The sequence below is a fragment of the Cibotium barometz genome, chromosome 32 (assembly GCF_041138505.1).
Source record: "Cibotium barometz isolate CiBa-2024 chromosome 32, ASM4113850v1, whole genome shotgun sequence".
NCBI classification, from domain to species: Eukaryota; Viridiplantae; Streptophyta; class Polypodiopsida; order Cyatheales; family Cibotiaceae; genus Cibotium; species Cibotium barometz.
Genome location: NC_141077.1, coordinates 24,860,069 through 25,004,247, shown reverse-complemented (window position 1 = coordinate 25,004,247; position 144,179 = coordinate 24,860,069). Strand labels below are relative to the sequence as shown.

The 144,179-nt window shown below is 43.8% G+C and overlaps 2 protein-coding genes across 4 annotated transcripts; one reads left to right on the top strand and one right to left on the bottom strand.

Annotated features, from left to right (window-relative positions):
- Nucleotides 1-5,779: 5,779 nt before the first annotated feature.
- Nucleotides 5,780-9,912, bottom strand: FAP1 (Chalcone-flavanone isomerase family protein). Its single transcript, XM_086772129.1, has 4 exons — nucleotides 9,436-9,912; nucleotides 6,710-6,959; nucleotides 6,522-6,613; nucleotides 5,780-6,203 (listed from the first exon to the last, which is right to left on the bottom strand). Exons 1-4 carry the CDS (start codon nucleotides 9,815-9,817, stop codon nucleotides 6,064-6,066), a joined length of 864 nt encoding a protein of 287 aa, XP_086628255.1. The 5' UTR covers nucleotides 9,818-9,912; the 3' UTR covers nucleotides 5,780-6,063.
- A 40,450-nt stretch (nucleotides 9,913-50,362) lies between these two features.
- Nucleotides 50,363-140,791, top strand: LOC147620003 (ARM repeat superfamily protein). 3 transcript variants are annotated; one of them, XM_086772128.1, is made up of 13 exons: nucleotides 50,786-51,074; nucleotides 81,976-82,080; nucleotides 90,143-90,256; nucleotides 90,458-90,601; nucleotides 90,722-90,802; nucleotides 90,895-90,964; nucleotides 91,062-91,132; nucleotides 98,454-98,617; nucleotides 98,848-98,919; nucleotides 99,121-99,346; nucleotides 115,630-115,692; nucleotides 115,777-116,043; nucleotides 140,502-140,791. In XM_086772128.1, the coding sequence occupies exons 3-13, from the start codon at nucleotides 90,233-90,235 to the stop codon at nucleotides 140,694-140,696; spliced, it is 1,377 nt and encodes a 458-aa protein (XP_086628254.1). In that variant the 5' UTR covers nucleotides 50,786-51,074; nucleotides 81,976-82,080; nucleotides 90,143-90,232; the 3' UTR covers nucleotides 140,697-140,791. The 3 variants fall into 3 exon arrangements, with proteins under 3 accessions (XP_086628252.1, XP_086628253.1, XP_086628254.1); XM_086772126.1 differs by lacking the exon at nucleotides 90,143-90,256 and having other exon boundaries at nucleotides 50,363-51,074; nucleotides 140,502-140,787; XM_086772127.1 differs by lacking the exons at nucleotides 81,976-82,080; nucleotides 90,143-90,256 and having other exon boundaries at nucleotides 50,418-51,074.
- Nucleotides 140,792-144,179: the final 3,388 nt, after the last annotated feature.

Here is a 144,179-nt window from a genome sequence, read left to right as displayed (position 1 = left end):
AGAATGAATGCTTCACACAATGCACGAGTTCATCCAGAACTATGATGATGAAGTGCCTGACCTTGACATGATCAATACCGTTCACTTTTTTTGGCTCTTGTAATGCTAGTAATGTATAATTAGACTAGTAGGGAATCAGCCTAGACTGGCTTATTGGTCCCTCGAACATTACTTTGGCGACTTGAGTCTCTTGCTCTTGTGATTAAAGTTGCATGTATGCTTTCTCTTCTTCTTAGTTGCATGTATGCTTAGGAATTTTATGGGTAAGTGATGGTGTTGATGCATGTTCTCTTCTACCTCTTGCTCTCACTCACGCTGGCATTGAAGTAGAGGTTGAGCTTTCCTTAGCTCTCTCTCTCTCTCTCTCTCTCTCTCTCTCTCTCTCTCTCTCTCTCTCTCTCTCTCTCTCTCTCTCTTTCTTTGTTCCCCACCTATTTGTAAATCTCCTTTTGTGGTGACAACAAAGGAGGCAAGGTTGAAGACCCTAGCTCTCCACAAGAGAGTATTACTCTACCAAGAGTGGTTTGAGGTGCAAAACAATAAGAACCTTGAATTCTTTCTCTCCTTCTCCCTATCTGGCAAGGCTCAAGTGCTCTCAAATTAGTGAGCAATGACCTTTTCCAAGCCTCCTAACAATCCTTGGAGATTATGCTGGTACCAGCACAACCATCCAAGATTACAGAGACAACCGTTCATTTATAAATAATAGGTAACACATCATTCATTTCATTTCTTTCAAAATAGTGTCTGATCTTGTTCATGGAAAATTTTGGCTGTTTTTTTTATCTTGGATATGGAAGGAGAGCGCTTAGTGCGGCACAGCTTATCCTCCTCCTCTTTAGGTTCAAGTGTGTGGGCTCTTAGGTTCCTAGTCATTGAGTCTGATAAGTCTCTCCAAAGTTGAGAATTTTCTTATAAAAGGGCACTTATTGACTTCCGAGGATAAGAAGGTTGTGAGGCCTGCTATGTCCCTCTTGTGTGATATTTGTGTTGGCTCATACTCACTTGGAGTTAGGCTTGGACTGCCAATGTGTAGGGGATGTGCACTGATACTTTTCTAGGTTGGGGTGCCTCTGGGTTAAAATGAAGTCATCACCTACTATCACATTGGAGTAAATATTATTGATTATTTTTTTGACCTCCCATTGAGTCCTTCACTGCATCTAGCAATGATGACCATGGAACACCAACTTTCACCTCCCACTCACCTCCCACTAAGTCCTCCACTGCATCTACCAATGAATCATCTGGTTGGATTCATTCTAGAGGTAGAGGCTCTAGAAACTTGCTGCTTCTTAAGAATGATCACTGGTTCAGCTATGGCCTTTGGCATGCTCTAAGGTTCCCTTACACATTCTATGATTAACTGGCATAGGGTCTGGGATATGCTATAACATGAGGTCAATGGTTCGTACTCAACCACTTGCTCAAGTAATGGCTCTAGTTCAGCATGTACCTTCCTTATAAGCGCTTGGACTTGTTTCATTCACTCCTCCAACACGGGGTTGGGGTACTCTTTTAGCTTCTTTGGAAGGTTTTCATAGATAATGGGTTTCTTCTCTTTGGAACGAGCTATTTTGAGTAGGAGATTATTCGTTGCCTCTCCTGCGGGGAGGCAACTTTACCATTATCATCAGAACCACTTTTAATGGTCATGACGTCGTTATTTTTTACAATTATTTGTGCGTTGTGTTCTTGCATGCTCTTCGAGGTTATCTTCTTTTAGAACTATGGTTCCATTCCTTTAGCCTTGTTAGGGGCTACTACAACCTTTGGGGCCTTTGGGGGGGCTTGCGTCGCCTCAAGCTCTTTGGTTGTAGGCTTCAAGGTTGAAGCAACCTGAGCTTTTTGCTTCTTAGCTACCTTGGCATTGGCAACTACACTCGCCTTAGTCTAGAGCCTTGTGAAGGCATTAAATGAATAAGTTCTACTTGTATGCTTAACAAGTGAAGGCCCACGAAGTGATTGACGCACCTACCCCACTAGGGTGATTGTCACTTTGTTGGAACAATCCTTAAAAGCATCTTTAATCCACACTTAGAACATGTGCCTCCCTATGGAATGACATTGGGGTTTGGCACTAGATTTGGGAATGGAGTTAGGACATTTGGTGTGATGATTCTCTGAGGACTCGACAACATGGTGCAGGCCCTTGGCTCTTTACCTTTCCCCAAGTTCCTTGTTCCTCATTCAAACAGAGAAGAACTAGTAGCGAAGAAGTTTCTATAATGGGCTCCCAAAGAAAGTGGGACTCCTTGCATTGTGTGTGCACTTACAGTTGTATGTTTTGAGGAACACTCATCCCTAAATAGTAAAGAAAAGGAGATGTATCTCGATTGTCGTAAACTATGTTTGTCAGGTTGCTTGGTTGATTATCATGGAATAAACCCAGCTCAAGATCGACACTAGATGTTTGAAACATTGTGGTGTTCACCAATGTGGTTTGACCACTTCCTGAGGGAGCAAACCTTGAGATTCATGGTCCTACTCCCACACCTTCACTAGATCTTCGCCCAAAAATAGAGTAGTTTAATGCTCTTTTCATGAAGTTTATGGCATTGTTTACATAGCCAGTTGGTGAATCAAGGGCTCAGAGGACCATGGGCAAGGACCATGGGCAACTCCTGTTTCTAAGTGTTCTATTGTTCCTCTACTCACGTCTGCATTTAGCTAGCTCATCTCGTCCCAAATCTCCTCACTTGAGATAGATCCGAAAGAAGCACTCTATATTGCTGGTCATCGTTTGCTAGGAGTGGGTTTGAGGAAGTGTGGTTTGATGCACTATAATCGACGTAGTGAAACGAACGCTAGTGCTTCCTACATTAGGTCTGAAACTAGTTTCAGACAAGTCTGTTCTGCTCAAGCTACAAATATATATATATATATATATATATAGGCTCACGTGCATTGACACATGCGTGTTGACTCGTGTCTTTAGGCTCATGTGTGTTGACTCATGCTTGTTGACTCATGTTTGTAGACGCATGTATTTTTTGTATGAACTAGGCTCACATACTTTATTTTTATGAAATAGACCTACTTGGGACACATAACTTTATACACTAGGCTTATGACAGGATTGGTGTGTAATTATAAGACAATAATTGTACTTAAATGTCCCAATAATTAAAAAGGACAAGAATTTTCCTTGGAAATTATAGTTGGTACAGATTGTATGACAAGAAAAACCTGAAAGGTCATGAGTAGGTATGTCCTTACAAGTCTTTAAGGTAGTGATAATTAGTTGATACTATATTAAGTATTCTTTAAGGTAGTAATAATTAGTTGATACTATATTAAGTATTCTTTAAGGCAATAATAATTAGTCGATATAATATTATGTATACCTACCTCTAGACTCACATCTGGTTGACTCACATCTTACGTGTCCAAACTCATGGCTCACATGTGTTGACTCACGTGTTTGAATCATGTCTTTTTTCTCATGGGAGTGGGGACTTACGTCTCCCAACCCAAGAGCTTGTTTAGTCTGGGTTTTGAAGTTCTTTGAGGTTTTTGAAACTTGATGAGAGGTGATTAAGGATCCTAGTCCTAGTTAATTATGGTTATGCAAGCGTTTTTAAGTGTTTTTTTATTGGTTTTACATACTTCTAAGTCATCAAATCCAATAATGCATGAAAAAATATGAAACACATGAATAAAAATTAACTGTCCCACTGTAATCCACACCTAATGGAGCTTAATTCTTATGTTTCTAGAGTGGATTCCACTCTTAATTACAATTGCTAAGATATTCCTTGACTCAATCAATAAGATCAAAGTCTTATCGACTTGAAAATCATGTAAATCACCAAGAAACCAAGGTGTTCCCTTTTCAAGTGATGACAATAGAATGCTCTAATGTAAATAAACTTCAAATGAAAATCAAAAGCAACATCCCATGAGTGAATCCAAATGGATTGTGAAAAGGTAGAGTTTTTATAAAAATGGCCATATCCTAAGAAATATAGAAGAAGTAAAATTGTCAATCTTCTATGACATTCATCATGAACTCCTTGGGGAAGGAAAAACCTTCCAGTGGGAAGACCCATAGAAGAGAAGCTTTAAGCAACTAAAGATTTTGATATCTATAGCTCCTATTTTGAGGATAGTAAACCCAAACAAGAAGTGTGGTTGAAATAGATGCTAATAAATATGTTATAGGAGCAATCCTCATTCAAAGAAAAAAACCATTTTCTTTGAATGGCACTGTTTATATGGTGCTATATTTCAAATCCTAACTTGTCATGAAAGAATCAACTGGATTTGTAATCAACATGACCTTCATCGCAAGAAGGCCACATTGGTTGAGATATTCGAATTCAAACTAAGATATAAAAAAGAAAGGCCCAATCCCTTGGCCGAATGGAAGCAATGGTAAATGAATTGAGTTTTACTCAAGTTTATAATGAATTTTAAGAGTCCATTAAAAGTAGATGTGAGCATGATGCCCTCTACTCTGTGTTTGGGAAGCAAAGAGAGACCCCATAGTAGAAGCATCGAGGATGGATACTAATCCTAGTACAATTGTATCAAGGATAAATGCTATCCAAAGAGGAAGTGAAGTTGCATCAAGAACAGATGCAAATGAGGACGGACTCAATTGGAATAAGTTCACAAATGAGAATGGACTCAAATGGAAGAAGTATACCATTGAGGATGGGTATCTCCTCTATAATGGTAACTCAGCCTAGAGGTCTAGTAGTAGTAGAATTAGAGAAGAAAAAGGTAAAGACTTCCTTGAGGATATGAACCAAATGATTAAGCTAGCTCTAGACAACTTAAAGAGAGCTCAAGATAGAGTAAGAAGTCATCTTAATTCTCTCACCAAAGAAGAAAGAGATTAATGAAGGGGAGAAAGTCTACTTAAAAGTACCTAGTTCTTCTGAAACCTTAAAAGACTAGAAGATGTGCTAGGCTATCTCCTAAGTATTCTGATCCATTCGAATATGTGAAGTTGCTTACAAATTGAAACTACTACACTAATGGAGAATGCATTGAGAAAAGTCACTAGATAAGAAAACTGGGAAATTAGGATAATCTCATAGTCAAGGAAACCCTCACTGAATTTATAGAAACACATAGTCTTCCACATGAACCCGAAGTGATCCTAGATAAGAGAGAAAGGCGTACTAGAGTATTTGGAATATCTAGTAAAGTGGAAGGATAAACTAGACGAAAGCTCAACTTGGGAAAAAGTAAGCAGAAGGTTTTGTTTACGACGACGAAAACATTTCTTAGGGGAGGGAAGAGTTCAACATATCATATAATGATGGAATCCCTAAGGTGTTTACACGAGACTAGGCAACCTAAAGGACTCGTCAAGGAGAGTGCAAGTGATTAAGAAATATTAGACCCAAAGCTATTAATGGAGGACAAATATGATATAAAACCTGACGATATAAGGGCTAAGGTTTTACATGCCACTTGTCACTGTCATTGAGCTAGGGGGAGAATTGTCAAAGCACATGAAGATCTCAAGACAATGCCAACTTGGAAGCAGTGGGACGTGAAGAGAGAAAAGTATGAAGAAACATGTTGGGAATTTTAAATCCTAGGAAGCCTCTCTGAAGGACAGGAACCTTAATAGGACTTGGACAAGAAATTTCTTGTTTGCCATCATGGAAGAGCGGCTATGATTTCCCCTTTTCACAAGAATGCTCCTCATGTCTGCAAATCCCCCAAGGCTGCATAAAACAACGACAAATCTTCCTAGTTAAGGGGATGCAATAGATGCTGTACTCAACTTTCAAGCACAAGCAAGATTAAGCACTTAAAAGAGGTAAAAATATCATTCATTGCTTCTACTTTTTTGAGAGAGTGATATTTCTGTATTAATTGTAATAACACCTTACAATGGATGGGCCATTACCATCCACAGGATTCAAGACAATCATGGCTGTTAAGCTCAGCAAAGCCCTTTTTTGAAAAGCAAAATGGGCCTCACATATTAGAAGTGGAAAAAACAAAACAGATCTTTTCAATCTCGTCACAATTATTTTCCGTTTCACAGTAGAATCTATGGGGGCTGCAACTTGGGCATGTCCCAACTTGAAAGTCGTACTAGCTACCAACTACTGAAGCTAATCTCGATCCAATGTCTTCCTTGCCCTTTATATCAAAGGGTTCCTCCCCCATGTAAAGATCCAAAAAAGCGCGGCACAAGAGCGGGCTCTGCACAGTTCCCAATTCTGCGCCATCAACTGCCAACCCAAGCACATAGAAACACGTCAATCAAAAACCTGAAGTGATCTCATTCATTCAAGTAATCTCTGGATGAAAGGGCTCAACATGATTAAGTTTCTGAAGCACTCATAATTGCTTAATGCATTCTTGCCATGCATTGCACACATTGCCATTTGCATGTACACATCTGCACACCATCCTCTTTCACAACTAGGTATCTGAAAACACTCATGTTTACTCAATTGAAAACACTCATATTTTGCCCAAAATGATGGGCATGTGCACACATGTGTACGCATGCACACAACCCTCCATCATAAAGAAATGATACCTACTTTTTGTCGTAAGGATATGACCAGAATGCCTAGTTATGTCTATGGTCGTTCCCTGAGGCAGCTTGATGTCATCTCTAAATAATGTAGTGAAACTGCATAAAAACTCCAAGGGTCAAAGGAAAGTGAATATATGTTAACAGAATAAAAGTTGAATTTGCTGAAGCAAGAAGTTTCCAGAAACTTTAAACCTTTCAAGGAGGGGCCTATTTTCCGTTCCACTAAGTTTCTTAATTCTGCTGCCAATTGAATCCTCGAATGCGCCTCGGACAGAGCCAATTTTCAGTCGTCCATACACGATTACAAGCCTCACAGTCAAGTCGAAATCTGATGCCAGAATATCCTCATAAAACAACTTGCTCTCCTTCAAGTCAGCAACTGACTGTTGCATGTACTTGCTACCAAGTTTATCTTTCAAACTGGCTTCATTGGCATAAACACCTGCACAAGAAGAGGTAAGAGGTCCTTCAGGTAGCTATGCCACTATATATCAAAAAAATGTTTGGCTTATTCCCTAAGCTTAATCAGGATAAGTTTGTGATCTAAACTCCATCATGGTGAGCTCACACAGCTATCATCGACTTCACCACAGAAAGTACATGCTATGACATCCTACTTAGTCATATGAACAAGCACCTTAGTGTTCGTATAATTGCACTTACACCATCAGTTACCTTCTGGATGGCACTAAGCATGTTGTGAGTCCTTGTCCAGGGAGCACTAAGCATGTTGTGAGTCCTTGTCCAGGGACAAGTCACCAGGTCTGGGTCATAGAAGTGTGAAGTCGTACACATTTCATGTTATTCATTGTACAAATGTCCAGAGGATGCTTAATAAGCCAGGAGCTGAGCCACAGACATAGTCAAAGTTTGTATCAGGAACAGTCAAAAGAGGTGTAGGCCTGAATACCCATTGTCTGGGCAGCCACATGGTCAAAGGGCATAGGGCAAGTGTGGACAGCTTTGGGACAGTTGAATGTGGACATGCAGACACCCAAAGGACCAAGGGAGGCAGAAAGCTGGCAGCCCAGCACCAAGTGGAAAAACACAGCCTTTAAAGCATTTTATACGTATTTTATGCACGATTTTTGCAAGTCGCGGGCTGTGGGCCCAGTCAACCAGCAGCTGACTAGAGCATGCACCCCCCTATATAATGGTCGCTTGGTTTCAAAAACACTGAATCATCTGGTGGCATTGAAGCTTAATGCAAGAATCTCGAAGGAGAAGCATCCACACATGCAAGAGCTGGCCCAAGACCTGCAGAGAACCAGCATTTTCAGCACCAAGGCTCCACAGGCATCCACCCCAGGCAAGGTTCCTGGTGTGCAATGTTGCCAACCGTCAGCCCAGTACAGTTAAACACAGCCCTCACAAGATTCAAGCAATGCAAATCAACAAATCAGCAACACAGTGTTAAAATCTTTGTACTTTTCATAATTCAGCAATATGAGTGAATCCATCACAAGTTGGTGGGGGGCCTTAAAGGGGTGATTGGGACCATATCGGGGCCTTAAAGGCCATGATCCACCCGAGTTCAAGTCCCACCGTTGGTCGTATATGCCCTCGTATTGCATTCTACCGACGTTAATACCTCTCTCTCTCTCTCTCTCTCTCTCTCTCTCTCTTTTCTTCAACTAATATCTTAAGTTTAAATGCACACCTTACTCATCATTAACACTTCTGCAACACTCTACATGCAACAATGTATGTATTCATGTAAGTTATGTATGTATACACTACATGCAAACATACATAAAATACATGAATACATAATGCTAACGTAAAATAAGACAGAATAATCAGTCCTAAGACACAAACATACTTAAAACAAAAAATAATAAAATGTGAATATGAATAATGTACATATATGCATACAAGAGAAAGCATACATAACCTACACATCCATATAATATGACGAAACAAAGTGCAAGTATACATAACACACACATATATACATATGAGTGCAAACATGCATAACATGTATAAAATAAGACAGACATCATACACATACCTAGATGAATCCAGGAACATGCCCAAATTCACCTTATAAGAAAGAGCAATTTATAGCCTCATGGCGGTCATCCACAAGAAAATAAACCATCGACTCCATCATGCATAGTATGTAATAGATATAAACAAGTACCTTATTGCTGTTGACTATGCCAGCTAGTGCCTGTCACTATTGAGTTAGCCAATGGTTCTTTAAACAACATAGAGCTATGCCCTTGGCAACTCGTGTAATTATAGATTTGCACACTTAGAATATAAACAATACACATAGATGCAAGCTTTGAATGCAGCATACACATTTTAGTGCACCTCTGCATATGATTCAATGTAACCTTTCTCTGGTGACTTCAATGGAAAAGATACGTAAAAAATACAAATGCATGGCCTCACAAAAACATGGTCCCCCTCTCCCATGGTCTCCATAGCTGATCAAATCATTGCCACCTATAACTATGGAAAACAAGCATCTTAAACAGTGGCCAGAAACCAGAATCCTTAAATGTTTTCAATTTTTGAGGTATGGGTATGTAAACCCCTGGATGGGTCTTCCCAAATGCATGACTCCTGTGATGAGCTGACATAATTGGGGAGAATTTAGAAACATAAAACTAAGAAACACACACATGCAGAGAAAATTTCGAGAAAATAAATATCAAAAATAGGCAGGGAAAAAAAAAAGGAAAGAAATCAACGGCACTTTGAAACACTCAAAGATTAAGCAACCATCAAAAACAATTATAGTTGTGTTTAGACAATCAATTTATTTGCGGAAGAAGATTAATTAATTGAGGATTGATATTAAATACGATTTAGATAAATGGAGGAAAACCCAAATATTTAAGAGCATTAAAATCCAATAATAAGGAAAATTAAATCAGATACATGAAAAATAAGTGAGGGGGTCTAACCAAACGCATAGACGGTGATGTTTTTGAGGCCGAGGATGCTCTTCTTGCGCAATCCAGTTCCTGCAAGCTGCTGTTCTCCTTCGTCTATGATCGCGGGGAAGGAAACACCAGTTTTGGGCTCTGTGAAAGATGTGGGCGATTGGGCGGCCAGAGAAGCGAAGGGTGAGAGGGCGCTGTTGTTGGGCGGTAGGATCCATGGCCTGCTGTGCGAAAGGGGGTCAGAGAGAGAAGCAAAGAGGCCAGACTTTGGGCGGTTGAGGTGGGCGCCCACAAGCGCAGTGCCGCCCACTGCTGCTACCACAGCAGCCCCCACAGACAGCTTCTTCCAATACTGGTGGTGGGATGAGAAGTTGGGAGGCTTGGGGAAGGAGGAGAACGCCATAGCTCATCACAATTGAAATCTCGACGTAGTTCTGTGTGTGCATTAAATCATCAAAGCTAGTTGGTGGTACCCGTTTGATTTAATTTTCTGGATCCATTAATTAGTACTAATATATATTCATGCTTGGACTTGGACGATTTCATCTATGCATACCCTTAATAAGGGTCACATTTTGATTATACAACTAGATCTTTACCACCAACCAAAACAGCAACCCGTACACACACCACTAATTACCACACTTCATTCAACAGATAATAGATTACAGAGTAGATTCCATCTGTTATCCTCCAAAAGAAAACTGGATTGCTCCCAAGAGATCTGATACCCCAATTGGATGCAAGCTTCCATCATAGCCTCAGTGGTACACCCTCTGGGGGTTTGCTTTTCCAATATGTTCCCCCTTTTTGGACCAAATCTTAACTGTAGATCCGGTCCCCACAGGGTTTTCTATAAATGCAACAAAAGTATGATCCACTTGCTTCTCTTTAAGGTCCCCACAGGGTTTTCTATAAATGCAACAAAAGTATGATCCACTTGCGTCTCTTTAAGGTCCCCACAGGGTTTTCTATAAACGCAACAAAAGTATGATCCACTTGCTTCTCTTTAAGGTACCATCTTCTAGTTTTGGGACCAAATCTGGGCAGTTTAGGCTTCAGTCTCTCACCAGTACTGACCTACAACATATGAATCATCTTATTAGGTTACCCTAGTATGCTTGAAGGTTCCCCCAAAATAAATACAGAAATCAAGTGATGCACATCTGCAGTTTCTACAATAGCTGACTCATCCCCTCTTTTTCCAACTTATTCAAACCAATTATAGACCAACGCATACACACACATTTACGCATCAGATCTTTCACAGCCAGTCCCACAAGAGATCCATTCGAAAATACAGTAGCATTCCTAGAAATCTAGATTTCCCACAAACAACATGCTCTAATAATGTTAAAGAGTACATCTGCAACCTCATCATTACAAGTCCACTTCCTTAAGATCCAATCACCCCAATAAGCTTGAATCCCCAAGCACTGTTCAACCCACTTTCCAATTTTTCCCCATGCACCTCTGATGGCTGGACATTCCCAGAATGCATGTTTTCCATCTTCCAAAGTTGTTCTGCACCTGGGACAGCACCCACTAGTAAAGTTCTTTTGCATCAATTTAATCCCAATGGGCAGAGCCCACATGCCTACCTTCCACAAGAAGACCTGAAATTTAACAGGCAACTGACTTTCCCACAGCAGCTTCCATCTCTTTTTCTAGCAACCAGAGCTCTAGCTCACCCTCCAATCCTATTACAGTACTCCACATTGTTTTCGCCTTTTCTTAGTTCAGTGTATGGGTCTCTAGTTTTGCCCTTTGCCAATTTAGCTCCATTGAACCAAGCCCAGTCCTTAATCCAGCAAGACTCATCAAATGCAGTGGAGCACCACCCAAGTTGGATATGTACAAGCACCTGAGCCATTAAATCCCTCTCCCTAGCAGACAATTGGAATTCCAATGTCAACTAATCCAACTCCTTCCACCCCACAACTGTCCAATCCCAACAATCATTCAGCCTCCTTCCACCCCACAACTGTCCAATGTCAACTAATCCAACTCCTTCCACCCCACAACTGTCCAATCCCAACAATCATTCAGCCTCTTTAACCCCTTATTATTTAACTTCCTTGCTGAGTAAGTATCAAGAAGACCTAAGGGGGGGGGTGAATTTATGAGACCACCAAAGCCCCAAGCTGAGCATAGAGTTACCACAGAAGCTCTGCATCCCCCATCCCAAGCCATAAGACTCAAGCATTCCTTCCACCTGTTTTGCAGCATCCTGCACATAGAAGAACCTGTCATCTTCAAAAGGACATAGGAAAGCAGTTTGTCCTTCCAACCCAACCCCTACCAATTTCCTTTTACCTTGAACCATTGATATCTCCACCAACTCTCTCACCATCACTGACCAAGTTTCTTCTTGCTGAAGACACTTGGGAAGAAGCAAAGCAGCCCTTGCTAGGGTTTGGGTTGGTAAATGCAGAATTCTAATACCCCCTTTCCCTTTTGGAACAGACAACTTGTCCCAAGCAAGCCAAGATGGAACTCTTATGGTAGATCTGCCATTTCTCCATAGGAAGTCTCTAATGGGACCCACTATCTTTTTCCAATGACACTTTCCAAAACTAAGCACAAGACACAAAAACAAAATGACACTTTCTTCTCCATAAGAAGTCTCTAATGGGACCCACTATCTTTTTCCAATGGCACTTTCCAAATTTAAGCACAAGACACAAAAACATAATGTAAGCATTCAGCACAGTATTACATATTGCTATCATGTCATGAAAAGGAACTCTAATCCCCTCCCATTTCTTTAACTTTCCAAGAAATCTGTCTAATGCCCAATCAGTCAGCTATTTTTTGTAACCTCAACCCTAAATGGGATCTCCAGATGTCTGACAATTTGTCCTTTTTTACCACCTCACACCCCCACCTCTCCGGTTAAAAATCATTGTCCTCAGTCAAACTTATAATTCTAGATTTTTGAATGTTGCATCTAGATCCAAATGCCACAGCAAATTCCTGTATGATAGACAGGGCATGTCTCATATTATTATTCTCAGCTTTCAGGAACAACAAAGAATCATCAACAAAGCCACTTAATAATCAGTTGCTCACTGTGTCTCAGCTTTAGTTCAATAATGTTCCCTTTTCTACAAGCATCTTCCAAGCCACCACCAAGGGATGAGAAGCAATAGCAAATAATAGGGGGCCAAGAGACCATCCTTGTCATCTCACAAATCTATGGACTTCAAACCCCCCAACCACCCTCCCATTTAACTGGACATTAGAATGCCCACCCCAAGTGAGAGTGTAAATACATGTAGCCATTTTAGTTCCAAATCCAAGTTTTTCCATGACTCTTGCCACAAAAGACCAATGCACCCTATCATAAGCCTTTTCCAAGTCCAATTGCAGCATGATACACTTCTACTGGGTTTTAAGGGTAAGCAACATCTCTCCCCAACATGGCTGTAAAAATATTATCATATATTGATTTGCCCTTAACCCATGATGTTTCTTAGAAATGACTCCTTGTAACACGTGTAATTCTAAGAGCAATCACCTTGGCCAAGATCTTATAGATGACAGTTAACAAGGTGATAGGCCTCCAATGACCAAACCTATTGCAAGCAGTTTGCTTAGGGATTAACTTCACAAAGCCTTCTTTGAAATCCTTATCCAGACTACCAGAACTGAAGGCCTTTTTACACACTTCCCACACTATATCCTTTAGGGATGGCCAAAAGGCAATGAAGAATTCCACAGACATTATCTCTTCCCAACTTCAAAAGAACTACCCAGCACTCCTCAATATCAACCTCCCTCTCCAACCATCTAGCTTTGTCAAGATCCACACTATTCTTAACTAGTCCTAACAATTTACTTTCTGCCTAAAACCTCCTGTGAGAGCAATCCTCCTTCAAAATGAGGATGGATCCAAGAAACTCTATACATTTTCTTGAAATTTGCTCAACAACATTCCCCAATTGTTGTCCATTCTCATCTAAAATTCTCCCCACCACTTCCCTACTATTTCTCCCTTTTGAAACTCTGAAGAGGTATCTCTCTGATTTCCTTTTATTATTGAATGATTTCCATTTTTCCCAATTCCCCTCCTCTCTAGCACACCTATCATCCCCTTGTTTCAACCCAGATTGGCATTTGACATACAGATTAACTTCCTCATTAGTAAGTTTGTTAACCTTTCTTTTCCTTTGTAAACTTTCATGTTGCATTACCCAATTCTTCCTCTCCTCAGTTCTCAGCTTGACAACAGCTCTAATGATTCCTTGCATCTCATTGGCAAACTGTCTCCATGACCCATCAGACATACTTCTCCTTTTCAATATCCCAATGGCTTCCTCAGTGTATCCAACAAAGAGATCATCTTTGAGTAACATATTATTAACTCTCAATTTCCTAGTAGGAAATTAATTCAACTCCATTTCCTCCCAATCTGTTGAGTGCCAACTCCATTTCAAGGGCATGTGGTTAGAGATGGCAGTGCTAGGATCTATAAAAACCCTCAAAATATGAGGGACCCATGAGGCTTGTTGGCTGAAAAACACTCTGCCAATTCAGGAAAAAGAATTAAGGTAATGTAGGCTAAAATAGGTATGCCCAGGATTATCCCTCCAATCCCCTAGTCTCCAACTATCAACCAAACCCAAATTGCCTCTCAACTCCTCCCATTTTCCTTTCTCTTGACCCATCAGGATGGTACTTCCCCCAAATCTATCTAATAGTCTCTCAACCATATTAAAATCCCCAAAAATGATGCAAGGAACTTGAATTTTGAGATTGACAATCCAATCCCACATCCCACTCCTAATCTTATGATTATGAGCCTCATAAATTTTAATAATCCAGAATTTTTCCCCACTGACTTGAATTTCCACCACAAGGATCCTACCATTAGGGTGATTAGATATAATAGTAGGATTCAGATCATTTTTAACTAAAGTCATAACACCACTTTATCCAGCCTTCATCCCCCATACATCACCACCCAATCCCTAAACCTATCTCTCCTTAAAACATTAGTTCCAGAAGGTTATATTCTTGTATAGCCATAATAGATAACCCCCAATTTATCCTTAATACCTTTAATATTCCATGTATAACCAAAGATATCTATTAACTTATTCATGACAGGGCAGTTTCAGGTACCATATCTACTTACTCAGCTTCCCTAGTTGTCATATCCTCCTTCTGAATTCCCTTCCAAGCCTTCTCAACCTGATAATTGAACTATCCTCATCTCTCATAGGTCTATAAAGATTAGAACACATTAGGAGGCTCAAGGTACCTTGAGACTTATTCTCCTTTCCTCCCCCCCCCCTTCTACGGTTTTGCATGGGTTCTTCTAGCCTCCTCTTTGGCTCCTGACACTAACTTTCCCTTTTACTCTAACCCACTGCCCTTCTGACTAACCCCCTCCCCCATCTTGCACCTTGTCTTTCCCTTTACTTCTTTCGCATGACTAGTGTCAGAATCTATCTTTTTAGCACTATTTTCTCCTATCCCCTTATCCTCATCAGACTTACCATGTCCTTGCCCCACACAATTTTTTGGCTATATGTCCAAACCCCTCACATTTAAAACACGCACCTGAAAAAGGACCAAATTTCAGACCCATTTCTAATATTCCTAGATCACCTAAATCAACATCAATTGTTTTAGGGTTTTCAATCATAGTATTTCAAGATACACATACACTATTAGCTTGCCAACTCCTAGCTTCATAATTTGGAATATGTAACACTGGACCCAATGAGCATGCAATCTCCCGAAGTGTAGGCCTAAGCCAAGGAGGGAGTCCAACTATACCCACACCAGATAAGCATTAGCATGCTTTTATTCACATCAACAAAGGGATCAAAAGGGAACACATGCACCACCTTCTACTCCATAAATAGAGGAGATTTCACAAAGAATTCCAACACAGACTACCCTTTTATAAACAGAACATTGAAGAAACCCTTGCCTAGATAGAACACCTTCAAAACCACTTTGTCATGCAAAATATCCTCTTGAATCCATTTACCCACCTCAGCCTTAGAAGGTGGTCTCTTGGGGTAAAATATAATAACACTACACATAGACAAGAGCCCAACTGATTCCTAATCAATTGTGGATTAACCTTCAAGCATACCTTCTTCCCTCGATTCAAGGCTTGTGAACCTTGCAATCTCACCGCCTTCCTCTTCATGGAGCCGCTTCATCTCCTCTAGATTCTCGACCTCCCAATCCCCCCATTTGCTTGCAAATTCTACCATCCCTTTCTGCCAAAGGCTTGCCATCCTCAACATGCAATCTCACATGGGTCGACTTCCCATCGACGTACGGGTGCATGTGGCCAACACATGTAGATTAAACCAATTGTAGAGCCCACTACCCCACTCACTCGCTCGCTGATCACTCAACTTCTCCAATACACACACACACACACACACACACATACACACACACCTAGAATATTGGTCCCAAAAAAAGGGTCACATTTTGATACGATGAATGTTGTGGTGTGGGCAATGGACACACAAGTTTGTCCTCATTATTGGTCTTTTATTGTCCTATGGCAAGTTTATAAAGTTGGGGTCTACTAGGCAATCTCATGTTGCATGCCCATAATGTGAGCATCATTGGCACTTGAAAGGAGACAGATTGGTGGTGTTAGGGACACTTAACTCTCTACACACATGGGGAGCTTGGAATGGCTTTTTAAGGGGCCCTCACTATAGCTTTTTCACGTAGTTGTGCCCATCCCATATCCAACCTTTGTTGATGGCCCATTCTTCTTTCTCTCATAAGCATAGCATGGAGTCCTCATACGCATAACATGGCATCTTCATCATCAGCGATGATAAGTTGGCGTGACACACTAAGGTATTCATTCATTATAGTAAAAACTATTTGGCCGCACACTCATGCTGTGTGTAATCAACTTAAGGGTGGCTTCATGCTCTACTCAAATGCCTCCTCTAACAAGACTCTAATAATTGCTTATTATCTAGACTTTGAGTAGCACTATACAATTAGATTATTAATGGTTGGGAGAAGGGCAAGGGATATCATCTCAATGGCCACTGAAGCTTAGAGAGAGAGAGAGAGAGAGAGAGAGAGAGAGAGAATGTACGTATGTGTGCATCCATGCACGTATGCATGTATGCATACATGTGTGTGTGTGTGTGTGTGTGTGTGTGTGTGTGTGTGTGTGTGTGTGTGTGAGAGAGAGAGAGAGAGAGAGAGAGAGAGAGAGAGAGAGAGAGAAAGGAGGGAGGGAGGGGTGGGTGAGAGAGAAAGAGAGAGGGAGAGAGAAAGGAGGGAGGGAGGGGTGGGTGAGAGAGAAAGGGAGAGGGAGGGAGGGAGGGAGAGGGAGACGCTTGCCATTCTGAAAAAAGCGCTTGTAAGAAATTGCTCACATTCTCAGGGATATTAGAGTACACAAGAAATGTAATATGCTCTCACTACTTCCAAGTCCATCTAGACTTGTTGGGGTTATAGCCCACAACTCAAGGTTCTGATGTCTAGAGATGATCTCCTTCAACCTTTAGTGATGCCAAAAATTGTTCACTTGTGTATAGTCTTTTTGGTAGTGTACTAAACTTATTCTTACCACATCTCTAATCTAGCGACACCATCTGATATCTAGGCTAGGTGTCCGAGCTAGTCAACCATGGTTTTTCCTTGTAAAGGAGGCATTTTAAAACAAATCTAGTTTGTGCGATTACAAGTAGAGGGTGGAACACCACTTTCCCCAACTCCCCCCTTCTCTCAATGTCTACCCATAGACATGAACCACCTTTTTGGTGCAATCCTATATGAAATGATTGTTGTAGAAGTAGAAGATATCTCCTAAGAGCCTTTATGAAGATGTTTATAGAATTCTATATTATTGGTGGGGGTAATATACCTTCTCATGCATAAAGTGATACTAGATCTCAATTATGAGCATGGATATATGATTCTTTAGAATTTCCATGTAACTTTGGTCACAATATAACTATGTCAGTTGCTCATGCATTGCTCCCATGTCCCCTAGTATCCCTGTTAACCATATGTGTTGCTTCAAGTAAAGTAGGCCGCTTTGAACTGTTAGAAAACATGAGTACCTCAAGCAAGATGGTTATGGTGTGAGCTATGGTGATTGAGAGAAAAGTTGGGTAAAGCCTAAGATTACTCATGATGATGAGTGTGTTGTGCTAATGAAGCTTTGGACTCAAGTTCAATTAGGTTACAAGATTGAGATTGTACTCATAGAAAGACTTGAGATAGCTTGGTTGATTAATTGCTTGAAAATGATCCCTTTTATATGAGGTGAGTACAAATTGGCTTTGCTTACTCATATGGGATTATGCTAAGTGTTAAATTCTCACTCCCTACCAAGACTTGTGCTCCATGGCACCATGTTTCTCAACACCCCCCTTGGTGCCATACTCTTAGGCTACTGCAAGGTGGTTGGATGTGAGATGTTACAACGTGTCATCAACCCTCCTTAGTGCCAACATAGCTACTTAGGTGGTAAGATGTGATTGCCTACACCCCCCTAGTGCGAACATGGCTACTTAAGGTGGTGAGCTATGGTGGAAACAATAGAATTTAGACCTACTCATTTGGTTACCTTTATAACATTTGAGATAAAAATGTAGGCTTGGGTAGTGAGTTTTATTGATGTAGCTCTTAGAAGAGCTTGTCATTTAGGAATCTCCTCTTTGTTCAAATGAAGACTCCATGTAGTTTCTTTCTTGGTTCTTAAATGTGCACTCCTCTTCTTTGTGTCCCAGCTTCTTGCAATGGCTACACTTTAGCTTGTGCTTAAGTCTGTGTTTTCTTTGGTAGTGTCCTATCCTTCCACAATGGAAGCATTTCTTGGTGGTTTTGTTGAAGAGTGCTTGTTCCACAGTTGTGTTTCCTTGTTTTAGCTCCTTTTCTTCTTTGAGAAGAGAGGAGACACATCCTTCAAAGGTTGGATCTAATAAATTTTTTAGTGTAGCCACCAATGCATTGTACTCTTTTGGCATGCTTTTTAAAAGAATGGTTAATGCACCTTTATCTCCTACCTTGGCATTATTGTCATCTAGTTGTGTGATTATGCTTTTCATCTTGCCTGCCATTTGAGAGGGTCTTAGCAATGAGTACTACTCACTTCCTAGTGTCTAGTCTCATACAAGGTTAGCAGCCCAAGGTTTTCAAGTACAAAATCAAGAAATGAAGTGATTTGAATGCAATTAAGTGTTTGCAAGTGTCAAATACTATCCCAACTTATGATTTACAACCTTAATTTTTGCTCATAACACCTAATTGATTATTAATGACACTCATTAAGTCTTAATTACTAAGATTAATAGGACCAAAGAGTGGAGCTTCTCATGTGAGTGGAGATTGATGGGGGTTATTGCATCGCAATGTTGCCCTTGATGAGAGGGAGTGGCCCAAGCAAAAAAACTTCGACTCCAAAATGGTGTAGATCTAATGAACCAGCGATTCATTTTTTTATTGCCGCACAACAATCTGTGAATGAAATGCACAGAGATTCAGGCTGTAGGGTCCTTTGCCTATGGTCTCTACACACACCCCTAAGAGGAATTTGTATAATGTGCACCACAGAGGGAGAATAGTGTGTTTCTTCTTCTGTTGGTTTTTTCGACATCCTAACGATTACACATAAATTGAGTTGAGATGCTTAAGCTGGAGGGCCGCCTAGGGTTGGGGAAGATGTCCCCAAGATGGCTTGGTCAATGGTGGAGATAGTGAGGAGATCTCAGAGCTCCAATCTTTCTGCCTCTCCTACACACACTATGCAAGAAGATAAGGTTCTACTAATCACAATGATTAATGCTAATAACACTAAAAAATTAGTACTTGAGGGTGTGTAGAGATGGGGAGACATATGGCTCTAATACGATGTTAGAACATTCTATTAGAGTAGGACTGAGGTAAGATATAGGGAGAGAGATGGCTCTAATACGATGTTAGAAAACATGATTGTCTTTTATGGATAGCTTTTCATAAACTACCATCTGGGTGCAAACTTCCTTGCACTTAGCCATGCCGAATGTCTTAAGTATCTGCCTAATATATTTCCATTGAAATATGAATATGCTATTGCGACATGAAAAATTGATATCTTTCATTTTCAATTTTGTACATATTTTGATGGTTTCTCAATGGTAATAAGGTGGAAGCTTGTCCAAGAAGATTGCGACGCCCACAATGGAATAACGGCGTGGTGATGTGGCAGCTTGGCGGCTACCCTGATAACCGTATTCTCTCTTTAAATATAATGGTTTTACTTGATTTAGGGTGCACACATTGTAAATGCCACAAGTATGCTTGATAAATACTTTGGTATGGTAGAAAGGCTAGTGATGTGGAAAATAAAAGTGGGCCTTCATGCTCACATGGATTTTAATTGTATTATTAATATAGTATTCACCATAAGGCTACAAGTTGGGGAGTGTGGAAGGCATGTGGAAGAGTGTGTGTAGGTGCATAATTAGGAAAGATTCTTCTAGAATGCCTACATGGAAGAGGAGAATTTTGCCATGTGTAAGTGGGATCTCCACCTACATGCCACTTAGACTTGGCTATTATCTCATCACACTTTCAAAGTCAAAAAGTCTTCAATTTAATAATCAATAGAAGACTTAGCCTAAGAGGACAATTGATGGTGACATCTACCCTTATGTCACTGAAGGGTTGAAGATTTTTATGTTGTAATTTGTAACAATGAAAGAGAAAGTGATTCTCCACCTATAAAAGGAGCCCTCCTCTCCCTTTCAAATCAATGAATGAAGCCTCCTCAATTGAGCATTTTGTGTCATTGCCATTTTCTCATCTTCAAACCCTTATTCAAACACTCTCTTTACATGTGAATGTCTCATTTAGCATTAGCTCCTCATGCTTAATCCAATTTTGGACCTCTTTGATGAATAATGATAAGTGGGATAAGGAGTTATTATCTTGGTGGGCCTGTGACTTCTCAAGGTAGCCCTTGCCTTATTGCTGCCCTCCTTTGGAGGTACTAATGGTTTTAGCGGTAATGAGCATGTGGAAAGACTTTGGGGACCATAGGTGAATCTTTACGATTGTCTGCTGAGAAATGTTAACCCTTACCCTCTAGCTTGAATCATGAAGGAGATGAAAGGCAAGAGGCTATGTGAAAATTGAGGTTTCATGCAAAGAGAGGGAAGTGCAGTTTTTGTGGTCTAATACCCAAATTTCAACCGGTAATTACTCATCACTCGGGTATTAATTTCTAAAATTGATCATTTGGCTAGGAAGCTCTTTATATGCTCTTTCCACTCATGTAACTAATTTCTTAATCCTTTACTTCATTGATGATAAGAATTTCTCCCAAAGTTGCTAACTTTTAGGCGAATTTTGGCAGTTTTATAGTCTTGTAATAAAATGCTCATAACTTTTCGCTCGGTTGCCCGTTTTTGAAAGTTTTTATATAGACGCAAAGTTCTCTTCAACCTCTACGTACCTATGTAATCCTCTTTTGTACAGTCTATATGGATTTAAAACTGAAATTCTATGTGTATCTCTATTTTTATAGAATTTTGGTCATTATTTCTTCTTAATAATAATTAATTCCTCTTAACCTCTTATCAAAAAGCAAATCCCATGTGTCTTATCCTCTTATAAGTGATTGCTATATTCTTTTACTTTAAGATATTCTGTCCAAACCGCCCAATTCGAACGGATGAACCTTCGTATATTTCCATTCACGTAATCTTGAGTGGGAAGATTTTCTTCCAACAAAGAATTGCCCTCTTGTTTGGAGCTGCAAGACTAGCAAAAATTCTTGCTTGTCCTGAGCCTTTCATCTTTCCATAAATTATGATCTCACCTTTGATGTGTTTATCTTTATCTTAACCTAGGGAGAGAAAGGGAGATGAGGAGGCTGTGAGGTTTCATACAAGTGTGTTTTGATGCTAAGAAGTGACCTAGGGAGAGAAACGGAGGTGAGGAGGCTGTGAGGTTTCATACAAGTGTGTTTTGATGCTAAGAAGTGACCGAAGTCAAAACCCCAACTTTGTGTCACATCTTTTGATGGAGTTGATGGGCAGGTTTTACTTAGAATTTTTCTATTTTAACCTCAAGGTCCTGCATGATTAAAGAAAAGTTATTTTGAAATAAGTAAATTTTCCTTGTTTTGCTACTCATCTTTTGGTGCAAGATGTTCAACATTCCGTTGTTCTAAGGATCGGAAAGAGAAGACCCGGGGAGTTATCTCCGAGAATTTAACCGAGCATGCCGCTTGACGGGTTGGTCTATGAAGGAGAGGACGAAAATACTTCCAAATTGCTTGGAGGGTGTGGCCTTAACTTGGCATGAGGCTTTGCCAAAGGAGTCGAAGAATGATTGGGAAAGGTTGACCAAAGCAATGAAGAAGAGATTTGGAACAGTGGAGTTACCAAATGCTTTACTATTGCAATTGGATCAGATTTTCCAAAAGGAAGGAGAGTCAGTTTCTGCCCTTTCAGTGAGGTATGAAGCTTTGTTCATCAAATATCAACAAGCTGCTTTACATGTTGTTGCTTCTTCTTTTCACCTTCTATGAGAGATTCAAAGAGTTCTTTAGCAATGGAGCACCTTAAGATGAGCAAGTTTATCATGGCTTGGATCCCCACTTGCATGGAAAAGTTCTTAGCAAAGATCCCACTAATTTTAAAGAGGCTCTTCGTATTGCTTTTTAGAAGGAGGCCACTCTTCATATTGAGTCCACATTCCAATCTTCTCCAAGTGTGCCGACCCCACCACTAGTAGAGATAGCCTCAACATCTCAAGCTCCATCCTACACTTAGTCAGCGCAAGGCCACCTAGGGTTCCACGAGTTGAGGATAAACCTAAGGATAGAAGTAATGTCACATGCTGTGAATGTTCAAGAGAAGGGGCACTATCACACTGAGTGTCCAAAATTAAGGAAAAGAGAGGATAAAAGTTTAGCACTTTTAAAGGAAACATGCTCAGAAGAAGAAGAGAAAACATTGATGCCATTAATGGCAAAAAGGGATCATAAAACTAGGAGCCAAGAAGAAGAAGAACAAGAAGATAAATCTGAAGAAGAGGAGAAAAATAAGAAGAAGAAGAAGTCGTCTAGGAGAAAATTGGACAATCTGACTTTCCTCTTGGACAAGGATCTCTTAGTTATGACCTCTTAATAGATCTTAGGGAGAAAACGGCATAAATCACATTTGGGCAGCTTTTGGCACTCTCTCCAAAGCTCAGACAGAAATGGGGTAAGTTGGCTAGCATAAGCGAATCTAAGAAAAAGAAGAAGAGGGATAATGGGACTCCTATGGCTCAAAAGGTGGATATTGATGTAGGAGATGATGTGCCTTAGATTGATGTCATCATTGAGGGGCAAACAATTTCTAATGCATACATTGATGGAGGTGCATCAATCAATGTCATCATGAGTGAGAAAACAATGAAAGATGCCAATTTAAAGTTGTCTTCTACTAACTCTCCCTATGGCATCAAACTTGCTGATAATACTAGGGTGAAAACCTTACAAATTGTCAGGAATTTGGGAGTGGATGTATGTGGTATTTCTGTGCCTACAACTTTCCAGGTCATTCCTACAAAGCCTGATGCTAGGGCTTACCCATTGATATTGGGTAGGCCATGGCTTCGCCAAGTGAAGGCAATTCAAAAGTGAGTGATCTTATTCTACAAAGTGAGAATAAGAAGGTCCACTACAACATCAAGAGTCGTCGCTCGCAAAAAGTGGTAAGAGTTGAACCTTCAACTTTCGATGGTTCAAAGTCAGAGTCATCCGCCGATGAAGAGGAGACAAGTGGAAGCTCCGAGGATTCCATCTCAGAAGGGGAGGTGGAGGGAGTTGCATTTGGTCTTTCCCTGGGAAGGAATTGAGGGGATGATGAAGACAATAGAGCCTTGGAAGGGGAAGCTTCTTCAACCGTGTTCAAGAAAGGAGATGTGGACCTCACTAGTCCAACAGAATGAACTTCTTCTTGATGAGTCCATAGCACAGGTACTGAAAGGGGGAATTACTTAAAAATGTTGGATGGATTTCCTAACCTTTTTGCAAACAGCTACTCACACAAGTACGCCAAGTTACCCTAGTAAAGCACAGCTACTCACACAAGTTACCCTAGTAAAGCACAAGATTGATCTCAACCCCAAAGTAAGCCAATGGTACAGCGGCTAAGGCGTTTGGGAGTAGTGCAAGCGGAGGTGCTTAAGAATGAGGTAACTAATTTGCTTGAAGCTGGATTTATTTTTCTAGTAGAGAATTCAGAGTGGATTCCCCCAGTTGTAGTCACTTCTAAAAAGGGTGGAAAATGGCGTGTGTGTGTGTGTGTGGACTTTTGCCTTCTGAATGCATGCACAAAGAGGGATTATTATCCTCTACCCTTTCAGGATGAGATTTTGGATCAAGTTGCAAGTCATGAGTTGTATTCAATGTGTGATGGATACTCTGGATACTTTCAAATCTGGATTTGTGAAGAAGATCAAAGGAAAACCTCATTTATCACCCCTTGGGGAGTGTATGCCTATAGGGTGATGTTATTTGGCTTGACCAATGCACCAGCAACTTTTCAATGCTTCATGAAGAGTCAGGAATTTGCACCTTACTTGGGAAAGTTTATAAGGGTCTTTTTGGATGATTTTTGCATTTATTCAAGCCACATGGATCGCTTGGAAAAGTTGAGGTTGGCCTTGCAAAGTATTGATGATGCAAAAGGGTGTCTTAATCCTGGAAAATGACACTTGGCACGAAGGAAGGTGGTTCTCTTGGGACATGTTATCTCAAAAGAAGGCATAGAGATGGATCCTGAGAAGGTGTAGGCAATTGTGGCCCTCCCACCACCTACCAATGTAAGGGAGGTAAGGAGGATTTCGGGTAAAACAAAGTATAACCAACGCTTTGTTGACATGTTTTCTGAGAAGATGTATCCTATAAATCTGTTGACAAAGAAGAATGTTTCTTTCCAATGGGGGCCCGCTCAAATTAAATCTTTTTGTTTGCTCAAGGAATGCATGAGTCAAAGTCCAATTATGCAGCCTCCTAGGTGGGGGGAGGACTTTTATGTGAACCCAAGTGTCTCATCACATTCAGTGGGTGCAATACTCTTACAAAAGGGAGAGCAAGGGCATATGCAACCAATGTATTATGCAAGCCGACAACTCACTGATGCCAAGGAGAGGTATGGTGAAATGGAGAAAGGTGGTTTGTATCTTATTTTTGTAGTAAAGAAGTTCAGGTCATACTTGTTACCTCGCCCTTTTTTCTTCCTCACATCTCAACCTTCTTTACAATTCTTGGTCCGCAAACCCAATCCTACAACAGGGAAGTTTGCAAAGTGGATTTGTGAGCTTCAAGAATTCTCTTTCACTTTTATTACAGAAAACACCACACTAGGGCCTCTCTTGCAGATTTGCTTACCAGGAAGGAAGAGGAAGAAGGAACACAGGAACAAAGGAAGAAGTATATGAAGATTTGGAGACACCACCAACTGCTTTCACTATGCATTTTGATGGAGCCTTTAGCCCTTCCAGGCAATGTGGGGCTAGGAGGATAGTTTTATTTGATCTAGAAGGAAAAGAGGTATGGGCCAAGGGTAGGGAATTTCCAAAGGCTATATCAAATAATGTGGCTGAGTACAATGCATTAATTTGGGGATTAGAAGATTGCATAAAAGATGGAATTAAAGAGGTAGAGGTTAAAGGGGATTCGCAATTGGTCATCCGACAAATGAAAGGAGAATATAAGGCAAGGAGTCCTAATCTCCAAGAATTGTATAAAAGGGCAATGGAGTTAAAAGAAGCTTTTGAGTTTTGTAAATTTGTGCATGTTAACAGGAAGGATAATCAAAAGGCTGATGAATTGGCTACTAAAACTTTGGCTTCTTTCAAAGTAGCTATTTTTGCATTAATGGATACAAGTTGGCTTGAGCTCCAAGATGTTCAACACTATTTAGATATAGGATACTTCCCTCCTGGATTAAATCCTCAACAGAAGCAAAGGCTTACAAGGAAAGCTCATCCTTACACAATTCTAGGGGATGTTCTTTACAAGCAAGGTAAGGATAAGATTCTTAGGAGGGTAGTGAGCGTGGAAGAATCTAAAAGGATTATGGAATGTTCAGGTCACTTTGCCTCAGCCAGCACAACTCAGAGAATCTAAAAGGATTATGTCATGAATGTTCAGGTCATTTTGCCTCAGCCAGCACAACTCGGAGGATCCGTAACACAGGTTATTATTGGCCTCGACTCAGCAAAGATGTCTATGAGTGGTGTAGAAGCTGTGAAGTATGCCAGGCATATGGGCATAAGCAATTGGTTCCCGGACCCTTAAACCCTATCCCAACATATGGTCCATTTGAAAGGTGGGGATTAGATTTTGTGGGCCCACTTCCTCGTTCCTCACATGGGAAGTATTACATATTGGTGGCCACAGATTATGCAACAAGGCGGGCAGAAGCAAAGGCCATGGTCAATAATAAAGCAGTGGCTGTGGCATCCTTTCTCAGGGAATACATATGTGCTCGATTTGGGTGTCCATTAGCAATCCTTACAGATGGGGGGAGGTCTTTCAGGAATGACTTGATTGAAGCTTTGCTGTAGAAATTAAAAATAAAGCATGCTATGTCAACTCCCTATTATCCCCAATGTAATGGTTTAGTAGAAAAAACTAATGGATTGCTTTGTGGATCTTTGTCTAAGCTAGGGGATACTATAAAGAGAAAGTGGGATGTGCATTTGCCAGAGGTTCTATGGGCCTATAGGACAACTCACAAAATCTCTCTTGGTTTCACACCTTTTCGGTTAGTTTATGGAATGGAGGCTATTTTGCCAATAGAATTGGAAATCACAAGCCTTCGCACATCTTTTGCACGCTTGAATAATGATGAAGAAACACATGCCCAACGCCTAGTACAACTAGAGACCTTCGATGAGAGGCAACTTCAAGCACTTCAAAATTTGGAGGCTACACAACAACGGCGCAAGGCAAGGCATGACACTCTCATGAAGAAGAAGAAGAAGCCAGAACTCAAGCAAGGAAGCTTAGTCTCATGAGGTATGATGGCCATGTGGAGAAACGGTTAGATAAAAAGCTTCTTCGATGCTGGGAAGGCCCCTTTAGGATAAAGCAAAAGTTCAAAAATAACACCTATCTTCTAGAGGATGCAAGTGGCCCAGGAGGTTCCCGAACGTGCCAATGATTACCGGCTAAAGATATTTTACCCTCGAGCACCATGGCTAGTAGACCCCCAAGAAATGCATGGAGGATCTGCTCGGGGGGGAAAGATGTGATATGAAAAATTGATATCTTTTATTTTCAATTTTGTACATATTTTAATGGTTTCTCAATGGTAATAAGGTGGAAGCTTGTCCAATAAGATTGCGGCACCCATAATGAAATAACGGCGTGGTGATGTGACAGCTTGGCGGCTACCCTGATAATCGCATTCTATCTTCAAATATAATGGTTTTACTTGATTTAGGGTGCACACATTGTAAATGCCACAAGTATGCTTGATAAATACTTTGGTATGGTAGATAGGCTAGTGATGTGAAAAATAAAAGTGGGCCTTCATGCTCACATGGATTTTAATTGTATTATTAATATAGTATTCACCATAAGGCTACAAGTTGGGGAGTGTGGAAGGCATGTGGAAGAGTGTGTGTAGGTGCATAATTGGGAAAGATTCTTCTAGAATGCCTACATGGAAGAGGAGAATTTTGCCATGTGTAAGTGGGATCTCCACCTACATGCCACTTAGACTTGGCTATTATCTCATCACACTTTTAAAATCAAAAAGTCTTTAATTTAATAATCAATAGAAGACTTAGCCTAAGAGGACAATTGATGGTGACATCTACCCTTATGTCACTAAAGAGGGTTAAAGATTTTTATGTTGTTATTTGTAACAATGGAAGAGAGGGTGATTCTCCACCTATAAAAGGAGCCCTCCTCTCCCTTTCAAATCAATGAATGAAGCCTCCTCAATTGAGCATTTTGTGTCATTGCCATTCTCTTATCTTCAAACCCTTATTTAAACACTCTCTTTACATGTGAATGTCTCATTTAGCATTAACTCCTCATGCTTAATCCAATTTTGGACCTCTTTGATGATTCATAATAAGTGGGATAAGGAGTTATTATCTTGGTGGGCCTATGACTTCTCAAGGTAGCCCTTGCCTTATTGCCGCCCTCCTTTGGAGGTTCCAATGGTTTTAGCGGTAATGAGCATGTGGAAAGACTTTGGGGACTATAGGTAAATCTTTACAATTGTCTGTTGAGCAATGTTAACCCTTACACTCCTCTAGCTTGAATCATGAAGGAGATGAAAGGCAAGAGGCTATGTGAAAATTGAGGTTTCGTGCAAAGAGAGGGAAGTGCAATTTTTGTGGTCTAATATCCAAATTTCAACCGTCATCACTCGGGTATTATTTTCTAAAATTGATCATATGGCTAGGAAGCTCTTTATATGCTCTTTCCACTCATGTAACTAATTTCTTAATCCTTTACTTCATTGATGATCAGAATTTCTCCCAAAGTTGCTAACTTTTAGGAAAATTTTGGCAATTTTATAGTCTTGTAAAATGCTCATAACTTCTCGCTCGGTTGCCCGTTTTCAAAAGTTTTTATATAGGCGCAAAGCTCTCTTCAAGCTCTATGTACCTATGTAATCCTCTTTTGTACAGTCTCTATAGATTTTAAACTGTAATTATTTGTGTATCTCTATTTTTATTGAATTTTAGCCATTATTTCTTCTTAATAATGTGATTAATTCCTCTTAATCTCTTATCAAAAAGCAAATCCCATGTGTCTTATCCTCTTGTAAGTGATTGCTATATTCTTTTACTTTAAGATATTTTGTCCAAATCGCCTAATTCGAACGGATGAACCTTACCAACATTCCCCATATGTTTCCGTTCACGTAACCCTGAGTCGGAAGATTTTCTTCCAAACAAAGAATTGCCCTCTTGTTTGGAGCTGCAAGACTGGCAGAAATTCTTGCTTCTCCTGAGACTTTCATCTTTCCTTCCATGAATTATGATCTCACCTTTGATGTGTTTATCTTTATCTTAACCTAGGGAGAGAAAGGGAGGTGAGGAGGCTGTGAGGTTTCATACAAGTGGGTTTTGATTCTAAGAAGTGACCGAAGTCAAAACCCCAACTTTGTGTCACACTACCAAACTTTAATCCCCAAATAAAAATATATGAGCTGAAGGTCTATCATTTCAAACTCTTTGTTGAATAATGTATGAAATGTTCTGTCTATGAGATAATGTAAAGGTTAATTTGTTGGCACCACCACCAAGGAGCATGTTTCACCCCTTGCATAGCTAGTAAACTTTACTTTTTGAATAGGGCAGTTGTCACCACAACTTTTTCTCAATGTATATCTCCTCCTTAAGGTTCTCATTGAGGAAATAAAACTTTTTCTCAATGTATATCTCCTCCTTAAGGTTCTCATTGAGGAAATAAAACTTCACCTCCTTGATGATCTCATGAGGAAAGAAAACTTCACCTCCTTGAGGTTCTCATTGAGGAAAGAAAACTTCATCTCCATCTCCACCATTTCAATGCTTCCAAAATAACCACAAATGGTAGGAGACATGAGCCCTCCACTACTCCTTAAGCCTCCATTTGTTATTAATCTAGTTGTGGTCTCTCCTAGAGTACAAATCCTTTGATTAGTTCAAATTTGTTGGGCCACAAATGGCAGAAGGCATGAGCGCATAGTTGCTAAGGTTCACATGAGCCCTCCACTACTCCTCAAGCCTCTTTGACCAACAAATTTTGAATGGTGCACGTGGGATAACTTGTTATTTCTCCTTGCCAAATGGTGCACGTGGGATAACTTGTTATTTCTCCTTGCCAAATGTCTCTTTACCTACTTGGGGGATGGATTTGCCCTTCATGGCTCCATGTACTCTATATTTTCATTATCATATCTTAGCTCCTATGTACTAGTCACAAAAGGAGCCCATTATTCAACTATCCAGGAAATGATTTCCTCATTTCTTGATGAAGCTTGATGAAGGGGAGGAAAGCTCCTCCTCCATCTGGTGTAATACCGCATCATGGCTCATCACATGATCTTCCTTACTTCCTACTCACAAATATGCTAATACTTAAGAAGCTTTTGGCTTTTTTAATATTTTTTGGTTCTCTTTGAGTGTTGAACATACACAAAACATTTCCCAAAAGTTGTTTTTTGGTTCTCTTTGAGTCTTGAACATACACAAAACATTTACACCCAAAGGTTGTTTTTATTAAGGTAGGAGTCATCCTTTTCACTACTCGTGGTTTATTAAAAATACACACACTAATTTTTAGAGATAACACCTAGAAGGAATTGGGTAACCCCTTCTTTTGTGGTTCTCTTATTAAAATGCACACAATAATGTCTAGAGATTATGTCTAGAAGGAATTGGGTAAGCCTTTCCCTTTGAGTGTACTTCAAGCTATGTCACATATCACCCTCCTATTTTTGCATTTGCTACTCCATTCTCTCTTAAGAATGAGGGGTGGGTAAGTTGCCTCTTTGCTCAATGCTCTTTAAATCAAGATTTTTTTTTTTGACATGAGTTCTCTAACTTAATTACTTTTGGACTTTATAAGTCGTTGTGGGGGTGGGCATGGGGGGGAGGGGGGCTACGGAGGGAACTTTTGAGGGTGTTAACCATATCAGTTAAACATTAATCTAGATGCACAGGTGCACCATTTACTCCATCGGTTAACATTACTCCGGATAGCTTAACATTACTATGGATGCACATTTAGAGTAATGTTAACCACATCAGTTACATTAGTACAGAGATGCGTGGGTGCACCATTTGCTCCATCTTTTTGTAACCATTCAAGGAGTTAATGTAAAAGATTTCAAAATATCATCAAGCTTACGACTTGTGGAATGCTAGTTGATTATTAATTATACTAAGCTTACGACTTAATATATACATAGCCTAGGACATTAGTCTTCTTTAGCTTTTGGGCCCAAGTATTCCTTGGACAACTAGACATCATGCTTTGTTTATAAGTCGTTTTTAACTAATGATAAATCACATAATCTCATTATCACAATTGAGTTTAGTCTTCTTGTGCTATGTGGTGATAACTTGTGTGTGTGCTCAATTTCTATCTCATGCTTGCATACTTGTGGATAATGTGTTTATGCTTGGAGTGAAGATTGCTAGCTTCTCCTCTTCTCCTTCTCCTTCTCCTTCTCCTTCTCCTTCTCCATATCCATCTCTCCCCCATTCCTTACACTCAATAAGGCAATGAGGTTGAGATCCATCTTTCCATCATTTTCTCCCTCTTTGTTTCTTACCCCATTTTACATAGCTCCATTTAGGCGACACCAATAGAGGGAAGGTAGATGCCCCTTGCTTCTCCATAAGAGAGGGTTTTTCAATCTTGAATGGATAAGAGTGAAAATCAACTAAGACCTTTGTATTCCCCACAGGCAAGGTTCCAATGTTCAGTGAACATCTAGCACCAATGTCAGAGACTAGCTTAGGACTCTCTTGCTTACTATTATGAATGGTGTGGGAATGCAAATCCACCAATTTGGTTAACTAACTTTGGTATTTTTTTAATTGTTTGAGGCATGGAGCACTATGGAGCATCGAGGATCAAGCTACAAATAGGTGCTACAAACTCTTCTTCCCATTGATTTTGAAGCTTTTTGGAGCATCAAGGATCAAGCTACAAACAGGTGCTACAAACTCTTCTTCCCTTGCTTACTATTATGAATGGTGTTGGAATGCAAATCCTCTAATTTGGTTAAGCTAACTTTGGTATTTTTTTAATTGTTTGAGGCATGGAGGAGTGCTATGGGCATTGAGGATCAAGCTACAAAAAGGTGCTACAAACTCTTCTTCCCATTAATTTTGAAGCTTTTGTTTATTCTCTACTTGTTTTCGATTCATTTTACATTAAGGAACATAATCAAACAATTAATCTTTGTGCATAAACAATTAGAATGTGTGAAGTAGCTCATTTAAATAAATAAAACATAAGGGTGCACTTTATCTTTCCTTTTTGCATCAATACCTAAAGAATATGTTAAAAACCAAGGGATAAAATAAAAAACTTGTTAAACCATGTATCTTAGTTAGGAATCACAAAGTGCCTATAGAGGAATCCATTGTTGGATCATGCTTGTGAGCCAACAACTTATTAAATCACATGTTAGTCAAGATTCAAAAGTACCAACAGAGTAATCCTTTGTCAGCTCATACTTGTGATTCTCGGTGGTGGCTAAGTATGAGATTCATGGGAAAAAAATGGTTATTAACAGGAATCAATTAGGAATCACAAACTACGTAGAGAGTAACAATTACAACTAGAGCATCCGGCTTCATTCACTCTTTGGTATGGGAATCTCTGGAGAATTTCTAGCAATTTTGCAATAGCAACATCCAGCTTCATTCACTCTTTGGTATGGGAAGCTCCAGAGGATTTTCAACAGGTTTACAACAGGAGCATCAAGCTTCACACCATCACTCTTTTGTGTAAGAGAAGCTCTAGAGGATTTCTCACAAAAGCACGAGGCTCTAAGGGCAAGGTTCGTCCCAAGGGGAGGCCGTTATCCCCATTCATGGGGATACCCTCCATAGTGTACTATAGTACTTTGTCCTGGGGCATATACCACTTCCATCTAGCCCCAATACCAATACCATATCCATATCCTTATTCCTACCATGTGCTTAGATTAGTGACAAAAATAGGGAAGGGAGTAGCTACTTGGATAATGCCAACAACACCACCTCCAATTGCACCAACCAATCCCTATTAATACCAAAATTCAATGGGAGTGGAAAGGCCATTATCCATCTAAAACTATTTAACCAAGTGTGTGAAATGTGTGGTCATGTTGGCAAGCAAGTGAAGGTTCCTTTGACCTCACTATGGAGGAAAAAGCTGGCCAGTGATTTTTTTGTTTAAAACTGAGGATAAGGCAACTTCAAAGATAGCTTTCATAGCTGGGTACTCTTTGAGGTGAATCCTTTGGATCAGCTATATCATGCGGAACATAAAGAAGGATTTAATTCATGATTACTTAAATCAATTGATAGCTACACGCTCACTATGCTAATGGAAATAATTTCTCATATGAGACATTGATCAAAAGATTCTTGTTGGAAGGATTCCAAGATCCATCGTTATGCAGTTCCTTGTACACACAAAGGTATAAATCCTTTGAGTTGTGCTAGATCATTATCAAATTTGATGATAACTTTGTGGGAACCCTCTTATGAGAGCTCCCTAAAGAGACCCCATCAGAGGCCTCTTTTGGCATAGTTCCATCTAAGGCCAGCACTAAGGAAAAGAGGTGCTATTGGTAGGACCACCATAATAGAAGATCTCAGCGGTGTAGTACTTAAATGCAACACTTATGTAGCAGATGACCCAATAGTGGAGATTTGGATTGGGAAGAGATAATGTGGGCTAACTATATGTATACCATAGATGTGAGTTGGCCAATAGTGGAGATTTGGGTTGGGAAGAGATAATGTGGGCTAACTATATGTATACCATAGATGTGAGTTGGCCAATCTACTATGGTCTAGTGTCCAATCTAGCATGCCAAAATGGCACTATCATGGAATGCCCAAATTTGGCACCAAGACAAGGAGGTCTTTGGTGCACTCACATTGTATGAGAGTTGAGAATCACACTAGCACAGAATGCCCAAATTTGAGACAAATACAAGGAGGTCTCTGGTGTAGGCCTAGATAGCTACAACAATGAGAGTGGCCACACTCCAAGAGACATTGTTGATCTCATTACCTTTCTCTCTTCTCAAGTCCAAATCCCTATTGTCTCCTTACTTCAAGGAAGCTTGACTTGGAAGACTAGATTAATGGGAGGCTTAGAAAGCAGGCATGGAAGGAGCAATGATTCTGAAGACAAAGATTATGTGGGGGACATCAAGAAACCCAATACTTTCCTTAAAGTGCTGATAAACAAATTAGGTCTCTACTTCAAAAGCAATGATATGCATTGCGTATAAAATACAAAGGTTTATAACTCACTGCTTATAAAATACAAAGGCTTACAACTCACTGCTTATAAAATACAAAGGCTTATAACTCACTGCTTATAAAATACAAAGGCTTACAACTCACTGCTTTTAAAATACAAAGGCATACAACTCACTGCTTATAAAATACAAAGGCTTACAACTCACTGCTTATAAAATACAAAGGCTTACAACTCACTGCTTAAATACAAAGGCTTACAAGTCACTGCTATCTTGGATGGTGGTGATGGAATCAACATCATTACCAACCAATGTGGGGAGAAGTGAGGACAACCACATTACCATTCTAGTTGTTAAGCTTGTTGATAGTGCCATCACAAAACCTATGGGGCTTTTGAGGGATCTAAAAATTAGAACTTTTGGCCTAAGTTTTCATCACTCTTTTGTGGTGAGATGACTTATGACTACATATACTACTCGTCAAACCCTACATGAGGGACACAAGATTGGTCTCCATGACTTGGACCACAAACCATATTTAGTCTGTATTGGGGTCTTATGACTTGGCTGATTTCATTGTGGTTGATGTTCCACGGCTAGAGTTGGAGGACGGGGAGCTTTTACCCTCTACTCAAAAAGAACGGGAGGCTCAAGCACAGTTGTGGGATCGTGTCAATGCCCGTGTGTGTTCTTTCATCTTCTTTAATTGTACACCACAGGTGATTAATCATATCAAACATATAACGCTAGCCAGAGGGATTTGGCAGCATTTGGCTTCTCTGTATAACAAGGTATCACCCATAAAGCGGTTATCCTTAGAAGTGCAGCTGCGGTTGATCAATCTTGCAAAGTCTTACAATGGGGGAGTACATCAACAAGTTGTAGGCTCTTCAGGAGGAGGTTCTTCAAGCTGGGAAGGAGATATCTTTAGAGGACATGGCCATCGCTTTACTGTCTCATCTGACCTCTGAGTATTCATCTTTTTACTCCTCTTTAATCATGAGTGGGAGACTCAACACAATCACATGGGAGGAGCTTGTGCCTATGGTCTTGGACCAAGAAGAGTGTTTTACAAACTCTCCACAGGGTGGAGGTTCTCATGCCTTGACTGGCCAGTGAGAAGTCTTCATCGGAGAAGGCTGTAACAACAACAACAATAAGGGAAAAGGAAAGTCTTCATCAAAGAAGTCTTGTGAGAAGAAGCCCAATTCAAAGCGTGATGCTTTGAAGGCCGAGCAGACCTGTAACAATTGTGGCACAAGAAAGGCCACTATTGGACGAAATGTCCTAGTGGAGTACCAAGAAGAGTGTTGATTCTTCAACTGCCAAAACTACTGCCAAGACTCCAGCTTTTGTGCACTTGAAGATTATGTACACCGCCAAGGATACTCGAGAGTAGATTCTTAATAGTGGTGCTTCTAGGCACGACTCCTTCTTGAGAGTTATTACAAGATCTTAAATGGCACTCAAGTTGCATTTTCATTGGCAACACTATCCCAATTCACAGTGAGGGCAAGATGGAGGTTATTCCTGATGGAAAAGGGGGGAAGCATTCCTCTCGTGTTCTTTACGTCCCTGCACTTGGTTTTCATCTTTTGTTAGTGCATGAGGTTGGCAACACTGGCTTCCAGGTGGAGTTTGGTGAGCATTTTGATACTCTATGGGACAAAGCAACAAGCCAAGTTGTATGGGAAGGTGGAGTGGAGAATGGTATCTACAACTCTCAACACTCTCTTCTCTAACACGCACTCTCTTCTCTAACACACACTCAGATCAGTGACTTGTGGCATTTCTGTTTTGGCCACTTGAATGTGGATGCACTGCAGGCAGGCTTTCCAAGACCAGATGGTGGATGGCTTGCCAGATGTTGGCAGCATGCAGGGACACTATAGTTCTTGCATTCATGGTAAGCAGCACAGGGAATCTTTTCCAAAGCAGGCTACTAGGCATGCTCCTGGGAGTTGGTACACAACACTGACTTGCGTGGACCTATGTACACCCCATCCTTGGGAGGTTCTATGTACTTTATGCTGCTTGTTGATGATTTTACATGGGTTTATTTCCTTTCCCAGAAGGACCAAGCTTTTGCTCGGTTCAAGGAGTGGCATGTTATGGTGGAGAAGGAGTTTGGATTGTAAGCAATCGTGGACATATAAGGCTATTGTCGGCTGCTTTTAGGCTAGCTGACCAGCACTGGAGGGTAGTATAAATACCACCCTTGGTCCCCCACTTCCCATTGTATCGGATCTTCGTGTATATTGCAAAGTTTATACAACTTCTCTATCTCTACACATGCGTTTTGTTCTCCACAACACTTATCTCATTTTTCTACTATCCATTCCAACAAAGGTGGCATCATTTCTACAAAAATCCTTTCTAGGTTAAGTTGTCTCCCACCAAAATAAAAGCTCACATCTAGCCATACCACCAAGAAGAGAGGCTTATGCTTTGACTTGAGGCTGAGGTAAGGTTACCATAGAAGGTTAAAACTGTGGGTGCCCAAATGTATAATTCAAGCACAAACGACTTGGTAGTATATGGATTCCCAAGAGAACCAAAAAAAAACTATATGTGCCCACTACCCCAATCAAAAAGAAGAGAAGGCCCATCCATAAGAGCCCAAAGCCTCAACCATAAACTTGGTGGGCTCATTAAAAACCTTACATTGCATGCACAAGGATTCTAAGAGTGCAATACACAACTATGGCTCCCAAGATAGCAGCACAGTCTTCTTGTTCCAACAAGGGAAGGCCCATCACAGATAACCTTACATTGAAGAGATGGTGGGTTTCCACCATGCTTAGAACTAGAAAAAATAGTGGAGCTCTCTTCCAAGACCACTCCACTACACAAATACACAACAAACACAACCAATTTCTCACAATTTTTCTTTTCCACTCAAATCTTATCCATTCATTTCCTACACAATATACTACCAGAATGTAAAGGCAATGATAAATCTTATGTAATGGGAGCTGAAACTCAAAGAGGATGGAAGAAACAAAGGTGTTTCCCCGGTAGTGGCGCCAAAATGTTATGGTCTACCACACCTCCAAGAGGGAACTCAATGCATTCACCTTAAAGAAGAACAATAGAACACAACTATCATAGGGCACTTACCAATGCTTCAAACTTGTGTCCCTTGAGGTCTCCAAGCTCACTTTGAGAAGCTCCAATCCTCTAAGCTCCACCTCCACGCTCCACCTCCACGCTATCTCACCGTAGAGTCACTCGCACCACCACGTAAAGGCAATCACTCTTATCTCACTCCTCAACACAAGCATGCAACATACAAGTATAGAAGAGGCACAAGTGCTAGAATGCTCTCTCTCAAGACACAAACAAGAGCTCTCAATAACACAAAGGGGGATTGTGTGCATTCATTATGAGAAAATGCCTTATATACAATTGGCCCTTATTCACACTTGGGCGCCCAAAACTTACTTAACTAAGTGTTGTAAATATGAAAGCAAGAGCAAAACTAGAAATGAAACAAAACAAATGAAAGACAAAGAGTTACCTTGAGATGAGTGTAGACAAGACACAAGATTGATCCTTTCATTGATGTGACACCCACAATATATAGGTGAGAAGTACAAGATTGAGTAGACTGACTTATGGGATAAATGTAGAGGTGCCACATGGCACTAGACTCAAGACACAAAGACTTAAGTGAAACTAGACTAGAAATAGTACACCTAGTGTGCACTTATTTCCAACACCCTCCTTAAGTGGACACTAGGAGGAAGACAAAAAAAGACAAGAATAGAAGACAGACATAAAGACTGATAGACTGAGAGACAAGACATGAGAGACAAAAGATCCTGAGACACCCCTCCTCAAGTGATATCCTCATATGGGTCCACAAGGGTAGGGACAAGATGGATCTAAAACAAGACACAGTCAGATTGATAGACAGATAGACAGATAGACAGACAACAGATAGACAGATAGACAAGACTAGATAGATAGAAGACTGACTGTAGACAAACAGATGGACCTTGAAGACATCCCCTCCTCAAGGGCAATCTCTGCCTCTGGAGTAGGGACAAGAAAGAGGTCCTTAAGTAGAATGAGGAAGACATAGAACCCCTTGACCTACATCATCGGTGGTCAAAGTGGTAGACAAGAAAGATGAAGTAATCAGAAAGCCCACTCCTCATCATAGGAATGAACAGCAAGATCTGCTGATGTAGATGCAGCAGCAACATGGGCGGAGGTAGATGCAGGGGCTGATGTAGAGGTTTTAGAGTAGCAGTCCTTCTCCCGGTGATTGTCCCGGCCACAAATGGTGCATGGATGAGCCTTGAAGCAGTCCTTCTCCAAATGATTAGTTTTTCCACAATGGGTGCAAGGCTTTCTTACCTTAGAACCTCCTTTCTTTGCTAAAAATGCAGTGTCAGTTACCTTCTGTTGTTTTGTTCTTTCCTCTTCTTGGAGAGCATTGATGATACCTTCAAGAGTAGGATTATTGTGATACTTGAAGGTAGTGACAAGAGTAGCATAGGTGTCAGGTAAGCTTTTAAGAAGCACAGCAATAGCAATATCTTCGGAGATGGGGGACTTTACTGATGCAAGCTGAACCATAAGACTGCGAAAATAATTGACATGAGAGGCTATAGTAGCTCCCTCCTGCATATATAAATCAAAGAATGAGATCATAAGTGCAATCTTAGAGTTTTTAGAGCGGGGTCCAAAGAGGGTATCCAAAGTGATCCATGCTCGAGAAGCAGACTGTATGTCGGAAATGTGATGAATGTAATCATCTCCAAGACCGAGCAAAATGATAGCATAGGCTTTGTCATTCTTGGCAGTTGGAGCATACGTGATAACTTGCTCAATGTCGGAATCTTCGGGAGCAGCATGGTGAACAACGTCCCAAAGACTTTCTTTCATAAGATGGCACTTGATTTTGATTTGCCAAGTATGAAAGTTGGACCCATTGAATTTGTCGATAGACATGAGAGAATGAGTAGAAGAGGCCATGTGGGAAGGTCTTACCTCTTGCTAAAATGCAAGGGCAGTGTCTATTCCCTTACAAGATTGCAGAAATGAATGAAAGAAGAGATCCAAACTGTTTTATATGCCTGCTCTCTCACCACTTGTCAAGGCCATAGCATATGACAGCCCATCGAAGCATGAGGAACTAGCAGTTTGCAGATATGAGGATAAGAAAAACAGTAAACTGAAACAATGCATAGTACCTTCTAGACTCTTCAAGAGGACGTGATGGTGGCAGAACCTCTTGTTGATCTGCAGCCTTTTAGATGATGCGCACCCTTGATGAAGGCAAAGGAAAGCTGCAACAGTATGGCGGGCAGCAGCAGCTCCAAGCAATAGAACAGTAGCTGCTACTGAAAAACAGGTCGGCGCAGGGCAGAGGGTTCAGGCTGGCGCAGGACAGAGGATTCAGGCCAGCGCAGCCTGTGCAGAGTGTGAATAGGCTGGTCCTACAAGATGAATGCAGCTAGGGAGATAGTGGCTTGAAGCTATGGCAGGCATTACAGGGCAGGAGCAGCCCGCTCTGATACCATGTTGTAAATATGAAAGCAAGAGCAAAACTAGAAATGAAACAAAACAAATGAAAGACAAAGAGTTACCTTGAGATGAGTGTAGACAAGACACAAGATTGATCCTTTCATTGATGTGACACCCACAATATATAGGTGAGAAGTACAAGATTGAGTAGACTGACTTATGGGATAAATGTAGAGGTGCCACATGGCACTAGACTCAAGACACAAAGACTTAAGTGAAACTAGACTAGAAATAGTACACCTAGTGTGCACTTATTTCCAACACTAAGGCCTTGGGTGGCCAATATCTCATAATGTACAACTTTTATAGTGCCTTTGCATGACACTTATTAATGTCCTCAAATGAAGGAGCATATTTGTTAATCCAAAATGGGATTAACAGGCTACTCACATAAATTATTTAAATATTAATTTTCCTAGGTCTTGAGTTATCCTATCCTTATCCTTGAATTTTCTACATGTGGATTCAAGGCCATTTTATTTCAAGGTATTCATCTCTATTAGATAAAGACCGAAATCATCAACGTGAATGAGCAGGTGGGTGTTCTGTTTTTCTTTCTTTTTAAAAATTAAAAAAATCACAAAAATAAGGAGCTATTGATTGGGCCTTGAACTTGTATTACATTACTTAGGCGTGGCACAATCATCTTGGAAGCAGTTGGATAAGGATTTTGCACCCATCTTGGAAGCAGTTGGATAAGGATTTTGCACCCAAAACCACCTCAGTCGATGCGGGAAGTTCCCACGTGAAACTGCAGGAAAATCGTTCACGATGTGAATCGTTTTCGGCAACTTCATGCCGTGAAACACTCGTGGTATCAACGTCGTGATTAGCGCCACAATTCACGGGATTACCTTGCCAAAAATAGGTAGCCTTATCCTGGCACCACAGGGTCTAACAAAATTAAGAATCATAAAAGTACAAAAAATCATTCACGACGAAACTATTTCAGAGCATTTCATGCGGCATGAAACATTTTCATTTCACGACGTGAACCATTTTAGAACCTTTCACAGCGTGAACCATTTTCAGTTCACGACGTGAACCATTTGCTTTTCACGACGTGAACTGTTTCTGCAATTTCACGCCTTAATCAAATCTAACTCACGAACCTTGGTATTGTCGAATTAAGGCTAAGGAAGTTGTTGAGACCCTTGAAAATCATAACAAGGTAACACGGAATTCTGAGTCCAAAGCAAAAAATTTAAACACGTGAGTGCAAAAAATCGTTCACGATGTGAACAGTTTTTTGACACTTCACACTGTGAACTATTCTCTGCCATCTCACAGCCTCAAAAACGAGTCGACAAAATCTGACCAAATTTTAGTTGTTGGGTTAGCAAAATATCTTATCAAATCATATTCACATGCACTTGAGCTATTGAAGATTATTGGAAAAGCTTAATGCGTGAGATGTCTTAATCTGTGTGATGAGGCTTAAATTGTGAAAGTGCAAGTTCTTAAGCCGTGAGATGGAACTCCATGAGATGGAATTCCGTGAATTTACAGATTTTGACCCCTTTTTTTAATTATAGGTCATCTATGTCATGATTTGCAAGCAACAGCTTCTTATGCACTCAATTCTTACTTCCAGAGGAGTGACAAGAGCATTGTTATTCTGTTCTTGATGTGCTCCTAAGTCTATGTATTGCTTCTTTTATTTGTTTTCTGAAATGATATCGAGGTAGTAGGGAAGACTGCTGATTGTTTGCTCTTGAACATAAAAGCTCTTGTGTTGGTGCTAAATGCACGAGAGTGGTTAAGTGATTTGCTTGCTATTTCTTGGGCCTCCATTCTTATCGAACTTTCGGTGAAGTTGTTGGGGTTGAAGTCGGTGGTGAGGTTTTCTTCACATTATTTGATTTTGGCAACCATATGATGGAATTACCATCATAGTATCCTTTGTTGTTGTTGAAGTACATGCATAGGCACCCATCTTTGACGAACACTGTAATTTGGTGGCCGATGTGCTTGGTGTTGAGGCTTTTTTCTTTGAGCAAGCTTATCTTTGAGGAACTTGCATAGGCTTTTGTGGTGGACGGTGTTGTGAAGTACTTTTCTTTTTCCTTGGCTTTTGAGTGCTTCGTTGAGGAAGAGTTTTTGACTGTCGAGGCACCCAAATTTGATTGGCACCTTCATAGTAGCCTTGAGCTACAAGTAGCTGCTTTTCCACCCACATTTTGATACTATTAAGATATCGTGATCGTTATCGTGAGAGTCTTGTGGAGTTTTCTTTAGGGTTGATGTGGAAGGTTTAGGGCCCTCCTTGACTTTGGTTGGCACTGAGGCTATAGATGTGAGACTCATTGGCATTGTTGATGATGAGGTTAGAGTCTCTTATGTAGTGGCTGTCGATGAGATGAGGCCTTTGAGCATGTGGTTGTCTCCTTTGATGAGGTTTGTCGATGAAGATGCATAAGATATGGGGCCTTTCCTTTGAGATTCCTGTTAGAGATAGATGGTTTAGCTCTGGGAGCTTCTTCAGGAATAGCTGCTGATTGCGAGGTTTTGGCATCGAACTTTGTAGGTGAGGATGGGGTTGAAAGAGTAGAGGCTTTATCGAAGTTAGTGGTTGACCGCATATGGTAGGTCATTGTGTAGAGGGGTTTGTGTGGAAGAGGTTTGTATCCTTTTGCATTCAGCATCATAGATATCCATTAAAGTTGGATCCTCTTCCTTGTAGTATAGTATCGTCAACTTTTTGTCATTGACCATCATGATGACTCTATGGCTAGCAAAGCACAGTGGTGCTTGGGCTGCAATAGTCCATTTATGCCCCAAGATTAAATCTGCTTCCAGCACATACTCAACCACAAAAAACTTGCAAGTGAGGGGATTAGTTTCAATATACATTGTATGTTCAAAGCACCCCAGACATAGCATGTTCAAGTCTTGTGTAAAGGTAATCCTTTCAGGATGTGCCGTGAGTGTTGGTTGACCTAACAAATCCCATAGCTCGAAGGTCATGAGATTGTGTTCTCATGTTGGATAAAGTTATTCTTGAGCTGTGGTGATTTTATTTGCAATTTCCAATCCAACCAAAATCTAGGGATCTTTTTAGTAAGATATGTTGGAAGTTCCAGCTCCTACAAGGTTTCTTCCTCCCATTAATAGCAATTGTACATTGCTTGCAGGAGTGTTCAAGGTGACTGTTTGCATGGATTCATCTAGTGAATATAACAATTCACCTATCCAAGTTCTGCCAAGGATGACATCATACTCAAGGGAATCTAGGGTAACATGGAATGTAAATTCTATATCTAAAGTAACATGGAATGTAAATTCTATATCTAAAGTAACATGGAACTTCGATGTTTTGTCCATTTGCTCCTCGTGCAAGAGTATTGCTTGTAGGGATGAGTTTAGGTTGTCTCAATGACACCCAAGTGTCTATTGTCGTGATGTTATGACTAGCTCGAGGGCTAATCAATGCGCATTTGCGCTTAACATCATTGCCCTGTAGGGAAATCTAACCATACCATGATAAGGAAACTGTGGATGTTTCAGTTATTGACTCGGTTTTAGATCTCGTGTTTGTTTCATATTTCCATTCACTTTCATCCTCTATTTGGGTCTCAGCTTTTTCGAGAGTACCCAATGCGTACACTGGCACACTTGGCCCTCTGAAAATTCTAAAATGAGGGCTGTTTGGAAACTTGCGAATCCTCATAGTCCTATTTTATGTAGTTCGTTATGTCCTTCAATAACTCAGGTTGAGCCATTAAAGGTGTAAGAGTTGATGTCATGCTGGCTTTATCATGCGAGAAGAGCATTCCTTTGAATGAGGTTTTGAGCGATTGTTTTAATCTTGTAAGGGAATTATCGAATTCCTCACGTGCTTTCTTAAGCCTATAGTTCGTACAATTTGTTTCAAATGACTCTTCTGTAGAGAGTATGTCTTCCTCTTGAAAGGAAAAGCGGTACTCATCTAGGCTTTGTATTTTGGTTGCTCTTTTAGGATTGGCATTATGAGGCTCAATCACAATTGGTGACCCTGTAAGACATTCAACCAAGCTAAACATGCTCTCCTGAGCTTGCTTTTTGTGTTCCGCATATATCATGTGATCATCATTATCTATTTGGGGTGGTTGGGTGGATTCTAGTTTCTTGATTGGTCTATGTGGTGCACTGAGCGAAGAGTAAGAACTTGTTTCATCCTCACTTAGTGATGTACTAGAACTTGTTTTATTCTTTGACTTTCTTTAGTTTGTCAGTTTTTCATCATGTTTACCCATGCGATGAGATTGAATTTTCTTTTGGGTTTTTGTATTCTGTGTCGTACATATGGGTGTTGAGGTTTGTGTGGTGGTCTTTGATGTGGATGCTTCTGCATCATGTATAGCTTTTGGCTCTTTTGTGTTTATGTCCCTTTTTGGGTTTATGTCCTTTATAGACTCCTTTTCCTTGTCTTTTAATTCGACCTTGGTTTTGACAGTTTGTTGTCCCTTGTTTTTCTTGGGTTTAGAAGGTTTTGTTTTCTCTTTTGAGTTCTATTTTAAAGCATGTTATTTTACCCATGTTGAGGTATTGTCTTTTACTTTCCTTTTGATTGTTTCTCGTGCCTTGGCTTTTAAATGTGTAAGCACATTCAATGGCATTGTAGACAGTTACCCGTTTTCTACGCTTTAGATGTTAGGAGTTGTATTTTTTGTGAGACAAGTTACATTGAAGTAACTCGTCTTGGGCAATCTTGGAACATGTAATCAATGCCACATCGTTCACACAAAGGTGTCAGTGACTATGGGCAAGGAAGTATTCCAAACTGTGCAATCTGCCACCTTGTGAGGTCCCCGATAATAAAAAAACTCAAGTGTTCGATTAACTGCTTTCTGAGCAGTTTCTACCCTTTGGACTGTTTCTATCTTAGTGCATGGGAGATGGAGGTTTTGAGTCTATTGTGGATGAAGCGGAACACTTTTTAGTATCATGGTCAAAGGTTTTACAATATATACAGTATAGCAGGACAGGTACCTTGTATGCACAATGAGGATTGGGATGGTTGTAGTGATTGCATTCGACACAAGGCATTTCGCTCGTCACTTTAAGAGACATTAAGGATGTCTGGGTAAGGTTTTCATCCTCTCTTAGAGATGTTTGCTGTAAGGTTTTAAGCAAGGCTGCATGAAATTTGGGGAATGTCAATTCCGAGATTGATCTTTCTTTTGCCATTACTTCACTTGGTTTAGATGAGGAACACCTCATAGCGTGATCATCTTCTAGCATGTTGTCATCTAAACGTATTGCTTCTATACAACATTGATCGAATGTTTCCGGATTGGTTACAATGATCAAGGTGTGTAAGCTGTTATTCTGTAAGCCCATCATGAAACATCTCTTCAATTGAACGTCGTATAATTTTTCCCATGACTCACAACGTGAGTCCAAGAGTTTTATCCTAAGGATAAAATCTCTAATGGATTCATTTGGTTGACGCTCAATTAAATAGAGTTCTATTGCTGCACTCCACCGATCACCTTGTATGGAAAAGCCATGTATAAAGGCTGATTTCAAGGTTTTGAAGTTGGTCTTGATCGCCGGCGCATCGCTTCCAAACACACGGAAGTGGGAGACATCAGGTTTCCTGCCAAAGTATTCAAAGGGAGTCATATTAAGTATGCCTCAAAGGGAGTCATATTAAGTACTGAAGTCGTCGGAGAACGGTTGAGGATATGGATAGCCATAGCCACAGCTTCTCCCCAAAAGTGGACGAGGAAGATCACGATGCTCTAGCATCGTCCTCGCCATCTCCACCACAGTCCTGTTCTTACATTCTACCACTCCATTCTTTGATGGTGGCGAATTTGTATTGGCCAGTTCCCTCTTGATGCCATGATCTGCACAAAATCTAACGAAAGCATTTGAAGAGAATTCACCTCCTTTGTCAGCCCTGAGAGTCTTTACCGACAATCCAGACTCTTTCTCCACCATCACATGCCACTCCTTGAATCGAGCAAAGGCTTGGTCCTGATTTTTCGTGGTTTTTGGGCTGTTTTTGCCTCAATTTTCATGTCAAATTTTGAGGCTACTGGGCGGAGACCAAAATGATCGATTTTGACTTCGGACGACCAAGTCCGAAGTCGTAGAGCTTGATGTCAACTTTCCGATGAGCCATAGAGCGCTTTCATCGGATATATGGTTTAGGAGATACGAGCCTCCAAACAGGGGTGTTTTGTTTTGCCGCGTGAAACTCTGGTGTTTCACGTCGTGAACCGGACTCCACGTGAAAATTAAATTTTAAATTTTTTATATTATTTTTGGCCGCATGAAACTAGTGTTTCACGTCGTGAACCGGACTTCACGTGAAAATTAAATTTATTTTTGGCCGCTTTCACGTCATGAACCGAACTTCACGTGAAAATTAAATTTCACGTGAAAATTAAATTTCACGTGAAACTAGTGTTTCACGTCATGAACCGGACTTCACGTGAAAATTAAATTTCACTTTTTTATTTTTTATTTTTATTTTTTTGAGTCTAGTGGGAAATACAAATTTCCCTTTTTGGGGGAGAATATTTTTTGAACTTAAATGAAAGGGATGTGGGCATTTTTCCAAAAAGGTTTTAGGGTAAAGGACTTGTACTTTTTGCATGTGGGGCAATCTAGGTTTTCGAACCCTTCACACATTTTCTCAAACACGGTCAATTATGCCATCATATTTTTCCATTAGTTAGGCATGCTCTACATGTGTATGTTTTGAGTATACATGTGTCATGGTGCCTATGTCTCCCTTCCCAAGGCTTTCACCATCATTAAAAGATTTGAGTCTATAGGGCATTAGCTTCCCCTTCCTAAGGCTTTTTCCATCAATTCTTAGAGGAGGGAGGGGTGGGTGTCAAAGGGAAAATCCCATGCATATGCGCATGTGGGGTTGCTAAGGGACAGCCCCATGCATATGCGCTTGTGGGGGGGGTGTCAAAGGGACAATCCAATGCATATGCACATGTGGGGGAGCCAAGGGATAGTCACATGTTTATGTGCATACTCAGGGGGGGTTCAAAGGGACAAACACATGCATATGCACAAGTGGGGGTCGGGGCGCTAAGGCTTTTGCCATCATCAAAAGATTTCTGACAATGCTTAGAGGGGGGAGGGGGTGCAAAGGGACAGTCCCATGGATATGTGCATGTGTGCTAAGGGACACTCCCATGCATCTACGCATGCTTATGTGTGGGGGAGGGGGGGAAGGGGGTCAAAGGGATAGTCCCATGCATGTGCATATGCACATGCTCGGACACTAAGGATCTTGAAATTCCTGGCGGCAAAGGAAGATGGGAAAAAATCCAACGCATATGGGAGGCTAGTAGTGATGTGCATGGTTGGCCCTTGAAATCGAGCATGTTTTGAAGAGGTTGCCTAGGCCCAGCTTCTAGGTCCACATCATGTAGTTTGATATCTAGCGCAACATGATGAACAGAGTTAAGAGACAACTCACCTCACAATCATGGTTCTCTTTCGCGTTGGGTATTAGAAGCATGAAAACAACCAATATGTGGCTTGTGAAGTATTGGTCGGCAATGCCTAGTAATGCGTTTATGTAAGCTCACTTCTTAAGGAGATTTTATGAGCTGAAGATAGAACCACTAGTGCTACGTCACCTCGCCTTACCTGAGATCTTGGCCAAGAGATGAGAGCTTTCCTTGTCTTTGTTTTTTGTTTTTTGCCTTGCACCCCTTCTTTCTTGTTCTACCTCCACATTCGCTCTTCTCCTTAGTCCCTTCTAATTTTATTTTTCTTTATCTTTGTCCTTGCACGGATTTTTCACACACACACACACACACACACACACACACACACACATATAGACATATATATATAATGTGATTTTTTCATTGAGTCCTAGTCAAATTCTTTCCCCTTTATTTCTTTGTGTCCTTTTATATTCTTCCCCTTTATTTTTTATTTTTTACAATGGTTCTTTGGAAGAGAGTGGATCAATGCCAAATCAATTGAGAAGAATGTATGGCTACCTTGAAGCTTGACACCAAGGAGGTGACAATCCTTCTATGTGATGACAAAGAGCCGACTTCTAAATCCTTGACTTTCACACTCAAGTCCTCTCCCAAAATAAAGATAAATCCTACCCCGAACCTCATCAAACCTTGCCAAGGAAGTGTAAAGCCCAATGTCTCCCAAGAAAAATCTAAACTCACCATTGATGACCATGTCCAACACCTTGGCATCAATTGTTAAGACCACTTTTCTTGTTGACATCCACTATGCAACATAACTAAGTCCATCCACAAAGATGCACCCCAACTTCATACTATTGCTAATATTATTGATGGTGGGTGCCTAGGAGCTTACTCAAAGATAACCAAGAAGATAATTAATGGTGGGTGCCTAGGAGCTTGTTTAAAGATAACCAAGAAGAAGAAATCAAAGTTAAATGAAAGAAAGGTAAAGACTATGCCATACCAATCCTGCAATAGTGGTTGTTGGTCCCATAAGCCCAAGCACCTTATCCTCTCCCTTTGGAAGGGCTACAACAACTAACAAGGAAAGAAGCAGTAACACCCACCATGATGGCACCAATTCTATGTACTCAAATGTCACAAAAAACGGTTGCCCAAGCGTTTACTACTTGTTCAACAGTATCAATCCCATCATATGAGTGTCTAAACAGAAGCAACAAAAGAGATCCTCATCATGGGCCACCAACAAGCATCCTTGCCAAAGCCTCAACTTATGTGGTGGCCCAAGGAAGAGCATTCAACCCACAAGAACCCTCTCCAAGCAATAACAAAGAAGACGCAAGAACCTACTTGTTGACCAAATGATAAGGGAAATCAAAAGCTTAGTTAGCCCCCCTTAAATCTTAAGAATGGGTTCTACTTGTCAACTGAATCTTCAACTCCATCTCTTCCACACGAGTGGCATCACAAGCACCTGCATCATCCAAGGCGTAGCAACACAAGAACTCATCTCACGAAGGGAAACAATCTATCTTCATCAACAACGTCTCATCCCCGCTCACTACTTCAAGTGTGAAGGTAGTCGATGCCTTCACAATCTCATCATGTGGGGTGTAGCCTTTAGAGTTCTCTAGTGGTTGTTAAAGTAAGACAAGGTACACATGTCCATGCACCATATCCTTGACATGGAAAACCTTTTAGGAAAACATCTTTGGATAGGGGCCATGGTGGGTGACCATGATGATATAACCCATCACCTCGATTCCCTTAAAAGGTGTAGGCCCAATAGGTCGTCTTGTTTATGGTAACTCCTTAATGTTGCCATTGAGCCACTCTCTATTCCATAACCCATACATTACTAGCAAGAGGCCCCCCTTGATAATTAAATATTAGCAAGAATGTACCCCGTTGAAGTCCACTACATGGGCTATCGTCATCTACTTACACATGTGAAGCGCTCGGCTATCCAAGGCCATCAATGCCCCTCGTCACATTGCAAGTCCACATTCTCTTCAAACCCTCTAAGGTTAACGCAATCAATAGTTATTCATGGCTCTTTATTATTTTCTTCCCACATAGGCCATAAGAACACATTTATGCAAGTATATATATAAAAACATCAAAAAGCTAATGGGAATAGGAAGCAAGCAAGAACATGTCTATCTTGAGGTAATATTACAAATCCAATGAAACTTGCTTGAAGGGGATTCATCAACCACTAGCACATGGGCTATGTCCGCTCACTCAGCCAACTATTCCAGGGTTACCAAGTGAGGAACAATAGCACACTCGAGTTACCATGATAGTGTGTTTGCATTCATCTAGACCCTCTCTTCACCTCTTTCTTCCCATCACTAAAACAAGCGTTAGTACACCCACTATTTAGCTAACCAAATCTACCATTCCAATGCCTTGCGAATGATTGCCAAGTTATTTATTACACCAACATGAAATGTTCAAAAACATGCTAGCATTTTGTGTAATACACACTTAAACTTAGAACACCAAGCTTTTTTAGAGATATTTGAGCAAGAATATTAAAATATTATAAATGGTTAGACCACACTACTAACCTTTCATGATTCTTAACTGAATGTTTATTGTAGGATTTTCTTGATGTCCACAAGGTCTGAAATTTCATGAATTGATTCCCTTTTTTTCATTTCTTTACTACACCTAATCTAAAGGTATCTTGTGATTGATTCCCTTTTATGCATTAAAAAAACAACTATCTCTTTTTGTTCAAAATGTATATTATCATGTGGAATTTAAAAAACATTCAACATATGGTGAATCAATTATGATCTTTTATATCGAGTTAAACTATGGTTGTCCATAGTGATTGCTTTCTAAAACCTTTCAAGCATCCAATTTCACCCAATGCATTTGCTTTCTTAAATTCAAGATAGGAGCTTTCTTTCTTAAATTCACTGTAGGGGCTTGCTTTTTATTGACTCAAATTTATCTTCCCTTAACCAATATAAGTGATTAGTACAAAGATATCCTTTATGCATGTTATGTAAGTTCACCTGAAAGTCATTGGACATGCGTTTGTCCTTGTTTCAAGCAAGGAATAAATTTGTTAGTCATTGGACATGCGTTTGTCCTTGTTTCAAGCAAGGCATAAATTTGTTCTCTATAAATTTTTTTTGGCTTATATTAACCTTTGCTTGTCCATTAGAAAACCCAAATGGTCCCTCGTAACTCCACAAAGAATGTCAAGCGCAAGCCTAGATGGACATGTACGACCTTGGCCACTCTCATCTTTAATGCCCTCAACATAGCCTTGATCTTACTAAGCCAACATATCTCCACCACAATGTGCTCTTTCCTTGCACCCAAGGTCATGCATAAGTAATCACATATGATTGAGTTGGTTTGCAATAGGCAAAATCTTCTAATTTGTCTCTTGTCAATGCTTGATTTATCCCATCATAAAGTTTATTGTGGATTGCCTGAAGTGCTTCACAAAAGCATGGCATGTTTTGATTTGAAACTTGCATTAATACAATTAGATTGCGAAGACAAGGTGCTTCAATCACACATCTTTAAATTAGCAACATACTAAATGCAAGGTGCATGCTGCTATAGTTACAATGTTTGTAATCACTTTGCAAAATTTTCATGGCACATGGTTGTACCTTGAACATAAAGCACAACCAAAATATATTTTCAGTTGTTGCTCTATGAAAGTTTCATGTTTGGTTGCACCTTGCACATACAATAATCCACAATATTCTAACATTTGCAATCACCATGCAAAATTATCATGGCATATGGTTAGTGACAAAAGTATATGGCAAGCCTGTATACTTGAAAGTAAGAACAATGTACCTAAAACCAAATTATATATACTCCAAAACAAGGGGAACTTGATATCTAGTCATGTGAGAAGGTTCATGAAAGCTTCCTTGTGTATTCAGGATAAATTTTCCATGGATATTTTCCTTTGTTTATAAAATGCCTTTGGACCTTCTATACTCATGAATTTATGGAGGAAAGGGAAGCAGTTACACAAAGAATCATATAAAATCCTAGGATACTTTCCCACATCTTATACATGATTATGTTTATAATCTTTAGGATACTTTCCCACATCTTATACAGGATTATGTTTATAATCTTTGTGCATCCAATATTGTTTGCCCACTCTGTTATCCTCCCATTTTTTTTTTTGAGAGTGCTGTGGAACTGTAGATGAGTACACGATACTCTCTCTCTCTCTCTCTCTCTCTCTCAAACCCATGACTTCTCTTTAGGTTTCTCAATTAGGTTTGCAATAAACATCACCACCGTCGAACTCATATTTTTTTTTTTGTAATAACCACCCTAAATATGATATCACCCTAATCAACCAACGTACTTAGCACTTCAGCACTTTAAACAAAAGTTGGGAAGAAGAAAGGAATCATTTGGCTATGGCGATCATATCGGTACATCTTATATACATGCGCGAGTCGATCAGCCTTCATATTGAACGCCAGAACTGAAAGCCTTCTTACAACTGCTTGGTTTCTTCTCTCACACGCAGGAAACCAGAGATTTTGTAGCTTTTTAGGGCTTGTAGGTCTATGAAACCCTAGGTTTTTAGGGTTTTAAGCTCTGCACACCCTTGGTAGCTGAAAACAACAGCGTTTTTGAGTTTCTGTAACTTGTATACATGGCTGAAAGCTCCCAGGTGGAAACAGCAGCCCGTGCAGTGCACGCTGCTATGGATTTCCAGTCTTCGCCCGAATCGAGGCTTGCGGCCACCGCCTTCCTTGAATCAGTAGGTTTTCCCTGATCTTTAGGACCATGTAATTCAAAATATTAAATGTTGGATCTTTTCTGGGAAAAAAATATTAAATGCCTTTTTTTTTTGGGGTGTTCTGCCAATAAAAAAATCATTGCTTTTTTGCTTTGGAGTAAGTACTGTGCAAAGTTTAATTAGACTTTCGTATGATATTTGCTAATTAGAGTTTGTATGATATTTTCAAGGCTCAAGACATCCCCAAGCTTAAAAGAAAACCGTGAAAATGAAATATCAATCTTTTCTTTGGAGTTTTGTTAATGTGGAAATCATAGTGGCTTCTAAGTGACTCTTTTTAACTTTGTTAATTAATTAGTAAGGCCGGGTGATTGATTCCGAAGGGTATGCCTTAGTCAATTTACTCATCCTCCACACAAAGGGACCCACCCTTACAAAAGTGGAGAGAATGGGATTCTAACCCTCACCAATAGGTCGATGCTCATACACTCTGTCACTAAGTTATCGATTTTTTTTGTGTGTGGTTGATGCGTATTTGAACCATTAGAGGAATGCACTGAATCCTTGATATATTTGCCAAGAGTTTAGCTTATCTTACCTTAGTGAGTCCAAGCTTCAAAAGAAGAAAATCGAAATGTGACGTAGTCACCTTACAATGGCCAATTTTCCTTGAATGACATGCCCTATCAAAAAAACCATACATCACGACCATTAATTTGTAGAGAAACAACCAAAATGCATGAATGATGCAAATGGAACTGATAAATCTCAATACATTTTCTTGGGAATGAAAGATGTAGGTGCTTTCCTTGTCTTGATGAGTCATTCCAATGCTGCCGAATCTTGGAGGACATTGAAGATTAGTTTGAGACGATGGGTGCAGAAGATTGGTTCAGTTGGAAAAAATCCTGGAAGAAGTTGCTGGTAGAATGCACAGCGGAAATGAAGACAATTGCTGTAGAGAGCAATACACAGATGAAAGAGAGAGAAAAAAAGGGAAAAAATACAGAGAGTGAGGAAAAATGGGAAGACATTAAATACGGGCGGGCACACCCACAACAGAGGCCCTGGCATAGTGTACAGACAGGAGATGAAAATGAACTTTAGTAAGTATAATGGTAAACTCGACCCCACAACTCTCTATTCATGGTTGCATCAGCTTACTTTGCCGCAGTTAGAAAGACAGATATTGACAGAGTGATCTTAGCCCGTTGGTACTTGGAAGGTGAGGCCATTCCTGTTAAAATACGCAGCGGAAGACTAATGCACGTAGGAGACGCATCACCATCGAGCACCATGAACACCCCAACGGGCACTGGAGCATCCCTCCACCGGGCTCCCATCTCCAGGTGAGCTGCCCCCCAAAACACCGGCCGGAGGAGATAACTATGACAAGGTGCCACTCTAGCCTATATATGGCTCTTCAACTTCCCATGCTTCCACTTATGGGATATTCCAAGGCACCTTCTAGCCATAGATCACACGCTTGAAATCGCGAGGGGGTCGCCCAGGACCACACGCGCCTGAGCCGCCCAAGACCACACCCCGGGGCTCTGATACCATGTCAAAATACGCAGCGGAAGACTAATGCACGTAGGAGACGCATCACCATCGAGCACCACGAACACCCCCAATGGGCACTGGAGCATCCCTCCACCGAGCTCCCATCTCCTGGTGAGCTGCCCCCCAAAACACCGGCCGGAGGAGATAACTATGACAAGGTGCCACTCTAGCCTATATATGGCTCTTCAACTTCCCATGCTTCCACTTATGGGATAATCCAAGCCACCTTCTAGCCATAGATCACACGCTCAAAATCGCCAACCTTCCAACAATTCCTTGGTGGACTCAGTGGGCTCATGCCCACACCAGATTAGGTATGGCAGCTTATGTGTGGGACGAGTTTGTCCGCGACCTTAAGCAGCGGTTTCTACCGCCCCACTATCTTGAACGACTCGAAGACGAGTTCAGGGGAGCGCGTCAGAACGTGCAACCAGTCCTTCAGTTTGCCAGTAGAATTTCGACTTTATGTTTGCAATTAGGCTTATTTGATTCGGACAAGAAAGGGCAGTTTTTGTATGGCCTTGACACGCAAATCCAATGGGAGGTGTGTATGTTTAGGCCAGCCACCTTTGAAGACGCACTCTCGCTTGCGCAGAGTGCAGAAATGAAGCATAATGGTGGCAAGTCCAAGACTTCCCAGCCGGCTACTTCCAAGGCTACCGCCTTGGGGGGAAAAGGCCAGAACCAGACGGGATCTTCCCCAGGACAGAGCCCGGTAGCCTCTGGCTCCAAGAACTCAAACAATGCGTCTAAGCTTACTCCAGACCAGAAAGCAGAGGCAGGCAAGACAGGTGGCAAGTTGAGTGATGAGAAGCTTTCTCAGTACAAGAAGGAGGGTAGATGTTTCTTTTGTCATACAAAAGGGCATACTTCTCGGGAGTGTCCTAAGAAGCCTCCAAAGCCCGCCGCCGTTGCCTCCACAGCTTCCGTGGTGAGCTCAACTCCCCCACAGACCCCAGTGGGTGGCTGCCCCTAGTTCTTCCAATCCCGGTGCTTCAGTTGGAGCAATTATTAGACGGGAGCTTGAAGATAAGCAGAAGGGCGCCCATGACGAGGAGTATGAGCGCAACGAATTGCTCAAGTCCTTTGGCTACATAGGTGGCCAGAGAGTCGTCATTGTCACGTGCATCCCGCACTTGGATGCCACGTAGACATTTCTGTACAGAAGGTGCAGGACCTGGGATGGTGAACTGGTCCCATGTGAGCCCAGTCCGGGACGAGTCAGCCAGGGATCCATCTCAGTCGTCCGAGGTCAGGTGTGCATTGTCCTGCACATGAGTCCAAGGTTAGGTGTGCAATGTCCTGCACAAGAAGCAGTGCTAGTCCGCGCTGTGAGTCTCCCTCTGGAATGATGTCAGATGTGCTGTGTATCTGGTTTGCAACTGGATGCCAGACATCTGTAGGCATGTAGGTTTGCATGTAGAGATGGGGCCAGCCCATAGGGCTACCCCAGTGCAAGGATTTGCATTTGCATACTTAGTATGGGCATGGGGGAGGTATAGAACCACCCCCAAGGGCCAGGAGAGCCCAAGATTTGCCCACCAGCCAAGGCAAGGGCTGGAGGGGCTGTCGGCCAGCTGTACTACTGCTGGACAGGCAGCCGACTGGGTCCAAAGCCCTAATCTGCAAGTCGGCCAGGTGTAGGGGCAGTCCCCACACCCATGCGCAGCATGCCCAGCAGCCAGGGGCTGTCCCAGAAGCATGCGCAGGCTGGACAGCAGGGTGGCCTAGTGTGGATGCATTTATATTTAGTGTGCAAGCATTTTATGGGAATAAACTCAGTCGTGAGGCTGTCCTGAAGCCAGCCGACTGGATGATATGAGTAGTATATAAGCCCAGCCCATAATTCATTGTAGTCATCTCATAATTCACCAAGAGCTCCAAGCAACCAAGGGCCAGGACAGCCAAGAACATTGCTAAAGCTAAGGGGCGAAGGACTGAAGGTCAAGGGCAGGTTTTCCAGCCAAGAAAAGGTCAAGTACTTTGTATTTGTTTCAGATTTACATCATTCTAATAAAGCAAATACACCATCCGTGGTGGGGGCCCTACAGAGGGTAATTGGGACCCAATACTGTGTCCTCCTCCATCTCCCCCTTCTCTCTCTATTTTCTGCACATCGTCTTTCAGTTTGTGCGTTAATTCCGTCGCGAAAAGAGTGCTGTTTTCTGAGTTTTGAAGTACCGATCCTTCTCCGAAGCTTCCGCATATTACAGTGGTATCAGAGCTCACTTCAAGGACAAAGATTCAGCAAAGAAAACCAGAAAATTTTTTCGCTCGTGTGGTTGGTTTTTAGACACCGGTGGACTACCCCTTTCGGAGTGACTCCTGTCCCTCGAAGGACAGTTGGTTTTTAGCCTCCGGAAGCCTCCGGAAGTCTCCCACACAGATAGTGGATGGTCAGATTGCGTTCCGAAAAGGAATTGCATTTTCCCGCTATGGCGAACTTCGGCGACGAGAGAGAACCAGAACCATGGGACCAGAGTGCACCAGGCAGCCCAGCGAGGGCACCCGCCTTGAGTGTACAAGACATGTTCCAGCAGATGATGCGAGCAATCGCAGACCAGACAACCAAGTTGGATGAGCAGAAGGCGCGGATTTTGGCGCTGGAGGAGCGTTCTTGCTCCCCAGCGTCACGTTTTCCATCTCCTCCTCCCTCTGCTTCCGTACCCCAGGTACCAGATCCTCGTCACAAGGACCCTTTCGAGGGGTCACAGCCGCAGCCAAGCTCCTTGCTTGAGATGCAGATGCGTGCATTGGAGATTCGACAACGAGAAGACGAAGCCATGCGACGAGTGGAACACGAGCGTTACCGCAGAGCTTTGGACGCCAGATTGACACCAGCAGCGCCCTCGAATCATTTTCCCGAGAAAATGAATTTCAGTAAGTATAATGGTAAACTCGATCCCACTACTCTGTATTCATGGTTACATCAATTTGAAGCTTACTTTGCCGCAGTTAGGAAATCAGATATTGACAAAGTGAGGCCATTCCTTGGTGGACTCAGTGGGCTCATGCCCACACCAGATCAGGTATGGCAGCTTATGGGTGGGACGAGTTCGTCCGTGACCTTAAGCAGCGGTTTTTACCGCCCCACTACCTTGAGCGACTCGAAGACGAGTTCAGGGGTGCGCGTCAGAATGCGCAACCAGTCCTTCAGTTTGCCAATAGAATTTCGACTTTGTGTCTACAATTAGGCTTATCTGATGCGGACAAGAAAGGGCAATTTTTGTATGGCCTGGACACGCACATCCAATGGGAGGTGCGTATGTTTAGACCAGCCACCTTTGAGGACGCACTCTCGCTTGCGCAGAGTGCAGAAATGAAACACAATGGTGGCAAGCCCAAGACTTCCCAGCCGGCTTCTCCCAAGGCTAACGCTTCGGGGGGCAAAAGCCAGAACCAGACGGGGTCTTCCCCAGGACAGAGCCTGGGAGCCTCTGGCTCCAAGAACTCGAACAATGCGTCTAAGCTTACTCCAGACCAGAAAGCGGAGGCAGGCAAGACAGGTGGCAAGTTGAGTACTGAGGAGCTTGCTCAGTACAGGAAGGAGGGTAGATGTTACTTTTGTCACACAAAAGGACATACTTCTCGGGATTGTCCGAAGAAGCCTCCAAAGGCCGCCGCCGCCTCCACAGCTTCCGTGGTGAGCACAGCTCCCACACAGACCCCCGTGGCTACCCCTAGTTCTTCAACCCCCGGTGCTTCAGTTGGAGCAATTATTAGCCGGGAGCTCGAAGATAAGCAGAAGGGCGCCCATGACCAGGAGTATGAGCGCAACGAATTGCTCAAGTCCTTTGGCTACATAGGTGGCCAGAGAGTCGTTGTCTTGTTTGACAGCGGCAGCACGGAGGATGTGATCACGGAAGAGGCCGCTAGGCGTGCCCGCTTCGAGCTAACTCCGGTGGACAAACAAGTTGAGGGATTTAGCACAGGTATGACAACGAGCGTCAAGTATGAAGCTCTAGGTGCTAAATTAGTGATTCAGGGCATAGAGTTTGTGCGTGACTTTATGGTTGCCCCTCTTGTAGGAGCAGACATAATTTTGGGTATCCAGTGGTTTCACAAGTTCCTTCCTGATGTCAAGTGGGACAAGCACACGTTCCAGATTGATCGGAATGTGTCAAACACCCCGGTGACCATTAAGTGTGAGCCAGGTATTCCAAACTTTTCGCTCATAAGCCACTTGCAGGCTAAGCGAGCAGTCAGGAAAGGCGCACAGTGTGCGATGATTTACATCCAGACAGCCCAGACGGTGGCCAGTGCTTCCGAGAAGTACTCGGTTCTCCATGAAAAGTTCCAGAAGATTTTTCTTCGGGACAGTCTCCCTCCCCAGCTTCCCCCGTCCAGACCGGAGGATCACAAGATTGACCTCCTCCCAGGCTCGGAACCCCCGAGCAAGTTTCCGTATCGCCTTTCTAAGGCAATGGAATCAGAGTTGGACCGCCAACTCCAAGAATTGTTGCAAGCTGGCTTCATCCGCCCCAGCGTGTCGCCGTTTGCAGCACCGATCTTATTTGTCAAGAAGAAAGATGGGTCTTCTCGGTTGTGTGTCGATTATCGTGCACTCAACAAGCTGACTATCAAGAGCAGATTCTCGATGCCTCGAATTGACTATATTCTCGAGAGGCTGAATGGAGCTAAGGTGCACTCAACAAGCTGACTATCAAGAGCAGATTCTCGATGCCTCGAATTGACTATATTCTCGAGAGGCTGAATGGAGCTAAGGTGTTCTCTAAATTGGATTTAAAGAGTGGGTACCACCAGGTTCGGATTGTTGAGGGGGACATCCCCAAGACAGCTTTCCGTACAAAACGGGCCCACTATGAATTTGTGGTCATGCCATTTGGTTTGACGAACGCCCCAGCTACATTTAACCGCATGATGATGCGTATTTTCCGGGAGTTGATTGGAGTGTGTGTGTTCATATTTCTGGACTACATACTCATATTTTCAGCTACAGTTGAGCAGCATGACATTGATGTGGAGAAAGTCCTTAAGTTGCTGGAAAGCAACGAGCTCTATATCAATGAAAAGAAGTCCGAATCCAGGTACATTACTTGGGATATATAATCAGTGCCGAAGGCATTCGACTTGATCCGGCTAAAGTAGCCGAGATTGTTAACTGGGAAGTACCTCAGACCGCTTATGACATTAGATCATTTGTGGGTATATGCCAGGCATATTCCACCCACATTGACAAGTTTTCTGATCTCTCAGCAGACCTCACCGATCTGCTAAAGGGAGTGAAAACAAGGAGGCAAAAGATTCGAATGACTCCACGAGCGTTGGAGGCATTCCAGAACCTCAAGGTGGCTTTATCAGAAGCACCTTGTTTAGCCCTTGCCTCGTGGGACGAACCATTTCAGGTGATCACCGATGCGAGTAACATTGCAATTGGAGGTGTATTGCAACAGAATGGTCATCCAGTAGCTTACATGTCTCGTAAGTTACTGCCCGCCGAAAAGAACTACTCAGTCTATGATCGTGAACTCCTAGCAGTTATACAGGCCTTGAAACATTGGAAACATTTCCTGTATGGCCGTGACTTCGAGGTTCGCACTGACCATCAGGCATTGCGCTGGATTCAGACGATGCCAAGTGCACAGTGGAGTGATCGACAACACCGCTGGAGTCAGATATTCCAGCAGTTTGGTGGCATGATTGAGTACCTTCCAGGAAAGGCCAATCCAGTGGCCGATGCTTTGAGCAGGAAGGGACAAGTATCTGCGATTCAGACCACTAGACTTGACCTTGTTGGTACAGGACTAGAAGACATGAAGCACACGTACGCGGATTCCGAGGAATTCGGTACACAGTGGGAACAGGCATTGGATGCCACAGGACCATGCCATTTTCTGATACGCGATGGTTGGCTTTACTACAAAGGCCGACTGTGTGTCATGAAATCATTCCGGGCAGCTCTTCTCCATGATGCCCATGACGCCATTACAGGTGGTCATAGGGGCATGAATTCGACTCTGGAGAAATTAGAACGGCAATACTATTGGCCAAAGATGAGGCGTGATGTGTTTACATATGTACAACGCTGTGACATTTGTCAAAAGGTGAAAGCTCCTCGTGGAAAGAAGATAGGGTTGTTACAGCCGTTGCCAATTCCTGAGGGTCCTTTCCAAGACATTTCCATGGACTTTGTCACAAATCTGCCTCCCAGTCCGAGTAAGCGTAATACACAATGTTTGACTATTGTTGACAGGTTCAGCAAATTTGTGATGCTTATTCCTTGCAGGGCCAATGTGACCGCCGAGGATGTTGCCCAGCTATTCATTCGGCATTGGTACCCGATTGGTGGGATTCCTAGGACCATAGTGTCAGACCGAGATGCCAAGTTTACCAGTCATTTTTGGAGGGCATTGTTTGATAATTTTGGTACTAAGTTGAATTTTTCCAGTGCATTCCACCCACAGACAGATGGCCAGACAGAGATATACAACCAGTTGGCCTTTGATGTGCTGAAGTGTTATGTCCACGATCAGCAAGGTAAGTGGGAATCGTTTTTGCCTTTAGTTCAAGCTGTTTTGAATGACTCTTTTTCTTCAGCTATTGGCAGGACTCCATATGAGGCAGCGTTTGGAAGGCCTTTCCAGTCGTTGTTAACCAGGACTTCGTCTTCAGTATCGGAGGCGAACAGAGTGACGGAGTCTTACCAAGAGATACTAGAGTCCGCCAAAGACAGATTGGCTAAAGCGCAAGAGGCCTACACTCGACAGGCCAATAAAGACCGAAGGGACATGAAGTTTTCGGAAGGAGATTGGGTATATCTTTGGATTATGAAGCAAAGATTAAAGCAGGTGGGCAAGCGATGCCCAAAGTTGTCTTTCAGGAGCTTCGGACCATTCCCCATCCGGAAAAAGATTAATGAGGTGTCTATGCAATCAAAGCTACCTCCGAGTTGGACTATGCACGATGTATTTCATGTCAGTTGGTTAAAGCCATATGCAGGTCCACCCCCTTCACAGGTCAAAGACGAAGCGGAACCAGACATCATTGATGAAGCAGAAGTAATGGTTCCAGAACAGATCCTTCTGCACCGTTTCAAGCATGGCTCAAGCCGAAGACTACGACAGTTTCTCACGAAGTTTCAGGACCGAGGAACTCATGAAGCGGTATGGCTCGACAAAGAATTTTTCGAAGACTATCCGGCTTTATTGACGGATTATTTGGAGGCTATGCAGCTTCCGTCAAGTTAAGCAGAAGGGGATGTCACGTGCATCCCGCACTTGGATGCCACGTAGACATTTCTGTACAGAAGGTGCAGGACCTGGGATGGTGAACTGGTCCCATGTGAGCCCAGTCCGGGACGAGTCAGCCAGGGATCCATCTCAGTCGTCCGAGGTCAGGTGTGCATTGTCCTGCACATGAGTCCAAGGTCAGGTGTGCAATGTCCTGCACAAGAAGCAGTGCCAGTCCGCGCTGTGAGTCTCCCTCTGGAATGATGTCAGATGTGCTGTGTATCTGGTTTGCAACTGGATGCCAGACATCTGTAGGCATGTAGGTTTGCATGTAGAGATGGGGCCAGCCCATAGGGCTACCCCAGTGCAAGGATTTGCATTTGCATACTTAGTATGGGCATGGGGGAGGTATAGAACCACCCCCAAGGGGCCAGGAGAGCCCAAGATTTGCCCACCAGCCAAGGCAAGGGCTGGAGGGGCTGTCGGCCAGCTGTACTACTGCTGGACAGGCAGCCGACTGGGTCCAAAGCCCTAATCTGCAAGTCGGCCAGGTGTAGGGGCAGTCCCCACACCCATGCGCAGCATGCCCAGCAGCCAGGGGCTGTCCCAGAAGCATGCGCAGGCTGGACAGCAGGGTGGCCTAGTGTGGATGCATTTATATTTAGTGTGCAAGCATTTTATGGGAATAAACTCAGTCGTGAGGCTGTCCTGAAGCCAGCCGACTGGATGATATGAGTAGTATATAAGCCCAGCCCATAATTCATTGTAGTCATCTCATAATTCACCAAGAGCTCCAAGCAACCAAGGGCCAGGACAGCCAAGAACATTGCTAAAGCTAAGGGGTGAAGGACTGAAGGTCAAGGGCAGGTTTTCCAGCCAAGAAAAGGTCAAGTACTTTGTATTTGTTTCAGATTTACATCATTCTAATAAAGCAAATACACCATCCGTGGTGGGGGCCCTACAGAGGGTAATTGGGACCCAATACTGTGTCCTTCTCCATCTCCCCCTTCTCTCTCTATTTTCTGCACATCGTCTTTCAGTTTGTGCGTTAATTCCGTCGCGAAAAGAGTGCTGTTTTCTGAGTTTTGAAGTACCGATCCTTCTCCGAAGCTTCCGCATATTTCAGTCATCTTGTTTGACAGCGGCAGCACGGAGGATGTGGTCACGAAACAGGCCGCTAGACGTGCTCGTTTCGACCTGACTTAGTTGGACAAACAGGTTGAGGGTTTTAGCACAGGCATGACAACGAGCGTCAAATATGAAGCTCTAGGTGCTAAATTAGTTATTCAGGGCATAGAATTTGTGCATGATTTTATGGTTGCCCCTCTTGTAGGAGCAGACATAATTTTGGACATTCAGTGGTTTTTCAAGTTTCTTCTTGATGTCAAGTGGGACAAGCACATGATCCAGATCAATCGGAATGTGTCAACCGCCCCAGTGACCATTAAGTGTGAGCCAGGAATTCCGAACTTTCCGCTCATAAGCCACTTGCAGTGCGAGCAGTCAAAAAAGGCGCACATTGTGCGATGACAGCCCAGACGGTGGCAAGTGCTTCCGAGAAGTACTCAGCTCTCCATGAAAAGTTCGCTAAGATTTCTCTTCGGGACAGTCTCCCTCCCAGCTTGCCTTTCCAAGGCAATGGAATCGGAGTTGGACTGCCAACTCCAAGAATTGTTGCAATCTGGCTTCATTCGCCCCAGTGTGTCGCCATTTGCAGCACCGATCTTATTTGTCAAGAAGAAAGATGGGTCTTCTTGGTTGTATGTCGATTATCGTGCACTCAATAAGCTGACGATCAAGAGTAGATTCCCAATGCCTCGAATAGATTATATTCTCGAGAGGCTGAATGGAGCAAAGGTGTTCTCGAAACTTGATTTAAAGAGTGGGTACCACAGGTGAGAATTGTGGAGGGGGACATCCCTAAGACAGCCTTCCGTACAGTACGGGGCCACTATGAATTTGTGGTCATGCCATTTGGCTTGACGAACGCCGCAGCTACATTTAACTGCATGATGATGGCAAAGAACCCTGTCTTTCATGCAAAGACGAAGCATGTGGATGTGAAGTATCACTTCATCAGAGAGGTGATAGAGAACAAGCAAATTCAGCTTGTTAAGATTCATACGGATGACAACCCGGCTGATCTGTTGACAAAGAGTTTGCCTCCGGAGCGGTTTGCTCATTGCAGACACTTGATGGGCATTGGATGAGGCCAGTTTCAGCCTTGATATGGCCTTGTATATTATCATGTACATGCTGATTTTTCTTTTCCTTCATTTAAGGGCACTTTGCCTTTAAGTGGGAGGTTGTTGGGGTAAAGGCATTGTGCCCACCCTTATAGTGTGTACAAGCCCATAAGTTATAGTACATAGTACACTTAGTACTTTTAATGTACTAAGTGCACTATGTGTACTAGTGCAATATACATGTGTGATAGGGGAGTCACACACTCACTTGGTGAGTTGACTTATCCCCACAACTCTCTCTCTCTCTCTCTCTCTCTCTCTCTCCCCCTTCTTCTCTCTCAGTGTATGTCTCCCACATGAACTCTAACCCTAATTCTCCCATTCATACTCCTGCCCCACGACCACAGAAAATAGGGTAAAAATACATGGACAAAACAGGGGAAAAATGGAGAAACACCTGATGGGCAGGCACACCCACAACAGAGGCCCTAGTGTGTAATGTACAGACAGGAGATGACTGCTAACAGATACCTCATGAGGAGAGGATATACACTATGTGCTTGAGGGAGGTGGAGTCAGAGGAGCACTTCATATGCAGGTGCATGGTATATTATGAGATTTGAGGGAGGTTCCACTGTCTCTTGAGAGGGGTTTGGATCCTTATCTAGGATCATGGATTAATGAGATTAGCGGTGCCTAGGCCTTTTCCTACTAGAGCTTCATCGCCACAGATTCAATGATTAGGGAGTTAAGACCCACCCCAGCCCCAGGTGACCATCACTCTGTTCTTCCGACCACGAGAGGATGCCACACCAGCCATAGATGACAAGCATCTAGGTCTAGGGTATAGCCAGTGTCAGCGTTCATATGCAGGCCCCACAGAAATCAGATGTAACCTGTTGCAAGTTGTAATGATATAGAGGTATCCTAGGCATTTATTAGTCCCCTCGTCGGGTGCCTAGGACAATGGTCAATCGTCATATCATTTAGGAAAGTTAGTGTCTACGTGTGTGAATACCTTTTTCGTCCAAGGTGACTAGGAAGATAATAGGATAATCAAATATGCTTTTTTGGGATCATGGGCAGGGCCAGGACAGCTCATGGGTATCCATTGGGGCAAAGGCTGGTCATAGAGCTAAGAGGGGTGCCCTTTTAAAATGGGAAGAAAGGCATTTATTGAAATATTTGTCCAAAAGTCCTAGTCGGTCTCTGTAGAGGCTGGTCGACCAGCAGTAGGGGTAGTATGTAGAGGTGTCGAGGCTGCCCACAAATCTGTTCTGCAATCTCTACAAGCCCACGTGCATCAGCCTCCAAGCAAGCAGTAGATGCATAAACACAAGCAAGGGAGGACAACAGGAGCATACGCGATTTTCAGCCAGCTGTGTTCGTGTAGAAAATGCAGATCATTAGCAAATTCTTGGCAATCAGCAGGAATGGTACTTCTCAGCCCGGGCAGCCAACTTCTCAACCCGGGCAGCCAAATCATCAAGGAAAGAAGGCGGTCTTTGTGGGGAAAACCTAGTTTGAGGTCAGTCTCTGTTGGGACAGCAAACAGTCTTTTTCTTGTACTCATTCTCTTGCAGATGATTCAAGAAAATACTCTCTTTGGAAGGAAGGGCCCTTAAGTGGGTGCCCGTCTATGATCGGGTGTACAATGTATGTTTCTTGCTTCTCTGTATCTCTCTTCCAAAATCTCTTCTATAATCAGCATTTTTTTTTTCAACTACTAGTGGTTTGAACCCATGACCTCCTCGTCTTTTAGACAAGCACCGTTACCACTTGAGCTATCACCTCATTGGCAATCAGCAAATTAGCGCACGCCTTAATAGCAATTAAGTGCTTCTGCTATGCCTCATGTAACACATACCGCGCTGTTAGAAGTCATCTCCTGTCTAGATTTATACACGAGGGCCTTTGTTGTGGGTGTGCCCGCCCTTATCAGGTGTTTTTATCATTTTTCCTCACTCCCCGCATTTTTCCCCTATTTTTCCCATTTTTCTGTGGCTTGGGAGGTAGCCTTGAGGTGGCGGGAGGGCCCAGTTGCTGGCCGACTGAAGGCACTGGTCCACGACTCCCTTACTGAGTTGGCCGACTGCTGACACACTGGCCGACTGGCTGTTTTTAGCTGGTCGTGAACAGTCGGCTGCCTACTACAGCAGGCCGACTGCACATGTGGGGGCATATAAATAGGCCCCCACCCCCATACCACTCATTGTATCATACCCGAGATTTTCTTGTGTATATCAGAGCAGAGTTACACGCCTACATCTCTCTCTCTCTCTTGTGCTGTTTTTTTCTGCATGCGTTTTTGCTCGTGTTCCCAGATCTGGTCATCATCTCCGCTGCGTATTCTGACATGGTATCAGAGCCCTAGGCTCAGATCGGTCTTGGGATTTGTGTGAGCAAGAGGGGGACTGTTTTGTGGCTGATTGGTGGACTGTTTTGGACTGTTCGGGAAGAGGAGAAGCAAGAGGAAGGCGGGCTGATTTGCTGGACAGCCACTTGCAGGTTTTAGTTCTTCTTTGTTCCCACCCACCCACCCTATTCAGAGTACATCCCCGCAATGGCAGATCTATTTGAGATGGCCGAGAGGCATGCAAAGATCCCGACACTCCCCACGTTCTCGGTGGACTGTCAGTTGGACGGGAGTAACTACGGCATATGGAAGGTGATGATGGAATCTGTTCTGGAGTCTTACGACCTCGCCGATTTCGTTGTTGTTGGTGTTCCACGGCCGGAAGTAGAGGAAGGGGAGTTACCGTCAACCCGAAAGGACCGGGAGGCTCAGACACAGATGTGGGATCGTGTCAACGCCAGGGTCCGTTCGTTTATCTTTCTCAACTGCACACCACAGGTAATCAATCATGTAAAGCATATGACGTTGGCCAGAGGTATATGGCAGCATTTGGCCTCACTTTACAACAGGGTATCGCCCATGAAGAGGATTTCCTTGTAAGTACAGATGCGGGATATGAGCCCTTCAAAGTCGTCAACGATGCGGGAGCATATTAACAAGCTGCAGGCTCTTCAGCAGGAAGTTCTTCAGGCTGGGAAGGAGATATCGTAAGAGGACATGGCCATAACGTTGCTGTCACATTTGCCCTCTTCGTACTCAGCATTTTACTTGTCTTTGATTACCAGTGGTTGGCAGGCTCAGCACCATCACGTGGGAGGAGCTCGTGCCCATGGTCCTAGACCAGGAGGAACAATTCACGAACCCTCCTCAGGGTGAGGAGGAACGATTCACGAACCCTCCTCAGGGTGGAGGTTCGGAGGCCTTAACTGGCCAACGGTCGAAAGGCCGTAACTCGGGCAAAGGGAAGGCTTCATCGGAGAAGTCTTCTGAGAAGAAGTCCGACGCTGACCGCGAGAAATTGAAGGCAGAGAGGACCTGTAATGATTGTGGCGAGAAAGGCCACTATTGGAGGCAGTGTCCCAAGCGGAAGACCGAGAAGGGTGAAGATTCCTCAACAGCAATCATGAAGACTCTGGCTTTTGTGCACCTGGAGGTGATGGACACCGATGTTTCATTTTCTTCAGGCAGGGAGGAGATTGGAGGACTCTCCGCAATGGATACTCGGGAGTGGATTCTCGATAGTGGTGCTTCCAGGCACATGACTCCTTCCCGTTCCGGTTTACAGGATCTCTGCAGGCTTTTTGGTCATATTCTTACTGGGGATACGTCCACTATCCCAGTTCACAGTGAGGGCAGGATGGAGATAGTTCCCGATGGCAGAGGGGGGAACCATTCCTCCCAGGTGTTATATGTTCTGTCACTTGGTTTTCATCTGTTGTCAGTGCATCAGGTTTGCAAGACTGGCGTACGGGTGGAGTTTGATGAGCATTTTGTTGCTCTCCGGGACAAAGCAACAGGCCAAGTGGTTTGGGAAGGCGGAGTGGAGAATGGAGTTTACAAGCTTTCAGCACTCTCTCTCCCAGGTCCTCAGGTTTGTGATGAGTGGCAGTCTGGTAATGGCCACTTAAGTGTGGATACGTTGCAGGTGCGGGCTTTCCGAGACCAGATGGTGGATAGCTTGCCAGTAGAAGGCAACAGTTGGCAGGAACTTTCCAGTACTGATGTTGGTAGTTCTTGTGTTCGTTAGTCAGAGGAAGCTGAACAGGTCACTTATGCTCTGATGTCTCGTCGTGTTCGGGACAAAGAACCTCCAGTAGATGAGGATGTTCTTTCCACGGGGACCTTTCGGAAAGCCAGGTAGGTGGTAGCTGATTACTTGCAGAAGGAGGTGGTTTCTCCAAGCTTTGTGGTTCCGGATTCAGAGGGGGTGGTTGACAGGTTTTAGAAGGCCTTGCGTGGTCTTCATCAGGTCTCCAGGACTTGTTTTTGCACCGTAACAGGTGTTGATCCTTGTGAGCAGTGATGCCTTTTTGACTCAGAAGCTGTATGGTTCATTGATCTGGTTGATGGACACCAGATTGGACGGGAGCTTCTTGATGAGGTGGTTGAGCTCATGGTTGCAGACGACTCTTTGGGAGGCAGGATTGCGTTTCCTGTGGTTTCTGCGGCATGCGAAGGATCATGGACTCTTGTACACAGGAGGGGGATTGTTGGATTCCACGGTTGGAGTGACTCAGTTTGGGGAGGAGATCCGGACACGAGGAGATCTACTTCAGGCCCAGGAGAAGTTCTACGGAGCAGTAAGAGGCAGTCATCTTTTGCCTTGTCGCGGACAGAGGCAGAGTACCGGGCTGCTTGTGATGCTGCTTGTGAGGTGGTGAGGATGCAGAGGTTGCGTTGCAGGTTTGGGCTTCCACTGGTGGAACCCATGGTCATCCAGAGGCACTTTGTTCGTGAACAGATCGTTGCTGATGACATCTTGCTAGAGTTCTGTTCGACGTAGGATAGTACGGTGGACCTCTTCACGAAGTCGCTCTCTCAGGATTTGCTCAGGCGGCACCCCAGCTCCCAGTGGTTGGTTTCACAGAGCCAGGAGCTGAGAGGGGGTGTTAGAAGTCATCTCCTCTCTAGATTTATACACCAGGGCCTTTGTTGTGGGTGTGCCCGACTTTATCAGGTGTTTTATCATTTTTCCTCTCTCCCTGCATTTTTCCCTATTTTTTCCATTTTTCTGTGGCTTGGGAGGCAGCCCTGAGGGCGGGAGGGCCCAGTTTGCTGGCCGACTGAAGGCACTGGTCCACGACTCCCTTACTGAGTTGGCCGACTGCTGACACACTGGCCAATTGGCTGTTTTTAGCTGGTCGTGGAGATTCAGCAACAGTCGGCTGCCTACAGCAGGCCGACTGCACATGTGGGGGCATATAAATAGGCCCCCACCCCCATACCACTCATTGTATCATACAAGGGATTTTCTTGTGTATATCAGAGCAGAGTTACATGCCTACATCTCTCTCTCTCTCTCTTGTGCTCTTTTTTTCTGCATGCGTTTTTGCTCTCGTGTTCCCAGATGTGGTCATCATCTCCGCTGCGTATTCTGACACGCGCATGGTACCCGTCTGCAAAGCTCGGCAGCCGTAGACTCACCTGTGGCTCTAGTCTAGATCTAGACCCACACGCGGCATGCTCAAACATTGATTTATAAGGCCCCCTCATGCTCATATAGGTCTTTGGTGCTATTTTTAATATGGGATAATTGTCTAGCTCTCTCAGGAGCCAACTGCTTATGTGTGACACTCCCTTGGTCCATGGACATCGACCCATGCCCATGCTAGGGATGTAACACGTTCGAGCATGCACAAGTTGAGGACAGCCAGCAACCTTTTGTATGCACAATAAATAGGCATGCATGAATTGGATCCCAAGATCATCATTGTATGTATTCATGTTTTGGAATATACAGAAGATGAGGATTCACATCTCTTGTCTATTAGGTTTCTGTCCATGTTACTTTCTCAAATTTTCTACCAAACATATCAATCTTTACTTTCCAAAGCTCCTGTGTGGAGCAACACACACAAATGTTGGCACCATTGCGTAATGTATCCGAAAAGATGGAGTTGGTGGGGATTGCTCAATGCAAATTGCTGGCCCTAAGAGTTTTTTTGCTGCTGTAAGTGATCTAATAAAGGCTTTGAGCATCATTTCATGGGGTGAGATGAGTATAGCTATGCCACAAGATCTGTGGGTAAAGGAAGCATATGTTGGTGCATTTCTGTTGGGTAGGAGGGAAGCTAGCCTGCACACACACACACACTTTTTTTTGGTAATATCCAGTGCAGTATATTTATATGCTCATAAATTTACAAGATGGGAAGTCTCTGAAGCGGAGAGTATCCCATATGTCAGAAACATAAAGAGAAAAGCTCTAAACAAGAAGCATCCATATCACCCTCATGGCAGGCATCATATAAGGATTGCCGCAATGAGGCTCTGAAGGATTCATATGACTGGTGATTCTGCCGACCCAAGTATGCCAAATTATGCTCACTCCAAATTGTCCAAAGAGCCCAATATCTCACCCAAGAGAGAAATAGTGAGTATTGGGACAAGGACCGCATATATCTGCCAAAAAGCCAGAAATGTTTCCCAAATCTGTGACTCGGGAAACGGAGCCGAAGAAAATCTGAAATTCTCCTGAGGAGGATCCTGGAACAAGGGCAGTTCCAAAGCAGATGAAGAACAGTCTCTGAGGGAGCCTGACATCTTAGACATGTGGAAGGTGCAATGTGATGTTTAGCAAGTATGACCCCCACTGACAATGTGCCTTGCCTGTCAAACATCTCCAAAGAAAAAGTCTTTGTTTCAATGGCATTTTACACTTCCACAACATCCGGAGATTCTTCCGCCACCATGAGAGGGGCTTCCTTATATGCCACAGAGAATTAGCATGTTGATGAATCCATGGGGCAGGCTGAAGAAGCCTGTAGGCTTTGATGGAGGTTAAGGCAGGAAGGGGAATAGGATGAATGCATGTAGTAGATGGCTGCAATTTCCAATCCATAAGCCTGTCTGTGTCAGCCACGGGTGGAATAGGTAAAAAGGGATGCAATAAATCAGTAATTTTCTTCCATATCAACCTATGATGCATTCCCAATGCATAGGAAGCAGTGGCCCGGGGAAAGGATAAGACATATCCCCGATCATCTACCACATCATGTATGTACCTAATTCCCAGTTTCATAAGATTGTATGCCCGAACAGGTTCCTGTAAAGCAAGTGGAGTGTCAAAGATGGCACTCCAATGAATACTTTCTTTCCTCATCGAGTTCGTCTCCAAGCAATTATCAGGAGCCATTTGACCTTAGAGAGAACTTGTTTCCAGTCAAGTATGAGGGCAGTAGAGAAAGGACAACCAGGTATCCTCCCTACAAATCTCCCAATCACAGCCTCCCAATGATCCGTAATCCAATGACCATAAGCATAAGTCCTCATGTTGACAGACATGGATGCTAACGTACAAGTCCATGGCTGCTGTTGACGGAAGAAAGTATGCAACATTGTAGCCTTCCTTGCAAGTACATGATATTTTATATTGAGGACATTAAGTCCACCATGCATCCTTGGGGAGCACACCATTTCCATCTTCATCAGTCTCAATGCTTTCACAGCAGTTTTTGTCTTCCATAATATCTCCATAGCTTGAGACATAAAAGCTGAAATATCCCTGGAGGACCAATGCAGCAAGGGCAAATAGAACTGGACATAGGACATCACAATGGATTGTACTATTCTGAGCCTGACATGAAGAGGCCAAGTAGAAATCTTCCAATATTCTAGTTTATGTTGAAGCCTTTGGAAAATCCATTTTAACTGCTGCTTTCTGGTGATATGCCATCCTATGGGATATCCCAAATGCCTGACAATATCTCTGGAATGCACCACCTGACCCGGCCAAAGAATAGAATGCCAGTCACATTGTTTCAGGGGGAGTAATTTAGATTTGTCAAAATTGACATGCAATCCCGCTGCCAACCCATATAAAGAAAGAGTGGCCATAAGCATGCGAAGTTCCTGAGGAGAATTCTGTGGCATGAAGAAGGAATCATCAGCATATGCTTGTGCCAAAAAAGATGTAGTCTCTGGGATTTTGAGACCAGTCATCTGTCCTGTGTTTGTAAGATGATCAAGATACATCAAAAGAGGATGGGTCGCAATGGCATAGAAGAGAGCACTGAGAGGGCTGCCCTGTCTAACTGATTGACCCAATATCCATGACCGAGACAGATGGCGCCCAAGAATGCACTGAGCAGTAGAGCCAGAATAAAGCCAGTAAACAGCATTTGCCATCTTGGGACCAAAGCCCAACTTTGTGATGATCTGAGAGATGAAATCCCATTGAACATTGTCAAATGCCTTAGCAATATCTACCTGCAATATAAGCACATCTTGATGTGAATACTTAGCATATTCAATTGCAGTCAAGGCATTGGATATATTGTCATGGATTTGTCTTCGCGGTACAAAACCATACTGATGAGGATGAAGTCCTACATGCAGTATCCTGTGAACCCTATGTACAATCATTTTGGCAATAAGTTTGTAAAGTACAGGCATCAAAGTAATAGGCCTCCAATCTGATATATGATCACACAGATGTTTTTTGGGGACAAGCTTGACTATACCATGCTTCCAAGAGTGCGGCAACTGATTTTCTTGCCAGGCCACATTGATCATTCTCAAAAGGACCTCTTTCAAATCATCCCAAAAAGAAATATAAAATTCCACTGTAAGGCCATCCCAGCCAGGGGACTTGTATTTGCTGAGGTGGAACAACGCATTATCAAGTTCTGTGTCAATAAAAGGCCTCTCCAAGGTAAGAGCATCATCCATTTCAACTATTCCAGAAACATATTGAAGAAATTCAGTCCTGGCATCAGTCACTTGATTTGAAGGGGAACCAGGAGCAGAAAACAATTTCTGGAAATAATTGTGGCATTCGTCTTGGAGATCAGAGAAAGAGTGAGTCCAAGAGCCATCCAGTTTCCTAACCGTCAGACATGAATTTTTATTTCAAGTAGCATGCAAGCCCTGGAAAAAGGATTTTGAAGAGCAGCCCTTATCCATGAGGGGCTTCATTCTTGCCCTAGTCTGCCATTTGTGCAATTTCCTCGTATCATTAACAGTAAGTTTAAATTGTGCATGTGAAAGGGAATCCTTTTCTGAATCAGAGAGTGGCCTCGACTGAGAAAATTCAGTCAAATGTTGTGCTGTCCTTTTTGCCCATTTAACCTCATTCCTCCATTTTGTCATATGCCATTTGCCATACTCCCTAATGACATTCTGAATACGAGAGACGAAGCTGTCCCAAGCATAATTCATGTCCTCCTGGGCATGAACTGGCAAAGGATGAATGGCAAATTTGATCATTTGCTGAAAGTTGTGATGTTGGAAATAAGCCCGATTAACATGCAATAATCTACTGGAGAGAAATGGCAAATCATCCAGAGGCATGCCAAGCTGCAAATTCATCCACAATGGAGCATGATCTGACAAGCCCAATGAGAAATCTATAAGGAGATGAGGGCTAAAATTTGCAAATTGTTGTGGATAAAACAAATACCATCTGTCAAGCCTTGCCCAATACGTAGTAAGTGCATTATGATGAAAAGTATATCCAGGGACTGACCCTTGGGGAAGTATCCATAAATCTTCAGCCTGCACAGAAAGAAGCATGTCATCCCATTTGTGCCTTTCCAATGATAGCATATGAGATCGTGAAGTGGTATTATCTCTAGGCAGAGGGGAATTATTAAAATCCCCACAGATGAAATCATTGGATCTCCATGGATATCTCCATAAAGAATCCCCCAAAGAAGCCCTCATGGCAGAGGTCTGGGAGGCATAGACTGATGCAAACTCAAAAATATCACCATTAACATTGCGTTGTATTACTATCCATCTGCCACTATTGTCATTGAAGGCCAACTGAGGCTGCAACTCATGTCTAACTAGTATGCATACAGCTGAATAGGTAGCAGTACCAGCATAATATATATCATAGCCGTGCAAAAAACCATGTTGTCCAGCCATGGAGTGTTGATTATGCTCTTGCAAACAAACAATATCTGGCTGCATTTTATGTACATAAATCCATAATAGCCTCCACTTTGAGACATTGCAGAGGCTCTGTACATTGTATGTACAGCACTTAAGTGTTTGAAGCATGAAAAGGTATGTACAGCAGAGTGTGTGGATAAGAACCAGACATCAGAGAGGCTAGGCCTCTGCCTGCATAGGCTGCATGCCTTCATTGCCCATGAAAGACATAGCATTTTCCTCTTCTTCTGAATCACATATGGGGATGCCCTTCTTCAGTACGCCCACCCAATTTTGAAGGATAGGAGCAGAGGCTGAAGTAGAAGTTTGTCCTGGTGAGGGAGAAGAAGCATCCCATTGACGAGATTGAAGGGGGCGTTGCTTGAATACAACCACCTTCTTGGGTTGTTTAAAACCGTCTTGATCAATCCCCACAGTTTCCTTCATCTTCTCTTTCCCTTTATCTTTTCCTTTTCCTGCAAGTGCGGGCACCTGATTGACTGATTTTGCATTCTTTGCTCCATTTATATTTGCTGTCTTGACTTGCAAATTCTCATTCTTTTCCCGTGTCTGGGGTGGCAAGGCATTTGGGAGGGGTTGATGCAAAACCATTGGGCATTCAGAGGCTAGATGCCCAAACTTGTGACAGGCAAAACAAGCACCTGCAAACACACCCCACTTCAATTCAAAATACTTTTTGCCCAATTGCACTCCCTCAACTTCCACCGCAATAGAAGGAGGGGTAGGTATGTCAGTGTCCCAGAGAATGCAGAACCTGTTACGGTTTCCCATGGGGCGTGGTGGACAAATGACCAGTCCCAAGGAAGCAGCCAGGCCAGGTAACTCTTCACGCATATAGTCCGGGAAGTTTGCAACCTCAACCCATACAGGGCAGTGATGCCGTATAAGACTTTGATAGTCCTTGTTTGGGGACCAGGGCATAGCATGTACCATTTGCCTCCGATAAAACAGGGGAGAGAACTCAAGAAGCCTCTGCTTGCATGAAGCATCTGATAAATGCACCTCATAAAAGCCTCTGGAAGCAAAATACACTCCCTCTACAAAGCATCCTCCAAGGATGGACTTCATCCACTGCACGACATCACTGGCCGCAGGGATTCTTCCTGGAAAGAATATTATAACCGCAGTTTGAGACAACTTTCTGAGAGGGTTTACCAGGGACGACAACTTCAATTTGTAGGTGACCTCTGGAATCGGTTTGCCCCATTCTTGTCGTGATTGCTGAAAGTCATCCTTAAGGGTATCAAACACATACTGAGCTTCCAACGTAAATGCATCATCTTGTAAAGCCGGCTCTGATAGGCGGGCTGCGGCGCTTAGCATCTGCAGATCTTTCTTTTCGGGCATATGTACAAACATCTAAAGCTGAAGCCATTGATAGAAACACGGAAAGGGAAAGGCTGTGAAAAAGAACAGGCCGATATTGACAGAAGGAGGTTGTGAGGTTACGAAGGCAAGAAGGAAAGTGGAATAGAAACAGTAAGGCAGAAAAGGTGCAGGAAGGCGGCAGAAAAAACTGCAAAAGGACACTATAGAGTTTCTCTCTCTCTTACACACACACACACACACACACACACACACACACCAGGTCGCGGAAGAGAAGAGGAGTAGGAGGGGCAGATCGACAATGAGAAGAGGAGAAAAAAACAGGGAACCTGCACGCACAAAGGGGACCCCCAGAAGGTCACGAGGAGGGCTGCAGGGTCGACACGCAGTCCAGGAGGTAGACGATGGAGGAAGTCACAGGCCTGAGGCAAGGGCAACGCAGGGCTAGAAGCCCTAAAAGGTAGTCGCGGCGGCAGCAGTTCCTTGGCTCTCTCGTTTCTCTCTCTCTCACTCTCTCTCTCTTGTACACACACCACACACACACACACACACACACACACACACACACACACACACAACCTCAAGCACAGAGAAACGTGAGAGTGCTGGAAAAGATGTACTCAATAATGATATGAAAAGATGTACTCAATAATGATATGAAATGAAAGTACAAGTGAGTACTAAAAGGCCTAGGGCAAAGTGCCCAACACACATAAGTGTGTTCACACGGGGAAAAAACCTGTGTCCAGTCACAACGAAAAAGTGCCCGTGAGTAAGCTGGGTTCACACCTGAACTAGCCGGGAGTGGACATGACCAACAAACCCCCCTCAAGTGAATGGTGTGAACGGGTAGTAGCAGGGTGATAAAGCTGTGAATGTTGCCCTGCATTATGCTCCATAGTAAGAGTGAACTGCAGTGCCAATGGAAAAAGCAAGCACTATATGACGGGGAAAAGGAGAATCCCCAATGTCATAGTGCTAATGCTAGAGCACAGTAGTACATAAATGCATCACCAGAAATGCATGGCAAAGATCATGTGGACATCAACTGCATCAAATTGAGAGGCATCGCATAATACCCCCTTGAAGGCAAGTACCAAATGCCAATCTGAACTGCATGTAATCCACATCAATGCTTTGTAACTGCACCAGTGATAAGCATAAGAAGAGGTAGCAGATATACGCATGTGTAAAGGCAACAGGATCCAGAAGTCATGCCTGTGAGACATGCAATGTAAGCTGCAAAACACATCAATGGAGGATCCGATGAGGAAAAATCAGCAATGGTAGGGCTGATAAAAGTAAAAATTCAGCAATGGGAAAAGCTCAAAATGGGGAGAAAAAGTGGGGGCTCGAGGTGGGCATCAGCCAATGCTATTAAACTCTCAGCGATGCCATGATTAGGGGTTGGCATGTATGGCAAGTGTAAAGATGCATAATCCCACAATGAATAATATACATGTGACATGTCAAAACCATGAGAGCAAGCCAACACTGGCCAAGTGTGTAAAAGGCACTCCCAGTAAACATCACATGTGAGAAAGTGACAATGTCAACACTGTAGAAACAATCCCGCTGCAAGGGAAAACAACATAAAAGGCATCTCCCGTAGACATCACATCAGAGAAAGCGTCTAGCATAACCAGCATAAGGGTTAACAAGCATAAGTGACCATGAGGCATCACCAACTGCATGTGGGCAAGTAAAATCCCCCCCCCCCCCCCCCCCCCTGAAATGCATCTGCCAGACAATGCATACCATGGAGTACAAACTATAAAGCATAGTCATCAAAAGCAATGGAGTACAAACTATAAAGCATAGTCATCAAAAGCAATGGCATCAGAAGACATCTCTGCAAGCGATGAAGGTGTAAGGGTCAAGGCTGACACGTGTAGCCAAATTGGCCTGATCTGCACTTGTAGAAGAAGATGCCAGCTTCTTCTTTTTTTCACTCTCAATACGCTTCCTACATTCCTCTATGGTGTGCCCTGTTTTCCTGCAATATTTACAACTCTTTTTCTTTTCAGGTTTAGGCCCAGATCTATTCCCACGAAAGGGAGCAGCCATTGCTGACTCAGCATACATCATGTTGTTCCTGTTGGAATGAGATTGTTCTTCACTGAGCAAGAGAGTCACAAGGTTGTCAAAAGTGACCGCATTAGGTGCATTGCTAGCCAACAACCGCAAAGTGGTACCAAATGTCTGATAAGAGTCAGGCAAATTACGCAAAACTGCGTGAACAAGATAGCTATCTATCAAGACCTCATCAATGTTAATGAGCTACTCTCATAGGTCCTTCACATGTGTAAGGTACTAATCGATAGAATCACCTTCAAGCATGCGGTCAGTCTCAAGCTTGCTCCGAAGGTAAGCTACACGAGCCTCATTATGACCTGAATACAATGCCGCCAAGGTATCCCAAACACCCTTTGCAATGGTGCAAGAACGAATGTACGGAATGATATGCCTGCGGCACGAGAGAGCAATCAATGCATGGACCTGAGCATCCCTAGCATCCCAAGTACGCTGTTGCTTAGTAGGAGGAAGACGAGGAGGTGGACTTGCACGAGGATGAGCTGGAATCACTTCACCTTCCGCTGGAGCAGGTGCAAGAGGACGCTCCTCAGTGCCATCCACATACAGCCATACATTTTTGGCGACCAAAACATGACGCATCATATAAGTCCACATAGGGTAGTTGTCCCCATTGAGCTTGTCCTCTTGAGATAGCATTCCAAAGAGGTCATTATTACTGTTGGCCATGATAGCATAGCAAATCTGTCACAAGTCACCACGAGTATGCAATGCCCAGCAAAACCGTAAGAATGCGGGAGATAAATAGTAGGATAACCAATGGACTGGAAGGAAACTCCTTCACCACGAGAAATACATATGCATGTCCCAAATCTGCAAGTGTACTGCACAATGATGCAAATCTGTCAAAGTGTCCACAATGACATACATATACTGCAGCAAACCACAAATGTATATATATGCCGTGAGAAACACAATCAACTGACACTTGGAAGAGCTGCAAGTGCGCAAATCCTGTAAATCTACTAATGCGATTGTCACCTGAATCAAATGCTGTAATGCCCAAAAATTGGGGGAAATGCCCCAATGCCAACCAAATGTGCTTGTAATACCCAGAAAATTGGGAGAAATGCCCCAATGTCAACCAAATGTGCCTGTAATATCCAAAATTGCCTGCAAATAGTGCCAATTTCTGCAAAATCCCCAAATTTCTAGTGCGATTATGCACCAAATCTGGTGAAAATGCCAATGTGTGCCAATGTTGCAATTGGAGGCTCAATGGTGAAAAGCCCCAAATTTGAACAGGCAATTTGTGCAATTTCAGGTTAAAACTTTGTAAATCTCACAAAGTTAACCTGGAAATCTATATGGGATTGATTTTTTTTTGAAAATTTTCAAATACCTTGAGTTTTCTAGTGTGCAGGTACACTTTGCGCAGGAGTGGTGCAGATCTGCAGGTACACTTTACAGTCATACTCTGGACACGGCGCAAGTACAGGACGGCAATATAGGCCGCTGTATGGCGGGAGGCGACGGGTGGTGCTGGGCAGATGACGGGCGGCACAGATCTGAGGGTGGCGATGGGCAGATCTGAAGGCGGCGACCCCAGATCTGGTAGTTGTGGAGGTGGCGGTGCACGGATCTGGCAGGCGACGACGGTAGAGGCGGCTGCACTATAGTCGATGGTAGAGGCGGCGCTGTGAATTGGGCAACGCAGAGGGCGTCGGGCGAAGCTCGATGCAGAGGCGTACGACACAGATCTGGTGGTGCAGATTTGAGCGGCGACGGACAGCTGAGGGCGGCGGCAGGGCGGCTGAGGGCAAATCCTAACCCTAACCTAATGCAGCAAAACCCTAATGCCCTTATGTGTGCAATAGGCTCAAGCTCAGAAGGGCAGCAGGGGGGAAAACCCTAACCCTAACCAAGCTCTGATACCAATGTTGGGTAGGAGGGAAGCTAGCCTGCACACACACACACACTCTTTTTTTTTTTGTAAAACCAGTTGAAATTGCATTATATCATAAATGTACAAAAAGGTTTGACATCAGGAGGATGTCTAAACCCTAGAACTTAAAAAACAGCAGTAAAAAAGTTCAATGCAAGATCAGGGCAGTGCTTAAGAAAAAAGCCTATGCCCTATCCATCAGAAACAGTAAAAGAAAAGCTGAACACAAGAAACATCCAAATCTCCCTCATGCACGGCATCATATAAGGACTGTCGCAACGAGGCTCGGAAGAACTCATAAGGGTGCTGAAGGGGTGAATTCAGATATGTATGATTTCGCTGTAGCCAGAGGGTCCATAAGGCCCAGTATCTGATCCAATGGAAGAAAAGAGAATACTGTGACAAAGAAGCTGATAAGGTGCCAAACATCCAGAAAAACTTGTACAACCTGTGTGCAGGAAATCTGAGAGATAAAAAATAGGAGATCTTGTCTAGAAGGTTTCTGGAATATGAACAAGACCACAATAAATGCGGAGCACTCTCAGTAGTATGATGACATCTTGGACAAATAGGAGAGGCAATCCTTCTTTGAGCCAATTTCACTCCAACTGGAAAAATACCGACAATGCATTTCCAGAGAAAGAGTCTTTGTTTCAATGGCATTTTCAACTTCCATATCAATGTTAGTTTTGCTTTCCACCAAGCTAAAGACTTATCCAGATGCCAAAGAGAATTAGCATGCTGAGCAATCCATGGAGGAGGTAATATCAATCGATAAGCCTGTATAGAAGTCAATAGATGCAAAGATCGAGAGGATAATCTTGAACTGGAAGACTGAAGATGCCAATCTTGAAGCCTGTCTCTTACATCCAATGTGGAATCAGAATGAAAGGGTGTAAGAGATCTGCAATAGCTTTCCATATAGATCTATGATGCATCCCAAGATTGTATTGTTGGCATGCTGCCGGAAAAGAAAGAAATTGCCCTGTAGTATCCACTACATCGTCAATGAACCGGATGCCCAATTTCATAAGATTGTAAGCTCTGATTGGTTGTTGTACAGCAAGGGGAGAGTAAAAAACAGCACACTCCAATGTATGCTTTCCATTCGAAGCGAGGAAGCTATAGAAGCAGGATGGGGAGACCATTTGATGCGAGAGAGCACTTTCTTCCAATCGTGAATCAAGGAAGTAGAAAATGGACAACCAGGGATTTTACCTTGAAATTTGCCAAGCACTACTTCCGATGGATCAACCAACCAACGACCATAAGCATTTGTGCGCATCCGACCACACAGAATTGCCAACATGATAGACCAAGGCTGCTCTTGTTGAAAAAAGGTTTTGAGCATAGTGATCTTTCTTGCCAGCACATGAAATTTGATGTTTATAATATTCAAACCACCATGCATTTTTGGCGAGCAAAGCAGGTCCATTTTGAGCTAACCTTAAAGCTTTTTTATGAAGCTTAGTTTTCCAAAAAATCTCCATGGCTTGAGACATAAAAGAAGAAAGATCTCGAGATGACCAATGTAAGAGAGGAAGGTAGAATTGGACATAAGCCAGAACAATGGACTGAACAATTCGAAGCCGTACATGTAATGGCCAAGTGGAGATCTTCCAATATTCTAATTTGTCCTTAATTTTGTTTAGCACCCAAGATATTTGTTGCTTATTTCTGATGTTCCAGCCAATGGGATAGCCCAAGTGTCTTACTATGTTTTCGGGATAAATAATCTGGCCGGGCCACAGGATAGCATGCCAGTCACAATGCTTGAGAGGTAAGAGATTTGATTTCTGAAAATTAATTTTTAAACCAGCTGCCAACCCAAAATCTGAAAGAGTATCCATCAATAGACGAAGCTCCAAAGGACTGTTCTTTGGCATGAAGAATGAATCATCTGCATAAGCCTGTGCAATGAAAGGCCGTGAACCAGAAATCTGAAGCCCCTCTAACTGTCTAGTATCAACCAGATGATCCATGTAAAGAAGCAAAGGATGCGAAGCAATAGCATAGAACAGAGCACTGAGAGGGCATCCCTGTCGAACTGATCGTTCTAGAGTCCAAGACTCAGACAAATGTTTCCCTATAAAGCATTGAGCAGTGGAATCTGAGTAAAGCCAATATATGACATTAACTAGCTTTGGCCCAAAACCAAGTTTAGACATGATTTGAGAAACATAATCCCACTGCACCGTATCAAATGCCTTTGCCACATCCACCTGCATGACCAAGACATCTTGAGCAAAGTATTTTGCATATTCCATTGCAATGAGAGTATTGGAGATATTATCATGTATATGCCTTCTTGGAACAAAACCATATTGCCTGGGATGAAGTCCATCATGAAGGATATCCTTTATCCGGTGTACCAACATTTTAGCAATAAGTTTATATATAACAGGCATCAAAGTGATAGGCCTCCAGTCATCCATTGTCTCACACAGGGGTTTTTTGGGAAGAAGCTTAACCAGACCATGCTTCCAAGCTGAGGGAAGATGTTGATGCTGCCAGGCTACATTAACGAGCTTCAAGATTGGACCCTTCAATTCAGCCCAGAAGGCTGCAAAAAATTCAACCGTCAAACCATCCCAACCTGGGGATTTATGTTTACCCAAATGCTTGAGGGCTTCATCCAATTCTGTATCCGAAAAGGGCATTTCCAGCATTGAAGCTTTTTGCACAGAAACAATAGGAGAAACAAGGTCAATAAATTTGCTCCGAGCCAATGCAGCCTGAGATGTAGAAGAAGATGGTAGAGAAAAAAGAAGCCGAAAATGATCTAGACATTGTTTTTCTAGTTGAGATAAAGTCTGGGTCCAAAGACCATCCGATTTCCTGACTCTCATGATAGATTGACTTTGTCTGTACGTGTGTAAGTTTTGAAAGAAAGATTTCGAGGAGCAGCCCTTATCTAGCATAGGTTTAACTCTTGCCCTTGTCTACCATTTGGAAAGCTTGCGTTTATCATTAGCATCAATTATGGAAGAAGCACAAGACAATGAATTCTGTTCAGAAGCAGAAAGAGACCTTTGATGGCTAATCTGTACCAAGGACTGCTTGTATGATTTTGGCCACTGGATATGCTGTCTGGTTTCTGCCATGTACCATCTTCCATATTCCTTAATGACATTTTGAATACGATGTACAAAAGAGTTCCAAGCAAAATCCAGATCCTCCTGAGCATGAGATAACAATGGCTTACAAGCCAATCTGATCATTTGCTGGAATTTTTCATGAGAGAAATATAATTCATTAACCTGCAAATGTCTGACTAAAGAGAGTTGAATGTCATCCAGAGGGATACCAAAAGAAAGGTTGAGCCAAAGTGGAGTATGATCAGATAGTTGTTGAGAATAATTAGTCCACATTTGACATGTATAATCATCATATTGTTGAGCATGAATAAGATACCATCTATCAAGCCTGGCCCAATAATCTGTAAAAGCATTATGATGATATGTGAATCCCAAAACCGAAGGGTGAGTTGCTGTCCATAAATCTGCAGTATGAAGAGAAGAAGTCATATGTTCCCATCGCTGGATTTCAAAGGGAATCATATGGGATTTATGACACACACACACACACACACACACACACACACACACACAACCTCAAGCACAGAGAAACGTGAGAGTGCTGGAAAAGATGTACTCAATAATGATATGAAATGAAAGTACAAGTGAGTACTAAAAGGCCTAGGGCAAAGTGCCCAACACACATAAGTGTGTTCACATGGGGAAAAAACCTGTGTCCAGTCACAACGAAAAAACCTGTGTCCAGTCACGACGAAAAAGTGCCCGTGAGTAAGCTGGGTTCACACCTGAACTAGCCGGGAGTGGACATGACCAACAATTTCATGAAAGAAGCCATGCTGCCTAGAATGGCCCAACCTTTGTTAATGGGTGTATGGGCACATCTTGCAACTCCCTTGCTGCGTAATATGGCTTTCAAACCATTGGCAAGAAAAGGAAAGTTTGGCGATACACAAGATGTGCAGGTGTGAAGGAGGAGGTTGCTCGCATGTTTTGAACCATGCTAAGGCCATGGACCCCCCTATTGTGACTTTATGATGACCTGCATGGAAAAAGAAGGCAATTATCCTGTCATTGCTGTTTTATAAAGGCAGGAGTAACAGTAGCATCTGCATCCTTGTATGGAATGGGACACTGCCTGCCTTGGCACCACTAATAATCAATTTCATACTGCTCAAGTTTTCTTTAAGGGTATAACCATTAATTAATCCATAATGGGAGTCGGGAAGATGGGCCAATCATGCATTTTGGTGAGCATGATGGTGCCCCTGGCCAGGTTTGTGTGCATATGGTCCTTTGGTGAATGTGCATTGTGATTGCATTGTTTTCTTGTTTCATATCTTATAGCAAAGCTTAGGAGTTTCTCAACCATATAGGTGGACATCTTGGCTTTGTGTGCTGAGGGTATTTGGTAAACCTTCATTACTTTTCCAACAGCGTATAGTGTCCTTAAAAAAAAGGGATACATTAAATATTATATATACACAAAAGAGCAAGCCCTCCATTGTTTGTAACCTACATGACTTAACATGACGTACCTCTCAAAATCTTGTCTCATATCTTACACTATAATTTGGAGTGAACTTGATTGTGCCATTCTGAGTGGCACTTAATGTTGCTTGATGCTTATTTTTATTTTCCCCCCCTGGCATTGTCACTTTTGTATGCAGCTCAAAGCAGGAGATGTCCAAATCCTTGGCGCTACTGCATCTGCTCTGGTTAAGCAAAGTTCCTTGTCATCTGAAGTTCGGCATTATGGCTTGAAGTTGTTGCAAGTAAGAACTGTCAGGATTACTGAATTCTTCTTTTTTTCTCGTGGGTTAGAGCTAATTTGCAGGGAAATCACAGTTTTTTGGATAAACAATTTATAAGATAGTTTTTGTGTTATGTTTTGCCAAACAGATCATGTTGGACGTCTATGAGATCATTCATTTTGCTTTGCATTTTCAATAAGTAATTGTCTTTCTTGGAATCGTGTTTTTAAGGAGCTAACTGCATAAATCATATTTTTAGTTCACAGCTAATTGTGCCAACCCGTATAAAAGCTTAATTTACTCCCAAACTGCACGTGTCTTTAACAAGATAGAGTTGGTCGTATCCAAACTACATCAAGATTTAACGCACTTTGTGCACGATATTTTGTTTTTAATAAGGAAAGAAAAAGCACCAAAGAATTTCTTTAAATGAAGGCTCAGATACGTCACAATGTGGAATCTCATCATGGAATACTAGGAACATGGAACGTGAGAGGAGCATCAGTCCCCAATAGACAGTATACCACTCTCCAGAATGTCAAGCATGGGGCTATTGAGTATGGCCGAGAGGTCTCCCTTAGCTACGTCACGTAGAAAGGTAGTTTGATGGCTCTGGGGGCATGTCTTGGATTTGGAGCTGATGAGGGGATTGTGGCCGTCGTTTGGGAGCTAGGGGCGTCAGGCACAGTGGAACGCCGAGGGCTGGTCCGAGCTAACTCTTGTCGGGTGAGGTGGGTTTGGAGTTGCCCGAGGTGGGTCCACAGGATCCACTGTATCGGAGTCTTCCACCTCCTGGGTCTAGAAGAAGCTGGTGATGGTTGGCCGGCGAGGGAGGGGTCCGGATGGCTGGGGGCGAAGCTCTCTCAAAGAAGTATCCCTATGTGAGAGAGAAAGAGAAGAAGAAATTCACCACAAAATTTAGAGCGGCACCACAAGGGAAGAGATGGATTATATTATGAAGAAGCGAGAGGACAAACGACAAGGGAGGGGGGGTGAGGGCGGGCGAGTATGAGATGTATAGAGGGGGACAAGAAGGAGAATGTGTAACTATTTGGCCCTTCTAGCTCTATTTCACATGATGACACCCATGCCCGGACACGAGATAGGTGGAAGAAGACATGGAGACAGGGTTCATAAGGTTTGATTAAGATTGGAAAGAGGAGACTGAGCCGGACCAAAAAGCTAAAAGCTGCTTTTTGAAAAAGCAGCTCCAAGGTCAAAAAGCAAGGCCTTGAAGCTAGAAAATCAAACAAGAACTTTTGACTAGAGTTGAGTAATATTTTACTATTAAAAAGACCAAAAGCAAAGTAAAAGGCAAAAGCAAAGCAAAAGCATCACTTCTTGGTAAAAAACAAGGCTTCCCTAAGAATAAAAGAAGCATAAGCCTCTCTTGAGCATCAAGTGGAAGAAGAACCTCTTCATTGCGTTGCCATCTTCGTTGAAGCATGGAGATCATCTTCTCGATCATCATCTACTTGATCATGAACCAAACCATGGAGTTTTTCATCGTTGCCCGCTGACTTTGGAGTGCCTCCATCGGCTGAAGTGCCATGTCATCACATGTCCGTACGGATCCGTAACATGTCCGTACGATTGTATGGATCCGTACGGACATGTACGGAACTGTACATACTGGAAATTTCAAAAACCCTAAAACTGCTTTAGAAACCCTAAAAACTGTTTTTTGGAGTTTTTAATCGCCTAAAAACCATTAAAATAGGTTTTATATCAGTTTTCTTGTCAAAAAGAGCTTTTCCAAGGTTTTCTTCATTGACAAGGCTATAGGAGTTATGGAGATTACTCATGGGATGAGCGAGTGTTTCCTAGATGTGGACTTGGATTTGGATCTAGAACTTGGACTTGGACTTGGGTTTGGACTTGGACTTAGATATGGACTTGGACTTGGACTTGGATTCATTGGATTTGGATTTGAATATTAGAGCTAGTACTAGCCCGGTGAGAGATACTTGTGGGTCACCCTGTGGTGCGCTCGGCATCAAAGATCTTGTGTCTCGACATTGACATCGACTTGGATATCCTACATCGGCATATCTAATTGTTTTATATTCATTGATTGTATTGATCGTGGCCATCGTGCTCGTCAATCGTTCTTGAATAAATTCCTGAAAGGAGGCAGCGCCTGTTACCCGCTTAGTGTGGTGTATTATGCAAGATCCCTATTCCCTTCTCTCTATCTCCTCTCTCTTTATTTATCTTTATCTCTTGGTTACATGGCTGAGTCTGTAACTGCACGCCCCGCTGGGCTTACAATGGTATTAGAGCAGGATTTCTCTTGAAGAAACTTTCTTGGGGTGACAGAACCATGGCAAGAAGAGAGGGATACCAAGGGCCTAATGAAGGGAACAACTATGAGTCCGATCCAGGACTTCAGGATGGAAACTAGGGTCATCAGAAGAGTACCATGACTTTCAACAGCTCAGACAGTTTCTCCAAGATAAAGAATTCCGAGCTTGGAGAGCCAGGAAGGAAAAGGACCAAAGAAGGGCTCAAATATTTTAAGATTTCATCAAGGATCGAGCCACCGAAGTCGAAGGAGTTGAAGCTGCTAAAGCTTATCTCAGAAGGATCTAGAGCTATCCGGTCTATTTCTCGTGGAAGAGACATGGAGGCTAATCATAGGCTTGTTATCTCAGATGCTGCTTCTTCGGGACATGCAAGGGAAATAAAGGACATATGGTTGCAAATTGTCACGACAAGCCAACACAAGAAGCCAGAGAGGTCGGAAGATCATCAAATTGACATCATGCCAAGAAGTTCATCAAGAGCACTGTCGTGGATGTTAGCCCATTGCATGTTTCAACAAATAAAGCCATGGAATCTTTGTGGACCCTCATTAATGAGTGTGAACCTGCAACCTTATAAAAACAAAGGTTAAAAAGAATGCTATAAAATAAACAAGTGCAATACACTTACCACCTGTTCACACGCAACAAAACTCGTTAGAAGACAGAGCAAACTTCACGACTCACTGGTAGGCGTCCCTGTTTAGTAAGTGGCACGTCAAACAAGCAAACACACGAATACAAGTCATGCGAAAATAGTTCCAAACATGCCAAACATGAATGCATGTGCAAACAGTAACATGGACATATCTCCCGTTCATGGAACAAGTACTAAACATTTCTGTCGGGCACAATGATGGCACGACAGAAAACATAAATCCCGGTCTTCCTATGGAGTGACAGTCCCATAGGTAAGACACAGGTCCAGGCACGAGCCTCCCTATGGAGTGACAATCCCATAGGCAAGACACAGCACAAATACTGGCTCTTCCATGGCGTGACAATCCCATGGATAGAACACAGTCCAGGTCATACACGGGTGGCACCAGTCTGGCTCCCGTTCATACGACACCATCCTGCTAACACACGGGTCGCACCAATCTGGCTCCCATCCATGTTATGCAAAAAAATACTGGCCCCTTCACATGAGACACCGGCCTGGCCTCAAGTGAACGAGACACAAATCTGGAGATGGACCAAATGGTCGGCCAATTGGTGACATCACCCGGGGCTTCTAAAGAGTTGTCCTCAACTGAAAAGCCTCAAGATATGCCTGCAATAGCTGTGGGTAACTATGATAAGCCTAATGCCTCTTTTAAACAACTACACCTTGTTAGCAGTCATCTCCTGTCTGTACACTATGTTAGGGTTTGTAGGTGTGCCCGTCTGTATTAGGTGTCTTCCATTTTTTCTCACTCTCCATATTTTTTCCCTATTTTTTTTGGAGCTGTGTATGGGCTGTTAGTTGCCCCCAGATGACTGGCCGACTGTATCTATGATGCGTGACTAATCTGGTGCTGCTCGACCCTTTTTCAGTGCTGGCTGACTGTTTCTTTTCTAGCCAACTGGACATTTTTTGGTCGTGGGCTGCTATCGGCTGATTTTGGGCTGTCCGACCAGCAGCCAGGTATGACCCCTTGCCCGCACACTCCATCTTGTATTATTCCAAGATTTATTGGTGTATATAGCAGAGTTACACAAGCTTCTCTCTCTCTTTCATCTGTGTATTGCTCTCTGCAGCAGTTGTCTTCATTTCCGCTGTGCATTCTGACATGGTATCAGAGCCCCAGGTTTCTTGAAGCTTGGAGGCAGTGGGACGTCGAGGGTTTGCTGATTGAGGTGCTGATTGGAGACTGTTTGGGCTGTACGGGACTTGGAGATCAAGTAGAAGGCGGCCATCACCGTTGGACAGCCACCTTGCATTCTATTTGCAGCCTCTTCTTCTTCTTTTTTCCCACCCACCCTCCCTTCACAAGACCTTGTGAACCCTTGAGATGGCAAATTTGCTTGAGATGGCTGAGAAGCACGTGAAGATTCCGACACTCCCCACGTTCTTGGTGGACCGACAGTTGGACGGGAACAGCCTTGAGAACCCTTGAGATGGCTGAGAAGCACGTGAAGATTCCGATACTCCCCACGTTCTTGGTGGACCGACAGTTGGACGGGAACAACTACGGCATATGGAAGGTAATGATGGAATCTGTTTCGGAGTCCTATGAGTTGGCTGATTTCATTGTTGTTGGGGTTCCATGGTCGGAGTTGGAAGATAGGGAGTTACCCTCTATACGAAAGGAACGGGAGGCTCAGGCACAGTTATGGGATCGTGTTAATGCTCGAGTCCGTTCTTTCATCTTCCTCAATTGCACACCACAGGCGATCAATCACATTAAGCATATGACGCTCGCTAGAGGTATTTGGCAACATTTGGCTTCTCTCTACAACAGGGTAACATTGCTCTATGGGACCGCAACACTGGCCAGGTTGTTTGGGAAGGCGGAGTGGAGAATGGTATATACAAACTCTCAGCACTCTCCTCTTTGACAGATACTCAGATGGGTGATTTGTGGCACTTTCGGTTTGGCCACTTGAATGTGGATGCGCTGCAGTGGGCTTTCCAGAACCATATGGTGGTTGGCTTGCCGGATGTTGGCATCAGGCAGGGACACTGTAGTTCTTGCATTTGTGGTAAGCAGCACAAGGAATCTTTTCCGAAGCAAGCTTCCAGGTGGGCTTCGATTTCTTTGGAGTTGGTATACACTGACTTGTGTGGACCTATGCAGACGCCATCCTTGGGAGGTTCTTTGTACTTCATGCTGCTGCTTGATGATTGTAGCAGATTCTGTTGGGTTTATTTTCTTTCACAGAAGGACCAAGCTTTTGCTCATTTCAAGGAGTGGCATGTGATGGTGGAGAAAGAGGAATGAGATCGTCGTCAGCAGGGATGTGGTTTTTGATGAGCATGTTCCAGTCTCCATTGTTGATGAGCCGCCACTTCTTGGAGACCCAAATGATTTTGATGATGATTCCCAGTCGATTGTTCCAGCTCTACAGCCTGAGTTAGTTGAGGAGGTTGAGCCGCAGTTGGAGACGACCCCCCGCAGCAGCAGGAGGCTCGCGTTCTGTTCGAGTACCCATGTGGTTGGTAGATACCCTTCGGGAGTCGGGTGTTTCTGAGCTTCCCTCCGAATGGACCACAGAGGACGGACCTCGAAGATCGCATAGAGTTCATGACAAAAGTCATTCAGCAGAGCTTTTAGAGGTAAACTATGCTTTGATGTCTCGTATCATGAGGGAGCAAGAGCCCACTTCCGTCAAGGAAGCCCTTGCACAGGATACTTGGAGGAAAGCTATGCAGGTGGAACTAGATGCCATAGAGAAGAATAATACTTCGGAGTTGGTTCCGAGGCCGTTGAAACGGTCTATCATTGGTGTTAAGTGGGTCTTTAAGACCAAGTATACGTTAGATGGGGCGGTGGACAAACACAAAGCCAGACTTGTGGCTAATGGTTATGCTCAGCAGCCTGGCATCTACTATGAGGATACCTTTGCACCGACAGCGAGGATGACCATGATTCGGACCGTTATTGCCCTTGCTTCTTCTCAGCGGTGGCCCGTATTTTAGATGGATGTTAAATCTGCGTTCCTTAATGGTGACCTGCAGGAGGAGGCGTATGTTGAGCAGCCTGGCTCCAGGATCAAAGTGGATGGTTTACAGGTTGCGGAAGGCCTTGGATGGTGTTAAGCAGGTTCCCAGGGCTTGGAATTAGAAGATTGATTCCTTCTTTCTACGGACTGGATTTCAGAGATCGGTTGCTGATCGTAACCTATCTGTCTTTCGGGAATGCGGCATGGTCACGTTGATCCTCCTTTATGTGGATGACCTCATTCTCACTGGCGGTCATATGGAGCACATTGCAGTGATGAAGGCTGGCTTGTCAAAAGAGTTTGAGATGACCGATTTAGGCTTACACTACTTGTTCTTGGTATTTGAGATTTGGCAGGCCGAGAGGGGGTTCTTTCTCTCTCAGCAGTGGTATGTCCATGAGTTGCTTGAGGCCTTTGGGATGGAGAACTGCAAGCCTATCACGTCACCGATGGACCCAAACACAAAACTTACAGTTAATGATCCTTGTGAGCCATTTGATGCCTCTCTGTACCGGATGCTCGTTGGTTCATTGATCTGGTTGCTGAACACCAGATTGGACTTGAGGGTTCCTGTGGGGCTGTTGAGCTTGTTTATGCAGATGCGGTTGAAGTCTCATTGGGACGCAGGATTGCGGATCTTGCGGTATCTGCAGGGTACGAAGGATCTTGGACTCTTCTACACCACTGGAGGTGAAACGCGAAGGAACGAGTGCGACTCCAAGGTTGGAGTGACTCAGATTGGGGGGGGGATCCAGACATGAGGAGATTTATATCAGTTTACAGTTTTACCCTCGGCTTAGGAGCTGTTTCATGGAGAAACAAGAGGCAGCGAACTATTGCCTTGTCGTCGACAGAGGCAGAGTACTGGGTTGCTTGTGGTGTTGCTTGCGAGGTTGTGGCTGCGGAGGTTGCTTGGGGAGGTTGGGTATCCACAAAAGGAGCCCACTGTCATCCAGTGGGAAAAAATATGAAGAGAGGAAAAATGGGAAGACACCAAATACGGGCGGGCACACCCACAACAAAGGCCCTGACATTGTGTACAGACAGGAGAGGACTGCTAACCCCCCCTCTCAGCTCTTGGATGTGGAACCAACCTCAGTGAGCTGGAGTACTGCCGGAGCATAGCCTGAGGTAGAGACTTCGTGAAGAGGTCCGCCGCATTGTCCTCCGTCGAACAATAAAGAAGCAAGATGTCACCAGCCAAGATCTACTCACGAACAAAGTGATATTATATCTCTATGTGCTTGGTCCGGGCATGGAAGACCGGGTTCTCAACAATAGCGATACACCTCTGGTTATCGCTATTTTTTTGGAGCTCTGTATGGGCTGTCGGCTGCTCCTAGATGACTGGCTGACTGTATCTGTGATGCCCGACCCTTTTTCAGTGCTGGCCGACTAAACATTTTTTGGTCATGGGCTGCTGTTGGCTGATTCTGGGCTGGCCGACCAGCAGCCAGGGGTCATATAAAATGGCCCCTTGCCCACACACTCCATCTTGTATTATTCAGGGATTTATTGGTGTATAAAGCAGAGTTACACAAGCTTCTCACTCTCTTTGATCTGTGTATTGCTCTCTACAGCAGTTTTCTTCATTTCCGCTGTGCATTCTGACAGACCTCTCCTCCAAATGCGTTATCCTAGTGGTTAGGTTAATCTAACTCCAATTGCTAGCGTGCTTTTGGCTTGGGTTGTAACATCACTGATGTGAATTTTTGTCCAGCGTCTAAACCAAGATTAGCTTAAATTGGCTTGAAATATCCGTCTTCACGGACTGTTTCCAAGTATAGGGATTTTAGCTTGGACTGTTTCCAAGTATAGGGATTTTAACTTGGACTGTTTGCTAGATAGAAGTAAATCAATGTAACAGAGTCCTTACAGAGGAAAATTTTTCGTGTTTCTAGTTCGCATATTATATATTATCTCATATAGCTCCATATCACTGTTTGGACTTTGGAAGCATACTTTATGAGGGCTGAAGACCATAAGCTCATTCCCAAGGTGCAATCAAATTGACCTAGCTTGAGGCATGGCCTGTAAGATTTTTGTGTACTAGAAGCCGTTGCATATCTAGAGGCCTACTTCAAGGATTTCAGTTATAAAATATAACCACGTTTCAGGTTGTGTTCTTATTCTAGGCCGTTCAATGACACATCCTTGCTGAGAAAGATACCCTAAGATCTGCCAGCCAGCAGATTATGTTGCACTACACCAGATAATGTGGATATATGTCAGTTCATGCTTTGAAACAGGTTACAAAACCAACACTTATCCTCAAAGAAATGAGACACTTTTTTAAAATCAGTCGTAGTCACAGCAAGCATGCCAGTTAAAAAGGAACAAGCATGATAGCATACAATGCCCAGCTGGACACTTTCTTGTGTTACAGACGCAACACTTGCATCTGTGTTATATATGCACACATCATTCAACACGCTATGTTGTTGCAACAGTATCTGGTACGGATGCGATGGGAGGAGCTAACGGTTCAGACTAGGGCACAACTAGCTGATTTAGTACTGGGGTTGGTCCCTGAAATTGCAACATCTCAGGATGAATGGTTTTTGAAGAGCCAAACTGCAGCATTGGTGGCTGAGGTATGGCTTCCAGTCCTTTGATCTTTTTATGGGTTTTGAGGCACATGCATTTGACAGTTATGCAGCATAAAGGCATTGTATTTGCTTTCATTTTGCAGTTGTTTGACTGAATCTATGTAGGTTGTCAGGCATGAAGACACGTCCTTGTGGCAAGGTTTTCTGCTCAAACTTACAGAGCTGGCAGCAGTGAGCCCTGCATATGTATGCCTTCTTTGACTGTCTTGATGCTAGCTGAATGTTTATGTGCCAAAGTGTCTTCAAGTGTTTTTATCACCCAACTGTGACTATGGCAGGCAGAGTTGGTTGTCATGGTGTTGAGGTGGCTTCCTGAAGACATAACGGTCTATAATGAGGATTTGGAAGGTTGTTTTCTTAATAACCTCTATGCATTTAAATATAAAATTCAAGTTTGATTAAATGATTGTGCAGGGTGGTAATACCAACTATTATGCTGTGGCAGGTGACAGGCGCAGGCAATTGCTTCATAGCCTAACACAGGCTTTGCCACAAATATTCCCTTTGTTTTATAAGGTAAGTGGTTGTGAAGGTCCATTCGCTTTAGAAATTTCGTTGATGCAAGCTGAAGTGGAGATGCTTTTCGTGCTTAGTAGGATGACACTGAATCTTGATGGATTCTTATGATGACACTGCATCTTGATTAATTCTCTGCCATGTTTGATGAACTTGATGGTTTAGAGCTTTGTGGTTATACATTTAAGAAGTTGAGTGTGTCCATTGTGCATGAATGCTGATGATCCATCAAGCTTAGGAAATTGGCAAGCAAAGCAGGCAAGAATCTAGATTTTTAAGGTGACAGTTGTCAGTAGCAGAGCTCTCTAGTGACGAAGTAAGGTTGATGATATCACCTTGAGAAATGCCAATTACATGTTATTTTCTTGAGTTTTTATTCACATTATATTTTTAAGTATTTTTTAAATGGACCGCACCTCCACCTTTTCAAAATTTAGCGGTGCATTCCGAGGCCGTAGTTGAACGTACTGTACCGAATCGAACTTTACGTAGTTGACAACCATGTAGACAATATTTGCAATGTATATGTGGGGATAGAATATGCGAAATACACAGATTAGGATGTATTGTTGCTACAAGTTGATTTGGTAAAGCTTTTACTGGCTAAACAAAGATAGCAGGACAAGATGTATTTTGGGAAAAAGGATTGAACTCATGAGCTAGCCTATGACCTCATGATTTGGTTAAGGACTAAAGCCTTGGTTTTCAGCTGTGTTTAGGGAGATTCAGAGAAGGACTTTACACATGCTCTGTTAGAAACCAACTTAGAAACCAACTGGAGACACAAGACCTAGTATACCTGACCGCTATGGCCCTAGTTCTCAAATGGCAGGATTGCAAGATAAGCCAAGATCAAGAACCCAAGCTTCCCCTTCTTGTTGAGAGTCCTCTTGTAGCCCAGAGGGTCTGGTAAGTGAGCACCACCAACAGTGACTAGAAAGAAAGAAAGAAAGATTTTATTAACGTCTTCCAAAAGACCGAACTCGGCCTATGAGACAAATCGGAGTACCTGTATGGGGTATCCTCTGTCATCCCAACAAAATAAAAAAGCACTGAATAAAAAAAAGCTGAATCTGGGTGTGGAGGGGATGGAGCTCTACTACTAGGAGAATGCAAAGCTATATGCATGGAGTATACAATCATGATATGCAACCTAGCTAGCTCCATCCTGTACCATACTGGGGGTATAAAATGGTATACATCAGTGAAGGGGGTGTCCACAGCTCCCTGAAGAACATGCCTGGGTGTGCTCTGAAGCGAGCCAGTCGCTCCGCACCCTCTCTGTGAAACTGAGCTCTGATCTCTGTCATCTCTCTCTGGTATAGGCGTGGTGTTCGAAAGCCAGGTGTCCTCTGTCTCCTGCGGGCTCTAAGTGTCTCTGCTCTCTGGGGAGTAATTCCCTGCCGTGTAGGGGCTGGGAGGGGTATGGATCTCTGAAAAAATGTAGTAATCTGTGTCTGCCGCCCCCCCTCTGGAGCTGTCTGAGCCTGTAATAATGTCTCTCTGTGGCGCTGTATGTCTAGAATGTATCTCCCTAGTATGCGCTGGTCTGCTGCCTCAAAGATCTGGCGTAGGGAATGTGGCTCTCTGAATAAAATGGGATATCTCTCTCTGATGGCTGTATATGCTCTGCATCTGCATACATAATGCTCCTCACTCTCCACCTCCTCTCTGCACAATCTGCATACCCTCTCCTCTCGGGGGATCCGTGCTGCTCTGCCAGTCTCAATCTCCAATCGGTGTGATGAAACTCTGAGCTGACCAATAGCCACTCGGGATCCGTGTGGTAAAAAGCCCTCCATGTATCTAGGCCTCTCTATAAATCCATCATCAGTGATACTCATGAAGTGATCTCTGTAGTATAGCATCTTCGGTGGAAGAGGCTGTGTAGGTGATATCCATGTCTCTCGTGTATAGAGCTGCCATAGATCCTGTCTCAATACTCTGTTCCTCTCACTATGAGAGAGTTGGATATGTGGTGCATCCCTGTCATACTGGAATGGTGGTAGATGATCCATGTCTAGGCCATGCTGTGAGAACCAATGTGTGACCTGTGCATACCATGATCCTCTGTCTCCTGCCTCAGCCAACTGTCTAGATGCCTGAAAAGCTCTGTATGATAATCTGTCTTGTGGCATCTCTCTGAATCTGTCTAGCAGGCATATAGTCTGAAATATGGCCTCTACCATCATAGGAGGCGCAGCAAACTCTGCTCGGATAATGTCATGAGGTACTGACGGTTTGCTGCGTATCATGCGTGCCATCATGAGGGCCTGTGGTCTCTCTATCTGTGTCCACCAATGGGTAGCAAGGCCTGGTGCCCATACTGCTGCTCCATACATCAATGCCGGTGTGACTAATGTGTCAAATAGCCACCCCTTCGTCCGGGGCTCCTGAAAATGCGCCTGGTGGCACTGTCTCTCTAGCATAGCCAATGCTGCATATCCCCGTGTCAATCTAGCTCTGGCTGCTGAACCCATGGTAAAGCGTGTGGCTGCTGCAGAGAAGGTAACCCCTAGGTACACGTATGATGTCACCACCTCCACCTGGCATCCGGCGAGAGTGAATGTCAGCTGACTCCTGCCCTGTCTCGATGTATGAAAGACCATAACCTTGGTTTTCGCAAGGTTCACAGTAAGACCCCTCTGTGTGCAGAAATCATGGAGTGCATGTAGATGCTGCTGTAGCCCACCTGGGGACTCAGACACTAATACAATATCATCAGCATAGAGCATAATATGTACTGAGGTGCCTGCTAAATCAACTCCATCTCCGCCTCCCCGTGTAATGAAGTCAGCCACCTCATCAATGTATAACCCAAATAGCGTGGGGGAAAGTGGGCATCCTTGCTTCACACCAATGGTGCTAGCAATAGTCTCGGACATACCTCCTGGACATCTGACTCGTCCAAAAACCTGCTCATATAATGCATAGATGCCCCATGTCATATCTGCTGGTATGCCAAGAGACTGCAGGCGCTGAAAGAGCCTCTCTCGTGGTACTGTGTCAAATGCCTTGCGGAAATCCACAAAGCAGCAATAGAGCTTTCTCTTCCTCACTCTGGCCTGATCAATCATACATCTCAAAGTGAATACATGGTCAGTGGTAGAGAAAGCTCTCCTGAAGCCTGCCTGCCCTGATGAGCGTAAACCTGCTCGCTCAGCATATAAGCTAAGCTCCTGCTCTAGCACTGCACCATAGAGTTTGGCCAGCACGTGGCCAACCATAACCGTCCTGTAGTTGCTCGGACTCAACGTTGATGTGTGCCACTGAAGTAGCTGCTGTACTTGGGAGTTCCTATCTACTTGCATGCTGGGCATCCTTGGTGACTATAGGTCGTTGCCCATCACTTCTAGCGTACCTGTAGCAGCTTGGGCTGCCCGGCACACTAAGGAGTGGATGGTTCTCTCTGGACAATATATCTGAGAGTCACAACAAGGGGATTGTGCAGATTTACACACAGAAGCTTTCTCACACATTGAATAATGCATGCAAGTTGACAAGACACCACCGAGGAGTGAACAATACTTGGAACTCATGACATTAACCTTTCAACAGTGTTATAGGGCTACTCGCTGCACAGTGTACACTCAGCAGTGGTCACAGTGAGATAGTTCGACACATGCTCTGTTATCCGACTGCAATAACAATGACCCAAGTGCTCAAATGGCAGGACTGCAAGCAAGCACAGAGGGAGAGCGAGGCTTTTATTTCAGGTGAATGCGCGTGGCATGGTGGAGCGAAGTGGGAGAAGCGTAGCGATAGGTGAGACTTATGATGGGCAAGTAGAGTTGATGTTGGGTGAGTAGAGAAGGAGAGTAATAACGCGAGGAGAGAAGACGTGGAAAGGAAAAGCAATGAGGGAGTGGATGTTGGGGGCGAGGAGGGAAACGTGGCAATAGGGGGAAACTCAATGAAGAGGGTGATTAGAAGGAAACTTTAGCGATGAGGTAGAAGGAGGGAGGAAGGCGATCAGAGAGGAAAGAAAGAAAACAGGAAAAGAGGCGAGGAGAGAGAACGGTGGAAGGGTGGTCTGGGAGGAAATATGTGAAACGTGGTCAAGGAGAGAACAAGAGGCTGCCTGAGAGGAAATAGGTGGAAAGTGGGAGAGAGAAGAAAGTGGAGAGACTGTCCGAGAGGAAATAGGTGGAAAGTGGTATAGAGTAGAAAGGGGAGAGACGGTCCGAGAAGAAATAGGTGGAAAGTGGGAGAGAGAAGAAGGTGGAGAGATTGCTCAAGAGGAAATGCGTGGAAAGTTGTCAAGGAGAGAAGGTGGAGAGATCGTCTGAGAGAAGAAAAGTGGAAAGAGGGCGATGAGAGAGAAGTGGAAGAGCCATCCAAGAAAAGAAAGTGGGAAGGGGGCGATGAGAGAGAAGTAGTGGAAGGGCCGTCCGAGAAAAGAAAGTGGAAAGGGGGCGATGAGAGAGAAGAAGTGGAAGGATTGTCCGAGAGGGAGGCAGATAGGGTTTCTTGATATGTTTTATCTGGGGTGCTGAGGTGGCGAAGTGGTGACGGTAACTGAGTGATTGTTTTTTTTTGAAAGGAGGTTTCACTAAAAATCAGCCCAGGCACCTTGCCGAAAAGCGTCGAAGGATTGGTGTGTGTGCAACACAGTGACCGGCCATGGGTGTCCAGCGTGACGAGGGTAGTGCAGCTGGTGGTGATTGGCTCGGTGAGATAAATACAGCTGACCGACAATGGCACAGTGGCGATGAAGAGGGTCAGCTTGGGAATGAGCAGGTGTGCACGGTTGAAGGGGTATAATTTTGGCACGAAAGAAGTGAGATAGGTGAAAAGAGGAAGAATCAAATAAAATAAGGAAGAAATGTATAAATAAAGGAAAAAGAGAACATGGAAGAGGGTTCGGGGAAGAGTGGAGAAAAACAAGGACCTTGGCATGTCCTAATTGCGCGCCAATAAAGTGACCGGCCTCCATATGACCTTTCTTTTTCGGCAGTCGGTGCATTCGATGAACTTGATCTTTAGCATGATCAACTTGCACTCTGTGACAAGCAAGGCCCTGTGCTGCATGCAGCCAGTAAAGGATCTCCAAGTCCTTGGAATAACCCTTCCTGTGTGGGCCAAAAGTGTGGCTTGGCAGAAACTGTTAGTGAAAAAATCCTTCTAGGCTTTCCAAGGAGGCTGCTGCACGTTCTTTATGACCTGCATATGATCAATTACACGGTTTCCTCCAGTACCTTATTTTGAAGTTCATTTATGATACAAAGCATATGCTTTTAATGAAAAAATAATCATCATTGGTGGTGAAGCTTTTGGGAAACTTTTCTTGCTGAATATCAGTCCAGGTTATACAACAAAACATTATCTTTATCATATATGCATCTTTCACCGAAAAGTGATGAAATCTTGCAAATAGCTAACGATTTTTGTCCTCAATTAATGCTACTAATTTTTGTGAAGTAATAAAAGATTGAGATGGCTATGCTCTTTCAAAATTTGTTTCCATTGAGATGGCTATGCTACAAAAATTAATAGCATTAATTGAGGACAAAAATCATTAGCTATGTGCAAGATTTCATCACTTTTCAGGGAAAGATGCATATGATAAAGATAATGTTTTGCTGTAACCTGAACTGATATTCAGCAAGAAAAGTTTCACTACCAGTGATGTATATTTTCATTAAAAGCATATGCTTTGTATAACAGATGAACTTCAAAATAATGTACTGGAGGAAACCATGTAATTGAACATATGCAGGTCATAAAGGACTTGCAGAAGCCTCCTTTGAAAGCCTAGAGAGATTTTTTCTATTGGCCAATCACAAAGAAGACTTCCCATGACTAAGTGTCTTATCTAGAAATTTGCATGCATGGAGCAAGAAACTTACAAGCAACTCCGTACCAAGAGCCACAACATCTCCAATTTCAGCTTCCAAGAGCCCTTACCAAGGCCAATGAAGTTTATCTAGGGGATATGTTTGTTAATCTGCGCAGGTCATAAAGGATTTGCAGCAGCCTCCTTCAAAAGCCTACAAAGATTTTTTCTATTGGCTCACTAGGATGACTAAGTGTCTCTATGTAAAGGTAAAATTGATAGATAAAAAGTTAAGGGAATACTCATGCCTTTCGGAGAAGTCACAAGAACAAAATCATGACATTCATGGACGGTGGTGGATTGTTCAGCAAGCAAGCTTGGTTTATTGCATGCAAGAAGACACATAAAAAGCTGCCTTCTTATTGATGGAGCATATCTTTGCATTGCATGCTATTTCAAATTCCATAGTACTAGATATACTCTTAAGTTTGTTGGTAGGAGTGTCCCCACACTCCACAAGACCAAGAAGGGCAAGCTTTGTATCCAAAGTTGTCGAAGGGTATTCCAGGTAGAAAATAAGATCAACAGCAATGTATTTCTGAAGCCTTGTATAGGTCAAATACTAGATGATCCATCTATGGAAGATCTATCCAAGGTGGTTGATGAAAAAGAAACTTTGGAGTCAGAGATAGTCTTGTGCCCACCTGCCCCGCCACTCCACCCCCCTCCCTTCCTATTTTAAAACAAGATACTTCTTTTTTTTTTTTCGGGAAAAAGATCCTTCTATTAGTTAATGAAAAAACAGCCACAATGGGCTAGATACAATCCCGTAGGGCTAGATACAGGCTTGCCTCATGGATGGGGCAGGAATCAAAAAATCATAAGGGAAGAGACACTAATCCTCTGGCTGGCCTCTTATAGAGCCTAGTGGCAATAACTGAAATGGAGGGGGAGACCCTGTATGGCTAGCTGTTCTTGAAAGAGAACTACATCTGAGAGGGGAGGGGGCATATACAGTCTTGTTCACAAAGAAAGGAAAGAAAAAGAGGGAAAGTTCTAAGAACTATCTTTCTGTTGTTGCCTTATGAATGCCGATTTATTTGTAGATTATCGAGCTTTTCTGGAAGTATCTGAACAAGTATCTAGTTGAGATAAAAGGGAATGATCGTTACAAGGTCTATTTCATAAATGTGGTGATGAATCGAGTGATATCGTTTCAAGATTTATGTTTTATTACCCATTTATTTTTTCAAATATTAAGTTTTTATTTTTTTATTTTCATATAGCTGTTTGATTAAAAGAGCAGTAGTGAATTGAAGGTTTTTATGGAGTGGCTGCTATTGGGAAGCTATCTGTACAAGCTAGGGGCCTGCTTGAGTGGGGGACCCTTTCTCCTGAGCTAGATGTTTCTTTCTGCAAGGGGCTGGCTTACCTGTGTCATAGTTTTCCTACTTGTGCCTATCTTGTCTGTCTATATTGTTCAGATTAATGTAAAGAAGCCTTGTCATTGAATGATCACGATTCTTCTGTTACAATGTTCTGTAGATGCTAGAGCTTCATTTTGGTGAAGCTGTGAACTTACTACAACAAAATCAGCTGGATGTTGCAAAGCAACACGCGGCTGTGGTCAACGCAACACTTAGTGCACTTCTGGCGTATGTGGAGTGGGCACCTGTTGATAAGATAGCTGAAAATGGTTTAATTGAAGCGTAAGTGGGCATTGAAAGCTTTTTAAGAAGATTTTTGATCATGACCAAATTCATTTTTTCTGCTTTGTAGGGTTTTACTCAGTTATGAACAGAGGTTTGTGTTTTAGCTGATTCAGTTTAGGCTTATTTATGTCTCTTTGTTGCAGCATGTACACACACACACATGTACGCATGTACACACATTAAATATATTTAACAATTAATCGTTAGGGTGTTGTTCATGTTCACAGCTGCGGATTTTTGCTGAATACGGCAGAATTCCGTCTACGGTCTAGTGAAATTATGAAGCAAATTGCATCAAGGTGTACGCGAGATCCTTTTTGTGTACTTTTTGGCAGAATATTGAGCAATGAATTGTAGAGAATGCTACATTTGTGCTTTATGTTAAAACTACACATAACATTAGAGTTCCTTAGGCTTCTGCATGAGTTGGCAACTTGGTGGCATGCTTTTGCTTGAAGATTCTTACTGAGCTGACATGTTTCATCTTCATCAAATTGCAGAAGAAGACCGGTGGACGAAAGTGCCTTGGCATACGATATTGCCTTGAGACGTGTTTTTGAAGTCTTGTCTGAAGCATCTAGAGGAATCCAAAACGGATCGTTTGTGTGCAACGAGGATGACTCAGAGTTCGCAGAACATTTATCTGAGGCAATGGTTGCCCTTGGATCACAAAACCTGCAGTGTTTTGTGGGACTTCAGGATTATCTTACAGTGTATCTCCAGCAGGTAATATCAGTGCGTTATCCTTATACGCTGCATCGTGCTTACCATCAAATTTGTTAAAGTTGACATAATTTGCACCTACTCTGCTCATAGATGCGAGCTCTTTCTTCTTGGTAAGGTGGCATAGGAGTCTGGAAGTGCTTTGGCATGCGCTCCTGACATTCTGAATCTTCCCCTTCATTTCCTCAGTGAAATCCCTTTGCCCGTGCAAAAAAAACCCAAATAAGGGCACCACACGAAAGTCTGCGAAGGTCTTTCATGGCTACCAACCTTGTACATCTTCCTGGGAAGACTAGAGTGATGTACTGGTGTCCTCCTTCCCCACGGTTAGGAGTGGGAACTGCTGATGACCCTTAGTCTTCCCACTTGCCGTTGTTCAACACTGTCCAGTGTTGACAGGGAAATCCTACTCTAGTGAGCTTTTGGTATCGCCAATTACCTCTAATTATGGGCAGGCTCTTTTTCCTTAAATTTGTCTGTGTTTAAGTTGGGACATGTGTGTAACTTCTTCTTGCATTATTATCCCCTCGTCCATCAACAAAATTTTTGCTACATCAATGGTGTCACCTGCAGCTATCCCTGGTTTTTCCATGACAATCTGTTCCGAACCCTTGTTAGTATGTTGGAACGGTTGTGCTATTATGCTCAAGAATTTGTCCTATTGATTGAGCTTATGTTTATCTTGCATTGGCAGCTTACAAGGCTGCCAAATGGGACCTAATTTTGTCCACTTGATCCGTTAGAGTATCAATCTCATTTTGCCTGGAACCTTTATGCAAAGCAACCTTCTGGTACATGCTCAAGCTTTCTTCTAGTGCCGTTGTGAGGCGGAAACAAGGAAACAAACACAAGGCCTCTATAGCCTCCCGACTCACAAACTTTGAATATAACAACAAAATGGGGGCACCAGAGACGATATCATACACGTCTCACCACATCTCTCTCTTATCTCACACAAACCAAAGAAGAGACAGCTTCAACGGCTCACACATCTCATTATTAAGGCCTTTTATCTGTCGGCAAGGCTAAGCCACTCAAATATCATCAACACAAACCCTATTTGTCCATTTACAAGGGGTCATCCATCACACATAGCTTTTTATCAATTGACAAAGCTTCAACCCACTCTTCCTCGCACTCTCCTTCTATATCACACTCACACTGCAATAACACTTCACTCCCCAACACATACGCACGCACCCTATTTGCTCCACATGCACATATACACTCGTGAGCTACTGCTGGCTGTTCCGGACACACACCCGCGCTCACCTCTTACTCAAGACCCACAACATCCCTTGTATGCCTACTGCCCTTGTGGCTTAGCAAACAACTCACACACTGCTGCCCAAAGCATTCTCTTGATCACACACCAGAGGCCCCTCCGCCCAGTCAGCTGCCTCCTTCGCTGCTCTCTTCACTGACAGTCGACCCGCCGGCTTGTTCTCTTTGTCTGCTGCAGTTGGCGCCCGCTCATCTCCCCTTCGCTCTTCCTGCTGGTCCCCAAGGCGATTCCTTGCCTAGTCGACGCCAACAGCTTCGCTCCCCTTAGCTCTCTGTCTCTCTGTGCTACCAGCAGCCACAGCGAACTAAACTTCACCACCTTCGCAACGTTGGCCACTGCCGGCTTCACAACGGACACCACCTAGCGGCGCCTTCCATCACGAACTGGCCGCTCTCTCTTCGTTGCGCTCCAGCCATGCGCACCGCCCAACAAGAGCCCGTCCTTGTCAGCCTTTCACGCACACAAAGGGAATCTCCTCTCCTTCTCTGGTCGCTCACACAAGAAAAAAACAAACAAGCGTCGCTACAGCTTCTCTCTCCCATGCCATACTGCAATGCTTATTTAGGCCTTTATCAAGATCTTTTGAGCACCGGAATCCACACACATACTACGTCTCATCACCATGCCTATCATGCCCAACCCCTCTGCGATGTGGAGACATACGGCCATTCCAAAAATCTGCACCAGTACATCCAAGACACCCTCTTGACCAATAGAAAGCTCATAGCATAAAAACTTCAAGTCTCAAGCACCTGCTCCCAAGAAAAATGCATGTACTAACTCACTGCAAGCCATTCAGTCTGTACATTTGCCAGAGCATTCAGGGCAAAGTTTTATTGCAAACCATGCATCCCATATGTACACGGACTCAAAGCACCTTTACAGAATTTTGCCTGACATACTTTGCCCAACCCCCAGCCTGCTGAATCATTCATGATCAGCAGTAAAAAGCATTTCAAGACCTAAATCCATATCCAAAGACTGCCCATCATTGGAAATCACATCTTCTAACACTGCATCCTGTACAATCACCATCAAACGTGCATAGTACTTCTTCAGCCTGTATCCATTTACCCTGGAAGCATGCAAAGTCCCATCTAAATCTGCCAATTGATAGGTACCATTTGCAAATCCTTGCTGCACCAAGAAAGGTCCCTCCCACTTAACTTGAAATTTCTTATGAAAGGAATTATCAAGCCTGCTATTATAACGTAATACCAAGTCATCCTTCATAATTCCTTTGCGTTTAATTTTCTTGTTGATCTTCTCCAACGTCCTTGTCTGCATATCCTCATAATGCTTCAAAGCATTATCCCTGTTCAGCTGTGCTTCTTGTAAATATAACAGCCGCTCTTTAAGGGCATCTTTAGGCTCTTCCAAAAGCTTTTCCAACATTTTAACAGCTGGTATCTCCACCTCAATAGGCAATAAGGCTTCTTTCCCATAAACAAGATGAAATGGAGTGAAACCAGTACCAGTCTTAATTGCTGTCCTGTAAGCCCACAAGGCAGCAGGCAACTCCAGATCCCAATTCTTGCCTTGTCGCTCCGTCACCTTAGATAAAATCTTAATCAATTCACCATTGAAACGCTCATTCAAGCCATTACATTGTGGATAGTAAGGTGTGGTAAAACTGCGCGATTGATCTTCATCTTTGTACACAAATAGTCCATAAGCTCTGCCCTGAAACCTGGACCCTGATCAGAAAGCAATTCCAATGGCACACCAAACTTACAACAAATATCCTGATATATACAAATTTTGCCACTTCCTTAGCAGTAATTTGTTTCACTGCCTTTGCTTCCGCCCATCTAGAAAGGTAATCAACTACAGTCAAGATGTAGCACTTCCCTCGGCTGGTAATAGGCAATGGTCCCACAGCATCAATTCCCCATTTTTAAAAAACATCATAAGCAAGAATTGTCTTCCTCATTTCAGGCCTTAATATCCGTCTACTATGAGCTTGGCATTGTTTGCATGACCTGCACCAATGATTAACGTCCTTATGTACACTTGGCCATACATAACCTTCCTGCAATACCTTATGCAAAGTAATCTTTGAGTCAAAATGTCCACCGCATGCTTCTTCATGGTTCTCCTTAAGAATTTTGTAGATTTCTTCCTTCCAAGGTACCCGTCGCATTATCAAGTCAATTCGCTTCAAATACAAAGCATCACCAACCATCACATACCTTGCAGCTTTCCTGATGAAACCATATATTTTTGATTTTTCAATACCACTAGGAATCATCCCTGTTAACAAAAACTCCTCAACATCCTGTAAATTCTCCGTGCCACAATAAAATGATGCATGAGCTTTAAGAACAAAAACTTCACCAATCTTTCCCTGGGCTGCTTCATGAGCTTCTTCATTATGGCCCCGATCCACATGCTTAAGACTCCAAGCTTCAAATTCCTTCAACAAGCTTTTAATCTTGAAACACATTTCTTTGAGTGAAACATTCTTTGATTTCCAAACTCCCAACACCTGTTTTACCACAAGCAATGCATCACCTCGAATGCGAATCCTATGTACACCATGCTTCAAACATATTTGCAATCCAACTTCCAAAGTCAGATACTCCGCTTCATTGTTGCTATGTGCATCCACCTTAACACCCTTCTTAAAAACAAGGCAACCCTGTGGATCATAAAGCACCAAACCTCCTGAGGCTGCATCATGGCTTTTCCTGTAGGAACCATCAAAATATAATAAGTGTGCATTCACCAACTCAACCACATCCTCAACTGGCTTCTTGATGATCTCCTCCTTTATAAGAAGAGGACTCTCCTTATATGTCAATAGATCAGCTAAGGTAGCCCTGGTACTCTCTTCCACCAAGAATGAGAAAGTAAACTCCTGCAACTCAAGCACCCACTTCATCATAGCCTTAGATAAATTTGTGCCATTTATCAATTGAGGCAAAAAAGTGTAGCTCGTCAAAAACACAAAGGGGCGAGGCAACAAGTAGTGGCGGAACCGCCTACGTGCATACATCACACTAACCATAACAAGTTCCACCTCTGATAACAACCTTTCTCTAGCAAGTTTTACCCTGCTAGCACAGTAGACTGGTTGCATATAATGTGATTCTTTCCCCTTCTGTAACAACATAGCTCCAATTGCATCTTCACCTACTGAAGGGTTGACATAAAATATCTGTTCCCAGTTAGGCGCCTGCATTGTAGGAATAGCACCCAATACCTCTTTCACTTTTTGGAAAACTACCTCGCACTCCTCCGACCAATGTAAAGGATCATGCTTTGCTGCTTGCTGCAAAGGATATAACAACTGTGAAGATAGAAAGATAAATCGAGCCATATACTTCACCTTTTGCACAAAAGTAGTCAATTGCTTTGTATTCTTTGGTGTAGGAAGAAGAAGAAGAGACTTGACTTTATCAGGATCTGGATCAATACCATTCTCTGAAACAACATGGCCCAAGAGCTTTACCCTCGGTTGAGCCAAAAAACACTTTTTTGGATTTAATTGACCACCACACTCATCATAACGCTGAAAAACTGTAGCCAGCCTATCACAATGCTCTTGCCTGGAGCTGTATATACAAAAATCATTAATAAAATCTTTGACAAACTTGCCCAAAAAAGGAGATAATACCCAATTTGCCCTTTTCTGATAGTAGGCTGGCCCATTCGTCAATCCAAAAGGAAGGACTTTGTAGCAGAAACACCCCCAAGGTGTAATGAAAGTCGTCTTGCGCTGATCTTCTTCTGCAATCTTTAACTGAAAATAACCTGAAAATCCATCACAAACACTGTACCTTTCATAGCCAGCTACAGTATCCAAGATCTCATCCAAAAAAGGTAGGGGTAAGGATTCTTTTTTGTAGCAGCATTCAAAGGCTTGAAATCCACACATATACGCCACCTGCCATCCTTTGGACTCACCACTGTAGGACTTACCCACTCAGCTGTGTCCACTTGTGTAATGAAACCTGCACTCAACAGCTTATCAACTTCCTCTCTCAGGGCCTGCATTTGTTCTCATCCCATCCTGCGAAGCTTCTGCCTAACTGTTTTTACATCTTTTTTCAATTCAATCCTCAAATCTGGCCCTTTAAATCCTCGAATCTCCTTATAAGAGGTGATAAACAATTCTGGAAAATGAGACAGCATATTAACATATCTAACCTTTTCTCCACTCGAGAGATCCGCACTCAGCATTCCTTCAATCAGCTCCTGCTTCTTCTTCACTTCTATCTTTGGCTGCAGTAATTCCTCGATCACTTCATACGACCCCAACGTATCTTCTCCCTCAGTACCCACTTCATGCACTTCTTTATCTTCATTACCTTGTTGCTCTGATATTAGGAAAGCCACATCTGCTTCTTCTTCGCTAGAAGTAGTAGTCGATGAATCCATCTCTGATTCAGAAGTACTGGTGGTAGTTTCCTCTTCACTCGAATCCTGTGGCCTCTCCCACATATCATTCAAAGATCTCCTACTATGCATCTCAAAAGATTTTTTATTACCCCGCTTATTATGCAAAGAAATGGTCCCATACCTCCAGTCTTGTACTGCACCCACCACTCGCAACCAGGGTCGTCCAAGAATAATTGGAAAAGCACCAAGACCCGCAGGCATCACATGAAAATCTACAGTAGCTTTGACATTAAAAGCTTCAATTTCCAGCTCCTTTACCATACCAAGACATTTTCCCTTTTGATGATTAGCCATCCTGATTCGAAAACCAGAAACCCCAGACACCCTCAAGCCTGACTGCTCCACACATGATTGAGTAATCACACAGATTTGAGCTCCTCCATCTATATAGGCCTGACCAAGGTTCCTACCTTTACTCCACACCTCCACAATAGGGCAAATATCTGGAAGCTCTTCTAAAGATAGTACTTTGACTGACCTCTTCTCTGACTCCTTTTCCATTGGATTCACAAGTCCCTTCCATTGTCTTCTCAATTTTGGCACCATCTCCACCAACTGCCCAAAGGTGATGTTGGCCTTCCTGTTCACTATATCAGATTTCAGGTTATAGCTGGTTTGCCCATCCCCCAGTGGGAAGTCTGACACCTGGAACCTTCTACGAGGATTCCGTTTTCTTTTGGCTTTCACATCTTCTCCTTCGTGTTGCTTCCCCTTCTTACGGCTGGGTCCAACCACCATAGTTACCACGCAACGTCGTTCCGCCTTCCTGGAACGCCGGAACGCCGTTCCGGGCGAAGGCACGTTCCCGGAACGTCGGAACGTTCCGCATTTTTTTTTTTTGCGGAACGTTTGTTTTGCTTGCAGAAATGTATGTTCATGTCTTGGGGGAGCAAATATTAGGAAGCATATTTGGCTATCCATATACAAAAAGTTACATTTTTTTGTGTCATATGCTGACATGTCATATGACGTGGCGTTCCGCGACGTTCCCGATCCGCTCCCGTTCCTGTTCCCGCTCCCGTTCTAGCATCCGACGTTCCTGGAACGTTCCCGTTCCGTGGTAACTATGCCAGCCACTCCCTTTCCTTCTCTTTCATCCGTTGTGCGCTTGCCAACGGGCATCACATCCCCTTCTTCTCTTACCTGAACATTCTCCAGAGTAACAACATTCACGACCTTTGCCTTCCCCTTTTCCTCAGCTGTGATTCCACTGGGGCCTGCTTGATCCCTGATATCAATACCATAGTCGTTTGACCTGTCAGGTAACTGTGAAGGTAGTGGGTACATATCACCACCCATTCGCTGAGGCTTATCACAATCTGTACTTAGATGACCAAGCTCACCACAATTCCAGCATGTAGGGATGAAACGACGGCCCCTACCACGACCACGTCCATACCCTGCCTGTCCATCTTTCCCTTCTTGATTATTGCCTCTACCTCTACCACGTCCACCACCTGTACTTCCCATTAAATTTAAGCTCAAATTCTTCATAAGATCGACCATCTGTTTCATATCTTGTCGCAATCCCTCATCAGAACCTACAGGAACCATAGGTACTCCTTGACTAGCTTGTGGTACCATCTGCATAGCCTGGGCTTCAGCGGGCTTCATCCTCTCAATCACTGCATTCATAGGTGTAGCCTCCACTCTACGAATCTTCGGCTGTGCTACAACTGGAATCATCCCCAGCTGATTCATCCGTTGCAACTTCCAATCCTTTGATTTGGCAATCTCCACCGCATCCTCATAAGACCTGGGCTTCTTTAATTCCACCTTCCAGCAAATACTCCTCTTAAGCCCGGCTACAAACTTGTTTTTCTTCATCATGTCAGGGGGTACCTGGTCTTCCCCTAAAGCCCTGCATAAAGTCTCCCACAACAAAGAGAATTTCTTCACATAATCATCAATTGATTCCAACTCACCTTGTGTCAGCATGCCAAACCTTGTCGGGGTCTTCTACCTTCTTGAACCTGTTGCTAAGTGCTGTCTTTAATCCATTTTCCGTCATATCGATACGTGGAACAGCAACCCTCAATGACTCCTCATAAGCTCTGTACCAGGTCCTTGCATCCCCTTTCAAGCAGATGCTCAGTAGCCGCAACACCTGTACCGACTCATTGATATGGTTGCTTATGCACGCAACCTCCATTCTTTCAAGGAAGTCTGCTACATCTTCATTAGGACCACCAAAAAACTCTGGATAAGACATCATTTTAATCCCCAAACTTCACCTTAAATCCCAAGACAAACACCTTCCCTGAAACCCTCAACTCCTAGGGCATACACCCTTGTAAACTGAGAAAAATACCTGAGCTATCCTCAGTGGGGGCGCCAAAAAGATGTGAGGCGGAAACAAGGAAACAAACACAAGGCCTCTATAGCCTCCCGACTCACAAACTTTGAATATAACAACAAAATGGGGGCACCAGAGACGATATCATACACGTCTCACCACATCTCTCTCTTATCTCACACAAACCAAAGAAGAGACAGCTTCAACGGCTCACACATCTCATTATTAAGGCCTTTTATCTGTCGGCAAGGCTAAGCCACTCAAATATCATCAACACAAACCCTATTTGTCCATTTACAAGGGGTCATCCATCACACATAGCTTTTTATCAATTGACAAAGCTTCAACCCACTCTTCCTCGCACTCTCCTTTTATATCACACTCACACTGCAATAACACTTCACTCCCCAACACATACGCACGCACCCTATTTGCTCCACATGCACATATACACTCGTGAGCTACTGCTGGCTGTTCCGGACACACACCCGCGCTCACCTCTTACTCAAGACCCACAACATCCCTTGTAGGCCTACTGCCCTTGTGGCTTAGCAAACAACTCACACACTGCTGCCCAAAGCTTTCTCTTGATCACACACCAGAGGCCCCTCCGCCCAGTCAGCTGCCTCCTTCGCTGCTCTCTTCACTGACAGTCGACCCGCCGGCTTGTTCTCTTTGTCCGCTGCAGTTGGCGCCAGCTCATCTCCCCTTCGCTCTTCCTGCTGGTCCCCAAGGCGATTCCTTGCCTAGTCGACGCCAACAGCTTCGCTCCCCTTAGCTCTCTGTCTCTCTGTGCTACCAGCAGCCACAGCGAACTAAACTTCACCACCTTCGCAACGTTGGCCACTGCCGGCTTCACAACGGACACCACCTAGCGGCGCCTTCCATCACGAACTGGCCGCTCTCTCTTCGTTGCGCTCCAGCCATGCGCACCGCCCAACAAGAGCCCGTCCTTGTCAGCCTTTCACGCACACAAAGGGAATCTCCTCTCCTTCGCTCTGGTCGCTCACACAAGAAAAAAACAAACAAGCGTCGCTGCAGGTTCTCTCTCCATCCTCTGCACTCTCCCAAAATCCTTAGTCTCCAGGCGGCAACCCCGTAAGCTTTTTTTTGTAATCCGCCTTTTTTCACACAAAAAACCTCCTCTCCCTTAGCTCTCTCGCTCTAGAAGTATCCTCTGTCTAAGCGGCAACCGCCCTCCAAACTCCTTTCGCCAACCTTCATGAAGATTTCGCTGGCGAACAAGCTGGCAACCAAAGGAAGCGCCAGGTGGCTCCTTTGTTACTTGCCACTTGGTGGTGTTATATATATATATATACTTTTTTAAAGGTGGTTCCCATGCCATACTGCAATGCTTATTTATCAAGATCTTTTGAGCACCGGAATCCACACACATACTACGTCTCATCACCATGCCTATCATGCCCAACCCCTCTGCGATGTGGAGACATACGGCCATTCCAAAAATCTGCACCAGTACATCCAAGACACCCAATAGAAAGCTCATACCATTAAAACTTCAAGTCTCAAGCACCTGCTCCCAAGAAAAATGCATGTACTAACTCACTGCAAGCCATTCAGTCTGTACATTTGCCAGAGCATTCAAGGCAAAGTTTTATTGCAAACCATGCATGCCATATGTACACGGACTCAAAACACCTTTACAGAATTTTGCCTGACACCGTGTTACAAATTTACAAGTAGTAAGGCAAAACCAAGCAGAGAAAGAAAAGACTGTGTGGCCTTCTAGGATTAAGCAGGAAAGGCAGACTTTGGTGTTGTGGTTTGCTGAGGAGGGTAGAGGCTGCCTTTGCAGGATGGCAGCAGCACAATTTGTGGGCACAGAGCAGGGGATGTGGGACGCGACAGTGGGAGGGTGGATAAAATTAAAGTTAGCTAACAGGTGCAGGGTGCATATGAGGTGTAGGCATGTTGTAAGCAGAGGTGAGCTTTGCGTGCTGATATCTTGGGAGGACATCAGCAGGCTGAGTACTCCGGATTGAATTTTTGATTAACATCAATTATGGATTCGTCTTCACAATAATGTAGATAGTGAAGTTCAGTTTGTTGAACTTAAAAACAATTTCAACACCACAATTACGAGGCTTTCACTTTCTGTGTGCATAGTACAGCTAAACAGTTATCTTTTCTTTCATGTTTTGTGCATCTCCCCTATGTCTATCTTTTGTTTGTTTTTCCCAAGAAAAGATTCTTTATTAGTCATTAAAGAAATGTCCGCAAATGCGAACTGCAAAACAGACTCCAAGTGAAGCAACCAAGTACATCCCTAGAGCGAGATATAAACAAAAATGAGGGGGGAGGGGGGGGGTGCGCTTCCTCTTCAGCTGGCCGCTCTCGGAGGGCCAGAGATAACCATCAAGCCCTTCCCCTGTTGTTTTGTGCCTGTCGGGGGAGGGGGGGGTGGGTGAAGTTGAGCTAGCTGACAGGTGCGGGGTGCATATGAGGGCTAGGCATGTTGTAAGCAGAGGTGAGCTGTGTGTGTTGATAGCTTGGGACGACTTCAGCAGGTTGAGTGCATTGGATTGAATTTTTGATTTACCTCAAATATGGACTGTTCATCACAATAATGTAGATAGTGAAAACAGTTTGTTGAACTTAAAAACAATTTCAAAACCACAATTACGAGGCTTTCACTTTCTGTGTACATAGTATAGCTAAACACTTACCTTTTTTTTTTCGTTTTTTTTTGCATCTCCCCTGTGTGTCTTTTTCTTTGATTTTTCCGAAGAAAAGATTCTTCATTAGTCATTAAAGAAACATCCATAAATGTGAACTACAAAACAGATGCCAAGTGAAGCAACCAAGTACATCCCTGGAGCGAGATATAAACAATAAAGAAGAGGGGGGCATCCTCTCCAGATGGCCCCTCTCGGCCCTTCCCACGTCGTTTTGTGCCTGGCCGGGGGGTGGGGAGGGGAGGGAGGGTGGGCAAAAAGCGTTGGGCATGGGACGAGATAGTGGGAGGGTGGATGAAGTTAGAGTTAGATGACAGATGCGTGGTGACTATAAGGGGTGGCATTGTAAGGTATTAGGGTTAGGGTTAGGCAGCCCATGGCTATGGAGGCTCGAATTATTCCATCATGGAGTAGAGAAAGAAAGATATATTAAGCGTCTGCTAAAGACCCAATGGGCCTATGAGACCAAAGTGATACAATAATGTCCATGGCATATCTCATCATGGAATGGAAAATAAAACAGAAAGAAAACTTAAACATAGCTATCTGACCGGGGTGATACAAAACTGTCCATGGAAACTCATCATGGAATACTAACAACATAGAAACATGAGAGCAACATCAGCTCCGAGTAGATGGTATACCACTCCAAAATATCAAGCATGGGGTTAATGAGTATGGCCAAGAGGTCTCCCTCCGCTATGTCAGGTGGAAAGGTAGCTCGATGGCGGTGGAGCATGTCTTGGATTTGGAGCTGATGAGGTGATCGTGGCCGACGGCGGGGGGGGGGGGGGGTGTGCAGAGGCTTGGTCCGAGGTAACTCCTCTCGGGCGAGGTAGGTCCAGAGCAGCTCATGGAGGGTCCACAAGATCCACTATGTTGGTGTCCTCCACCTCATGGGTCCGGAAGAAACTGGTGATGGTTGGCTGGCGAGGGAGGGGGCGGGGTGGCTGGGGCCGAGGCTCTCTCAAGAAGGTGTCCCTGTGTTTGTGGAGCTCAAGCAAGAAGAGGCCTAGGCAACGCTGGTCCTGGAAGTCAATGATCCTGGAGAGTGGACCGAATCCCTCATGAAATAGACAGTGAAACCTCCCGCGGATCTCATAGTATACTGGGCAGCGGCATATGTAATGCTCCTCCGTCTCAACCTTTGTGTGGCATAGTTGGCAAATCCTCTCCTGTCTGGGTATCCGTATGAGCTTCCCGGCTCTTAAGACGTACTCAGCTCTACCTGTCTCCACTCTGAGGCGGTGGGATGAAACCCGTATCTGGCCAATCGCTATCTGCATGGCATGGGACATGTGAACACTCAACTAGCCCGGCTGTTGGATGAATCCATCCTCAGTGAGTGTGAGGAAGTGATCTCTGTAGAAGTGCATCTTCGTGGGGAGCTCCCGAGGTGTGATCCATGTGCAATGTGTGTAGAGGCTGAGAAGATCTAACCGGATCACCCGGTTGGTATCCTCGTGAGATAGCCGGAGAAAAGGGGAGTCCAAACTGTACTGAAGGGGGGGTAGGCGGTCCATGCAGAGCCCATATACTGAGAACCAAGTGGAAACTAGTGCATACCATAATCCAGAGTGCCTCTCAAGTGCTAGCTGTCTGGAGGACTCCAGGGCAAGCCTCGGGTACCTCTGCCATCTGGGTATCCATGTGACTGATGCGATGGAGGTATGTGACTGTTTGGAAGAGTGCATCCACTACCATCGGGGCTGCAGCAAACTCTGCCTGGATAATCTGGTGTGGGACTGATGCTTTGGTGCGGATCATACGGGAGAACATCATGACATGGGGCCTCTCAATTTGCTGCCAATCCTCATCGGGTAAATCTGGCCCCCAGAAGGCTGCTCCATACATCAAGGCTGGTGTGATGAGAGGGCGTCAAAAAGCCAGCCCTTCGTCCTAGGCTCCTTGAAATGTGCGTGGAAGCACTGCCGCTCAAGTAAGCTCAAGGCTGTGTTACGACCCTGTGTTTTTCCCTCTGGACAACAAGCAGGTGGGCATGGGCACGGATAGTGTGAATAGGCCTTAGTTGGATATGAAAAGGAAACTCATAAATGGTGGCCAGCCCAAGTGTGAAAGGGGACAAAAGGGAATTTTATTGTTTATAAGGTTTAATAACCTTTGAAGCTTAAAAATATTATTAATATTGGCAGCATGCGTTCTTAATCTTGCTTTTGGCGTTTTTGAGAAAGCGCATCGTGTCCAGGCAGCTGCTGCTGCTGCTGCGCAAGTGCTGTGCGCATGGGCTGCTGCCGGGTGCTGCTGCGCATGGGCTGTGCGCATGGGCTGCTGCTGGGCGCTGCTGCGCATGGGCTATTACAGGCTGCTGTGTGCATGGTCTACAGCCGGCGCTGCTATGCATGGGCTCCAAACAGGCTGCTGTGCCTGGGCTCCAGACAGGTGTTGCTATGCATGGGCAGCCAGGCAGGTGACCAGGTGGCTGCGCATGGGCTCCTGCCAGCAAAAGGCGACCAGGTGGCTGTGCGTAGGGGCTGCTGTCAGTCGGGCAGCCAGGTGGGTTTCAGGTAGAGGCTGCACGTGTGGAAGACCAAGTGGCTGCGCATATGGGCTGCAGCTAGCAACAGGAGCGAGGCGGATGCAGGTAGGTTGCATGTGTGGAAGAAGCCAGCAGAGACATCTCAAGGCAACTGTTGGATTGGACAGCACGACTCTATCTCTCTCTTGGAAGAAGGCGAGCCGAAGGAGGCACCGAGGGGCTAACAGCCAAGGGGTTTCTCTCTCTTTCTTCTCGCAAGTAGGTTTTGTTTACGAGAATAGGATGCAGAGGATCAAACTACATATGCACAGCATGATGTTCTTGGAAGAGATGTGTGTTGCTCTTTATCTTGGACCTATGTGTATTCAGGGATTGCTTGACACGTCCTCTATCTTTCTCTCTCTAGGTGTTTGGCACCGTGATTGGATGGTGCATATGTGGGTTTATCTGTCATGGAAACAAGACATTGGTTTTCGAGAGGAAGCAGGACTTTGGAATTGAGGAAACACGCCTATGGTTATGGGATACAGGTCTATGGTTTATCGGATACAGGTCTTTGGTTTCATATGGAAAGCATGTTTGTGGATTCATGTGAACAGGTTCTAGTTTTCTCGAGGTTACATGCAAGCTGTGACTATAGGAAGGACATGTGGTCTGGTACAGCCCTACTGCTGTTTGGGAAAGGGTTGTGGGATCCATGATAGCGATGGAGAAGACCTTTTCAAGCACGGAGGTGTTGTACAGGTGTGCCTTTCCTATGGAATGCTTTGCTGTAATAACGAGAGTTCTTAAGTGAAAGTCCTGGTCACTCTGGCATGTGTTGCGGGAACCATGGTAAAGTGTGGGCCACTGAAAGTGACACCAAGGTAGACATAGGATGAGACAATCTCCACAGGATCCCCTCTATATGTGAAGCTCAATCTGGATGTGAAGGGGCGAGAGGTATTGAAGACCATTACCTTGGTTTTACCAAGGTTAACAGAGAGGTCCCGTTGAGTGCAAAAGTCATGTAAAGCATCCAACTGTGTTTGAAGCCCTTTGGCTGAGTCTGAGAGGAGGACGATGTCATCTGCATAAAGTAGCATGGGGATCAATATGCCTGCCAGTGTGGGACCAGCCCCGCCTAATCCATCAATGAAGCTTGAAATCTCATCAATGTAGAGGCCGAAAAGAGTGGGTGATAGAGGTCAGCCCTGTTTCACCCCAATAGTGCTGGAAATCTCCTGTGATGTACCTCTTGGGGCTCTCACTCATCTGGTGACGGACTCATAGAGGGCGATGATTCTCCAAACCATGTCAGATGGGACTCCGATCTCCTGTAGATGGTGTAGGAGGCGTTCACACACATATACATGATTAATGTTGCACACACACATACATTTAACCCTTTAGGGGAATTACACACACAGACACAAGTGGGTAACAAGGTGGACACAAACGGGTACACATACAAGACGGTCACATACACGTGAAGCTCCGACTACCCAACAAACCCCCCCTTCAGAGAGTGAAGGTGGAGATGTCATGAGAAGACCTTCTTAAGCCATCAGGATTTGGGCTCAAGACTACAACCTATTGCTCCAACTAAAACATGTGCCTTGCCACAGACTCAGAGGCTAGTAAGCATGGCTTAGAGGTAGTGAGGTTGGCTCAAAAGGCTCAGAGGTACCATCTCTGTAGATAGCCGACTTGCCCGCTGTACGGGCCTCATGAACTGTCACCATCACCTCACGCTGGTGTGCCACCTGTGGTGGAGTGAGATCATCCCCCATGTACACCTTCATGCCGTTGAGGGCAGCCTGTTTGTGTAAGAAGGCCTTTCTACTGGCGGCATTAGGGAATCTGATGATGAGGGGCTTCTTTTGTGTCAAATCCTTGCCAGCCCTCCATGTAGCTGCAAAGGGGGGGGCAATCCTGTCCACTCCTATCATCTGGCAAAGTGTCATGGCATCTGCCTTGGGGGTTTGTGCTTCTTCACCACCTCCACTCAAATCTTTCTTGGTGCTCCAAGTCCGTCCTTAGACCCTCCTGAATATTCAGCTCCCCTTCCTCCACTGTACGGTCCTTGACAATAGCCTTTAGGGCTTCCATTTTTGCTCGGAGTTCCCCTATCACTGGGGAAGCCTCTGGCATTGCATGTTGTTGCATCTGGGTCTCTTTCAACATCTGAATCTCCTCCTCCTGGTGGTTCACCTTTGCTGCCAATTCTTCAATCTTGTTATTATCTCCTTGCGGAGGCCTTCCAACTGTGTTTCATGTTGGTTCAGGACCCTGTCCAGCACCTTCTTCTGTTTTCCCAACACCTTTTGTGTTGTCCTCCACAGTCTTGATGTATGCCTCCAGGTCCTGTAGGTTGATCGTGGCTATTCCCCCCTAGTTGCTGCCTTGGGGGCTGAGCAAGGGTGCGACCAAGTACATCCCTAGAGCGAGATATAAACAATAAAGAAGAGGGGGGCTTCCTCTTCAGCTGGCTGCTCTCGGTGGGCCAGAGATAACCATCAAGCCCTTCCCTCTACGTTTTGTGCCTGGCAGGGGTGGGGTGGGGGGATGGGGCTACTAAGGCCAGAGGCCTGCAAGGATATGTATTTATGAAAACGATTGCTTGGCTCCTAACAATGGGCCCTCCCCTTGCGAATAAGACAAGGGGAAGGGATTGATGATTATCCTCAGCCCTCTCGGATGGAGGCTACATCTGGGGAGGAGGGGGAATAGCCACAGTGGGGACCTATAGTGCCATGTCAGGTGGTCAAAAAAGGGGGACGACGGCGGCAGGCTGAAACAGGGGTGAGGCAAAAAAGGGGCAGGGGAAGGGGCAAAAGGGAACAGCAGGTGGAAAACAGGCAAGAAGGCAGGGGCGACGAGGGGTGGGCCCCACGGGGGGGGGGGTGGGGGAGGTTTGTGCAGACGAGGAGAGGGAGGGGCTGGCGTAGTGGAGAGGGGCACACGGGGGGTACGAGCAGGTGGGAGGGGGGGGTGAGAGCTCCAAGCTTGTTTTTTTCTTTTGTTAAGATGATGCATTTTAGAAGGCTGTTCAACTCATGTATTTCAATGTGTGCTGGTGGTTCTTTCACTAAGTTGAATATGAAGTGTGGTTTTGATACTTTGCAGATGCTTGGATTTTTCCAACACGGTAAAATTGGTGTTCAATTTCCGGCCTTGTTATTTTGGCTGGTATGTTGTTGAAACCTCTACAATCAATGACTGATTGTTTTTTGGTACCTTGTGATATCTGGCTGCTTCATGTTTTTGATGCAGGCATTGTTAAGAGAAATACCATCAGATCCTGGATATGACTCTAGAAGCGAAATAATAGCCGAGAAGCTGGGTATAATGGGACCAATTGCTAAGGATAAGAAGGGTGTTATAATCTTGATTTCAAATGAGGTATATGCAAGACTTTTGGATCTTACATTCAATTGGTTTTTCCAAAAAAGCTCCAAGGTGCAGCTTAACGAAGGCCCAACAACAAGCAATGAAGAGCTCTCTGATGCGAAGGATTATAGCAACTATCGTGGTCGCTTGGTAATTTAGCTCTTTTAAAACTCTTGCTTTAATGAGCAAAAAATCATGTTTTTTGTATCTATGATCGTTTTCTGGCACCATTCCATGCATCTTGATATTGCAGTTTTTAAATGCCTTTAAATTATCATTGAACTTTTATGTACAAAATTCGCAAAGATATATATATATATATATATATATATATATATATATATATATATATATATATATATATATATATATATATATATATATATCATAGTATATATATTATACTATGATATATATATATATATATATATATATATATATATATATATATATATATATCATAGTTGTCATGGTACAAAAATACGATACCGTATGGGAAAATACGGTACCATATGAAATTTTGGGACACCGCACGATAAAATACGTTTTTTTAATTATAAAAGAACACTTACAAACATAGACATTTTCAATTTGGAAGGGTAGACTCTAGAGAAGTTGTTTCAAACCAAATTTCATTAAAAACAAGTTTGAAGTGAAACAAAAGTATATAAGCCATAGAGGTGCGATGCGCACTAGGCACGAGTACAAAAAGAGGTCCAAGGCCCAAGGAGAGGCTAGACAAAGGCATCACTATCAGAGCTCTCGTTGAAATCATCCTCATAAGAAGAGGACACATCGGTGGCCTCGTCGAAGTCGCCATCGCTAAGGAGGTTGCCCTCATCATTGAACTCGGGCCCCCTAAGCTCATGTGAGAAGCCAAAGGGAGCCTCCTCATGTGCAACAGTAGGTGTGGAGCTACCCGAACCATGCCGCACATAGGTCTGCACAATGTCCCTCGAAACGCGACGAATTGTGCATCCACAGCTTCCTACTTGCACTCCTCTGCCACTACCTCCACGCCCACGACGGGTGCGAGTAGGTTGTCGATCAAACGACTCGAGCTCTCGATAGATCTCTGCATAGAGTCTCTCCTCCTCATCTTGCTCTTTGTTAACACTGTCAAGAGTGTCCCCTGTGAATTTGAATGCATCCACATTCACCTACATTGTACAATGATCTAGTGACAAGCAACGTATTAGAATTTAGTTTCAATAAACATTGAAGTTTGAAATTTGAATGCTTATAACTTATACCTGTCTCGTCGATTCCATCTTTTGCATCGCGCGCACCATGTGCAAGCTAGCACAGCAATACACTAGCTGCTCTAATGGTCGCGTGCTCAAGCGATTGCGTAACTTCGTGTGTACAAGTGAGTAGGAACTCCAGTTCCTCTCACATGCACCTGAAGAGCAATCCTGAGCTAGGATTCTCAAAGCCACCTTTTGGAGGCTTGAGAGCGCGTACCCAAATGTCTCCCATCAGAAGAGGGGCTTCACAAGAGATTTCTCTTCCAATAGGTAGTAGATGCAAACGCGGCTCCCCCCCTTTGGTCATTGCATGTGTGTGTGTGTGTGTGTGTGTATACATGCACACACCTATATACATATATGTATGTGCATATAAAAAAATTATGGTTTTTGTATGTATGATTTATTATTATTATTTTTTGCCACCATTCCATGCATCTTGTTATTGCAATTTTTTTAACATCTTTAAATTATCATTTAACTTTTATGTACAAAATTGCAAAGAAATGTAAGCTAGTGTATATATATATGTACGCGCGCTTATACATTGTTTTTTTTGGTGAAACCACTGCTTCATTAAGGATTGTATGGTACATTCATAGCTATCCCAAGGTAGGACAACTACTACTTAGATATTAGAAACAGTGGGAAAACACTTCCAGCTCTTGAGAGGAAAGATCTCCGAGGTCAAAAGAATCTCGGAGTGAACGGTAAGGAGAATACGCAGATCTCCTCGGATCCCGCAATACATTCCAAATAGCATCATGCTTATCAAAGAGCTGAGTACCTCCGGTACAAAACTTGAACCAAATTACGTGAGACCGCATTGGGAGTGGGATTTGCTTTTGCATTGAGAACATTAGCCACTAAAGAATTCACATTATGAGCTACATTCTCTTGGGTCTAGGTCCATTATGAGTTTTGTACAAAGCCACCTTGAAAGTCTTTTTTGGGGCAACAAAACCATCTTGATCCACTGTACTTTTCCGTTTAGACTTGCAAGAGTGCACAACCTTATTGGTGGAGGCTTGCTGATTAACTATAGGCAATGAGCCTTTTGGTTTTTCTTGTTGCTTAGCCATAGTAGCAGAGGGTGACGCATGAATGGCATTTGCAGTAGAATTAGAAGGCGAAATTGGCGCCACCGGAAGCTGGGCCACAGTTGGTGGTTTATGAATTACAGTGGGACATTTATTGGAGATATGTCCAACGTGTTTACATTTAAAGCATGCACCAGCAAAGGTGCCCCAAATAAGCTCATAGTTCCGACGGCCGATCCCAAGCTGTCTATTACCAATACATTTTATTCCAATAGAGACTGAGGGATCAACATGCCTGATTGTATCCCAGATCACAAGGCTTTGCCTTGCCTTTAGATGATGCCAAGCGTGAATTGGAGTGACCGTCATAAAACGATTTCCATCTTTAGTAGGTCGAGAATGACAAACCACCTTACCCAATCAAGAGCCAACATAGGCAAATAATGTTCACGGAAATGCTTCACTGTGACCCACGTCGGGCATTTATGTTTAATGACACTTTCGTAGTCTTTATTTGCTGACCACGGCAATACATGAACCAACTGAGTGCCAAACATGAGAGGCGATTTCTACAATAAAGCTACTCCATGTTTAGGTTCTTTAAAAAGAACCTCATAAAATCCTCTGTCAGCAGAACACACCACCAACTACATTTCTGATTTTATCCATTGTGCCACCTCATTCACAAGAGGCATTTTGCCAGGGGGGAAAAACCACTGTAGCATATTTTGAGAACTTCAGTGGTGAGACCACCGAAGGGAAAGGGATATCAAACCGAAAATAAGGATCCAGAAATTGCCAATCCTTTTTACTGTCCACAAAGTCATCAATCAACATATCATGAACAAAAATGTTCCTCAAGAGATAACTCCTGGAGAGATCTGCCAAGCTCAGTGCAGAGAACCTTTTTCTTGTGCTCATCATTCTTGTGAGCATGATAATAAACCTTGATATTCACATCATTGTTTATAGTCAACCTTGATATTCACATCATTGTTTGAAGTCAACTGATCCCAAGAAGAGTCCATACTGAACCACGTGGCACACACTAAGGAGAGATTCAGTTGTTCATTGTACACTGACCCACACACACTTTTTTAGTGAAACCATTGATTTTAATTAACTTAATGTAGAACCGCTACCACCCAGAGTGGATGGAAGCTATAAACAGAGGGAAAACACTTCTAAGATATGCAGAGAAATGTCTCTTATATGATAGGCATCATATAGAGAGGTATGCAAAGAATGCCTGAAAAATGCATATGTATCTAAGGAGGCATGCATAAAGGTCTGAGTAGAGGAAAAAATAGAGCAAAGAAAGAGAGTAGGTCGCAAGCAAGGAAGTGTGAGGGCATAAAGATGGGAGATGACGCATTAGAGGGGAAGCAGGTCACGTCGAACACCAGCTGCACACAACGTATGCTTGTACACGCACACCAGAGACACAGAAACTCACGTGTGCAAAGGGAGTAGACTAGAATTGGTAAAGATGGGTGGTGCAAATGCCTTTGTAGAACCGTTGGTGGGCTGCTGTAGAGTTAGTAACAGCCCACTGGCGGTTCTACAGAAGTGTTGGCGAGCGCAACCACACATCACACACACACCAATGCATACACAACTCTAACACACACTTGTCGCAAGGAGAGCCTGAAGGAGGTGTCTGATATATGCTGTTTGAACATGAATCGGTTCTAGCTGGTCCAAATTGTCCACAGAGCTTAGAACAGAAGAACGCAGCATAAGGCTGGAGCGCAATTGTAAGCACTCACAATATCCAGAACTGTTTCCCAAAAAAGTGTGCAGGAAATCTAATGCGCAAGGAAGCTGAAACCCTGTCTAGGAGCAGTCTGGAATGTGGACAGGACCAAAGAACGTGCAACACCATCTTAGTTTGCGCACCACAGCGGTGGCATGACGAGGCACAGATACGTTGTGAGTGCAGAAGCACACACACTGGGAGAACTCCAAGCATGCATCTCGAGGCACAGCGGTGGCATGACGAGGCACAGATACGTCGTGAGTGCAGAAGCACACACACTGGGAGAACTCCAAGCATGCATCTCGAGAGGAACATGCGTTCTTTCAATGGCAAACTGCTCCTCCAGATATCTCTTAAAACATTTCCTCCACCGTAGTAATGGTTTTTGTAAGCGCCACATATCATTACATACATGTGTAATCCATACAGCCTCACATATAAATTCTTAGCCGATATAGTATCCAAAGAAACCCCCAAAACTTTCCAGTCAGCTAGGCAGTCATGAATACAAAGCGGTGGTATTGGTGCAAAGGGGGACAACAACTCATATATCTGATGCCACAAAGGTCTATAATGCATACCCAATCCAAAACTATGTCGAGCCATAGGGAAGGACTTAATGTTTCCAACGTGGTCCACCACATCATGGATCTCAATTATGCCCTCTTTTGCCAAGAAGAAAGCTTTCCTTGGCTGTGTGAAAGCCAATGGGCGGGCAAGAGCCGTAGTCCAATGTATGCTTTCAGCCCTCAGTGAATTCCCTTGCATCATGTCACGGCCATTCCACATCACATGGTGTAATACTTTCTTCCAATCTTGAATAAGGTGCGTGCTTAATGGGCAGCCGAGTATCTTTCCAACAAAACGTCCAAACACGACCTCCCAGTGTGTTGTAGTCCAGTCACCAAAGCCCGAAGATCTCATTCTAACACACATGGCCGCTAGCATCCGTGACCAAGGCTGCCGCTGTGCTGCAAAATCTGACAACAGAGTAGCTTTCTGTGCAAGGACATGTATATGTATATTGAGGGTGTTTAGGAAACCATGAATACGGGGAGTGCATAGCTTTGCCATTGACAATCGCCTGAGTGCCTTCCTATGGTGTTTTGATTTCCAAAAGAACTCTAATACTTCTGACATAAAAGCATCAATCCGATCCCTTGGCCAAAACAGAAGAGGTAAAAAGAACTGAATATATGCAATGAGTATGGATTGCACTATTCTGAGGCATACATGCAGAGGCCAAGTGGAAAGCTTCTAGTAGTACAATTTTCCTTTTATGCGTTGTAATATCCAGTCTGCGTGTGCATTAGTAGTATTGTCCATGCCAGCGGCGGCAGATATCCCAAATGACGCTCGATCTGTGAAGGCTCAATTATTTGCCCTGGCCATATATGAGCATACCAAGCTTCAATTTTCATTGGCAAGAGCTTGGGTTTCCTAAAATTGACTGAGGCCTGCCGCACATGCGAAGAGGTCAAGTGCTTCCATTACGGACTTGAGATCATCCGGATCATTTCTAGGCAAAAAGAAGGAATCATCTGCATATGCCTATCCCACAAATTGTTCACTTGATGGCAAAACCAGCCCATGCAAAGTATGCGTGGCAAGAAGGTGATCCATATGTAAAAGCAGTGGATGTGTGGCAATCGCATATAGTAACGCACTCAAGGGGCAGCCTTGGCGTACCGATTTGCGTAAGCTCCATGCCTCTGTGAGTTCTCCATCCACAATGCCCGATGCTCGGCTATCTTGACAAAGCCAGTAAACAATATTTCTCATTTTGCGACTGAAGCCCATATGGCGCATGGTTTTTGCCACAAAGTCCCATTGGATTGCGTCAAAGGCCTTTTCAATATCTATTTGCATCAGAAGCACATCTTGTTCTGTGTATTTAGCATACTCAATGCCAATGTACGCATTCGCAATGTTGTTCGTAATGTGTTTGGGAGGCATAAACCCATATTGCGCCGGATGCAATCGTGTATAGAGAGAGCCCTTGAGGCGGTTAACCAGCATTTTTGCAACCAATTTGTATGCCACTTGCATGAGTGTGATGGGTCTCCAATTTGCAAAATACTCACACAAGCTCTTTTCTGGAAAGAGTTTTAACATTCCGTCTTTCTAGGAGGAAGGCAATTCCCAATTTTCCCATGCAAGATTTATCATATATAGCAATGGCACTTTCAATTGGTGTCCCAAAATTGCACGGAGAATTCCACCGGTAGTCCATCCCAACCGGGGGCTTTCCATCTCCCCATGTCATGCAAATCCTGCTTAATTCTACTTCAGCAAAGGGCTTTCCATAGTACTCGCATCATCCAGGGACAATATTGGATTTACATGAACCAATAAGGCTTCCCTAGGTGCCTGCATTTGCAGCGAAGGGGGCTGCGGCAGCAAAGAATGCTGCAAAGTGAGCTGCATATGCATCTACAAGTTCTTGTTTTGTGGATGTCCATCTTCATGTGTCCATTTTAACCCTCTTAATGTTATCTTTTTGTCGGGCATGATGAAGCTGTTGGAAGAATTGTTTAGAGGAGAAGCCCTTATCCCGCAAGCATTTCTCCTTGGCTCTCACTTTCCATTTTTCTAGTTTTCTCTTGTCATTTGCAGCGAGTTGCAGTGAGTTTTCTCTTGTCATGAACCAATAAGGCTTCCCTAGGTGCGTGCATATGCAGCGAAGGGAGGTGCGGGGCAGCAAAGAATGCTGCAAAGTGAGCTGCTTAGCATCTGCAAGTTCTCGTTTTGTGGATGTCCATGTTCCTGTGTCCATTTCAACCCTCTTAATGTTATCTTTTTGTCGGGCATGATGAAGCTGTTGGAAAAATTGTTTAGAGGAGCAGCCCTTACCCCACAAGCATTTCTCCTCGGCTCTCACTTTCCATTTTTCTAGTTTTCTCGTCATTTGCAGCGAGTTGTTCTTTAGCAATACAAAGAGCTTCTTCCTCAGCAGGTTGTAATGGGGTGCAATCAACTAGTTCTCAAGACCTGACATTTGACTTTTGCTTCTGTTACCATTTGCCTTTGTTCATACAAAAAGATTTTTCCATAATCTTGAATAGCAACTTGCATACGGGTCACAAATCTATACCATGCAACATCTGAGCGGCCAGCGGAAGGATGATATCCTTCACCATTTGTTGGAAGTGGTCACGTAAGAGAGCTATTGTTTATTTGCAACAGGCGTTTGTTATACAAGGGCATATCATCTATTGGCAGTCCAAAATAGAGACCCATCCATAGCGGAGCATGATCTGATAGTTGCAATGCATGGCAATCCACATTTTGCAAAAAAATTCATCGTATTGGTTTGCATTTAACAAGTACAATTTGGCCAACCTAGCATGGTAAGAAAATATGGCCGAATGTGAGAAAGTGTAACCAAGCATCCCTCGTCTGACATGTGGCCATAAATCTATTGCATGTATTGGTTTGCATTTAACAAGTACCATCTGTCCAACCTAGCATGGTAAGAAAATATGGCCGAATGTGAGAAAGTGTAACCAAGCATCCCTCGTCTGACATGTGGCCATAAATCTATTGCATGTATTTCATCAACCATGTTTGCCCAAGCAACCTTTTTCAAAGCCAGCATATGTGTGCGCCCCGAGGAATTATCTCCCAACGAGGGCGCATTATTGAAATCACCACAGATAAAGGCATTATGCAACCATGGATAAGCTCTAATTTTAGTCCATAAGGCAGCCCGCTTGGCTGACGCTGTGTGTGCATAGACCGTAGCAAACTCAAAAATTTCCCCGTGCAACAAACATTGTCTTGCGTCTAGCTGGATCATTGAATGCAAGAGTTGGGTGCAGTTCATTGCGGACCATGATAAGCACACCGGAGTAGTCCCTTGTGCCTACATAAAAAAATACTATATCCCGCAAAGTAACGCAATCGACCAGAGATATCACATTTGGCTTCATGCTAGCAACATAAGACCATAAAAGTCGCCATTTTTCGGTTTTGCACAACCCACGGACATTATATGCAGCATTTGATTGGTGTAGTCATGTATATACAATGCAGAGAATGTACAAGGCCATGAAACTGTAATTATAGGACGTCAGGCCGTATTCATGGGAACATCACTTGGATCCAAAACATCATTACTAAGATCATCTTGAAAGTAAGCATTAGAATGCTCCGTGACATAGGATTGCTGTCCTGAAACTGTGAGGACATCCTTATTTATGCCTTTTGCAAATTTTGCCCAAGCATTAGCAATGGTTGTACCATCATCTCTCGTGTTCATAGAGACATTTGGCTGCTTGCCATCAGACATAGGAACCATATAGTTTCTTTCAATTATTGGTCGCTTTACTTTAAAAGGCTTTTTTGGCAAGATCCAACCCTTTGAAGCCTTTGAGACCTGCATTTTTCCCTTTTGTTTCGAGGTAGACGCCAGAGTTATTGGCTGAGATACCGAGACTTGCTTTCCTTTGCCTTTTCCATTTACATTGTTTTGAGTTTGTGTAACATTTGGCGATTTAGCCTTCTATTGGATATTGTGCCTTGCTGTGACAAGATTTGGCTCTCTAGGGATAGCTGAGGGAGGCAGCTGCAATTGTGGTTTGGGACATTTTGATTGCATATGTCCAAATTTCCCACATTGGAAACACGCGCCTGCAAATTTTCCACCATTTTAATTTGAAAGGCCTTTCTCCTATCATAGGATCCCCTAAGTCAATCATAATGCCTGAAGGGTGGGTTTGACAGTATCCCACAAGATGCAAAATCGATTCATGTTTCCATTCATTCTAGGGGGGGGAAACTACTTTCCCAAATCCTGCCACAATTCCAGGAAGCAAGCGTCTCCACGTGCGGGGAAAGTCGACAACCTAGACCCATATCGGGCATTTATGTCTTATCAAACTTTGAAAATCCCTCGTGAGAGACCAATGCAACACATGCACCATCTGTGTGTTGAACATAAGAGGAGACATCTCCAACAACTGATTTTTTGCCTTTATAGGACTTTGGGGTGTGTGTGTGTGTGTGTGTGCGTGCATCGCCGCCTACTCCCTGTGCAGCGCCCTCTAACACACACACACACACACACACACACACACACACACACACACACACACATTTTTTCTTGTTGTTGTGAAACCACTGCTTCGTTAAGGAGAGTATGGTACATTCATAGCTATCTCAAGTTGGGACAACTACTACTCATATATCAGAAACAATGGAAAAACACTTCCACCTCTTGAGAGGAAAGATCCCCGAGTTCAAAAGAATCTTGGAGTGAAAGGTAAAGAGACCTCCTAAAAGAAGGAAGCAAATGATCTCTCATGACTGAAAATGAGCTGATTTCGTACATGGTAGATTGTCCACGAAGCCTAGTATCTAGTCCAAGAAAGGAAAAGGCTGTAATCCGGCAAATGTGAAGAAAGGCGCCCGAACATGTAGAAGGATTTCCCGAAAATGATGTTGGGAAATCGCAATCTCAAGTGCCCTGACAGTTTGTCCAAGAGAGCACGAGAAGAGGGGCATCCATAACAAATGAATAACTGTCTCTCGGTGATGAGAACACCTCTTACAAGAGGCACATGCAATGTTTCTCTTGGCTAAGAAGGTGCCAACTGGCGATGCACCAACAATGCATCTCCACAAGAAAAGTCTGTTTGAGAGGAAATTTGCTTTTCCAAACTGCAGAGATAGAGAGGCCTTCTACCATCGAAGAGGTTTGTTTACATGCCACAACTGATTTGCATCCAAGGTGGAGGGAGCAAAATTTTATAGACTCTAGCTGCCGTGAGGTGATGGAAAGAAAAGGAGAATAACCTGGAAGTTGCTTGTCAAATTTCGAGTCTCTTTATCTTTCCTCATCCTCAAGTGAAGCACCGACTGAAAATCTTGCAATATAGAGCTTATTTCATGCCATACATGCCTGTGATGCATACCCAGATTATATCTTCTGATAGCCTGTGTGGAAAGAAGAATACATTGCCTTGATCATCAACATCATCATCAACCGAGCGTACACCAAAGTTGGAGGGGAAGTATGCTTTTTTGGGTTGTAATGCAGCTAAAAAATGTTGAAAAGCCCTGCTCCAATGAATACTTTCTTTTCACAAGGAATTGCCTCTATTTGGAGGTCTACTAGACCAAGGAAGATGAGAAAGAAGCATTTGCCAATCATGTACAAGCTTAGTGGAATAAGGGCAGCTCACAATCCGACCTTCAAATTTTCCAAATATGACATCATGGTGTGAAACTATCAAATCCCCACAAGCTTTTGTTTTCATAGTCGCAATCAAATGTGCCAGCATTAAAGTCCAAGGTTGCTTTTGGTGGAGGAATTCAAGAAGTAAAGCTGCCTTTCTTGCAATGACATGGTCGCAAATATCGAGTATATTCCAGCCTCCATGCATTTTGGGAGTGCATACAAGATCTTTTCGAGCAATCGGACAGCCTTTCTATCTGTTTTTGTCCGCCATAAACATTCTAAAGCTTTGGACATGAAACTGTCAATATCCTTATTTGACCAAGGCATAAGAGGCAAGTGGAACTGAACATAAGCCATGATAATGGATTGGACAATATGTAGCCGTACATGTAATGGCCATGTTGACAGTTTCCATTACTCGATCTTATGACACACACACACTTTTTTTTTTTGTAAAGCTTCATGTCATTAATTACAGGTGGGAAACCTCAAAACGAGGAAAACCCACCAAAAAGACCATATACAAGGGAGACTACTAGAGTGTTCACTATGTTCAGTGTGAACATAGTTAAGCATCTAAAAACAATCTGTAAAAAGAGCATACAGAGATGAGTCAATCTCATGAAGAGAGAGACAGTCATATAAAGATTGCTGAAGAGAGGAACGGAAGAATGAGTAAGCATCCAAATGAGGCCCAGCAAAAACTATCCTGTTGCGAGACTGCCAGGTAGTCTATAAAGCCCAGTAGCGAACCCAATCAAAGAAGACTTTATAGGATCTAAGGGGTGAAGGGAGAAGACCGAAGATCCAAAAGTATTTCCCAAACGGTGCCTGTCGGAAGCGGGCTCTCAAACGTGCAGCAATCCGATCCAATAAAGTCCTGGTCAGAGGACAACTCCACAAAAGATGAAAGACTGTCTCTTGAGAAGCACCACAACTATGACAAGTTGAAGGTGCCAAAAGTCGCCTAGCCAAGAAAAGGCCGACTGGCAAGACTCCAATCTATGAGACACACACACACACACACACACACACACACACACACACACACACACACACACACAGAGTACGCGTGCATACACACACATACATACATACATATACGTATGTGTATATGTATGTATGTACGTATGTAAGGTGCATATATATATATATACATGTGTGTGTGTGTGAGTGAAAGATCGGCACAGCAAGCCCTCTTGTTGTAAAAGGGAAAGAAAAGGAAAAACAAGAGCCAAACGCATTGCAAACACCTAAGAAAACTGTCCCTCTTAGATAGAGACCTGCCATATCTTGTAATTGGACAGAAGAAATCTCTTCAATGGAGCAAACTTATGGGGTGCTTGATGTCTCGGGTAATGTTATAGGTTTGGGCAGAATGTGGGTTGCAATTGTTAGGGGTGACCCCTTATTTGCACTCACTGCGACTAATCCTAATGTCTTTGTTAGCATTGCCACTCTTTTACATGCAAGTAATGTTCATGATGATATTTTAGATCATACATTGCATAGTGATACAGGGAGCTAGGCAGCCATGCAAGTTGAAGGGTAGTCTATTTTGCTTACATATGCTGTAAATATGTATATACGAATCAAATGCTTTATGTATAATGTGCAGGATCTTTGTGATGCAAATAAATGGAGGCTCCATGTAAATACTATGTAGCCACATATAGTTTGTTTACAAGAGCATAACCAGCATGCTTTTGCTAGTAGACATGGGGTTTTCTTTGGTTATTAAATCTTCTATGCGGGAAAGCAAGCTTTTTCTAGTTCTCTTATCATGGCTAGACATGAACTTCAACCCGATAACGTATATAATGTGCGCCGCCAAGGCCATGTACATTCCATGAGATGATCCTCATGGATGACCTGCTGAGGTGGATGCTGTCTCAGCCGTACGGCGGGCCTTCGCTAGCGGCTTGGATGGAGAATAGTCCCCATCCAAGCGGCTACGAATCTGCCCACCCGGTGTGCTGCAAGAATCTCGGATCTGGCGCCAGTCGCTGTGTCCCATGGCGACTGCCTCCCGCTCAGACAGAGCAACCTCGTGTATGCATACATATCCAGGGTCGCGTGCTAAGTCTGCCACTATGCGAACGACCAAATGTCGAATCCTTGAGGCATCCGCACTCCCGGGATCAAAGAAAAAATGAGCCAACTCCCATAGTCGGCCTATCACATCTGTCACCTCCAGATCGCTCACATGGTGAGAAAACTCAACTGCCTGAGTCTTCAAAGTGGTAAGAGCGAGCTCCAGAGTCCACTCCCGGTCGCGTGGGCCACAGAGAGGGAATGAGAAGGCCACCGTTGAATCAAGTGCCTCCTCCCCGCGGGCCGGAGGTATCACTACATACCCTCTGATGGCTGGCTCGTGGGGGCCCTCTGCTCCAAAAAGCCGTGTGAAGGAGTAATCAAAAGCCTCCAAGCGTTGTCTAGTGTCAAGACGACTCAGCCGACTGCGGATAGAGGATATCCGTGAAGCCCGAATCGGCATGGTAAGTCTCCTCTGCGGTGCTCGAGTAAGGTCGGTGCTCAGAGCCCTCCGGACTGCAGGTGATCGCCAGGGGACTGCCAGGGCCTCCCGAGGAGCTGAGGCGAGCGGGGGGGGGGGGAGAAGGGGGTGGAGAAGGAGCCGCTGCCGAAACCGGAGCGGGGACGGGAGGAGGCGAAGGTGGAAGCGAGGCGGGAGGGGGGGACAAGGGAGGGGGGGTGGGGGCGAAGGAGGGGGTGCTGGCATCTCCTGGTCCTCACTCGGCGTTGGGGTCTCCTCCTGGAGGGGAGCAAAGCTGTTCCTCACGGGAACCCAGTGATGCTGAGACTGTGGCTGCTGTTGCATCGGTCTCTGGGCGTGCTGCTGTGGCTGTCTCCCTCGACGGCGCCCCTGTCCAGGCTGCCACTCCGAGGTCTCTGTGGGCTGAGCAGGTGTCCCGGAGGCTGCCTGCCGAGCCGCATCTGTGGGCGGGCCATCAGGGGCCTGCTGCTGCGGTGAAGGTCGGGGTCTCCTGCGAGGGCAGGCCTTGGCCAGGTGGCCGACCTGTCTGCAAATAAAGCACTGGTTCAGGAGCCCTGAGAACTCCACTCTCTGATCAATTCATCCCCCCTCCCTATCCTAGGTAGCTGAATGACCTTCGGAAGGGAGGAGATGTCAGGAACCAAAACTCTGATCGAAGGTAGCCCAACTGCGCTAGCCACCACTGAAGCTGCTGTGGGGCGAGTCTCGAGCACCGAGCCCACCAGTGCTCCTAGCCTCGAAAGGAGCGGAAGGTACTCACGGTGAAGTCCAGGGAAGCAAACTGTAACATGGAAAAGGCGCTCTCCCAGCTCAGCCGCCGCTGCTGGGTCAAAGCCATGTTGCCAAGGTCTGAAGAATGCCCGAGCGCCCCTGATGTCAAGGGGACTCATGGCTAGGACCTGGGCCACGCTCTGGGCTGTCTCGAACTCGATCTGATAGTGTCCACGGCCCAGTAGCTGAACGTCCAGGATCTTGCCCACATCTGCAAGAAGGCGGGCCTCCCGGATCTCCCCTCTGCTGGGGCGAGTGCCGAATGTGCGTGGAGGCGTTCCACCTCTGCGGTGAGGCTCGCTTCCTCTTCTGGCGAAAGAGAAAGCCTGATGGGGGTATCCTCAGCAGGGGTTGGCGAGGGGGCTGCGGAAGAGTCCCTCTGAGGTGGGGCGGGAGGAGCCTCCATCAGAGTCTGAAGCTATGGCAAAGGCAGAGCGAGTGCGGAGATACTTGCAAGAACCGAGCTGCACACAAAGGGGCGGAGGGGGAAGGCGGAAGGTAAAAAACGAAAGAACCCCTCGGGGGCGGAAGAAACCAAAAAGAAGGGGAGGGGGGGTAAAGACGGCGAAGAAAAAGAACCCTAGGGGGGGAGGCGGAAGCAGCGCGAAAGGAGGGGTGGTGGGAAAGAAAGGGCTGGCGGAGGGGGGGACTGGGCGCTGAAGAGGGGAGGGGGGTGCAAAGGCGAGAAGGAGGGGGGCGGGCGCTTCAGCGCAAGAGAGCCAGGCGAAGGGGGGACGCATAAGCGAGGGCAGGCGGGGGGCGGAAAGGGGCGCGTGGGTGGGAAGGGGGAAGGGCGTGCATGCAGCGCGAGCAGGGGGGGGGAAAGCGGGAGCTTCAGCGAGCGGGATACAAGAGTTTGCTTGCTTATGTTGACAATTCATCTCATCGTTGTCATATGATGCATATGAGAAACAAGTGTGGGATCAAACCCTGACTCTTTTGGATGTATGCGATTTGTGGACACTCTCATGTCTCAACAACCGGGCTTTACTGTCCATCATAATGCACTTACATACTCTTGGGTATGTTTGGACAGATGGTATCTTCTGCATGCTGGCCAATATGCTGCATATACGTGCAAAATGTGGATTGATAATACATTGAGGTTATTGGATCATGCGCCTATATGGCTTGGGCTATATTTGGGTTGTTCGATCCATGACCGTGCTTTTCATGACAGAAGGTTGCTGGTTGTAAATAACAGTTATTTATCGCATGCTCACTTTATACAGATGGTACATGTCGCTGACCATCCTCTTATGCTTCACATGAGAGAGGATGTGGATGTTGCTTGGTATGGTTTTGTGATGCGCATGCAGGCTGTCATTCAAGATTAATGTAGATGGTATATTGGGAAAACTAAGATGCAGGTTTCTCATGCAAAATCCGCCTTGCAAGAATACACTGAAATTAGCCAATTGCGACCTTTGACAATTGATGACACCAGAATATGGCACAAGTCAAACATTGTCTTTGTAAGCCCAACAGGGCGTGCAGTGACAGACTCCACCACGTGTCCAAGAGATAAAAATATAAAGAGAGAGGGGAGAGAAAAGAGAATAGGGGATCTTGCACAGTACACCACATTGAGCGGGGAACAGGCCCTGCCCCCTTTCAGGAATTTATTCAGGAACAATCCACGAGCACGTTGGCCAGGATCAATACAATCAATGAATACAAAACAAATAGATATGCCGATGTAGAATATCCAAGTTGATGATGTCGATTTCGAGGCACGAGATCTCTGATGCCGAGCACACCATGCGGATGACCCACAAGTACCTCTCACCGGGCTAGTACCAAATCTAATATCCAAATCCAAAGCCAATAATTCCAAGTCCAATGAATCCAAATCCAAGTCCAAATCCAAGTCCAACTTCAATAACTAAGTTCCACGTTCATGTCCAAGCTTCATGCCTAATGTATATGTCCAAGCATCATGTTCCATGTCCAAGCTCTTTGCCCAAGTTCTCCATGTCCAAGCTATATGTCCAAGTCCAAGAAAAACTCGCTCATCCCATGAGTAATCTCCACAACTCCTATAGCCTTGTCTATGAAGAAAACCATGGAAAAGCTCTTTCTCGCAAGAAAACTGATATAAAACCTCTTTTAATGGTTTTTGGGCGATAAAAACATCCAAAAAGCAGTTTTTAGAGTTTTTGGAGCAGTTTTAGGGTTTTTGAAATTTCTATCAGCACATGTCCGTACAGTTTTGTGCATGTCCGTACAGCTCCGTACATGCATCCGTATCGCTCATGCATATGCCCATACAAGTCTAGGGCTAACCGTACATCTGAAAAGCAAGTTGGAGAAGGTGTTGATGGCGAAGAAGAAGCTCTCCATGATCATAATGATGTCCACAAACACTCCACAATCTCCTTCAATCTTCAATGATCTTGTTCATGGTACTACAAGAGAAGTCCAATCCTTTTTATACTTGTAAGAGACCCTACTTTTTGCCAAAAGGCCTTCATGCTTTTGCTTTGCCTTTTTATGCTTTGCTTTTCTCTTTTTACCTTTGCTTTTGCTCTTTTTACTTTTATTAATAAAATATTACTCAACTTTTGGTGCTCTGATTTTCTAGCTTTAAGGCCTTGCTTTTTGGCTTTAAAGCTGCTTTTTGAGAAAGTGCCTTTTAGCTTTTTGGTCCGGCTCAGTCTCCTCTTTCCAATGGTGCTCTTGGCTCGCAGTCAACCCTGTTTGACTTTTGCTTTTTCTTGCTTTTTGACCAAGAATGGTGCTTTTTCTTAATCAAACCTTATGGACTCTGTCCCCATGTCTTCTTCCACCTGTCTAGTGTCTGGGCATGGATTTCATCATGTGAAAAGAGCTAGGAGGGCCAAATAGTTAGAGTCTTGACCAAAATGATGCTCACAAGTTGAACTAGCAGGCTCGATCTCAATAGAAGCCGCTTCTTGACAAAGGCTATTCTTCCAAATCCTTTTTTAAAAATTTGCACACATCCAGATGAAAGCACTCTATTGCAAGAGTGAAACTATCTAATGGAACTTGGACATGTAACAAAGCACAACTGGTCATCACTATTTTGCAGACATGTTTGCTACCCTTGAATCCCTTGGTGAGGAAGTATTCCATGCATGTCATGAACTCTTGCAGTATGTTCAACCCATAGTCACACCGCATGAGGCAACTAGGCTTATAGTGGAGTTCTTTCCCGCATTTTGGGATCTTCTAAAACAGCCCATCGTCTAAATGGTCAATTTTTGCTGGTCTATTAAAAAGTTGCTTAGTCCAGGATAAAGGGATTACTTAGATTGCTGCCCAAAAAACAGCTTTGTGAAGGTTTAGTGGATTGATGTCCCATCTCTCTGATGCCTGTGGTGTACAAGCTTGTGACTAAGATGCTTGCAAATAGAATCAAGGTTTACTCCATGCTGGCCTTCATCCCAATCAGTATGGTTTCGTCCCAAGAAGGCAAATTATGTACAATATAGCCATGCTTATAAAGGCATTGAATATGCCTGCCATACTCTCCAATCAAGTACTAAAGGCATTGAATATGCCTGCCATACTTTCCAATCAAGTACGTGAAAACACGCATCATCATGTGTTTAAATGTTGCCACGGTGTTTGTCAATCTGAAGGGCATGACCATGAACTCGTAGTGTGTAGCATGCAATAGGTTGATTGTTGTAACGCACAGCAAAGCCTTTTTTATACTCGTGAGTTTATGCAATTTCACTTTACTTGAGAGACAAGAGAAGAGAGAGAGAAGATACAGTATTGGGTCGCAATTACCCACGAAGGGCCTCCCTTTCCCCCCTCTTTGCAAGCAGGAGTATTTGCTTATATTTATTTTGACAGCTTTGTACAATTCGTATGAAAGATGACTGAGGACTGCCCAACACAAGGATGAAATAGACCGAACGTAGGCTGAACCATATATGCTGTCGAAGCTCCTTTGAATAGCTCTTCAATGACGACTATGCAAACCCAAAACTGCAGGATGCACATATGCTGGCTGAATGCTAAAGAAACTCTTCGTGGAGGCCGTGGGGCTGTAGCACAATAAAGTGCTGCTTTGCTAAATGTTGCACACTGATGTAGAGCCAATGTGTCACATAGCACTATAGTGTAGGGTGCATGTGACATTTCCTCTTGCTTAGCTTGGCGGCAGGTTGATGGCTTCCAAGTAGTCGGCTAGGGGTTAGGGTTCTTTGGAAAGAACTCTTTGTTGAGCGGTACTGCTTCATGGGTCTTGTGGTCCTTGAAGTTCATGTAGAATTGTCTGTCTTCGATCGCATCCATGCTTCCATCTGTGGAGGAGAATCTGTTCAAGCTCAATAACTTCGGCTTCGTCTACCATGTCTGGTTGTTGCTCATTGCACACGCTCAAGTCTCTCTCTCTCTCTCTCTCTCTCTCTTACAGCTTTGTAATAATTTCGTGGAGGTCCCATGGGCCGTTTATCGGCTCCCAGAGGACGATAATACATTCTTCTTCTTCTTCTTCTCCTCTCTCTCTCTCTCTCTCTCTCTCTCTCTCTCCCCCCCCCCCCCCCTCCTGCACACGCTTAAAGAAGATTATGCATGCCGAAGATCAAGGCGGCACGCAAAGAAGGGAAGAAGGCACATTATAGGGATGGTCACATCTACATTGATGGGAAGAGGGTCGAATAGTGCCATCTGGCCTATGAGACACGGAGGAAACAACATGAAGACAAAGAGATACACATAGTAGTCTGGAACTGTAATGGAGTCCTATGGACACATCCAGGGAGACTTGAGGAGGTGATGGAGGGCTAGGATATCATCTTGATGAGGACAGAGACACATGAGAGCCCGGAGAGGGGCTTACCACGGGTTGAGGGTTATCAGTGGGAGTCATCTCACCGATAGGGGATGAGACAAGCCACCTCCCGAGGTTCAGGAGGTATTGCAGTGCTTTTCAGACATGGGTTACATGAGCATGTTCGAGTCGTAGCACGAGACTCGGAGGCGAGATACACGTGGATTAGCTTACGCCTCTTGGAGACCATAAGGATTTATATCGCCCTTCGCTACTTTCCTCCGAAGGGGTCGCGGTTTGCCACCACCGAGGAGCCGGGTGGAGGAGAGGCTAGTGAGTCTCCATACTCTGTCTTATTTGAGGAGATCTTACACTATTCGACACTTGGAGAAGTCTTCTTGATGGGGGACTTCAATGCACGGACTCAGAGCAGACAGTGCGAGATCTATGACTTTGAGGATCCCTTGAGACTAGAGCCGCTAGCTACAGAGGATACAGGGACCACTCGGATCTCCGCTGACGGAGGAGCTGACAGCACTGGATATGGGCAACATTTGCTGGAGCTTGGGGCCTGACACCATCTCGTTATTTATAACGGGATGACTCAGTGGCCAGATTCAGGTGGGTTGACTTGCTTTCCAGTGGGGGGTGGCAGCAGTACAGTGGACTATGTGATGGGATCCCGGGAGGCAGCAGATATGGTGTCTCACTTTACCATACCACCATGCCCCATTGGGGCGGATCATACATATCTATCCCTCTCTTTCAGGAGCTTACCGGAGACCCACCCACCCATCATACAGCCACCATGCACTATTTTCCACTTCACTTAGGACCTAGCGGATGTGTATGACTATCATGTTCATGATCAGCTATTTGCCTTAGACCCATCGGCTCCCATGGCTATGCTCACCTCCCAGCTCTCACATGTACTGCACTCCGCAGCCGCGAGGAGTTTCCCATACCACATACAGACAGGACAGCCACCTACATCTGGGAGCATGCCCCAGAACCGATGGTATGATGATGAGTGCAGAAACCTTTACCGCAGTCTCCGAGTGCAGAGAGCTCGCAGGGAGATCACTCAGAGACAGGCAGGCAAGAGGATGCATACTCTCACCCGCTGTAAGCGGCGAGCTTATGAGGAGGCTCAGTACTGGGACACATATCACATGCTCATGAGCAGAGATGCCGTTGTTGCTTGGAGGAGACTCAGAGCGCCCCCTCCTCCCACACCTATTATCGATCCTTAGACCTGGCAGGCATATGCAGAGAGACTCTATGATGTGCCTGCACAGCCCCCTATACCACAGCCCACAGAGCCATGCTCCACAGTCTCCACCTTCTTCACCCCACCTATGGTTAGGAGGGCCATATGCCGGCTCCAACATGGACGGGCCCAGATCATACAGGATTACAGGGAGAGCATCTCATCTATGCTATTGATACATTGGCACCATTTCTTGCTCATCTCTTCAATAGAGCTCTGTCAGAGGGGTTTCCGGCTGAGTGGACGATGCACACTATTGTGCCGATCCATAAAGCGGGAGATGTACTAGACCCCGGGAACTACAGGACCATCATGATTGGCCATATATTGGCCAAATTATACGGGGCAGTTTTGGAGGCAGAGCTGAGTACTCCTGCAGAGGATGGGAGATTGAGAGCAGCAGGCCAGGCAGGCTTCCGACGAGCCTTCTCGACCATCGACCACATTTTTACATTGAGGTGCCTGATTGATCTGATTGATCAGGCCAAGGCACGGAGGCAACGGCTCTATTGTTGCTTTGTGGATTTCCGCAAGGCATTTGATACTGTGCCCAGAGAGCGCCTCTTTCGGCGACTACAGACACTAGGCATACCCTTAGACATGATGTGGGGCATATACAGGCTATATGAGCAGGTCTTTGGGAGAGTTCGATGCCCAGGAGGCTTGTCCGACACAGTTGCTAGCACCATTGGTGTGAAGCAGGGGTGCCCGCTCTCCCCCACGCTCTTTGGGCTCTATATTGATGAGGTGGTTGATTACATCACACAGGGAGGAGGCTCTGGGGTTGTCAAAATTGAAATTAAAGGTTGTATAGTATTAGTAAGTGCTTTAATGTTCATTGATGAATCTTCAAACTTCATATTTCAAAATTTTATAAGTAAACTATAAATTTTGTATATATATATATATATATCGGTGGATTGCGTTCACTACGTTTGGAGTCTTTCAATACGTTTTCCAAACGTATTGTTCACTACGTTTGGAACCACCTTGGTCTAGCTATCTGGAAGCTTAAGCTTCATAGAGACATCATTTATCTTTTTGATGATTGGAATGGGTCCGAAGTTGCTAAAGGAGTGTTCAGGACAATGTTTATCCACTTCAATCTTTGCTTCATTTTCCAGAGATATTGTTGTGGCTTTTCTGGTGTATGCTTCCTGTGCTTTGGCAAGGTGCTCCTTGATAGACTCAATGATCTTTGTAAAAGTTTCGATGGTCTTGTTGACCTCCAAGGAAGGTGACACCATTCTCGTAAGAAGTGACGAGAAATGGTGGACCAAATGCTGCCTCATACGAAGTCTGGCTAGTGCTAAATGAATGAGTGTCCTTTTGAGGATGGCTTGAACCAAAGGGAGATAATGCTCCACCATAGTTGCATTCCATACTCGTACTCATCGGTTTGGTACTTTCAATATGTACCGTATCGGTACCATGCTTTCCATACCCGTACTTTAAAAAAAAAAGTTCAAAGTGACTAGTCACTAATAACTACTAATGAATACATGGTATGTATGTTGGTGTTGAGGAGCTCGAGCGTCGTAAACAACACGATGCCGAGGAGAGCGACATAGTATGCGATGAGCAAGAGGAGATATACAGATAGCTTCACAGAGAGCTCGAGGGCTACCACTTCCCTCACTTCTTCAGCTCAACAGAGTCATATTTCCACCTCTAAAGGCACTAGGGTGTATACCCGTGGTGCACATTCAAGAGGGAGAGCCGCGAGAGTGACCGGTAGAGGCGATCCAGAGCACTAGATGGAGACTCTTCCAAAGGAGAGAACTGGACCCTCTACCATTGTTGAGGTGTTTCTGAACCAGGTGATGTGGTGGAGTTGGAGCCATCATATGATTTTAATGGAAATCTCCTCATAGATGGAGACTACTCATCATCCCCATCTTCAAGCTTGGATCATGATGAGTGAGTGGTGACTCATTAGACTTGATTTATTAGCCAGTGGCCTTGTGGTGACTCGTGAGACGTGATTTGTCAGCAAGTGGCCTTGTGGTGACTGGTCGCTCTTACTAGTTAGTAGTTACCATATCAATATTTATTTCAGTAGTGAGCATTGATTACTCACATATTCAACTTGTAGCTACTAGCGGCTAGCCTTATACTTTCATGATTAATGATCAAACATATACGATGTCATATTATTTTGTGCCGGTCATATGGCTATCGGCGTTTATACTAAGATTTCAGATTCAGCAAGCATGACTTCATGTTGTATGCTTGTAGCTCATTTGATATTTATAGAGCATAGATGTTTGAATTTCAATTGTTTTTTGGGCAATTTTGTGTACCAGTGTTACTAAATTATAAATGGCTTATAATATATGTTTTCAATTACATATACATTATTATAAAAAAAGTGAACGCAGTTAAAAGTACTTTTTTTGACGCGTACTTTATGTACTTGTATGCATATCATACCATACCGCACCGTACCTAAGGTACGCAACCACTATGGCTCCCACTTTGACTGTCTACCATGGTAATACGATTTGAGAACATTAACTGCCAGTTGATCATTATACCAAAATAGATTCTTGTCTCGTCGTTTGTCTGCGGATGGAATGCACTGGACAAATGCAACTTGGTAGATGCACTTTTCCATATGGTAATGTACATACATTGCGTGTACATCTTGGACAACCACAGATTATCGAGGCTTGCTTGGGAGTCATCTCAAGAGCAGAGCAGAGACATGATTGGGTATGGTATGCTAAAGTGACAAGCCAATTCCTCACACAGGGGATGCAAATTGACTGCCTATCAACTTTTCAGTACAGCCTAGATGTCCCCTCCCTCCGTCTCTCCCATTACGATACCAACCTCATCATCCGATCTGATCTCCACAGCCTACACACCCACACCACATGGCTGTGTCCTTGGAGCTACCCACAAAGATGTAGTTTGATAGAGATTACTTCTTGAGGGTTACAATAGATGGATTCATCTAGAGAGTGGCATATGTGCATAGACCTATGTCCAATGCCATGAGGATCATGACGATTGGCTAGCTAGGGGTCGCATCTCAGCACCTCAGAGTGGAAGAGTGGAGACAAGACGAGAAGAGGGAATTGTCAGGGAGGATAGGATTTGTATGACTCTTTTCTACGAAGGTCGAGACGGAGGAGCAATACATTTTTAGATGCCCAATATATTATGAGATCAGAAGGAGATTCCACTCCCTCTTTTGGGAGGGTTTGGCTCCATTGTATAGGATTATTGATTTCCCCAACCAGCGATGCTTGGGAGTTGTAGATGGAGCTCAGCATGCACAGAGACTCACTCCTTAGAGAGAGCAGATCCTAGCCTGGGCGGATGCCTCACAGCTGATCATTAGTAGCTTCTTCTAGATATAGAATGGCAGCCTAGATTTCATGTATAAAAGTTAAACTTGTTAATAAAAACTGAAGAGTGAACAAATTGAAGCTATGGCTATCATAATTCATTAAATCATAATGATAATACATTTACATGGCCCGAGCTTCCTGTCCTAGTTGTGTGGCAGATTTTGAGTCCGTACAACATTGTCTATGGGGGTGCAGCATTGCACAGCAGATTTGGAGTCTTGTAGCCCAACTTATGGGCAAATTGAGTGGCCGAGCCATGCATGTGACTTGGGGGTAGTTGCTTGGCTCTCCTAGTCCGGTCGGCAACTTTTTTATGAGGGTAGTGGTACAGATTCTGTTTTTTTCATTCGTAGAGGTATTGCTGGTCTATTGCAGGATGTTCCTCACTCTGATTATACACCCCCTAGATAGAGGATCGACACCAGTTGGGAGATTATTGCCAGTATTACAACATGGCAGATTTGGAGAGCTAGATGCACGGAGGCTATTGAGGGTGTCCAGATTTTTGGGTCTTAGTGCATTAGTACTATATGGGGTGATATCATCCACACTCTTATGGCTACTTGGGCTCCCATTCAGGGGCCCTCTCGTTCTGCGCAGGCAAAGCGTGTGATATTTATGCGGGAATGGGACCATGGCATCTTCTTTTCCTCTAGTACCACAGGTCTTACATGGCATCATGATGCGCCTCAGTGGTTGAAATCACCTTACATATTGGGGTGATTCTATTCTCTTCCGGCTTATAGCTGCGATTGTTGTATGTTTTTCTCATACTTAATAGAAGTCTCTTTCTGGGAAAAAAAAGCCTAAGAAAACACGTTCCAAAAACTGGGACGTTTTGAAACGTACACGTTTTTTATTTTTTCAAAAGAAACGTGTTTTTTTGCAACTATGGGTGACATTGGGACACTCCTCAATTAGTGTGGACATGGCCAGCCTTTCGACAGTCAGACTCCCCTATGCTGGATATTCAGGATGGATGAGGATAATACCACACCCACATGAGCTTTCCTTTGTATTGATATAGAAAGGTATTTTCACATGTATCCACATACTCACTATGATGGTCACCATGATGATGATGGTGATGATAAGATAGACATACAGCTAGTCTATCCTTTTGTATATGAGTGTAGTTAGTTTCCTCTAGTCTTTTCCATGGCTCAGTATCACCCAAAACTCTCGTACTACTTTCGGTCTCATAGACCCATTGGATCTTTTGAAGACATTAATATAACTTTCTTTCTTTCTAGTGGCTATCTATGCTGTTTGCGGGTGGTTCATTCTCTTTGTGATCACCATGAAGCCTATGTATTTTTAGGGTCTAAGGGTCTCAGGGTCTCTGAAAAAGCATTTAAACTCTTAAAATATGAATGCCTAGCTACTACTCTTAAATCTTGAGGATCCAACATCACTAGGTGATAGTTGTGATCCATGGTGAAGGTTTTACTGTTGGAATACACGGCTTGGACAGTAGGCTTGGGGAAAGAAAACATGGGGTATGGTATTTTTGAAGACACATTTCTGAAACTTGAAACTGCTGTTTTTTTAGAAGGTTCATTTTGGGTTTTATGAAAATCGGGTCACAATATCATATTATTGATAAATCTGGATAAGTTATGCATGCTCATGTGCAAGGTCTTTGAGCAGATGGTTATGGTTCAATGTGATTTCTTTTAGTTTGTGTATTTCCTGGGCTCATATTCATATTTATTGCAGTTGGAATTGGTTCGCTTGGTTGCGGTGCGGTGTCCTTCTTTAGCAGTCATCAAAATCTCTGAGAAAGTAAAGGAGGCATGCGGAAGTTCTCTGAATTCAGAAATTGTAAGTATAATGTGCATGGTCATCCTCGAAATAATTCAAATGTTTGTGAAGAGGGTCATTTTAACCTTGTTTCTCTCAAGTAATTGCTAATCTCTATTATTGCCTAGACTGTTAATGAGATTCTAATCCATATTAAAGTGAGGCAGTCAAAACACCGCTCAAGGTTGGTCCGAAAAGCCCTATTCTCCAAGCAACCTTCACAAGATGGAATTTTTTGATGGTTCTCATACTCATGATGCCTAGAGATGGGAAATCTTATAGAAAGGAGGAAGAGGAGAAATTAAAAGAGAAGTAAATTAAAGAAAGAAGGGAAGAGGGAGAAGACAAGAAGGAAAGGAAGAGGGAGAAGACAAGAAGAAACAAGAGGAAGAGGAAGAGAAAGATAAAAAAAAGAGACAAAAGAGGAAAAGAAGATAGCTGCAGCAAACTGAGAAAAGGGAGCTATTGGAGGCAATGAAGAAGATGCTACGGAAGCGATTGGGCAATATGAAAGTGAAACAGGGCGGAGTACATGTGTGGAAGGTTTTGGGAAAGAGAGGCCCAAAAAAAACTGGGGGAAAAAGTGAGTTTCACTCAGGGTTTTTCTCCTTGTTTCTAGGAACCTCTTACACTTTCTGCTTGCATGAAACATGCTTTTTCCTTTATATGATGTAGGCACATACAAACATACAAACAGATTGCCGAAAAAAGTGAGTTTCACTCAGGTTTTTCTCCTTGTTTCGAAAACATTTTGGCCTAGGAACCTCTCACACTTTCTACTTTTACGAAACATGCTTTTTTCTTTATATGATGTAGGCACATACAAACATACACATAGATCGCTGCCTGTGCATGTGATATGAATCTCCTTGGAGCTTCCCCCATTGGCCACACATGGTGTGAATGATGCCAGTCCAAATAGCGCTGATAGAGTGAGGCACGCCCCCGGGCCGCGGGGGGGGGGGGGGGGGGGGGGGGGGGGGGGGGGGGGGGCTCGATGCCCTTGTTGCAACGGGCCCACCATATATGCCATTCAGCAATGCTGCTGATGATCTCCCATCTCTGACATGTGCTTGGAGACGAGGTTGTGCCTTGGTCTTGGGTATGGAAGGAGAGTGCTGAATGTGGCATGGCTCTACCTCATCCTCTTCAAGCTTGGCTCGTAGATTCCCCCTCATCCAATCAGATAAGTCTCTCCAAAGGAGAGAATTTCCTTGCAAAAGAGAAATTATTAGAACTCATACTGTAATGGCTAAAGGGGTGGTCTTTCCGGGCTAGTCCTGCCCTACTCGCCAAGAACACACGTTAATGGTGGTCCGCTTTCCCAGAGCCAAAGCCACTGAGGATTGTCACGGGTCACGTGGGTCGATATGCTACTGATGAGCATGGAAACCCAGAATCGTCATCGTTGAAATGAGTCACCGTTGAAATCCTCTGGGTCAGTTGGCAGTGAGGACCAACGGAATAGATGAGTGCTGGTTTGTTGAATGTCGTAAGATATGAAGGTTTGAAGAGTTCCATGGAGAGAGAGAGTTAGAGAGAGGAGACATTGCTGAAGAGAGAGAGTGTACCACACGACTCAATTATGTGATTGTTATATATTTCATTACATGTACCTATATAGGTTACAAAGGTTGCCTTAGTGACATCATTGCTTATGTGATAACACACACCAATATCTAGATATTATTGTAACCCCTTTAAGAGGTGGTTCACAAACAAACATACTGCCTCACTCATAAGAGTGGGTTCGCACAGGAAGACCGTGATGCCCAACAAACCCCCCTTAAGGAATTGCCTCATAGTGTGTCAAGGATAAATCTAGGCTCATGGTTTCTCATGCGAGTTTTCTTGGTCAAGGATTAATCACATGGCTCTAGTTTCACAAGCCAGTTATGTGATAACACACACAATATCTAGATATTATTATAACCCCTCTTTTGCATCAAGGTCTGACCTGTGCGAACCCACTCTTATGAGTGAGGTAGTATGTTTGTGTGTGAACCACCTCGTCTCCCCCTTAAGGAATTGCCTCATACTGTGTCAAGGATAAATCGAGGCTCATGGTTTCTCATGCGAGTTTTCTTGGTCAAGGATAAATCACATGGCTCTAGTTTCACAGGCCAGTTATGGGGTCCCAAGGATACAACACAGGATCACGTCACACACTCACAACAGAAAACAATACACAACTGAACAAAAAACATCACATAACTTGGACTTTAAAAAGCCCAATCATCATAACAATAGTTTGCTTCCTTTGTGAAAGGCTGTCTCTTCCATGATATTAGCCTCTGTCTTTTTTAAAAAGCAGTTCTTCTCATTGTGGTTATTTTTCCACAATGTTTGCACGGCTTCTTTGAGTAAGAATCCTTTTCTGTATGATTGTTTCTACCATAGAGTGAACATTTTATACCTTTGAAGTTCTTTGTAAAGAAAGAGCTGTCCCCTCCTGTTTATTTGTTGTTAATCTTCTTCTCCTCTCCCTTGAAGGAGGTTATGACTCTTCCAAGGTAAGACTGGGCAGGTTCTTCAAAGTGGTGATGAGGTTTCCGTAAGGCTCATCTGACATTTACTCGATCAGTACGACTACGGCCACATCTTCCACTTAAGCTTTAAGTGCAGCAAGTTGGGTCATAAGGGACTTTATTTTATTTCACATCAACGTTGAAGCTCTCATGTGGTTGCAACATAAGTCCATAGAACTGTGTCTGCAATAACGAAACTCTGTTGGGAGATTTGCTACATGATGTATGAAATTGTTAGAGAGGCCAAGGGCTATTAGACAAAGGCTTTTTGATCCCTTAGTTTCCACGCTCTTTGAGTTGCATCTTCCTGTTCTGGCATCTTATCTTTTCCTTCAACAAAAGACCAAAGGCCTATGATTGTTCATGCCATAGAGTGAACATTTCATACCTCTTGAAGTTTCTTTGTGAAGAGGGAGCTGCCTCCCCCCCCCCCCCCCCCACCTTCTCTTGCACATGCTTCTTTATTCTTTATCTTCTCCTCCTCTTCCTTGAAGGAGGTATGACCCCTTCCAAGGTAAGACTTGGGCTTGTTCTTCAAAGTGGTGATGAGATTTTCGTAAAGCTCATTTGTCATTAACTTGATCAGGTACACAGTACGGCTACGACCACATCTTCTTCCACTTTAGCTTTAAGTGTAGTAAGCTGATTCATGAGACACGCCATGTCGTTCACATGAGCGTCAAAGATCTCATGGTGTTGCAGGATAAGTCCATAGAATTCTATTTGCAATGAAACTTTATACTGTTTTTCTTGTGCTCCAAAAAGCATATCCAGCTTATCATAAGCCTCTTTGGATGTCGGGAGATCTGCTACTTTAAAGTATGAAGGGGCTCCTTAGACTCGGGCTGCGGGCTAAAATCCGGGCCAAGAGGAAGTCCTTCCAAGGCTCACCATCGAGAAGGACTCCTTGAACAATCAGCTTGCCCAGCAGAGCGCGGCTCTTAATAGCGGGGTCAATGATGCCTAGGCTCCCTCTGCGTCGTGGGTGAATGATCACTCTCCATGCCACCTTGGCCTAAGGCCTCCCGTCACTGTCGGCGACCCACAAGAAGTTCCGGATCAACCG

Bases quoted from the DNA above. Each gene is read 5' to 3' on its own strand.
- FAP1 (XM_086772129.1), bottom strand. From the start codon at position 9,817: ATGGCGTTCTCCTCCTTCCCCAAGCCTCCCAACTTCTCATCCCACCAC. The intron at 6,960-9,435 runs GTTAGACCCCCT...CTTCTTGTGCAG, and splicing joins CATCACCGTCTATGCGTTTG to GTGTTTATGCCAATGAAGCC. The intron at 6,614-6,709 runs GTTTAAAGTTTC...GTTTTTATGCAG, and splicing joins AATAGGCCCCTCCTTGAAAG to TTTCACTACATTATTTAGAG.
- LOC147620003 (XM_086772126.1), top strand. From the start codon at position 50,967: ATGGCTGAAAGCTCCCAGGTGGAAACAGCAGCCCGTGCAGTGCACGCT. The intron at 90,965-91,061 runs GTTGTTTTCTTA...ATGCTGTGGCAG, and splicing joins CTATAATGAGGATTTGGAAG to GTGACAGGCGCAGGCAATTG. The intron at 98,618-98,847 runs GTAAGTGGGCAT...TCATGTTCACAG, and splicing joins GAAAATGGTTTAATTGAAGC to CTGCGGATTTTTGCTGAATA.